Source organism: Rhipicephalus microplus, chromosome X, assembly GCF_043290135.1.
Source record: "Rhipicephalus microplus isolate Deutch F79 chromosome X, USDA_Rmic, whole genome shotgun sequence".
Lineage (NCBI taxonomy): Eukaryota > Metazoa > Arthropoda > Arachnida > Ixodida > Ixodidae > Rhipicephalus > Rhipicephalus microplus.
Genome location: NC_134710.1, coordinates 294,944,590 through 295,077,673, shown reverse-complemented (window position 1 = coordinate 295,077,673; position 133,084 = coordinate 294,944,590). Strand labels below are relative to the sequence as shown.

The 133,084-nt window shown below is 44.1% G+C and overlaps 1 protein-coding gene and 1 long non-coding RNA gene across 2 annotated transcripts; both read right to left on the bottom strand.

Annotated features, from left to right (window-relative positions):
• Positions 1 to 11,645: 11,645 nt before the first annotated feature.
• LOC142776179 (alanine aminotransferase 2-like) lies at positions 11,646 to 106,333 on the bottom strand. The gene is made up of 13 exons (XM_075879386.1): positions 106,196 to 106,333; positions 87,044 to 87,133; positions 65,000 to 65,108; positions 41,962 to 42,089; positions 40,411 to 40,524; positions 38,628 to 38,757; positions 37,322 to 37,401; positions 36,579 to 36,712; positions 21,959 to 22,064; positions 20,667 to 20,732; positions 18,840 to 18,995; positions 15,057 to 15,169; positions 11,646 to 11,813 (listed from the first exon to the last, which is right to left on the bottom strand). Exons 1-13 carry the CDS (start codon positions 106,316 to 106,318, stop codon positions 11,723 to 11,725), a joined length of 1,440 nt encoding a protein of 479 aa, XP_075735501.1. The 5' UTR covers positions 106,319 to 106,333; the 3' UTR covers positions 11,646 to 11,722.
• Positions 106,334 to 109,542: 3,209 nt separating this feature from the next.
• Positions 109,543 to 111,412, bottom strand: LOC142777187 (uncharacterized). Its single transcript, XR_012887967.1, has 2 exons — positions 111,255 to 111,412; positions 109,543 to 109,719 (listed from the first exon to the last, which is right to left on the bottom strand). It is a non-coding gene; the product is annotated as an uncharacterized LOC142777187 (long non-coding RNA).
• Positions 111,413 to 133,084: the final 21,672 nt, after the last annotated feature.

The following is a 133,084-nucleotide window of genomic DNA, read 5'->3' as shown; positions in this document are numbered from 1 at the left end:
TGTTAAAATCTTCAGTTCAAACTTATTTGCCCACTAGCACTACAGCAGCCTTTAAATTAGTGTCATAGTTAGGTATCAACCATGCAATATTTAATCAATTTGGAATGCTCAAGCACAAAGGAACTGCTGAATAATGCACTGCTAAGAAGTTAAACTGATGTTGCACAGAATGCTACTACGTATACAATTCAGACTGCTCCAGATATTACAATGTGCTCTTTCTGCTGTCATGAACTTTCAGCAGGAGAACACAGTCACTGGCAGTCCCTTTGTACTTGTTGGTCTTTTTTGCTCTCTTCGTGTGACACTGTACATGACCATGGAGCACCTGATCCCTTGTTACTTCTGGAACTAAACAAATACAGATAATCGTTACAACCATGCTACATGGAAAAGTGTACAGTTGTTAAATATGTGCTCATATTTACAGATGCCATATTTTCAGAAGCCGATCACAAATGTGCAGAAAAAATAAGAAGAAAGGAAGTCTCCACAAACACACAAACAGTGAAGACTGAAATATATATTTTATTATGATACAACAGCAAAACTACAATGTTATAGATGAAGGCAAGAAAATTTTTCAGGCATATTAAGCCAACAAAGTACCCTCTATTTTGGCTTTACACTAGGTGCGAGAAGGCGAGCACAAATAAGTTCGCTGGGGAACACAAGATAGACTGCATTACAAGACAACAGCCAACGTTCCTAACTTTAAAGCTATATAACTTAGCTCACCATACAGCATAGAGAGGCAAATGGGCAGTCTAGAAGACACAAAGCACTTGTGGATTATGAGTGTGCTTGTTGTAACATCTATTATTCCACACAAAGAAAACATTTCAAAAGTGCGCTTCATTGGGGGAAATAATCATACATAGACTGAAATGATCATACATACACTAATGATGCATACAATAATCATACATACTAATCATACATACATAACAAACACAAAGGGCTCCTACAGGTGCCACTAACACTCAGTACTGTTATTAATGTCAGGGTCTTGCCGGATGGATATGCTGTGTCCTGCACAGAACATCAAAGGAGCACTCCATGAGTTGGCTTGCATAAGTGCTGGCTGCGTCGCACTTCTGCTGAAGTAGGCTATCAGCAGACAGGGAGATGAAGAGCCAAGGCTTAGAGGCACAGCGAGCGTCGCCTTTAGAGATCAACAATGCATACTTAGGTCAGGTACAATTTGGAGAAAAATATATCCTTATGAAATCGTGATCAACACGTTCGGGTGAAACACAGCACTGAGAAAGAAAAAGCTACATCAAGTAAAAGATGGAGTTACCGCCCTATGTCGCCTGATGCTTGTTCAATAGGTCTCTCTTCTTGCAAGTTGTGAACAGCCCGGCGATTTTCACCCACTTGCTATTTCTTTCCAGAGCACTTGATTCACAGAGTGAGTCACACACTCGAGAGCTCAATAAGGAATCAAAGTATTTGTGCTCGTTCAAAAGCACAATTTTTTGAGCCTCAGATGATTGGAGTTTAACTCATAAGCTGCAGGTTTTCAACTTTCAACATTCTCAATTATCTCGCAATTTAGTTGTATAAATGTTCAATAAGCATTATATGCGAGAATAATACAGGCATCCACTGTAAGCAACCTTGCTTGGATTTTCAATATGTGCATAGTTAGTGGTGTTCACTTAATCGTATGTATTAAAGAAATACTAACCTTACAGCCAGCCTTTAGGCAGTTTTGTGCCCTCGAAGCTCCTAAGCAGATTGCAGTCCTTCCAGATGAGGCTTCCAGGCATGCTTACAGGCCATATACAGGTCCACTGAATGATAACAGTCCCAGCAGTGACATACACTTGCACACTTAGGGAGCACGTGGCCTTCCTATTTTTGTAGAGGTGCTCCAACTCATGAGGAGGCTTGATGTGCCAGGGCATGCAACCGATGCATCACAGGACCTTAACAAACTCTACGATCTGTGAAGGGCCAAAAATGATATATTTAAAACGAACCAATAAAAGCACTCATTTCTAATACCTATTTGACCAAGCTATCACTTCATCAAAGTGATCAAATCTGCTGTAATCACTTTGAAACAAATTCATCGAAGCTCCATGTAGGATTCACATACCGCAATATATATGTCATAGTGACGCATAGTGCTACCACAGCGGCAATTGTCTATAAACAATTTTTTCAATATAACATAAATTCCTCAAGTTCAACCTGGCTCCTGGAAAAAAATTCACATTAAAATTCGAACTATCAAACGTGGTAAATTGACAGGCCCACCCTAATAATAAAACAAGAGCTCACCTATATCAAATCACAAAAGACTTATTATGCATTTGCCCCCTCTCCGTAATATATGTCTGTATATAGCAGCAGTAGTCAATTTTTCATGCATGAACTTCACGTAGAGAAACATTACATCTACTGGGCTAAAAACCTGCACACGTTATAGTACTATGTGAATAGCAACAACTTTAGTTCCGCAAGGTCAACAAACAAAGAACATCTGCAGACTAGAAGCTGCCGATGAGTAGCAATGAAGATTGACCAGGTGTGCACGTTCATTGATAAAGTGTGGGATCTGGCCACGAGCCGCTGTTTCCAAGGCTCGAAAGCCGTTAAAAACGATGACCAGACGAACTTAAGAGCCTGTAGTTAGCCGGTACTGGCCTACAACTTTCTCTAATGCAGGGCACCGGTGAAATTTTTGCTCTCTCTGAGGGCCGGAGGGAAGCTTGACGTTCACGGGCTCTCGCTGGCGCATAGAACAGTCTAGGCTTGCTGCCAAAGCAACACAATGAACAACAAAATGAAGCATCTCACAGCTTCGGTTCGTCACGTCATGGCGCTCGAAATATGGTTAACACAACAAGGAGAAGTGACGAGTTAACAAACAAAAACGCCAATCCCCACCACCGCAACTTCGCCGGGCAAAACAGTTATCAACGCTGTTTTTTTTTTTAATTTTCGGTCACACGAGCACAGCCTCTTCACAAGTCTTGGAAACGTCAACACAGCACCAGTGTTCACAGCGAACATCGTTTCACTCCCGAACACTAGGCTGCTCACAGTAAAATAGAAGCGTACGGGCTAACCAGTGGCGAAGCAAGAACCGAACACAGCGGGCAGTTCATACGTTTCCGTACGTAGGTCCCTCAAGTATAACGTGCCAAAACGCTGTCGATCCGAAATGTCGCACAGCACCCAACTGAGAGACTTGAAAGTGAAGCGATTGAACTGTTACCAGCGCACAAACATACATTGCAGCCTTCTCGAGTGCTAGTTGTCATTGATGCACAGGCGTCGATCTCGCTTGATAAACACACCAAGGCACACGCTTCGCAACGCGTCACCGTACACCGGTACACTGCCGCCGGTTTTCACACCGCTTAATTAGCAATGTTCATAGACTGTCGCGCCGCCTAGCAGATTTCCAGAGCGTCCTCTCAAAGATGATCATTGGGCAGACGTTCCCTTGTTCGACGTTGCTAGCCTAAGTGTTAACGCGTTAGCAAGAAACGAACACAAGCCACTTTGTATATTGCGTGCACCAGTGAATATACCCGACTGTCCGTGACACGATAAATTTGATTCGTTCTTGCGATAGGCGAAGTTATCGTAAAAAACGTGGCAACTCGCGCTTTCGATTATAGCCCGCAGAGTACACATAACAGCTTCGCAAAATTTCCTGCAGACACGTCCAATAGTCAAATGTTATTGTATAACCTTTGCAATTGAAACTCGCCTTGTTTTACTTGCGTATAGCATTCGTGAGTGCTTTTGTAGTGCATCAAATTCATAACATTCATTGCAAAGACAAAGTAGCACCGGATAATTGATTGATATGTGGGGTTTAACGTCCCAAAACTACCATATTATTATGAGAGACGCCGTAGTGGAGGGCTCCGGAAATTTCGACCACCTGGAGTTCTTTAACGTGCACCCAAATCTGAGCACACGGGCCTACAATATTTCCGCCTCCATAGGAAATGCAGCCGCCACAGCCGGGATTCGAACTCGCGACCTTCGGGTCAGCAGCCGAGTACCTTAGCCACTAGACCACCGCGGCGGGGCAGCGCCGGCTAACGATTTGCGCTTTCAAACCTTGGCCTACGCTGCGCCGCTTGTTTTTTACGTTCGTTGATAAATGGCAGCACACTGCAAGCGATTTCTTTCTTGCCTTTTTCCGCCCCCCCTCCCCAGATACAGGTGGTGAATGCCGCCGTGCTGGGGTTGTGCAATGAAGCGCTGTTGGTGTTATCAAAGTCGTTCGGTGGAGAGAATTCCTCAGATTACTTTCAGCAGTAATGTTCAAAGAAACCGTCTCGCCGTCGATGATTTTTCACTGGACGCAGATGGTTGTCAACGCGCTGAGAGTGTCAGCGATGATGAATGATCAGCTGCTAGCTAACAAGCAGCGAGTTGCACTTACAGTCCCGTCATGCGTTATTGTTTTTTCACACTCGTAAGTCACGGTGATTGTTTTTATTATATCCTGCAGCAAGCTCAAAATAGAAGCATATTTTTTTCTTGTGCATTAAATGTATCCCACTTACAGTGGATATTACAAAGCGCCGCATGCCGCCAACAGGCTCGAGCTCTACCAGCGAAGTGAAATATTTAGAGCAATGGGATATGCAGTTAGGACTGCTGCCTACGCAAACTTCTCGTGTGCTTCACCAGTGCCGTCCGAACGACGTTGTTGTTCAACAAATTTTCGCAATTTTGGCGTTGCAAAAGCGTACGCGTGTCGATATCCTTGTTCCGATCACCCTGATGGAACCTGCAACATCCGAGTGCAGGGAATTGCGCACTGTTACTCTGATCATACCTGCAAAAAAAGCGCTACTTAATGAGAAGTTCAATGCCTGTGTTCCGTTGAAGATGCAGCTGCATGATGCTTACAGCGCAAGTAATGACGACGGCGTAATATGCTTGCAAACCATCGCTACGTTAAACATTCGGTCTTGTGCAGCCGTAACGGCGCGCTACTCGCTAGTGGCCTACTACTGCGGCAAATCCGCCAGAACTACTCGGCACTAATGATCTCGGAGTGCCGTTCAGTTCATACGTGAATTTAGTTCGTGCAGTTTTCTGAAGCACGCACAGGATTACGTAAAGCATCGTTGATACACGGTCGATCAGCTGGCACCAAATGAGGAGTGAACAGTGAACACTCAGTAGTTAATTCCTATCGATTGCGAAATACTTTGGTTTGATATACATTTATTTGACGATCAATAGCTCATCCGGTGAAAGCGGAACGGGGAGTAAGTCCATGCGTCCTATGTTTTCCTAAGCGAGTTCACGGGTTGATCATCCCTCCGAAGCCATCTTGGATTGCACGGGGCGCCAACCATAGGCCGTTGGCATTGCGTATAGCACCGAAAAAGCAGCGGTAATCCCAAACCATTCAGTCGAACTTCGATTGATTTGTGGGGTTTAACGTCCCAAAACCACTATTTGATTATGAGAGACGCCGTAGTGGAGGGCTCCGGAAATTTTGACCACCTGGGGTTCTTTAACGTGCACCCAAATATGAGCACACGGGCCTACAGCATTCCCGCCTCCATCGGAAATGCAGCCGCCACAGCCGGGATTTGATCCCGCGACCTGCGGGTCAGCAGCCGAGTACCTTAGCCACTAGACCACCGTGGCGGGGCATTCAGTCGAACGTTGAAGGAACTCAAGCGAGAGGCGTTTGTTAAAATTCGCACCGACCGATACGCTGTTTACGATGCCATGTTGTTTTCGACAACTGCGTAGCTCGTAAGAGAGCTCTGAAAAAGTACTTGCGCATTTTCACGGCGTTATAAAATTTGATCTTAGGTGCGAGGGGAATAATATGACGAACGTGACAGGCGGGCCAGATGAACGAAGTGTTTCGGCAACGTCACGAAGTGTGCTGATGTTGCGAGTATTGCTTAACAACCAATCACAAGCTGCACCTGTAGGCCAAGCCGTCGTCTGCTCGCGCTTGTCGTCTGTTTTGATCAGAGCATAAGACGGGGGTTTCGCCTTCGCAACGCAATTGTTCCAAAGTCAAGTGGTCACTTCATCGCACAAAATATGTCAGTGGCTCACACTACCTGTGAATGATGTTCGCGCGTCAAGTTACACGGCCGGTACTTGTCGAAGGACGAATTCAGCTAAGGTTTTCTCCAGAATCATGAGTGTTTGCATATTTCCTGTGTCATTTAAAATTACTAGGGTCATTTCATCACGACTGCTTGCGATATTATCACAGCCCATATCTGTTTCTGAACATTGAAGGCGGAAACGCTTGATTTGTTTGTAGTTCCTTGCGTAATCATGCACACCCCTAATACGCTTTGGTTTAAAAAGTAAGCGCGCCCGTTACAGAGTGTCCCAAAGTGTTTAGACAGATTTGTTTCAGATATCGTGCCCATTGGACAGTTAGAGACAATCAAAGTACACTGGAGCACAAGCACAGGATAGGCTTTAAAAAGCACTAACTGAAAAGTGCCGCTCACTTTCATTTCCAATAGTGCAAGGATAGTGCTCCTATTAACCTCTTTGGTGGTGATTTCCACCAATGAGCCAATGATCTCGAGTTGTACTTTCAATTGGGTGAGGTGGGGCGCAACACAACAACATAACAAATAAGGTTGATCATATGCCGTGCCGCGTTTGAATGCACCGACCATTCACATTGCACGTTCGTTTTCATCTAACCACAAATCTTTACATGCATAATTTTAGGCTATTGACGCCCAATAGGATTCTTCAGTAACTGTGATTCCTAACTTATTGGTCGACTGTGGTTGCCAACACATCCACTGCGTGCAAGGGAAACAACACATGACATTCAAAGCACCGAAATAAATAAATACGCACCAGCAGTCATAAGGCAGCCCTACGTGGGCGTGAAGTAACTTAAAACCAGCAAAGGCACCAAAGTATACCACTGCGGCGGCCGGTTCTCAGAAGCCACATTGTTCCTAAGAGTGGTCCGGACCACTCTTAGGATTTTCTTTTAGCCACACTGTTTTTACGCCAAACTTTGCTTCGTGAACCCACTTACGAGCCTGTTTTGGTGACGTAAGCAAAGATAGCAACTGCATCACCATCGCTGGCATGTTCCCGGGCAGTCGCAGCGCACTTTATTGCAGCGGCCGGCGTGACAACGATGGCCTCTTGCGATATTTTTTTTTTCGTTTTGTGAATCGACTTATGAAACAAAATTTCTCTTGTGCAATCTTTTTTCGCGAATGGGTTTTGTGAACATGACCCCTGATTACTAGTGACTCAAGTGACGTCTTCAGACATATCACCCACGCACGCACTGTCTCAACCGGCCGTCATGCATCTTAAACAAAACGTCCTTTAAAGGGGAGGAACGTGACACCTAAGACTCGGCCAAGCAACTTGATCACTAGAACTTAATCATTGTTTATTCTATACATCCTGATATTTCCCCTTAAATTCGCTCCAAAGATATTCACTCCACGCATTCCTGTATATTCTAGGTCACTGTGAAGTCGCCATGCAGGCAGGATCGCGTTCGCTGGCGTCTGGAATAAATCGGCTGGTGGTTTAATTAATTTCAGTGGCGCTTGGAAAAAAATTACTGACACTTGGGTTAATTCGAGTGGCGGCTGGATTAAATTGACTGGCGCCTAGATTATCTTGGCTGGCGCTTGGATAAAATTCAGCGGGAAAACCTGTAGTTTTGTCATATTGTCCTATGTCATTAACTAATTGTGACAACAAAATCTTGATGAAAGTACTAGAGTGGCGACTGCAGGGTGTCATCGAAAATTGTTTGGGCTTCACGAAACTTACGGCACAATAGGACGTTTCATTGTGACCAATATACAGAAACTGCGATGCATTCTCGTGTGTTGTGACGCCACTGAAAGTCGTATGACGATTCTGCAGCTCGATATAGAAAAAGCATTTCACTGTGTTTCTCACGTTCTGTTGCTTGCCGTACTATAGTTGTGAATGTTCGTTCGGTAATCAGAGATGGCGTGGCTTTGGCATATCGCAGTTGCATGACTTGTTTAGCAGTTAATAATTCATTAGGTACCTCGATTAACATTTGGTGTTCTGTCCGTCAAGGATACTCACTTATACTTCTTTTGTTCAGCATCTACATAAAAACGGTATGCTTAGCAATAAGTGAAAACATCAGCATTCACGGTTTTAAGTTACAAGCATCAGAAGTTATAATCTGGCGTATTCGGATGATGTCGCAGTTTTTTTGCACAGACAAAAAAAGTGTGACTGAGGTTATCACTGTAGTGAAAAGTTTCAGAAATGCCACTGGTAGTCGGGTGAACTGGGGAAAGTGCTTGGGCTTTTGGCACGGAGAGTGGTCATTCATACCGGAAATTTTTGCCAATAATAAGTGGGAGACGACGCATGCCAAATATCTAGGGGTATCACCAGAACAGTACAAAAGCAATGATAACTATTGACAGGAACAGGCAAGGAAAATTGAGTTGAAGGCAAGTAGGTCACAGGGTAGTCATCTATGTTCCTCATGGCTACGGTTTGCAATTTTTTTCGAAACTGTGGTACGTGATGCAGGTGTTACATTATTCACGGGCTTTCATCATGTCTGCGCAGTGTTCGTGTGGGCCTCAAGGTGAGAACAATGCAGTTAAACTAAGTTATTTAGGCGAATAAAGAAAGTTGATTTGGGACAACCACACCTATTCATAAGGCAAATCCCACACGAGTTACTTTTTCGTAACGTGAGTGATTCTTTCCTGCGTACGGTGTACCAACTGAGGCTGATGAGAGCTTTACCTGAATATGTAGTTGGTATAGACCACATGAATGGTGCTGTCTGTGATATCTAAGGGAGGTGTTCTTGATAAATCCATTTTTTGTCGGTCAGATTTTCTAATGAATACCTGTTTTCAGTGACACGTATAAAGCTGTACAGAGATGTATGCGACGCAAATCTACCTGTTACAATGTACAGGACTATACACAATGAAGGTCAAGAGCAGAACGTGCTAAAAAAAGAATGCAAATGACTCCTGCTCCAAATACCTTCTTTTTTTGGGCTTCAGACTGGCACTTTGCCCTTCAAGGTATTTCTGAAAGAGCGGGGTGTCTTCTACCTTGGGGATCAGATTACCTCATTCGTAATGAGCCAGAAATTATTTACTACGTTTTTTTGCTTCGCTGGGAGCGAGTGTAATTTTGAGATGTATTGGATAGAGGATAATGAAAAATGAATTCCAGCTAAACCCATATGGTATCATATTTTTCCCTATATATAAGCAGGATGATTTGCAATTTGACCCAATAATCTTAGCAGGCCTCTATTGTTTATGGCGTGCCCATCTGGCAGGATTTAATTGTGATTCAGATGCATGACCCCCCATATTTACTTCCGAGAGAGCATGTCAAAGTATGTGCAATTTCAATCTCAGAAAACACAGGAGTCTTTTGCTGAGTGGTTGTCGAGGGTGGAACCCTTAACAGCTCTCAAGGAACTTTACAATTGGTGTCTATTCAGTAGGACTGCCACAACTTTTTGACGTGATATTTACGTCATTGTTCATGTATATAGTGTCTTAGAACTGTCAATAAAGCAAAAAAGAGGTTTTCGGAAGGAGTGCATTGTGCACACAAAATAACTTTTGTGACAGTTGTTCGTTCGAGCTCGTACTGTGTATATTTTGGGGATTCATTTCGTGCGCAGTTCTTTGAGATTGAGCAGAGTGCCATAAGTGCTGAGCTGCGAGAGTCGTTAGTTCGCGTCCATCCTTTGTATGATCTCCATTCGTTTCCCCTGCACTTCGTGAACCGGTTCACGGAGGTGCTGCATTTCGGTATTCGTTTCACGAGTTCGACATGGCAGCAGCGGCACAACAGTATTTGTTTCGAAAAAATGCAGCTGTCATGCAAGGCTAGTTCACGAATTCCCTTCACCTGCTTGTGAGAAAATGGCTGAGGTCATGCAGTACAAGATGGCCACAGCAGCAGCAGCAGCAGACGACACAGCCGATGGCATTCGTGTCTGTTATAGCGGCGTGTAACAAGAACTACAGTGAAAATTTTCCGGTAGACACATGTCAAACATCGTAAGCGGCGCCATCTTTTATGAATCGCAGCCTCGGAGAACCTCGAGACAGCCGACGAGTAGGATAGGGCTTGCACGACGTCTGCACTCTCGTATTCGTTTCCGCGTCTCGTCGCTGCTGTACTTGCTGAAACGTCACCTGTATGAACACAACACCCATACGGCACCACCGTGAGCTGGTTCTGGAAGTGCAGGGTGTGTCGAATGAACCTATGGTATTTTCGGGTGCTTGAGAAGCGTGTTCCGATGTGAGTTGCGTGCCGTTCTTCACGTGACATTAGAATTTGTTGCAATAGCATTCATTCATTCACTGTTATAACTAAACAATGCACAATGAATGCTCAACTACCTTTTTGGAGACACGTTGCACTTTCGTGTTATACCTATTCCCATGACACAAGCATCAGCCTTGTTTTTTTAATGGTGCCATTATTTCAATTCCAAGGCGTTCATTTGTTTCACTATTCGCGTAGAAACGATCACTTTTACGTGGCCTCCCTACATTGCAAGACAATGGAAAATGACAATAAAATTAAATCTTAGACACAAATACCCCAACATTTAGAAGTGTGACTATTCAGTGGGAAGAAGCATAGGTCTCATGAGCATAGCCTTTATTTATTTCGTGTGCAGCCAATTTTTGTTGATGACGAGTGTAATCGTCTGTGGTCATTTCGTTAGAAAGTCTCATAGCGACAATACTTGTGAACGTTTGTGAAAGGGTTCAAAATGGGAAATATTACTGACTCTGTGCCTTTTATACTTACGCTAACAAGATTGAGTTAAAGCAACAAAGCTATGTGAAATGTCGATTTCTGATCATCATTATGCTAGGTTTCATTTGTTGAAGGCAAGTACAGGCTAGATGGTTGTTTTTTATCGATTGATAAAAATAGCCGTAAGGTTTGAAGCTAGTCTCGATGCAGTGATCCCATGTCAATAAATTATGTTCACTGTTGCATATCTGATGTCATTAATAAAAGGAGGCAGGTTGACGCAGAACAAACCCAGGCAATGCGAAATATGTTCTCATCTCCACATGTTAGATTACTAATACGACGAGGAGGTTCATAATAGCGGGGTCAGGCTATGAAAATGATTGAAGTTATATAAATGAAATTTTTAATGTATGTATTTTGATATATAGATCTAATACGCTGTGTATAGGCTGCACAAGTAATGTATAATTTATTACGGCAATACTTTTATCTGGAATTTGAGGTGCCGAAGCCACAATATGAGGCCTGAAGTAGATTTCGACAATTTCGACCACCTGGCGATTTTCAAACACGCACTGACACCACCGCGTAAAGACACCTCTGCTTTTTTTGCCACCTCCACGCCACCTCCGCGCCATTGATTGAACCGGAAACTTTAATGTGAGCAGCCGAGAACCGTAACAAATGAATACCCACTGCTGTTTTTTCTTCCCCTTACACTCAAGGACATAACCACACATTATAGAGAGCATGCTTTTGGGCTAGTTGGTATAGCACTGATTACACAGGGACCGCAGAAAGCGCCCGTGCCTGAACATTTTCTGTGGTCTCTGTCTTATCAGCACTTTTCCTTCATTGAATGAGCACACAAGTCACGGTGAAATTTAAAGCTTCTTTTGGTTTAATAAATATTGAATAAACTATTCAGTAAACAATACCTGACTACAGTCTATGCGTACTTGTCGAGAAAGTCTTCGTGAAACAGTTTCAGACGATGGAGGAGTTCCTCAAGCTTATCTCTTGGCTGCAGAATCGTGACCCTGTAGAAAAAAATCTTAAGTTTAAAATTTCAAAGTCCGGTAAAACACATAGGTATCCATACGAAGCTAATTATATGGGGAGGTCAATGTTGCCTAGCAAAGTACCGCGTGCGAAAGCATATATATTTCCTTCCGATGCGACCCCATTCAGTGACTATTTTTGTCCAGCACAATATTTACAAACTGTGGTGAAATGCAAAAATTCTAATTAGGTCAATACCTACTGCGGGGCGCTAACAGAGCAGTGTCATAATTACGAAGCCAATGTGCACGACGATTGCCGTGAAAAGAATGGCCACTCGAGTTATAGGCTCAAAGGTATGGCACATATTTCAATACAGTCGAGTTCATGGTGAAGTTTAGCAGAGGCTATAGCAATGCGCGTGTTGCCAGCTTGAGAGGAGACAGCAGATAGGATTTTACAAGGGAAGACAGCCATAGCTGAGTGTGGCACAAAATAAACTGAAGTGTTGGGGCCATTGCCTGGCTGCAAAAAAAAAAAAAGGCGGGGCCAAAAGTGGGCAAACCAGTCCATGAAAAAGTGGGGGCATTTCTTATTGAATTGCTGAAGGAACTCATATTAATGAAAACTGACAGACGATGATGTTACGGAAAGGGTCTGCAGCCGAGCATTTTAACAATTGTATCATCACGGCAACGATTTGCTTAGAATCCAGTTTGTCAGTAACATGTATAACAAGGAAAACAAGCCTTTTATTTAGCACTTCTTTTCTTCACTGAGGGAACGCATGTATTTCGTAGTGACCATGGTAGCAACATGACTCTTACGGGGAGTAGAGAGAAAGTAACGATGGCAGGTCAGTAGTGATTGATTGCACTCTTTATCACATTGACATAAACCATTTGTGAAAGGATCATTACGATAATTTATTATTCAAAGGAAATGTTGGTATTTTTTATCACGAGACGCTTCAAAACCACCCAACAAGTGTTCGAGACTACGTGTAAAAGAGACAAGTGTTTTGAATCAATCTTTCTCAGTTTACTCGAAAAACGGGCTGCCCTGCTCAAGTTTTCTGGCCACATTTTGCTTGTCACGGCTGTTTTTCAAAGGCTGGTCCCCTTTTGTAAAAAAAAACGTGTACAATTATGCAATAAGGAGGCCTTCCAATGCTGAGTAGTGATTATTAAGTCTAAATACTCTTAGCTGGAACACTGCGTATGCCTCACTGCATTCTCCTAACGGGGTCTTTCCGGTATTTTGAAGTAAAAAAATTACTACTTCTTATGGCTCGTGTTCATATAATTTCGAATGTAAACTTAGTCGAGTTTAGTTTTTCTGCACCTCCTCCTTACGGTAAACAACTTGGAGCATGATTCAATGATGCGATATGTTCCTTACTGGTGAAAGATTTGTCAAAGAAAGCTGGCGCAAATTTTTTTGTTGCTTATCAGGGCCGCAGCAACATCATGAAGAGCTCTGAATTATTGTCAGTGAAGTTTTTCAATGTCAATGACCATACGCAAATATATGGCGCGTGCACGCGTGTGAAATAATGAACCAGATGTGTTGTGATTCATGGCAGCCAGTAGCCCCTAACAAATTATAGCAGAAATTTTTTGCATGACAAGACAACACTGCCACAAAAGTGGCCTAAGGATTCTGTTGCGCGTAATTGGTGAAAGCCACAAAATGGGAGAACCATAAGAATTTCTTCTTTTCTTATTACAGTGTTGTTAGCGATGTTTCTAGGGGTGATTTGCCACTGTGCCGGCACAGTAGAGAGGATAGCTCAAAATTTGTGAGTGTAGCTTCCTTGCAAATAAGACTGCTAATCGGTGTGCGCGTGCATGCAAGCACTTGGGCTTTTTTGCCCGCGTGTAATTCGCGTAGCAGCGAGGGCAGCGCCTATTTGTACCGGCGTGGTAGCTTACGCTCGTGTGAACATAGTGGGGTGAAAATCGGTTCGCAACAACCACACTTCATTACATTCCAGACTAATAGACTTTGTCTGGGGCCGCATAAAAGTTCGTATCACCTTAAAACTCGTAAGAGCCGTGATCGTATCACCGAGGTTCCACTCTATTGTACCAGGGGAAACTTAATTCAACAACAACAAGAGCAACAGAATACCAATCAAGAAGGGTGTAAAGCAGGGGGACACAAACTCCCCAATGCTTTTTACCGCGTGCTTACAGGAGGTTTTCAGAAGCCTAGAATGGGAACAGTAAACGATAAGAGGTAATGAAGAGTACCTTAGTAACCTGCGCTTCACCGATGACATTGCATTGCTGAGTAACTCAGGGGATGAATTGCATTTCATGATTACGGAGTTAGAGAAGGAGAGCAGAAAGGTGGGTCTTAAAATTAATCTGCAGAAAACGAAAGTAATGTACAACAACCTCGGAAAAGAGCAGCACTTCGAGATAGGTAATAGTGCACTTCAAGTTGTAAAAGACTATGTATACTTAGGGCAGGTAATAACCGCGGAGCCAAACCACGAGATTGAAGTAACTAGAAGAATAAGAATCTGGTGGAGCACATTTGGCAAGCACTCTCAAATAATGACAGTTAGATTGCCACTATCCCTCAAGAGGATGGTATATAACAGCTGTATCTTGCCGGTACTTAGCTACGGAGCAGAAACCTGGAGACTTACAAAGAGGGTTCAGCTTAAATTGAGGACGACGCAGCAAGCAATGGAAAGAAAAATGGCAGGTGTAACCTTAAGAGACAAGAAGAGAGCACAGTGGATTAGGGAACAAACGGGGGTTGAGGATATCATAGCTGAAATCAAGAAGAAGAAATGGACATTGGCCGGGCATGTAGCGCGTAGACAGGATAACCGCTATTCATTAAGGGTAACTGTCTGGATTCCCAGAGAAGGCAAGTGGGTTAGGGGGAGACAGAAGGTTAGGTGGGAAGATGAGATTAAGAAGTTTGTGGGTATAAACTGGCAGCAGCAAGCAGAGGACCGGGTTAAGTGGCGGAACATGGGAGAGGCCTTTGTCCTGCAGTGGGCGTAGTCAGGCTGATGGTGATGATGACGACGATGATGTAAGCCAATGAGAAAACAGTGATACACGGTGTGCTGATGACAATCTTTAACAACGTGCAAATTGATTCTTTGCACATTATATCCGTAATGAGTTGCATAGTTAAAAAAAGCACCTACAAAAGCCTTGCTAGCGTTACTAATATTGTTAATCAGTTAGACTGTGAAGAACGCAACTATTGCCTTATGCAGTGTGAACAGGAATTGTTTCAAACTGAATGTTTACCTGAAATAAAATCTCCCTGGCAGCCTACCGAAAGCAGAACCAGGCGTGACACTGACTCCTTTGCTTTTGAGGAGCTCTTCCGCGTAGAAAACGTCAGGCTCCTTTCCTTGATTCTGCCGAACAAAACATAAAGTGGAAACAAAAATGCATGAAACCATGAAAAGTAGCATAAATCGGGCGCAAAAAGTGACCACATACCAAGTGATTAAAGCTAAGCAATGTTCAGCAAACGATTGCGAACATTTCGTTCACTACAATGTCAAAAGAGAACATTCAGCGTATTAGGCACATTCATGTAAAATGTAAGAACTCTTATCTTGGTGTACAGAAACGTGTTGGATTATTGCCAGTCTAATTAAAATATACTTGCTGCAAAGGTGCGTTCTAGTACCAGTCTAATGAAAATGTGAATGCTGAAAGGTGGCGCGGTCACGGCTCGTATGAAGTTTGGGATTATAAACATTTTCGATCCCGCCCAAGGCCTACTGGTACGCAGTGTTGTGAACTATGGTTATTGCGAACTGATCTGGTACGAGTGGAAGCCTATATACGCTCAGGTACGAACGGGTGCTGCTCACGCTGCGTCGGAACACGCGACAAGAACGTGTGGGCCGGTGCGCGGCGCCGCCATTTCTTACGAATCACGGTGTAAAAAAGTACTTTTCTTACACCGCGGTTAGAATGAAACTTCGTGGTAGCCTTCAAGATTGTGAGAGCAAACATCGGAGGTCCTGATGCGCCTCCAGAGAGCATTCACAGTCAGGTTACAAATGGCGTTGGCGACATGCCTTCTTTTTTACGCGTTAACAAGTCTTGCTTTCATGTTATAAACTACATTTGAATGTGCCTCACGTCGATGCAAACTGTGCTCGAGCACCAGACATCTGGTGAATAGTAGACAAGAACCGAAAGAGGAAGCAGACTACGTTGGCAAAGGCGCTATAGGCCTCACAACGTCATGCATGATTGTTTGAGGCACGTACACCTGCGAACTCTCCAGTTCTTCAGCTATGGCCGTAAATCTCGCTAAAAATGTAAGCAAGACCATCCCAATGAGACAACAGCAACAAAAAACAGAGGTTCTAAACTTTTCTTGCCTTCCTCTATCGCGTGCAAAGCGCTCTTTAGGCCACTTTTGCCGCATTAATTCATTGCCATGCGAAAAAGCGTACCACGATTAAGGAGAGGCTACTGGTTCTCGCAGGTCACAACACACCTGGTTCAGTAACTGAACGTTGCACAGGCCCTATACACACGTGTACAGGCCCTATACTGTGCACAGGCCCACGTGTGCACAGTATGCACAGGCCCTATACTTATTAGTGCTAGTATGATCGTTAACGTCTAAACGCATCACTGTTTGGGGCGTTGCGGTAGCCCTAACAAACAATAAGTAAAACGTACGCGTGCTATCTTTTCTCGCACGCTGATTTTTCGTATGTACAGGTGATAGAAGTTTAGGATGAGATGAGCATTTTTGATGACCCCGTAAGAGTGTCATCATCAAGGTCTAACTGCAGTGAAAAGCGTGCATGATATATATATATATATATATATATATATATATATATATATATATATATATATATATATATATATATATATATATATATATATATATATATATATATATATATATATATATATACAGCGTTGGCATTGCCGTGCCTTTCTTTATGCATTGCACTTCAAGAAATGTGTCCGAAAATTATCACAAGTAAGAAAAATGGAATATTTGCTCGCTGTCTTTATAATATCTCTCTCTGGTGGGAGACACCTCAAGATTACTATGGACAGGAATCATATATAACAGTAATTTAAAAATAATTTGCTATTTCTTCAATGAGCTGAGGCAAATGGTCGGGTCGAATAGAATAATGGCTGCCGTTCCTGTGAAAAAGCTGTTTGCACCCCGAAATTTAGAACATGGGCCTCCGGTAATCATTGTGGAGCGATGAAATTCAACGACGTTCCCCAGCAAAGCCAAAGCTCAAGTTGCGATGACATATCTAGATGACGACCAGCGCGACACCGCAGTTCATAATGGTGATTGCAGTGGTGTAAAATTCTGCATTGTTTTAGCTTGTGTGCATTATGCGTGCATTTTCTGATCACAAAAGAAACCCGCTGAACATCGACTCGTAGTCGATTGATTATTAGTACACCGACGCTCGCTTAATCTGGACGTCGCGAAGAGAACCGATGCCATGGTCTTTCTGGTTTCGGTTTCGGTTTCGCCGATGAAATCGCACAGTTTTCATTATTCGCTAATAAATGCAAGCGGCTGCGTTTGCGATGAGATGGCCCCAAAATGCGCATTTTGTTTGCCGCCGTTCATGGTCTTTCGCCGCCGTAGACATTCGGGCCTCCACCCTATACTTCATTCTAAAGGGAGTGTTCTCCCGTGGTCGCGCGATTACTCCTTGAGGAAGGAGGTTCGTGAAGAATCTTGTACTTTCCCAGCATAGTTTGCGTGGACACTACAGAACGCACTTGGGTCATCGTGCTCACTGTATCAGCTGTGTTTGCGAAAGAACTTAGCTGCTAGAAGATTCAAAGTACAAAAATGGGGGGGGGGGGGCATAGTTAGTTGTGTGTATAGTAGTTGACCCTTGCAGAACCCTGCTCAAATAAGAAGGTCGCATGGAAAGAACCCGCAGGCAGTGACAGGACGAGCGCAAACCAGCAACTACTGCAGTTTTCTAATTCGTGCTGGTACCATTAATACATGTGTATTCTTTTTTTGCGTCATTCTTTCTGTTTTAGTGGGGCGCTACAAATGTCGGGGTGCTATAGCCTACATGCGCATTACGTTCCGATTTCTCGCTGTTGCATTCACTTTTTCGCTGTTGCGGCAAAACTGGGACTATTTTTCACGTTGTGTACAAGTTAACACGTGTAAATCTGTTGGCTAGCACTATTTTTGTCACATTAAGCACCTATTAGCTGGTCACGTGACTCACTGACAAAATGAACGTGCACAACTTCTCACAATAAAAAAAAAGAACATTCTGATTTCGATTATGGCTAAAACAGTGCCTGCCTGCTGGCAAATGCTCAAGCAAGGTTGTCATAAGTCTTCGTAATGCGGCCACATTCCGTTGTGATTAAAGTAAAGAGACCAAATAGCACCAGCATAGCTACAGTTAAGCCATAAAACGAAATGAAAGCTTAAAAATCTTTAAAATAATGTTTACTCTAAAATATCTTTGACAGTCTGAACGCGTTCGCAATCTTTTAAATGTATCATTCAAGAATTAAGTGTTTCAGTGAAACTTTGTTCATGCTACGAGACGTTTTGCAAAGTAGTGGGAAATACTCGACACATGTGATTTTCTTCGTGGACGTCATAATGGCTGCAATAGGCGTAACTGCTGCGGCCCCTGAATCCGCTCGGAAGCACTTCTCCCGTACCCCGTACCAGTTTGAAATGAAACCTTGAATGTTGCAGTCCATGTTTTCATGGCTGTGTGTTTATTGTCATCAGTACAAAAAAAACACATGGCAGTTGATGCTGTGCGCTACTATTGCTGTAATCACTCACGTTATAGATCGAATAACTGGTTTAAGCTCGGTTGGGATTGCGCACAACTACCCAATCCGGCTACACTTATAATCGTCATTCGTCTATTCTTGCTTTCATTCGCTACGAATTCCTTTGTTTAAAAAAACATTTGCTTTGTCAACAGTAAATGTTAAAAAGATTGCTCGTAATGTAGTAAAAGCGTCTGGAAAAGCTAATGGCAATGCAAAGACGCGAAGTATGGGCCATGAAGCACTCACCTGAGCTTCCTCAATGGCTTTCTCAGGTATATGTACACGCGCATAAGCAGCCATAGATCCCTCGACAGGGCTGCAGTGGATTCCCTCAATAGCATTCAACTTCTCTACTGTCAGCTCGGCACGTTCAGCAAGAGACTTGAGGATAAAGGCCTTTTCCTGCAACAGTTTCACTTTCCTTTAGGTTGCTTTTACTTAGAATATATACCTGGCCACTTTTAATACACTTGGTTACAGAGATACTGAAAGAAAAGGAAAAAAAAGGGTCGGGGGGGGGGGGGGGGGGGGACCACATATTTTGATTCAACTTTATTTAGCCTCTGTCACTCGATTTTTTATTTCTTGTATGGGCTGTCTATGCACTATCCATCCATGAGTGAAGTATTATGCCCAATGAAGAGAGGCAAAAGAGCTGCCTGTCTGGCGCAATAGTTTTCCGATCCCAAGCTATGCAGTGCAGTCAGCCGATATTTAGTGCGTTTAAACAAGACATATCTTCCGCGTTAAAAAGAGTTGTTAGGAAATGATTTTGCGCAATCTCTGCTAAGTGCTACCATATAAAAGTTTACCTGTTTACTCAATTGGCCTATTTGGTGGAAAATAAAATGACCTCTAAGGAAAAGAGTTACCCCATTAGAAATTTCTTCAGAAAAAATTCAAATGTAGAGGGTACATTCATAAATACGCCATGCTTGTACTAAGTGGAGCCTATTGATGGAGAATGAGTGCGCATTTATGCAGCTCCCAGAAAATTACGCGGTGAAGATGACACACACAATTAATGCAAACAGAAAAATAAAACGGATGCTAAAGATGCACGATAATTGGTTACAAACGAAATTTATTTGAATGTTTATGAAATTATTCTTTGTCGCTTTTAATACAGCTTTACGCTCCTTAGTCTAAGCGCGATATGGTTATATTTTGTGAACCAAATATTTTTTGTACACACCATTGGTTGAGATACCAACTTCATTCTTAATTGTTTTTTCTCGTTTTCCGACTGCTAATTTTCGTTATTTTTATCTTGTACTGGTACTACCTATTCAGGTGCCTAATAGCTCGTGCTTATCTCGGTAAGCAGGTGCCACGTTACCAGTAAATACAAGGCAAATACCAGATTACGTTCCACATTATCAGACAACTCACAAGCAAAACAGCAATCCCGAGCACCCAGCCGACGTCAACCCAAACGTCTTCATAAGGACTAGTCTGTTTTCTAAGTAGCGGAACTTACTGCAAGCTTAATTGCCTAAAGGCATCTTCATTGCGTTTCCGATACCATAATTTTTTCTGCGATATATTTTCTCCTCATGTTTGTCTCCTTTTCTTTTATGCACCCTACTAGCCAAAAACTTTTGGATTTCATTTTGTTGCAGAAACGCGTTTGTGCCCATCACATTTTTTGTCTGCTGTTTATATAACCTTGTTCCCATTATGAGGGAATCCTAAGATTTTTTTAGTTTTCTTTCTTGTTTTTGAGCGGAACAGCGCATGCTGCTATTTGTAACAAAGCTGTACTTTCAGGCTTAAAGTATAACCTTTCGCAACAATAATCTGGCACGGTACTATAGTGCAACTGTGAAAAGTGTTTTTTTTAGAAATGGTATATTTAATTTACGCTGTATCTAGTACGCAACCACTGTTTGTAAAGCATTTGTTGCCTGCGTAACCTTTACTTCTATTTTCATGGTGAAACAGCCTATCACAGCAGGAAGGGTTTACGATTTAGTTATACAATAGAAGGCCACGTGCGGGTGTTCAAATTGCTTTCTCGCAGACAAGCTTCAAACAGATTTCATAGAAATAACTCTAGGGTAACACGCATACCTTGGCATACAATTCATACGATGGTTCACCTGGCCTGGGTGGCTTGACGAAGCAGTCCAAAGCCACCTGAGCGTTGTGTGAAAAAAAAGGTAGGCGAATATGAACAAGTATTGCACTCGTTTGAAGAAACAACTAACACAGAACAAAATAAATTAAATAATTTTATCAACATATCACCTCATTTTATCTGTGCTATTTTCCCGGCGCTATAAACCTGCTTGGAGAGGGGCTGGTGGCTTATATCGTATTGAATTTCCAAGATATATAGCTCTTTATTACAAATGTTTGAAAAGGCAATTCACCTTTTAATGACAGGTACAGCGCCCTTAGTGGCGAGAGCCAAAAGCAAATTTGGTGGCTTTCTTGAAAACGCAACATCATGAGAGCTTCTGCGTTTCTTTGCACTCATTGCCACCGAGATGGTGCACCGAAATGTTTCGGATTCCACGAGCCAGCAAAAATATTTCGGATTACTATGTTATGGCAGTGCCCGTTGAAGAACATCAGAAAGTGGAAATTTCCGGAGCCCTCCAATATGGCGTCTCTCATAATCACATCTTGGTTTGAGGATATAAAACCACAGATATTTTTAATGTCATTATATATATAACAAACGCTTATCGTATTAGTGTGTCTGTGATCATAGCCTGTTATCACATACTGATAGTGTGTTTGTCATCACAAATTTACACGTCACTCGCGAAGACAAGAACGAAGTTCAAAGCTTTCTTTAAAATTGATATCGCTTGCTCATTTTGCGCGATAAAGTACCCGTCTCCAATGAGTTCACAGCTTTGGCGGATGCATTCCTCGAAAAGGCCGCGCTAAGCTTTGCTGTACGAGATCCGGCCGTGCAAGCATTGCGTGTATAAAAAGGAGGTGTAAACAGTGTTCTGCCTATGCCACCTAAAAGTGTGCTTGTCTTTGGTATGTTGATGCTGCAAACTATAAATTATGTCAATTTCAGAGTTTGAACAAAGCTGCATATATATGGACGGGCCACATTCATGGTTTTTGAAACTGGTGACACAATGTAAAAACGAGAGCTGAAACATAGTCTCATTTAGGCTTCTTTAGAACACTTCTGGAGCGGAAGTGTTGTAGGCCCGTGGGCTCAGATTTGGGTGCACGTTAAAGAACCCCAGGTGGTCGAAATTTCCGGAGCCCTCCACTACGGCGTCTCTCATAATCTTATGGTGGTTTTGGGACGTTAAACCCCACATATCAATCAATCAAACACTTCTGGAGTAAGTTACGTATATCAGAAACACCCTGGTTTTATGCTACGGTACCTGTGACAGCATAGGTGGTAAGATTTCCTCCATAAGATGCTCCAAGTTGCCCCGATCAACCTGGTCGAGATTGACAGCCTCCATGTAGCCCGCTTGCAAGCCTCCCCTGTAACACGTAATGTACACCATATGATGCAATTCTGCCTATAGCTGCTATTTAGGACACACACACACACACACACACACACACACACACACACACACACACACACACACACACACACACACACACACACACACACACACACACACACACACACACACTAGAGCACCCTGTAGTATGGTCTAACAAGGGTGTGGGAAAAGAAAGGCGGCATGAGCTGGAAATAAAGAAGGTTGTGAAGAGTAAAATATTTATATACACAGAAATAGAGAGATCTAAAGACAGAGAATAAGACGAATGAAATTGTGATAGTAGCAATGATTGATTTGTGGGGTTTAACGTCCCAAAACCACCATATGATTATGAGAGACGCCGTAGTGGAGGGCTCCGGAAATTTCGACCACCTGGGGTTCATTAACGTGCACCCTGTGATAGTAGCACTGCTTACTTTCTAAATCAAGACAGTGCGAAGGGACAAAAAAGATGGGTAAGTGGCGAGGCAAAAGAAGACTCACGCGAAAAATTTCGGGGGGGGGAAGGGGAAGGGTGTGAACCCACAAAACTCCTGGCCCCGCCACTGCCTTTCGGCCATTTTGGGTGCACTTTTGCTATAACACCCCAAAAAAGTTTTCACACCCTTGGGCAAGAAAATTTGGAAATATGACCATGGCGTAGGTGTAGTCCTGAGTCCTGATTGTTTCGTTATAACCACTTTGTGGCGTGTTGGGATGCGAGTTATACACACACACACACACACATATATATAAATATATATATATATATATATATATATATATATATATATATATATATATATATATATATATATATATATATATATATATATATATATATATATATATATATATATATATATATATATATATATAACTCGCATTTCGTACAACCAGTGTACGTAACAGAAAGTGTACACAATGTGCTTCATTCGTCTCGGTCTCTGTGTACTAGTAGAGTGCTGACAGCCCTGTAGCAAAATGTGCGAACGATACTGCAAGCTGCTGTACGGCTTCCATACTTCGCAACGGGCATGCCAAACAAGCTCGCATCGTAAAGCGAACTGAATTCTCGTGGCCTTCACATTGAAGCAACAAGACTTTCGACCATTCATAAGCCACTTACATACATCTCACACCTTGTCGCTTCCTGTAATGAGTGTTAACCAAAAACGTGGCCACATGCTTTGCGGTGAAGTGGCAATGAAGGAACACAGGGAGCGTTCTGAAGACCAACTTCGAAAGTATTTTGTTTCTCAAAACAAAAAGTAAATTGATTAGACTTCTTAATTACTTAACCATTCAGTGGTCTATCAAAAGCAGGATCGCGAGATTTTTTTCTTGAACCGTATAAGTACAAAAAACACGGTCGAATATGGGACAAATCATATATATCTGCCACTTTTTGCCGGAAGTGTTCGTAGTCTCTTTCGCCTCTAAACATTTTTGTACAATAATAAGCTTTTTAGAACCACAGTATTATCAAGATTGCTTATAGATAGTGCTAGTTAACATAGGAAAAAATGGCAAACTTTGTAGATTTTAGGGTTTTTTTTGAAAGACCTAACTGCTAGGTAAATACAAAATTTTCCAAATGCTTTAACAGCACAGCTAAACGAACCATCTTTAGTAGCTCAAGCGCTGTTTTGAAGTTCCGCAAGCGAATATCGATTTTATAAACATTTTTATATTCTGTACGCTCAGGCAAAAGCAAGCGAATTTGAGGGTGCGCCACAGTCTTGAAAAAGTTTTTCGAGCAAACATATTTGGCTACAATACTCCATGAGGTATACGAAAAAGGTGTAAATTTTATCGGCAGAATCTGCGATGGTCGAGTGCCACGTCTGGGACACTTGGCATAGAACGACCCATATATATGTACATAGCTATGAAATTTGTTTTTCGGGCCATGTTTACATCAGTCTCTGTAGACGTCCCAGCAAGCACAGGTACATGGTAAGTTCTGAATGGCTTTTTCGCAGATGCATGATCCACAAAACTTGATATTGGTCATTCCAATTGTTCGTGAACACTGCTTCGAAGCATGAATGACGCGACAGCCTTGATTAGCAGCAGGAAAGGCTTCACGGCACAAGTATTTGTGTGACGAAAGGCCCTGCCAACACAGCTGCCATTTAAGCAGACTCGAGTAACTTAAGAAGAATTGGTTGCATTTCGCCCATAAGAATAATGAAAACATAAGTGTGTAGTAATGGCACTGCACAGATATAAAAAAAATGGCAGCATATCCACGGAGTGAAAGATGGAGAGTGGGGCGAAGAATTCGTCCGTTCATTCGTTCTTGCTTCCGTCCATCCATGCGTCCGTCAGTGTGACCGTCCATGCGTCCATCAGCCCGTTCGTGCGTGCAACTGTTCGTGCGTCCGTCCCTGCGTTCGTCCATGCAGCCGCCCCTGCGTCCGTTCATGCGTCCATTCATGCATCTGTCTATGTGTCCATTCGTCCATTTATTCAACACTCCAAGTACTACCATCTCGCATCTTTTCATCATATATTCCCCATATTGAAGCACCACCATCCAGCGGACATTCCAAGGACTAAACGAGAGGTGGCACACGCACACTTTCTTACGGCTTGCGCTTCGGGTCCACTTCCCACCTTTAACCACCTCGAGTTCATGGTATATAATAGTTCACTGTATTCATGGAACTGCAGCCCAACGCTTGCTAAACCATTCTAAAACCAAGGAGGTTACGCCCAGCGAGTATGATGTAGCAAACTTTTTCAGTCAGATAGTGCTCAATGTACATGCCAATGGCTGCTAATGGGAAATGAGAGGCGGAGAATTCAGCTTTTACTTTCTTACGGCTTGCACATCGTATCTACTTCCCATTTTTAACCACCTCGAGTTAATTCATGGTATATACAAGTTCATTGTATTCATGGCACTGCGGCTCAACGCTCGCTAAACCTTTCTAAAGCTAAGGAGGTTACACCCAGCGAGTATAACGTAGCAACCCTTTCTTGTCAGATAGTGCTCAATGTACATGCCAATGGCTGCTAATGGTGATTGGAGCCTGCGCGTTAACTAAAAGTCGAATGCTCCTGTCTCTCATTCTCCATTAGCAGCCATTGACATGTACATTGAGCACTATTTTTTATTGTTCAACAACGCACAGAAGAAGTCTCTCACCGGCAGCACCATGGAGGTCAAAATGTTATACTTGTTACATACTACGGGGGACGAATGGGTGCCGCTATAAGAAGCTTCGCCCCTAAAAAGAACTACCAACTTTTGTATCACGGTTTAAGCTTTGGGGCTGGGAGACTACAATATAAATTCAAGGTCCAAGACAATTTTCCCAGACAGAGGTTCATCCTATACCAAAGTCAAAGGTGTTGAAACAGAGCAATTTACATTTTCTTGCGCATAGTCGGCAAATGGTAAACTTGTGATTGATAATATTTAAAGGCGTTTCACCTAACACAACAGACATTCTGCACGGTTAATGCAGGCTGTATTAGCACCAACTGAAAATGATGGCTGTTGTCAAAACTTTTGTGATAACTTCATGATGGCCAGCGTTATTTAATGCTGTGAAGTTATTGACATATACCCATCCAGTATTCAGAAAAAGTATCGCGTATAACGCATGCATTTCATCAATTTTAAATGCCTAGAATTTTATTGAATAAAATGTAGGAATACAAGTAAGACGGGAAAGATGGGGAGTTACTCGGTTGATACCCTGAATTCTGGAACGTGAAGCGGGGAAAGTGGAAAATATAAGTGAACAACAAAAAAAAGCAACTACAGGGGAAAATTCAGATGGCTGAGAAACGCCTAGGGCTAGGCTCCGATACAACAACTCATCCATATAAAAGTCAGCATTGCTTAATCAGCTGTTGGCGTGTGTCAGTGGCGTAGCCAGTGAGTGGCACTGCAGGCCCGTCATCCCTCTCACCTGAACTTTTTTTTCACCATGGCATACGAGGCACCACACGACCTGACCACATCTACCTGCCGCTACCCCAACCAAAAAAAATTCGGCCTATGCCCCTGGCGTGACTATACTACTTAATACATTACTACAATTATTACAATTACTACTACTACTATTAATGCACACCCCAAAAAAGAGTTAGAACAGGGTTCTGACACGCTAATATTCTTCGGGTACTCACTTGAACACTTTTGAAATGTAGACGCCGAGAAAGGGAGTTGGCATTTACAAGGAGTCACAGAACTCTCGTGAGGCGCATTTTGATTGCTTTCTATATCGAAAGCGCTGCCGTATACGCCATTCATACCGCGCGTTTGCCTTTCGGCGCAGTCTTGGCGGGTCCACCGCTCACCCCGGCTAATGGTAACGGTAAAGGGGCGTTTACTCTAGAGCGACACCACACTGATATGACCCGGACGAAGAACCAAGGCACACGCAAACCATCGGCCGACGAGTTGCCCACCGACGAAGTCGCCAGCCCCCATGGTCACACTAAGCCGATGACAATAACGACGCCACTAATGACACCATTTCATCCTAGTGTAACATGATGACAGACCAAAAACACCAACAAAACGCATCCGCAGACCTGTCGTCAAATTTGCCCCATGTATATTCTTCAAATGACCACGAAGCCAGCAATCTTGGGGGAGTTAACATTGCACTTTCCAACGCTTCCGCGGCATCTGAATGGGCAGCTCGAGCACTCAACGGAAGTCTTTTCTTCGCTACTCTATTGTGTCTAACCACCCCCGTCCCTCGTCACCGTGGATTAGGGGGGGGGAGGGCTGCGCCGCATAGCCGGAGAGGGACAATGGCAGAGCAGGGAGCATGGCTGTAAATGAGGTGCAGGTGTGCAAGTTTAGTTGGTGTCGCCGCGTGTGCCTCCAAAGGGACTACAAAATTGGCCAACAAAAGACTGTGAGCACGACAAGGTGCGGGAGGATTCATCGAGAGATCACTGGTGGACTGTTCGTGTGCATAGGCCGATGGCAAGACAAAAGACACTCCCAAAGACAGCTCACAGACCAATGGTGTCGTGTCTCTCTGGTGTAAACGGGCCTTTACGGTAACGGCCGGGGTGTCGCGCGCTACATCCAGTGCGCCCACAGGTGCAGCGCCACCACCAGTGCCTCCCCATTCTCTCTCAGTCTCTTTCGTTTTTTTTAATACGTTGCGCTGGTTGCGCTAGTCACGGGTCTCGGAAGCTCTGAGTTCGAGGTAGTATACACATCCTCTTTGGTGGTCACGCATGGCTATGTGCTCCAAGTGACGCTTCGTTTGAGGGGTTTTTCTGGAGCTGCGGACAAGGGCAACGTGCGCCTGTTAACGGTGAGTGTACTGTTTTCGTTGGTAGTAATGGCACAGCGCTAGCTTGGCGTCTACAGCAGCTCTGCAGAAGTAGAGGTCAAGCCATTTCCAACAGTACAATGTGTTCACGGTTCAGTTGCAGATGCCCAAATAAAATTGTCACTTAGCAATTTAACACCACCAGGTGTGTTGTTTTGTAAGTGATTAGATCACTGATACAATGAGTGATGCGATCACTTATCAAGGCTGATTAGTTGCTGATCACACATTGCTCCTGTCCTGCTGAAAGTACTTGATACCGTTCTAAGATGCGCTTTAGGTTACGCCGCAATTATATTTCGCGCAATGCTCGAGTGTGAAGCTTGCATCTGCGTGTGGAAACGTTAGAAAAACAAAACCTATTTGTACAAAGACGCACTGTACAAAAGTGCTTTTTCTGGCTTAAAGACGGTATTTTGAGGTGCAGATATGTTGCGATGCTGCGAGCACGTACGCGGTAGTCTTTAAAAATATTTAGGACACACTTCGCTGATAACGAGAAAAGCTCTTGACTTTCGACGGTGGCCGTTGTTGCGGCCGCCGCTGTGCGCTGTTTTCCCTCGTTTTTGTTTGCTGTTTTCGTGCTTTGCTTCCATCGGCAATGACGTTAGGCATTATAACAGAATTGAGGGAGCATACGTGCATGTGGGACCTGTGTACGGTAGCTCTAGCATAAGCCATGCATGGCTGACGTCAACTTAGACGGCGCCCGCGCGCGTTGGTGTCGTTCGAGCGCTCGTACTCGCATGTGTTTACCCGAGTTTAAATAATCAGTTTAAATACAAGGATGGGTTACATTTATAAATCCTGCGGCAAATAATCTTTTACGGCATGCCCCTGACTGCCAGAGGATGAGCGCCTTATTGCAAAAACCAGCGCCACTGGGTACCAGCGTCCAGTGCCATGCCTGAATATGGGCCCAGTTTGACGCTTGTACCAGCGCCTCCCGGCGCAGGTACTGGGACGCTGGTGCGGCAGCATCCCAGTACTCTGCGCAAAACGGCTTCACGGGAATAAAACGGCGGTGTCCATTTGCCACAAATAAATATATATATAGGTAAAATAGCGCGCATTCACAATAAAAATTTAAAAATACTAATTGAAAAAAAAATTAAACAAACCTTGACGGTATTTGAACTCGCTACCTCCTGATCTAAAACCAAGTACGCTACCCATTACACTGCGCCAGAACGTGCATGCTTGGTTGTAAAACGACTATTCATCCAAATAACGCGCCGTTTAACTTCATGTTTACAAGTCGCACAGTTAAGACTGACACGTTATTCTTTCCAAATAACAATTGCGTCTTCATTCGACAGTGACGACCAGCTTCCGGGCACTGACTGACGTGCGGATATTAGCAAGAGCGCAAAGTTTTTTGAAGCATCTACATCTTAACTCTGAAAAATCTCCAACTGACTGGAGGAGCAGCCATAGATTGTCAGCTGTTGCTGCCGATAGTTTTTTTTTTCCTTTGATAGTCAGTTCTAGCACTTGCTACTGGTCAACAAGTACAGATGATTTACATCTCTTGGTTGGTAGATATCTACGCACACGAGTGAATATTGAGTATTTTTTTTTCGCGCAAGCGACGATGTCGCAGTAAACATGCGGCGTGCCAGATTACACATTTGCAGTTATATCGATACTTGCAACTAAGAAACCACCGAAGAAGCGGCGAATGCAATCCGCTGAGAAAGTATGCCAGTATGTTAGTTCACTAACGCGTACGAAATTACCAACTCGAAATTGCGTGTTCTTACATGCGAGTCAGAGAAGTACCGGCTCCTGCGCTCAAAAGGAAGCTTTCGGTGACAGCCTATACGTTGCTGAAAGCACGAAACATCAATCGTCGCCGCTCCTTGTGCGGGCACCGCACACGTGGATAAATGGTCGATTTAGGCTCAGGGATTTATAAACTGTACTTGACCGTGATTCTTACACTTTAGAATTGTGCCTACTTAAAGGAAAAAGCACCGGCAGCAGGTACACCGACGCGGACGGCACGATAGGCCTCGCTGGGACGGGGCACTGGGTACGGCTGCTTTTGAAGCAGCTGAGTTGCGATGCTTGAAGTTTCTGCATTTAAGCGTTGCAATATTTCTAACTGTTACCTAAACTGTACCTGAAGTAGTTTTAAGGTCAATCAATGCCGGAAATGCATTTACAGAGTGGCGATGGTGAGCGACAGCCGTTTTTCTGACCTCCGCTGGCACTACAACGGGCATGCCACTGTACAGATATATGCAGTTATATCAATACAACCAAATAAAGAAAACACCCATAGAAATACCAATGCAATCCACTGAAAACGTATGCCAGGGAGCCAGTTCACGAAGGCGTACCAAATCACCATCTGAAAATTGCGTGTTGTTACATATCAGTCGGAGAAGTACAGGCTAAGTGCGGCCGGCAGCTTTCGGTGACAGCCTGCGTAGCTGAAAGGGCGACGTTCGATCGTCAGCGCTCCTTGTGCGAACATCGACACACGACAAAATAGTTGATTTAGGTTCATGGATGTCTAAATTATACTTAACAGTTATTCTCACTCTTTAAAGTTGTGTGTACACGAAGCAAGAAGCGCCGGTAACATATATACCAACGCGGCTAACACGACATGTTTAATGCTCGCTGATGGGCCGGGCACTGGGTAAGACCGCTCTCGACGCATTGAGTTGGTATGGTTGAAGATTCTGCATTTGAGCTCCGGAAAATTTCTAAATCTTACTTGAAGTAAATAGAAGGATAAGCATGACCATACATACTTTATGTCGTGTGGCGGAATCTAAAGACAGCTTTTTTTCTCGCCTCCACTGGGAACTGTGCGAAGCGATCGAGAGAGATCATTTACGTTTCGTCAACTTTGCGGCAAAAACAATTTCCTGTTTCTGTGAGGAGTGGCATGCAGCTCCAGGCTTACAAACACTGCAACTTGGAATCGTTACAGCAATACACGGATGATGCGAATATGGCCGGTTGACGTGGGGGCATATGCGAAAAAGGTGCATTATAGTTGTTGCGATACGTACGTGCACAGCAAAAATTACGTATGCTCGGTATCTGTTAGGTTAGAATCTCTCCCTGCCGTCAAATTAAGCGTTTTATATTCAACTACATCGAAAGAAACCACAGCAAACGCTACGATAACATGCACGCTGCAGCTACACTGGTAGAAACAGTGCGTGCTCCAGTATCCACCAGCGCTTGCCACTGAAAATTCCAACGCTTCCAGCGCTTTGCAGTGTGCACCAGCATCACAGCGGTTTTTTGATTTTTGATTGAACGTTTATTATCATTTGTCACATGAAGTTTACAAACACTGATTGGACCCATAGCCTGAGGATAGTGTAGGGTCCAATGAGAAAAGTAATGGACAGAAGCGGGAAATATCAATTACACATAGTACATATGTAGCTATACAGACACTCTAAATATACACATATAAAGAGTAGAGAAGTCTTTCTCTTCTTAAACAATCTGGTCCCACCAAACAAAACTGCATGTGCGCATACAAAAAGTTATGACAGATAACTTCGTGGAGACACCCAAAAACATCAGTTAAAACACATAAAGAACATCAAACTATCACAAGTTTTAGTTAGAAGGAAAAAAATGCCAGGTTTACAAGATTCACCAGCGTATATTTATACAAATGTAAGTGCTTACCACCAAAGAGAAAAAGAAGCATTTACAGCTTGCTCAAGAATTGATTTTTTAGTTTTACCGCAGCATTGTGTGATGTCTTCAATTCAGTGGGCAAACTATTCCAGATTTTATCCCTGTGAATTGCATTAATATCTCACCATAAACGTTATTTCTTGGCGCCAAGTTAAAGTTACCGAACGTCAGGCTTCTAGTAGGGCGGGAAAAGGAATAAAATAACGAGACATCAAATGGGCTATTGTATTTTACGATACTGTTAACACAAACGGTCATCTTATAGTCACGCAAAAGATCGAAGGGTAGTATTTTTAGCGATCGGAATAACCGCCGGCTTGGCTCGTTGTACTTACTGTGAGTTATTATTCTTATGGCACGCTTTTGTAGCCTTCGAAGAGGATCCATATAAGAATCATAAGTCCAGGCCCACGATTCCATGCAGTACCGTGTGCTCAGATTTGGGCGCACGTTAAAGAACCCCAGGGGGTAAAAATTTCCGGAGCCCTCCACTACAGCGTCTCTCATAATCATATAGTGATTTTGGGACGTTAAACCCCACAAATCAATCAATCAACAATTCCATACAGTAGATTAAATGACTATTGATGAAAGCAAAGTAAAGCGCCCGCAAGATGCTTTTATCGAAGTATCCTCTAGCTTGTAAACTCGCGTGGCAGCCGGAAGCCAGCTTTACACCGACGGCATTTATTTGGCCTGCCCAGTGAAAGTGATTATCTAGTATAATCCCGAGGTATTTAAACGTGTCCGTACGTTCCAATATGCAGTTGTCAATTTTTATCTGAATATCTTCGTAACTAATTAATTTCCTGTGGGAATGAAATATAATGTACTTTGTTTTTTTAGCAATAAGCGTTAACCTGTTAGCAAAAAACCACTGGGAATTTTTTTTTCAATTCTGCGTTTACTTGTCTTTGAAATTCAAAAACATTGTCGGCCGTATATATTAGAGCTGTATCATCGGCATACATAATAATTTCGGAAGAGCTTAATACATGAGGCAAGTCGTTGATATAAAGGCAGAAGAACAGAGGCCCGAGAACCGATCCCTGTGGCACCCCTGTGTTCAGATATTGCAGTGTGGAAGTAATATCGGTCATCACGACAGCCTGCTGTCTGTTTTTGATGTAATTAGAAAATAACTCATAGGCTTCATTACGTATGCCGTAGTGCTTTAATTTATGCAAAAGAATTGAATGATCTACCGTATCCAATGCTTTTTGTAAGTCAAGAAAAACAACTCTCACTAGCTTGTTGTTGTTTAGGGCCGTGTTAATCGATTGTGCTAATGTCAACACTGCGGATGATGTAGAATAATTAGACCGGAATTCATGTTACTGAGGACAAAGAACCATCTATTTCTGTAAAAACTTATTTATGCGGTTTGATAGAATTTTTTCAAAAATGTTATTTACAACGCTAACAACCGATATCGATCTTTAGCTAGACGGATCGGAAATGTTACAGTTTTAGTAAACTGGAATTACTTTTGCAATTTTTAGTATGGATGGGTAAGTTTCGTTTTGTATAGAATGATTAAATAAATTGCATAGGATCGGGCTTAAAATATCCACGTTTTCTTTTAACAATCGCGCGGTAATTTGGTCTAGCCCAGCAGATTTGTTAGTTAAAAGATTTTTAATAATATGAAAAACTTCGAAAAGTTCAATATCATACATCACAAACGTATTGACAACTGGGTTTGACGCAATGCAACTGTCTGCAGAGTGGAGAATTTTGTCTGCCAGAGCTTTGCCTATACGAGAAAAGAAGGTGTTGAACGCTTCGACGGTGCTGTTGTCAACGCTGTCAGGAGTAACACGTTGTGATTGACGGCCCCCAGTAACCTCATTTATGATACCCCATATTTTGCGTGTATCGCCAGATGCCTCCTGGATGCAGCGTGAGTAGTATTGTTTTTTACGGGCCCTGATTATCATAACGCATTTGTTGCGCAGTAGCTTGTACTGACCTAAATAGTTACGGTTCGTCTTATGGCGTTTCCATTTATTGTACCAGAAATTCTTCGTTTTTAACACTTGCAAAATGTCATCATTCATCCAAGGACAAATTGGTAATTGATATGAACGTGCAGGGAGTACGCGACAGCAGTTATTAACTGCGTTTTTATGAATTCCTATCAGGTTCGAGAACTCAGTATTAACATCATTGTCGTATATATCATCAAAACTGATCTGCAAGAGGCTCTTTCTCAGCATTGGGTAGTCTGTCCTGATAATATGTCGTCGATGTTCCTTCTTATTTTGGATTACGTTATTAAGTACAACAAACATCGGAAGGTGATCCGCAATGGGTTCTTTGAAAACGCCAGCGTGAACGTCGGTATCTATATTTGTTAGAGCGTGATCTATAATTGATGAAGATACACTTGTAACACGCGTGGGGGTGGTTATAACATTTCTGAAGTTGAATGACTGCAGCAAGAATGAGTAGTCCTTATTAGCATCAAGGCTAGTATCAAGGTTAATGTCCCCAACTACCACAATGGGATCAGTGTACGTTGTTGATATTGTCATAAACATCATTTCCAGTTTAGCAAGAAGATCAGGTAGACTAGAATTGGGAGGCCGATAAATGACACCAACAATGAGAGGAAATTCTATCTTTACGAACAAGGCTTCCATGAAAGAACAACTGCACGAAATTGATGGCAAAGATATGAAAGAAAAACTTTTATGAATAAATAGGGCGACGCCGCCACCGCGATTTTGCGACTCTCTTGGCTGTGAGGTAAACCTGTAATCAGCGATTACAACCTCCTCGCCTATTTTCAGCCATGTTTCCGTGATTGCATTAAAATGAAACGGTTGCGCATGCTCAGACAACTGTGCTACAAGTAAATCTAAGTTCTTTCTTATACTTCGAACATTGCAGTGGAATATTGACGTGCTCGTTTCGCCAGCAAGTTGTTGAACCTGAACATTATTCATTGTAGAGGTACGCCTTGATACCTTACTAAACGATTAGGACATGGTGGGTGACTACATGACTTTGACGAGATCATCTTCGCAAGTTATGTGAAGAACCTTCGCTTTATCCGATTTCCTCATTAGGATCTTGCCCTCAGAAACCCAGGCGAACTTCCAGTTTCTCTCACGCTTTGCACTTAAGGCTTTGCCAAGCAAAACTTTGTTTTCAGGGCACAGATGCTCGTTGATGTGCACTGGTTCGTTCGTTGCAAATCCGAGCATCGCCGTGTTTAGTCTGTTCTTCTTGGCAGCCTGCAAGACACTATCTCGAGTCGACCTTGAGTTAAACTTAACAATAACGTCAGGAAGCCCTTTTGAAGCTACTCGATGCACTACATCAATATCCTGAGAAGGAACGTCAGCGACTAAACGGGTAGTGATTTGCTTCAGCGTTTCCTTTAAGTTCTCGTTTTCTGTAAACGGGACACCTTTCAGCTCAAGATTATTCTTTCTGCTGTACTGCTTCAGCTCCACAAGTTGGCTTCTGACGTCCTTCATTTCCTTGTTCAGCCTCTCATTTTCGCGCTGACACTCAAGGCTCCGATTCTGGACTTCAGTGATCTCCTCCCGGATAGACTTCACATCACCCTTGAATTCCTCGAAACAGTCATTCATGAATTTCATTGAAGTCGTGATGGAGGTAAGTTTCGTTATGATATCACTGGTTGAGGAAGCAAGAGCTGTTACCGTAACTGTCAACTTATTCATGGCCTCGATGAACTTAGACGTCACTTCTACCAGGACCTTCGCGATTTCTTTAATGCTAGTTGGTGCTTTATCACCGAGGCCCTTCGCGAACTCGGTCAAAGGGTCGGTTTCCTTGTTATCGTTTGCCATCCTAATGCGTCAAGTGTTTCTGGACAACACAGTTTCAACCAGCAAAAACACTCTGAGCAATCCAAGCAGCCGCAGTATATCAGCTTGTATCGTGCACATAAACGTATGCACAGTACCTGCAGTGATACAGAAAGCGGTTGAGCAACGCTGTCGTTCGGCTGCCCGGACCGCTCTGATGTGGCGTAGCTGTTGGCTGGGTATATATGGGCGACGGGGCGTCAGCAAGTCCTCTCCGCATGCGCAGAATCCGGGCCGACCTTGCGCAGAAGCCGTTGAAGCCACGTGCCTTTGCAGCGACCACAGCGGGCTGACGTGATGGCGTCCCTGGTTGCGGAAGGAGATGACACAGCCCCTACCAGTTCGACACAGCCCAGCGAAGTGCCAGTGATTACCAGCGTTTACCGGTGTCTCCAGCGTGTACCAGTGCCAAAAAAACATACTGGCATCACGCTGTTTTTGCAATAGGGCGTGGTTGTCAGAATATGCCGGGGGCTTATTCTGAAAGCAAGCTTTGAAGCAATTTATCAAAAAGAAGGGCTTTCATACGTGCTAGCCAGTGACTCTTGCTAGCCCGCAGCCAGGAGTTTTTTCAGTGGGGCGGAGGGAGACACCAGTTCAATGCCTTAGAAAACCCATTCTTTCTTTATTTGTTATTGGCAAAACACTGTGCTTTATTCGAATGTGCCAGTTTACCGTGCCTTGTTGAGAGAGTCCTTTATGTCGGAGTAAATCACGTATTGTGTAGGTTAGGAAAGCTCTTTACGATTCTGTTTCTCCTCTTGGCGTCATGTTATTCTTTTCAGGTTCCCATTTTTTTGGCTGCTTACCCTGAACAGAAGCTACAATACAGCAAGCCACAAGCTTGGTTCATTCAGCCATCACGACTTTTTGATTTATTCATAATTATAAGGAATCCCTATGGAAACTTAATGATGATATTTGCAGTTTGTTTTTGAGACTTCACACTATGTACAACACAAATATTTTGGTTGGCCACACTCATAGTAGCAAGTAAATCAGAATAACCTCATTGGAATTCACAGACCCTCTTATCGCGCTTTTTGTATTACTATGCTGGAAATTGTTTAGTCGAGTGTTATTAAAATAATGCTAAATACGAACTACAATTTTTGAAGTTGCTGGGCACAACAATCAGTTTTGTTGTAGTTAGTTGGAAAGAATACTTCACTATTTAAAGCAGTTGTCACGCTAAGTATAGCACAATCGGGTAGCATGAAATAGCCGCAGATTCGCTTGACCCGCATAGAAGCGTAACGGGCAAGAGTCCCCTGAATACCTAAAAAGTGGTAGCGTGATCCTTCTCAGACTACTCCATTCACTCTTCCCAATAGGATCAGGGAGCCCTCCTAGAGGTCGCGAACTCTGACCCACCAAAGGAGACACCCTGTTTCTCTAGTGAGATTCTTATACGTGGCAAGCCGGAACGATTCGAAATAAGTGAGGTGTACTTTTTTTTAGAGAGCTTAGGCCTACTTGTTTTTATGAGTTCACTAATATATTTCATTAAAGTCAATCAACGCAGAATAGTTGATTAGGAGCACAGACCGCCATGTTAATTGTGCACGCATTCACATATTGTGTGCGGCTAAGTTTCATTCTAACATCTCTGATATTTTAACTGCTCAAAGTTAAAAGCGTGTGAATTTGAGGTTTCCTACTTACTCTGCAGCAAATCCTTTTGATATGGAACTAAATGTCACCACAGGAACCCTGGTGAATGGACCACCCATGGCATGAATGGTTTTCCTCACGCTGTAGAACGGGCGTTTGTTGTTGTATACGTTATGTTCAAATATCTGTAAATCAGAAACCCCGAACAACATTTAGATAACCTTTGCCAACTCGAAACCATTTCCATTTATATTGGGACTTATTCAGAATATGTTGAAGCTTAATCTGGCCACAATACTTTCTTTCCTTTTTCTCAACAAAATCCCAGTAATGTCAAATTAACAACATTTGCACAAAGACATGTCATACTTCATTACATTAGTTCAGTCGCAAAGTGCAAAAGCACTGATTTTCTTTTTAGGGCGAAAGCCTAATATGTCTTATGAATCGGAAACCATTATATATATATATATATATATATATATATATATATATATATATATATATATATATATATATATATATATATTAAGTTTCCTCTCGCCCATAAAAACGTTCGTGCTACTCTCTGACCCATTCGCTACATGATAATACTACCAGGCTGCATGAGTGTCTAAAACAATACTTTCCTTCCTGTAACATATAGTTTCTTTGTTCTTCAGAAGTTCTTCAAATGCAAAGCCGACATGATATCAAGACTTAAAAAACACACGAAGAGATGGGTGTTATGCCCTACTTAAATGCACTTTCTGGTACTTGGCCTCAGAAATGACTTAGATGATTAGCAAACTTACCTCGTCTGCAAGTATAATCAATTCATTCTCGTATGCAAACAGGATTATCTCTTCGAGCTCTTTTGCAGACAGTACAGCACCTGGAAATTGCAATCGACAAGCTGCTGTTTAAGGTAAAATAAAATTGATCGCTCGGTGTTGGAAAGTTAGCAGCTCTAGATGGTCTTAGAGCTTCGAAAAAGGCAGGATCAAGTTTGTCAAATGAAACAAATATCTAATAAATTGAAAACGACCGCTGATTTTGCGTTGTGTGGCTTCATCTGCGGTATCCATCATTATGCAGAAAGAACAATATGGTTTAGTATTCCTCTCAATTATTTGTTGTTTTTTCAGCAGAGGCATAATCAGCTGGGTGCCCTTATCAAAACATGTTAGAAAAGACAAAAGCTTTTTATGGCCTCTAGAGCATCAAGATATATCAGCTTCGTTGTTTTAAAAGTGACTGTAGGAAATACAGTGCTTGTCTATGGTGCAAATATTCCAAATAAAAAAAAACTTAACATTGAAATATTTCAGAACGTAAAACTAAGGTACAATATATTAGTTTGGAACTATTTTTGTAAAGTTTGTCGAGTACACCAGTCATTTTGTTTGAATACTTTCGTAAACTCAATGTGAACGTTGTAATAGTATGAAAAGCTTTAACTTCATCCAAAGTTGAGCGCTTCAGCTGCAGCAGCATATGAAATTAACAGAAAGTTAGTTTTGATGCACATTTACATATTTATGAATTAATGTTTGTATATTTATTTGTAATGGCCCTGATCTTTCATTTTTTGCAAATGTTTTGAACGTCTCAAGCTATGACTAAAAATGTTGGGTGCAGTCGCGAGAATTCCAGTTTCTTTCTGAACTATTAAAAAATTTTGAACTTCATGCAGTGGCCCCGCCGCGGTGGTCTAGTGGCTAAGGTACTCGGCTGCTGAGCCGCTGATCGCGGGTTTGAATCCCAGCTGTGATGGCTGCATTTCCGATGGAGGCGGAAATATTGTAGGCCCATGTGCTCAGATTTGAATGCACGTTAAAGAACCCCAGGTGGTCGAAATTTCTGAAGCCCTCCAATACGGCGTCTCTCATAATCATATGGTGCATTTAGAACGTTAAAACCCACATATCAATCATCAATAAACTTCATGCAGTGAATATTTCATAAGTGCATTGGTGGTTTTGGCATGTAGATAACTTCATGTCAGGTCTGGCATCCAGCTAAACGTTTCTCCTATGATAGCTTTACAAGTGATGAATACAAATTTTATTTGTAGCGCGTTTTCATCTATTCAATTGACACTCGAAGAATGACCCTAACCTGGTGGGTTTGAAGGGTTCACCAACAGAAGCAGCCTTGGTGTGCAGTGCTTCTTCGATGAGTCGAGTGTTTCTTGCATCCAGCTAAGGTCATGGGCCCAGTTATGATCTTCATCCAGGTAATAGTATGCCTTAGTGTCAGTGCCAACAAAAACACACAAAAACACTTTGGGTCAAGTGCCATTTCGCTCAGAACGCTTAACTGAAATTGTGCGTCAAAATACGCAAACATTATGGTCTAAGTTCCAAAAATCCTATGTCAATAGGCTCCGGCACATACAAAGCTTTACTATGCCGCACAATCATATTTGAGCAAGCGAAATACTTGGAAGAAACTTCCAAGGTGGTCTTATCAGAATACAGGCTAAACTCGATTTTAAAAAATGATGGTGGTACTCCAATCGGTAATTTCGTAAAATTGCGAAAGATAACTTTCAGGTCCTTCGAAATTTGTACTTGTATCGTAGTGACACCCAAAAACAACCGCGGTGTTGTTGACAGGTGGCGTGGCCGAGAAATCCGCGAGGGTGGGCTGAAGGCAGTCCAGGCATATGGTATGTCATGTCAGGTCAAAGCAGGCCTCGTTGGTACACGCTGACGTGACCCTATGACACACGGACATGCGATCACACGCAGCAAGAATACAGTGACTGTGTGAACAGGTCAAGCAAAAAAGATGCGAGAAGCTTATCTGCTGTTATATCTGTCACATAAGCCTTGCATTACCCAAATCAACCACCGCCATCTGTAGCATCGTCCGGCGCGTAAGATCACCATCGACTGCCCAGTCAGTTGTTCAGCGCTTAGGCGCACCATGCAGTTTCGTCTAAATAAAGCTAGCACTTGGAAAAATAGGGTACCTACATGTTTTAAAGCGATAGTGCTAATACACCCCCTTAATAAAAGACCAGTATTGCTCAAAATTATAAAAAAATTGCCACCATCAACTGAGATATTTCAACAGCAACTTTAATAAATTAGGTCTGGTGGCTAAATCAGTTTGCTAATTGAGGTGGACCCTGTGTGTAGTTAACGTGAAATTTAAATTTCTTTGTAGGGTGAGAAAATTTGTAAAATAGAGTTTCATTAGATTAAACTTTACTGAAAAATATCTATAACGTTTTAACTAAGTGATTTAGCTATTGGAATAAAAAACTGTTAGGAAAGGCAAACAAAATTGTGGAAAGTTTCTGATAACCAACATCACAAAATATATTTCTTGTAATCAATCGTGTTTATTTCTTAAAAAAAGTGTTTCACAGAGAACTCCAATGCTACCTTATATTTCCAGTTAAAGAAAGAGTGGCTCATCTTGAGGGTGACAATATATAAAAAATAGATCTGGTTCCTCCTAGTATCAGCGTAAACTGAGAGCTATGTTTACTGCCTCCGGATGTTGCGAAGTATGCCAACTTCACAAAGAATGTCAGGTTTGGATAAAAAATGTTTTCCACCTGCGAAACGCGGTATTGCTTACTTCAAACTTATAAGAAAATGTGAGTGAATAGTAGGTTTACATTGTCTAGAAAAAACGGATGTCAGAAGGAATATGAATTGGTGTGCCAAGTTTGCCAATAAAAGAAATTAGCTGAGAAAAACTTTAACAATCTAGTTAGGATGCGTACTAGAAATACTCATTTTTTGCTGTACATTTGGTAACGAAAGACCTGCAGATTAGGCACTTGGTAAGAAAAGCGTCCCTTCAAGGGCTTTCTACGCAACGAAGGGAACCCATGTAAAAAGAGAGTGTTAACATTTGTGACCTTGCTGCTCGGGGATTGTACCTCGTAGTATCCTTTGTCACGTAGCATGTCAAAGTAGCTCATGTACTGTGGTACACAAGTCAGCACACCTGGTGGTTTCCCGTTGGTCCGCCTCCAGAGCACGTCAAGCATAATCTGTAATGCATTCAAAATGAGCTATGTCTCTTGAAAATTTAGGTATATTCTAGGCAGTATATTATTCCAACAGCTGAAGATTTTTTCCAGACGCGTGGGTATCACATTTCACTGAAATTCAACGATAAATAAAGCGTCGTTATAAAGTACTGGTCTGAAGGGTAATTGCATAAGCCTTCTTCTTTACAACCTAGCTCTAAGGTTTGATTCAACGCGTATGTTCCATAAAAACTTTGGTTATTAATTTTAAGGACGGAAAATAGCCGTTTCAATAACGACGAGAAACATAATGATCATAGATAGCCTTTGTTTTAAGAAATATACACTAACATTACACCAGACACGAAAGTTAATTCGATTTGATACATGCACAAAAGTTGTCATACCCTGAGACTAAAGTTCGACTTCCCGGGAGCTAACTGCGCTATTAAACAATTTGTTTACTCTGGAGTTTGATTATTTATATTTAACCGAAGAACTCAGGATTTTGGTTAGATACCCTTACTATACTGAAGCAGTAGCAGCTTGTACAGCTATTGATTTATTGGGTCTCTGTGCTACCTCTAGGTCGTTTCGGAGGTCAAACCTCACTAATCAAAACACATTCCTTGTGTTTTGCCTATAGATAGGCGAAAAATATGGAGCTCACTCACACACTAAATTTCGTACTTTTGACTGACTCTGACTGCGAGTCACAATAATTTTTCTTAGTCGAATTGACTGGAACTCACACTCACGAAGCTTTTCCTCCTGTAGACTCACGCGGACTCAAACTCACAAAAACACTACTCACCCGGACACACTCAGACTCAGACTCATGTCTCGAACTGAGTGAGCCCGAGTGAGTCGACTCATATGTCTATTTGCCTAGAATTAGCGTCTGCGGCCATATTGTAGGTCTCATTTAACACCAATATATCACGAATTCGGTGCTCTTCTTGGCACTGTTCGAAATTGTATCTTCAAAACAAGTTCTGGGTGCTGGCAAAGCAGTAAGGTAATTTTTCTTGGAAGAGATGACACCATAAAATTTTTTTATTAGGACCTTCACTGGAAAAGTTCGTGGGGGAGGTCAAACACCCCATTCGTAATTCATGCCTTGGATCAACAAATATAGAAATGGTGTATAAACGACGTGGCTTTGGTATACTGGTAGACATGGGTATAAACACGACTCAAGGTAAGGCTTATAGTGACACTGAAGATGACTAGATAGGACTCTTGGCTCGTTTTCGCTTGTGATAACCTATTTTCCTCCATGAAACGTCATTTCTTTTGAAACGTTAATTCCATTTCATGGATACAAAATATGCTAAAATTGTTACCCTTGCTTGTTCATAATTAGAACGAGATATCGTTCAGACTGTGGTTAAGACAGCACTATTAACTCTATCAGCTTACTCGAACCTCCTAAAGCACAAGCTTTTTTCTACTTACGGAAACTCCATGAAAGACGCCATTCGTAATCCAGATTTTGGCTGGATTAACGTCAATGCCATCCCTGCTGCTGATATAATCGGCAATGTGCTGTCGGACAATCGGGTGACCGTTGATTATAACAGAGCCTGAGAAGAAGGAAAAAATCATAACTAGATGCTACCAACGCACAAATGACAAAACAAAATTGTGGAAGGGTGCTCCAGTGCATCACCCCGTAACACTGGACCACACACTTAGCGAATGATCGCCCCGCCGTGGTGGTCTAGTTGTTAAGGTACTCGGCTGCTGACGCGCAGGTCGCGGGTTCAAATCCTGGCTGTTGCGGCTACATTTCCGATGGAGGCGGAAATGGTGTATGCCCGTAGGTTTGGGCGCACGTTAAAGAACCCCAAGTGGTCAAAATCTCCGTAGCCCTCTACTACGGCGTCTATCATATTCATATGGTGGTTTTGGGACGTTAAATTCCACGTATCATCATCATCATTATCATTAGTGAATGATCTAAACAAATGACGTTCAAATGCCACCATGATGAATGAACATCTTGGCATTTGTAAATTTAGAAAAAAATTATAACTACTTCAAACGTTTGTTTGCCTAATGAATTAGAGAAAATTACTGAGTAGGCGTTCGTGGCGCTATATGCATGCGAAATGATTATTGCCGACTTCGGAGCGCTTACCATTCGATCAGTTGTGTACACAAGTACAGCTTATTTTACATCGACAAGATGTCTGTATTTTTGGTTTTCTATCACTGGAGAATGCCAAATATTTCTAGTAATCTCGAAGTTGGAAAGTGATGTTTCTGAATATAGCACTAGGCATTGAGTGAATGTCTGCTAATGTGTATTGGGAGGAGGGGGGGGGGGGGGCACAGCAATATTCATTGTGCAGGTTACCATTGGAAATTCACTTGAATAACGTTAATTCCGGTAGTATATTACACGTCTGGAACAATTTCATTCGTCAAGTGAAAATCTCAAGGCTCTTCAGAGTGCCAATGCGGGCTTGTTGTTTGGGCATACTTTTCGGTGTTTAACACGAAAAAGGACAGTGGTGTTTATTCTCGTCGTTTTGCTCATGTCATTTATCGCGCTGAAGACCTAAAGTTAAAGCACTTTATACTGAGATGAACTGCTTTGAGATGTACGCATTGTATTACATGTTGCGGATTTCAGAAAGCTACAAAACATATTTTATTATCCTGGAAAGGATAGAGCCGATTAAGGAAGGAAAGAGGGGAAAACAACGAGAAGGCAGGGAGGTTAAGAAGACACATGCTTGGTTTCCTATCATGCGCTGAGGGAATAGGAAAACGGGCGTGAAATATGAAAAACAGAGGAAAGAGAAAAGAAACAGACCAAAATTTGTTAGTCAGTTGGTTGACGCGTACACAGCGGTGGCATTACAGAAAAGCTAGAGGAATTCACATAAACCCGTAGTCCTTCAAAAGTGCAAGCTGGCTTTGACTGCCTTTTTAGCCGATGAAAAACGAGGATGTGCTTCAGCAGCATGTGCACAGACAGTGGCTGGTCGACAAACTGTTAGAATACGTCAGAAAGTTTTTGTCTTTCAGAGGCAAATCAATGGCAATGGCATAGCAGATGGTCGATATCTTCTTTGCTGCCGCAGACTTCACATTCCATACTGTTGTCACTCTAACAAGTATCGTAGATGCTTTTTTGAGGGCAACCCTACACCAAAGCCGATAAATAAGCGAAACTTCACGTTGACGAAGTCTATGTGAAGGCCGAAGTTGTAGTTGAGGGTTTACTTGATGGAGTTTTGTATGTCTTATGCTAATCGTGTTCCATTCCAGCAGACACAGAATACGTTGCAGGTGACGAAGTTGCCTTGCAGCGTCTGTCCTTGATAGAGGAATCGAATAGGTGTGCTCTTGGTGGGATCTGCGAGTCGCCTCGCCTGCGGAATCATTTACATTGATGCCACAATGACCAAGTCACCTCTGAAATTGACCTAGTGGCCTGTTTCGTGACATGGTAAAGGAGCTTGACGACCTCCTGCACTCGTTCATTGTGGCTACCTTGTCGATAAACTGACTGCATGCTCGGTAAGGCTGGTTTAGAGTCAGAAAACACAGCCAATTTACTCTGTCTCTCCCAAGAACCTTTGACCATGGCTGGATGATACTAATTGCTCATTAATTGATATGCGTTAAGCGAACATTTGTTTTCTGGTGAACGCCACGACTGCACACTTTCCACTTGTGATCTCGAGCCCTTGTTTACGTAGATAGTGTGATGTCACTGACGCTGTCTTCTGAAGCCGAGTGCGAAGCTGAAGTCGAGTCACACCTGACGTCCACACACAGATGTCACCAGCATAAATAGAAAGTCGTATGCTGCTTGGCTGCTTGCCCACTAGTCCAATGGGCGTAGTGTTAGGTTGAACAACGTCAGGCTTAGCACACCGCTTTGCGGGACTACTCGGCTACCGGAATACTCGGGTGTCAGGCTATTTTCTGTCTGCACGTGCAATTATCTGTTCTGTAAGTAGCTGTTCACCCACATATAAATCTTTCCACCGAGTCCTACTTCTTTTATAGCGCTGAGGAGGGCTTCGTGATTGGCATTGTCGTAAGACCACATAACGTCAAACATAATGCAGCAGATAATTGTTTAGAGGCCTTCTGATGTTTTAATATGTCACCAAGTCAACTACTTCGCCGATTGATGAGCGGCCTCCTCTCAACCCGGACATGACATCTGAATATAATTCGTAGAACTCCAAGTGCCGTTCGAGACGCGTTCAAATCATTTTTCTATAACATTTTCCACACAGCTCGCGAGGCGATTAGGTGGTAGAACAAATATTTCAAAGGTGACCTGCCGGCTTTGAGAAGTGGAATCAAATGACTTGACTTTCATTCCTGTGAAACTATGTCAGTTTGCCAGGACTTGTTGTAAAACACCAACATTGCCTTCCGAGCTTGATCTCCTTGGTGTCAAAAAGCACGGTAGGTAATGCCGCCGGGCTCTGACGCTAAGAACGTCTACACAAAGCAAGCGCAGCGTTTAGTTCATTCATTGAAACTGACACTTGATTCAGGGATCACGTGAGTATAAAAAACAGTCACATGGGCGTCCTCGCTTCATTGACTTTCCACACAGGCAATCCTTCGTCAGGAATGCTCTGCGAAGTCAATCTCTTCTCAACGCATATCGAGTGCTAGAGACTTGAATGGGTAGCGCTGATTGATGTTTTTACGAACACCAGACAGTTCTCCAGATTAGCGACATACACAGACTTTAAAGATTCAAGGACTCGCAAAAAGATATCAATCGTCACTTATCCACCTTGTCCATGTGATGATGTATTTTCTTTTATGTGCGTCTGGCCAATCTCAAATCATCAAGGAACTTCGCACGTCTATAATATCGTTCTGCATGACGACGAGTAACTCAAACTTTCTTGAGTTCAATTTTCATATTGGGGCGTGATGAGTTCACCGAAAGCGAACGCGTGGTGGACTGTAAGGCACTCTTTATAACGTCCTCAAGCTTGAAAGGTGGGACTCCAACGCAATCTTTCAATATTACCTTTTATATTTGCCGATTGGTTCACCCGAAGACTTTGGAAGACTTGGTACTTGGAAAGCCGTCACTCTTCAGGTATGTTGGGATGTGATCATCACACCTTGTCTTCAATTACGAAAACCAGTGCACTCTTCTCACGAACGAGCACGACGTGAAAGTGAGGTCCAGGCGACTATTATACGTTGATCCACAGAAATAAGTAGTACTCTCATCATTCACGAAGCTTCATTCACATTTAGAAGCGAAACACATGACCTCTCTACCTCTAGTGTTTACGCTGGAGTTTTCCCACAAGCAGTGGTGCGCATTGAAGTCGCCAACTGTCCCCACGGCTGAAGAGTTGAATTCAATATTCCGCGCAAACGCTCGACGTCTAGGTGACTTGATGGAGATAAGTAGGCTATATTCACTGTGAACGTGATCTTGCTCTTTTTCCCTGTTTGGCAAACATACTGAGTTTTCTTCATCAGGTATTACAGGCTGATCAACACAAGTTTCGTAGCACCGCATGAACACAACAGCCTTGCTGCGCTATTTGCGGGTAGAGGACATACAGCACTCAAATCCAGACAGTCTGATGTGAGCTGACAGGTTGGGTTCACAAATCAAAATTCTGGAGAACCGGTTCATGAATACATATTGCCGGAAGCCAGACATGTCCGGCCTACGCCATTTGGCGGGCCACTGAAAGGCAGATGCGTTCTTGACCACCTCTCGGAACACAGCTGGTCATGGGCCATAAATTTACCCTAGAGCTGCAAGTGCCGGAGCATCCACAGCGCACTCTGCGCAGACGAGGTCTTTATGTTGCTTAGGAGCATGCGCATTGCACTCATAAGAGTCTGCAGCAGGTTGATTTGGCGACTCTTAGTTTTTGCATCAGCGGTTTGTGAGGGCAACGAGGTTGGCGGAATTCAATGCCCCTCTGAATCAGGCTGTGTTCGTGGATGTAAAGGCCACCCTTAACGATAAGCTAGTGTTGACCCTGCGTTTGCTTTCAATGTATACGTATTCAGAAAGGTTGATTATCGATAGTCAGTTGTTTTTCCGGAAAATGACGTGTCTCTATTGGCAGGTGCCACGATTCATGATGATCTTCTGTGATGATTCTTACGTCGTCTGACAGAAGGAGCAGCTTCTCTTTGCGTTGAATTGTTGCGCACCATACGTTTGAGCACCGCGCGCACGTTCTGCACTCGCCTTTAATTTTCAGACGTCGCTTTATGAGTGCCGTGAGAGTTAGAACACTTTAACACAGTTGCGTGACAGGTATGTTCTGAATGAGGTTCATCCCACCATGGGCACACAACATTGCTGTTACAGACACCTTTTACGTGTCCTATATTGAAACATTTGTAACATCGATGGGGCTTCGGTATGTATGGACGCACTTGGAGGTGAAACACTTTGACACGGGAAGGAACGCGGTCTCTTTCAGAAACGAGCTTCAAGCAACGTGAATGACTGAGCCTTGCGATGTGCTTGAGGATGGTGTCTTCTAGCTGTAGTTGGCTTTATCAAGACAAGTAAACCGACAGTGGGGATTAACTGGCGACATCATAAATAACGCCAACACTACCACCATTACAGCCTGTGGGGATCACTGTTTGTCGATTTCCATGATGTTATGTAGGCTTCGCAGCACGCTATGGTGCATAATTTTAACGGCGAGAACATTTTCTGTGAGTTGATCCTCACGTCTTTAATCTCATTTGGCGCGAGTCTTTCGAGATATCCAGAGAAGATTTGCCTGTTAAGCAGTCGTAAGTTGGTTGAAGGGTATGCGGCTATGACGAGTACAGTGTGCGGCCAAGGCTGCGGGGTAGTCTGCACGGTAGACATACTCGCCGTCGACGATATTCGTAGCAGTTTTTTCCACTGCGTCTCATGACAACTGTGTAGTCGTCGTCCAATGACTCGAAGCCATCCGACTAGTACTGCCTTGCTTAGCTGTCTGTGCCACTTAAGGTGTTCCCACGTTTTTTTTGCCGCTGCCGGATGCAGCGGTTGTCCACCCCGAAGGCCCTTTGTGGCTTCTTTATTCATAATCGCAAGGAGGGAGTGGTAGCTCCAGGAATTTGCGGGGAAAACAAATCGGCAATTTGATACACAGGCACAAGCGTTCAATGATGATGATGATGATGCCTCTATTATGGGTCTTACTCAATCAGGGCGATAGGACAAATGCTCTATGAAAAAAAAGGCAGATTCCACGTACACTGGGAATCGGTGATATGCGAAGCCCGAATGAGGAAGATTGATGTTAACTTTAAAATCAGCACAGAGTTACGAGGCGGACGTAAATCATGCCGTACATGACTTCTATGTCAGGATCATCATATTTAGGCGTGTCATTTACCTTCGTTGTCTATTTACCTTCGTTGTTGTCGTTCCGCTGCCCCCAAAGTTTCTCTTCCAGGAAACCTCTGTCGTTCCGCTGCCTCGAAGTATCTCTTCCAGGAAACCTCGCCGAAGTTTTTCTTCCAGGAACCCTCGCGTCTTCACTTGGCCTCCGACGTTTCTCTTCCAGGAAACCTCGCGTCTTCAATTGGCCCCTCTCCAAGCTTCAAACTTCTTCGCCGGAAACACGTCGGCTTCACACACGTAGCTGTTGCCACGCGTCTTCGCTCGATAGCGGTAAATACACACTCTTGCCTGTAGCTCGAGTCTTCACCCCTCAAGTGGAAATCGTCTTCTTCTCCTGCTTTGTCTCTACGGACAAAACCTTCGCCGACTACACGGCGGAATAACCTACGCGCTCTGGCGCTAACTTCCGTCTTCTCCTCATCTCTCACCTCGGCTGCTCCATTTAATACCTTCCGCGTGAGATTCCAGAAAGTTCTCGTCATTTCGTCGGCGCGATACGCAGCGAAGGCTGGGAAGAAGGCGAGACGGCTCGAAGGCCGTCCGCGACGGATGACTCAACCCGGCATCACCCCGCCCCTTTCCATCTAGAACATTCGATTGCTTGCTCGGCCGCCGTTGTGGGGTGAGGGGGTTCGTCGGCGAACCTACGCTTCCGAGAGGGGAGGGTCGCGCGCCCGGGGAGTCCTTGGATGCTTGTTTTCTCTTTTTTTCCCGTTGGCCTCGCGGCGTCTCTCCCGCGCGTTATCGCAAGAATTTGGTCGCGCGCCCCTCTTGAGCGCTCGTTTTGTGACACTGCCCCCCACTTTAAGAATATTATCCCATAATATTCAAAACCACACAAACGAGCGCGAACAGTCACCACACTCTCAAAGACTGTAACATAGTCCGTCGCTCATGACACGTCACATTCACAATGGATCACTCAATACAACTGTACATTGTAATTCAATCTCACAACACATGAAATATAACCACAGGTACGTGACTACAACACTTCATCACATATTCCAAACAATACAAATGTACAAAGTTCTGTCTTTACAACAATTATACAATACTATACATCACATCACCATAACAAACATTTTGACTCGCTCGACATACAGTTGTGACCCACGACAACAACTACATTAACTTAACATATAGCACTGTCAAACACATTCCGGTTCGACCTCAACACTTATCCCGTGTACTTCGAGCTGCGCTTGCGTCCTTTCTTGCGGTGCTCGCTCGATCTCTTCTTGTTTTTCCTCATTTTGTTCCGGCGAGCCCTTTGGTATCTGAAGCGGCGTCTCAGCCATCGTTGTCACTTTCGACACCGTTAACGGGTCATGACATTCAACCGATCCTGTCACGCGCTTGTTCATGTCACGACATTGGGCCTGGCTGGCCGACTCCGTCACTTTTACACTGTTGGTCGGTTGAGGTCGAGCTGACGTAAGTCCAGCTGCCCAGCGCGAAACTCGTTCAACACGATCATCTTCTCATTCACTGTCTCTTGCGCCCAGGCTTCACCTTGGGCTCGAGTGAAACCCTTCACGGGATTTTTCTCCGCTGTATCTCGCGGCCCTTGTGTCAGCGGGGGCTCCATCTTCGGGTCTTCCCCCAAACGTTCTGGTTCGTTCGGCCCTCGCTCCCCGTCGATGTTTCCGATGACGAGGTCGTACAGGGGGGTCGTCATGCATAAAGCAGTAACCTTCCCGCTGAAGTACGGGGTTTCAACCTCAATTTCTGCTTCGGGAAGCATCCGTACCGTACTGTCAATTAGGCATCCCGGTTCCGTTTTGCCTGTCAACTCACTTTCCCGTACCAAATATCTCCGCACGATAACAGTAGAGCTACCGGTATCCCTTAACAACGTAACCTTTTTGCCCGCAACTTTTCCAGGCAGCGTTGGCATTCCCTTCGTAACACCGGTCGGCTGTTTTGTCATTTCAGCACCCACAATAGGGATTTTCTCCCCATTTTTCAACTCTACAAATCCATCGGTGACGTCATTATCATCAGATTTCGGTGCTGCTAGCACACAGGATACCTGGTGAGTTTGACTCGCTCCGTTTTGACATGCGTCTGCTTTGTGCCCAGTCTTACCACACTTGAAACATTTTACGTCCGTGGGACTCGTAAAGTTAGTTCGACAGTTGCTAGCACAATGACCCACTCGGTTACACAGAAAACATCGCGGAACACCCTCCGGTGCACGCTTCTTTTGTTCGGGTGCCGATTTCTTCGAATCTTCAGGACATTCCTTCTTGACCTTGGCCAAATTAGTGCCACCTTGCACTTCCAAGAATTGATCAGCTAATTCAAGCATGTCTTCAAGTGACTTAGCTTTCCTCTCTTTCAAGTACAGCGAGACGCTTGGGTGGCAACTAGTAAGAAATTGTTTTCTAATTAGGAGCTCTCTAAGCTCATCGTACTCCTGCGCGGTCCCTGAAAGTTCAATCCATCTGTCGAAATAATGGCAAAATCGGGCGGCATACTGCGTAGCCGTCTCACCATCAGCTGGCTTTCCTGTTCGAAATCTGTCCCGGAATCCTTCCACAGTAAATCTAAATCGCTTCAGCAAAGCCGTTTTCACCTTTGCATAGTTGGCTGCATCGGTCGGCGTCAGCCTACCGTACACACTGAGCGCTTCACCACTCAAGCAAGTACTCAAAGTAGTTGCCCATTGATGTTCCGGCCAATTCTGGCTCCTCGCAATCGTCTCAAATCGGTGAAGGTACGCGTCAAGGTTGTCCTTCCTTTCATCAAACGGTACGAGCAGCTTGCTTGGGTTCAAGCGGAAGCCGTGATCTTCCCGTTCGCTGCTTTCAACTCTAGCTTGGACGGGAGTTTCGCTTCGCTGTTGCAAACGGAGCCGCTCGAGTTCCATCTCGTGCTGCCGCTGCCGTTCCCTTTCAGCCATCTCCGCTTCTCTTTCTTCTCTAGCCCTTTCGGATGCCAACTTTTCTCTCTCCAGCTCCAACTTTAATTGCTGCTCTCTTTCTTCTTTCGCTCTCTCAGCTACCAACCTCTCTCTCTCCCACTCAGCTTTTTTTCCGCTTTGGCTCTTTCGACCGCCAACATTTCTTTTTTCCAGCTCAGCTGCCTTTTCTTTTTTGGCCCTCTCTTTTTCTTCCTTTTCCTTCTGGGTGACCCACTTCCGTAGTTCGGCGCCAGAAAGACCCATCTTTTCACCAAGAGCGACTAACTTTTCGAGATCCATTGTGTCTCGCAAATAAAACCTTGCCGCGTGTAAAAAGCATCTGCCTAAATCAGTCTATCGGAACACTCTCCTGCATTCGTTAACGAGAACACTGAGCAACACACAAAATCGTTCCGATAGCACTATCCACAACTCGAGGCTCTTTCTCACTACTTTGGACACACTGTGCACCAAAAGGTCCTCGTCGCAGACGCCAGAATAATTGTCACGGGTCCCGTTAATTCGGGAGGTGATCGCCGGGCTAATTCGAAGGGCCGAAGTATCGGCCCCCCGAACCGCACCACGAATGCGGGGACAATTTGGAAGTGGTCCTTTTTGGCGCGCCAGCGGACGCCGGCTGTGGCCCAAAGAACAAGTCAGAGCCGAGAGTTGATAAACAAAACAAAATTATATTTTCAATAATGGCAGATCAAAACAATACACAAGTATGCACACTCCACAATAGTTGCATACAATATGTCACCAATCAAACAACGTACTACACAGTACAATCAGCCACACTCGAAACAACGGGCACAGACACAATACGCACTACAAAGCAGTCGCATGCATTGAACAACCAAGACACTTAAAGAATAAAGAGATAGAAAACCCATTCAGTCCAAAGTTCTTGGAACAAAAGTCTGGATGATACTCTTCCGAGAATCACTCACTCAAAGTCCAGCGTTGGTGTCGTTCTGCCTCCCCCGAAGTTTCTCTTCCAGGAAACCTCGCGTCTTCACTTGGCCCCCGAAGTTTCTCTTTCAGGAAACCTCGCGTCTTCAATTGGCCCCTCTTCAAGCTTCAAACTTCTTCGCCGGAAACACGTCGGCTTCACACATGCAGCTGTTGCCACGCGTCTTCGCTCGATAGCGGTAAACACACACTCTTGCCTTTAGCTCGAGTCGTCACCCCTCAGGTGGAAATCGTCTTCTTCTCCTGCTTTGTCTCTACGGACAAAACCTTCGCCGACTACACGGCGGAATTCCCTACGTGCTCTGGCGCTAACTTCCGTCTTCTCCTCATTTCTCACCTCGGCTGCTCCATTAAATACTTTCCGCGAGAGATTCCAGAAAGTTCTCGTCATTTCGTCGGCGCGATACGCAGCGAAGGCTGGGGAGAAGGCGAGACGGCTCGAAGGCCGTCCACGACGGATGACTCAACCCGGCTTCACCCCGCCCATTTCCATCTAGAACATTCGAGTGCTTGCTCGGCCGCCGTTGTGGGGTGAGGAGGTTCGTCGGCGAACCTACGCTTCCGAGAGGGGAGGGTCGCGCGCCCGGGGAGTCCTTGGATGCTTGTTTTCTCTTTTTTTCCCCGTTGACCTCGCGGTGTCTCTCCCGCGCGTTATCGCAAGAATTTGGCGGCGCACCCATTTTGAGCGCTCGTTTTGTGACAATATGCTTAAATTTTTTGTCCGGGCATATATATATAACGTTCTTGTCGGCAACCGCTTGACATGTAAACAAATTGTTTTAAAGATGTTCATAAAAGTTGAACCTATGCTGTAAGCACTCCCTCTAATTTAGCTGAGTGTGCTCCAAACTACCGTTATACGCGATACATGGTGACACAAGGCAATGTCGCTGTAGCATAAACTATTTACTACGCACGCTGAATGGCAGCAGCAAGACAGAGGCTGCGTTTTCTGAGGAGCGGTGCTCCTTAGGCCGCGTTGGGATCGTCGTTTGAGCCAAGCAGAGAAGCAGGGACGTTCGCGGTTCTGCGAAGAAGTTGCCGAATAGAAGTGGGCCTGATGACATACCTCCATACATGAGTAAAGTCATCCCGACCGGGGAGCGATGGGCATGCAGTTGCGACGTCACGCCGCAAGGTATACAACAAGGCGAGCGAAAGGGTTTCGGTCGAGGCAGCCTCATTGAAGAGATCGCTGCGACAGCCTGGATTACCTTCAGCTTCACAAATTGAGCGTGGCGAGCGGGGGTCCTTTGATGCTTCCGGTAGTGCGGTGGTAGCAAGAGCCTCAGATCAAGCACCCAGCTGAATTCTCACCCCAAGGAAGAAACAACTTGGCGCCGGAGAAAGAGTGTGGTAGCCGCGTTCCCGTCAAAAACGTTGACCATAGTGGTTGTGGGCGGTACAGTAAAAAGTGATGTGTGTGTGGTGCCTGGACAGAGGAAGTTTAAACCCATTCACCCCATCTAAGGGTAAAGAAAAAAAGGCTGTTGATAACCAGCCGCAGTGTGCTCCGAAGAGAGCCTTCGATGAGATCATCACGATGTAGGACGACATCTTTGTATAGATGTTCACCGTGTGGCGAGAAATGCTCGCTTGTAAATAACGTAGCATAAACCTCTGTACAGTTTTCCTCATCAGTCTCTTCATGGTCGGCGTCTTCCTCTCGAGTCCCCGGAGGCGGTAACGGCAAAATCACAACACCACAGCAACAGATAGCAGTGGGTGGGATCCTGGTAAACCCGCATTTCTAACAGCTGGTACTACGCCATCGCCGTCGCCACCTGGCGAAGCTGCCAGTGCCAAGCAAGCGCACCAAGCAAAATAGGTGCACGCTCCCGGCGAGCGCAGGCGTGGCGGCACTAATCATGTGCACTCCCTCGCTCAGTAATTCCCGCCACCGAGCTCAGCGGACTCTCTCCCCACCCGCTCCCCAATCTACCGCCGTCATAAAAAGCCAGCAGCGAAATCAGGCGTATAGTCGTTTGCGTCCCATTTCTGGGAGCTTCGCTAATGGGTTGTATTCGTTGTTATGCCTGCGAGTCCACAGCGAACGTCCGTGCCTCTGAAAAAGGCAATCTGTGTCAAGGTCAGCCAGCCTGACGCGAACAACTCAACGGCGTAAACACGCGCGGCGCCTTTCTGGCGCGCACGTGCTGTGAGTCAGCGCAGCCAGCGAGCCCGTAAACAACCGGCGTCTTCCTGGCTGGGGGGGGGGGGTGACGCAATGCGCGGCGACGTCACTCGTCCTTGGGTGCAGACACCTGCAGCGCAGCCTCTCCAGATTCGATGAGAAAGAAGGTTGGGCCCAGCGGCGACCCCATTGGAGGAGTCTGGCCTCACGACCAGCGGCGCTTCTGGTTGGACATTTGGGTTGGACCCGAGGCATATAAAAGAAGCCCCGCGGCGCGTCGAGAGAAACCCCTTGGACAGCAGGCCCATTCGAGAGTAGAGCTATGTGTTACGGAGAAGAGCTTGGCTCTTCGAGTCTCTGTCGGCCCCAGTGCCGAATTTGTAACGCCTCTGTATATATGCTGTACATAAATCTTGTTTAACTCACCGTCGTCTCGTCCGTTCGTCTATCAGCTCTGCGCAGAAGCAGTCGCGAGCTGAAAAACCTACGCTACCAAACGGCTGGTGACCTTTCCGGCGGATTTCGAAGCAGTGGCGCCTTCGGGACCGTGTTGGCGTCGCCGTCTTTCGAAACAGTGGTTGCAGCGGTGAGATTCGTAGCGCCCTTCGTAACGTCGTCGGAGGTGCGCGTCGCAACAGTGGTGGCAGCGGTGAGATTTCGGAGGCCGTGCTTCGCAACAGTGGTTGACAGCTGCGGGATCGGCCGGCGTCAGCGACATCGATGCGGTGTGTGCCTGATGTTTTCTCCTCAGTTCACCAGACTACTCTAGCTCAGGTTGTAGTAGTTTAGAGAAGGGCTGTGTGAAGCATTGAAGAGAGCTTTGATTGTTTCAAGCCAAGTCGAAGCGCTTTGAAACCAAAGTTAATGCGGAGGGTGTAAACACGGGAGTGTTAAAATTTGCTTGCGCGTCTTGCTGGTTGACTTATAGGGGGTACGGCAAGTAAATTGTTAACAGGGGCAAACAGCAAGAGGCTAGTGTGAACGATGGAGAACCTTAAAGTGAAGGAACTCATCGAAATTTGTGAGGAACTCGGCATTACTTTAGGCCGTGCGAAACGAAAGCAAGCCATCCTTGTGATCATGAAGGATGAGGGAGTGTCGGCTGAGGAAGTCGATGAGGCCTGGGCGGATATCAAAGCACGCCGCGAGGAGGCTGAAAGGCGAGAAGCTCGCGAACGTGAAGAAGCTGAAAGGCGAGAAGTTCGTGAAGAAGCTGAAAGGCGAGAAGTTTGTGAAGAAGCTGAAAGGCGAGAACGCTGCGAGGAAGCCGAGAGACAGGAGCGCCTCGAGTTGAAGCGAATAGAATTGGCAATCCTACAGTGTTCGCAGGCGCCTAGCGTAGCTTCTCCAACAGTTCAGGTCAGCGGTTATAGAATTCGGGACCAACTGCCTCCGTTCGTAGTAGGCGTGGACATGGCGAAGTATCTCGTCAAGTTTGAACACGTCTGTGAGCGAAATGCTTTAGAGCGGTCTCTTTGGGCGCAGAACCTGTTAGCTCTTCTTCCCAGCGAAGTGTCCGACGCGAGAACTTGCTTGTCGAGGGAAGCGTTTGAGAGCTATGACAAGGTTAAGGAAGTGCTCTTGAGACGTTATAAGTTGTCACCCGAGGCTTTCAGGCAAAGGTTCCGGTATGCTAAAAGGGGAATGAGTCACACGTTGACTTCGCGTTTCGTCTTAAAGCCGATTTAATTGAATGGCTCAAGGGCGAAGGTGTTTATGACGACCGCGATAAAGTGGTGGAATGCGTTGCATTGGAGCAATTCTACCACTGCATCGAGGAGGATGTCAAACTTTGGCTGCAGGACAGACTTGGTGAAGTACAGCTAAACAAGGCAGCAGAACTAGCTGAGGAGTAATATACTCGCCGAAAGTTGCATAGCAGGGCAGTGCGCGTTGAAAAGGATGAAAGGAAAGAGGGCTTTTCAAGGAAACCTCATCAACGGAAACCCGCTCCGCACCGTAATTTCAAGAAGGACCCGTCTCTTTCGAAGGACAGTGTAGGGGAAGGGCAAACAGAAGCGGAGTAATCGAGTGAGGTTCCTAAACAACGCACTGATACCACACGGGCGTTTGAATCACGGAAGCCACTAATCTGCTACAACTGCAAAAAGGAAGGGCACATCGCGATAAACTGTAAGCAAAAGTTTGCTTTTGCAACAATTTGAGAATCGGAAAAGAACAGGCGGTTGTTAGAGCCGTATCTCCAAGAAATTATGGTGAATGGGAAAACGTGTCGATCGCTTAGAGACTCCGCGGCAACCATGGACGTTGTCCATCCTTCATTGGTGTCTCCGGATGACTTTACAGGAGAATGCGCGTAGATTAGGCAAGTCGCCGAGGAGCAGAGTGCTTGCTTACCAATCGCTACGGTTGTCATTTAAGGCCCGTTCGGTAAGCTTCGCACCGAAGCGGCTGTGTCTGCCGCGCTTCCCGATAGTTTTCCTTATCTTTTCTCTAACAACTCGGAGCAGCTTCTCAAAGAGCAGGGTGAATCGTTCTTCTCCAACTTAGCGTACATGGCCCTCACGCGATCGCAAGCGCGGAAGCTTTCGCGGGAGCTTGATCTTATTCTGTGTGATAAAACAAGTTCAAAAGCAGCATATCTGTGTGATCTTAGTGGCGAGTCGACGGAACCTTAAACACGAAATTCTCCGTGTGCGTCGTTTGAGCAGTCACGCGAGCGGCCCGTCGCCGAAGCGACCGGCGCGGTTTCCGTAGCAAGGGGAGACGACATGGCGTCATTGAGTCAGAGCGAGAGGGTTGCAACGCTCTCGCCTATAGCGGAAAGTTGGAGCGAGCTGTCGAGGGTTGATCGAGAGACGCTCATTCAAGAGCAGCGTGAGGACCTCTCGATTAAAGCGCAAGTGGAAAGCCACATGAAAGCTTCAAAAGTGTTGTCGAAAGAGTACTACGACAAATCGGCGAAGAAGTGCGCTTTTGAAGTAGGAAGTCAGGTAGTGCTGCTGCAGCCGTCCAAAAGGAACAAGCTTGAGGTTCATTGGGAAGGGCCCGCCAAAGTAATATCGAAGCTTTCCGATACGAATTATGAAGTGAAATTAGGAAGGCGGCTGAACAAAATTTATCACAGTAACTTGCGGAAACTATACGTTCAAAGTCAAGCGGTCGTAAATTTACTTTTAAATGCTTCAGAGGAAGAGGACGCAGAAATTTTTAGTTCTTGTGAGGTAATCGAAAGGGAATCGGAGGTAATCTTGGAGCAGGTGATCCTAGAGCCTAGGTTAAGTGAAGTCCAAAAAGAGGACCCGAGAAAGATTGTTTCTGAGATTGGAGACATGTGTTCGGACCGTCCCGGAAACACGACGGTGATCGAACACGATGTCAAGCTAAGGAGCCAATCCCTAGCAAGCCGTATCGTTGTTCTCCTGTGGAACGTCGCAAGTATGAGCAGCTGTTGGTACCGCATAGGTATCGTCGTCTAAAAGTGGCCGGTTACTGAGATGGAGCATGATACTCCGACAGCGCAACTTTGACGTTCGCTAAAAAAAGGGAAAGCTCAACGCTAATGCAGGGGCATTGAGCAGTGCGTTCTAGCTAGTACCTTCTCAACCTTTCGGTTTCTCACTGGCGATTCGGGGCAAAATATTGACCTCATCACGACCTGAGCTGAGCGTTCTCGTCCAGAGTGAGCTCAAGGAGCCAACTTTATGTTCTATTCTAATTCGTTACGTTGTTGTACATGTAAAAAAAATTAAGCTCTCATTTTAAGAGTCTTGTGTCCCACATGTGTCTCTTGAAGTAGAGGGAATGAAATTCCGATAGACACGTAGCTAGGTTATGTTGTACTATACTTTGTCTTGTGTTCTGTCGGGTGACCGAGGGCGCTTGCTTGTGTCGTGTGTTGTCTGTTGTCGAACCGTTCTTGACAAGTTGCAGAACCATCGACAAGTGCTGAAACCAAAGATTGTCAGAAGAGACGAGCGAAGCTGGTCAACAAGTTGTGGCGACAAGCCAGTGCAGCTGGGATCCGTCCTCAAGAATGGGATGTGTTCCCGGAACGGAGTCTGGAGCTGCATTCTCCCCATGGCCCTGGAGGCGAACCTGGAGGGACCTGGCGAACGAGCGCGCCTGTCATCCAAGCCCCGTGGAAGCAGCTCATCTTTTCGGCGCATTGTCTGGCGGCGGGGGTGCTGTTATGCCTGCGAGTCCACAGCGAACGTCCGTGCCTCTGAAAAAGGCAATCTGTGTCAAGGCCAGCCCGCCTGACGCGAACAACTCAACGGCGTGAACACGCGCGGCGCCTTTCTGGCGCGCACGTGCTGTGAGTCAGCGCAGCCAGCGAGCCCGTAAACAACCGGCGTCTTCCTGTCGGGGGGGGGGGGGAGGTGACGCAATGCGCGGCGACGTCACTAGTCCTTGGGTGCAGCCACCTGCAGCGCAGCCTCTCCAGATTCGATGAGAAAGAAGGGCGCGGCCCAGCGGCGACCCCATTGGAGGAGTCTGGCCTCACGACCAGCGGCGCTTCTAGTTGGACATTTGGGTTGGACCCGGGGCATATAAAAGAAGCCCTGCGGCGCGTCCAGAGAGACCCCTTGGACAGCAGACCCATTTGAGAGTAGAGCTATGTGTTAGAGAGAAGAGCTCGGCTCTTCGAGTCTCTGTCGGCCCCAGTGCCGAATTTGTAACGCCTCTATATACCTGCTGTACATAAACCTTGTTTAACTCACCGTCGTCTCGTCCGCTCGTCTATCAGCTCTGCGCAGAAGCAGTCGCGAGCTGAAAAACCTACGCTACCAAACGGCTGGTGACCTTTCCGGCGGAGTTCGAAGCAGTGGCGCCTTCGGGACCGTGTTGGCGTCGCCGTCTTTCGAAACAGTGGTTGCAGCGGTGAGATTCGTAGCGCCCTTCGTAACGTCGTCGGAGGTGCGCGTTGCAACATTGTACATAAAACAACTGCTAGTTTTATTGTGATAGTTAACATAAGAACACTCTCGGCTGGATTTGGCCGCCGGCATCGGCTTCGCCGTCACTCACCGTCTATGTATACGTATTTACATAAGAATATGCAAGACAGAAAAAAAAGAGAAAAAAAGGCTCCGGCGCGTGAAATTGAACGTGGGTGCTCTGAACTGTGAGGGTGAGGCGTTATCCACCGAGCCAACATGAGCACGCTCTTCACAGGCCAAACGGCCAGCTATTGTATTCACCACTTAGCGATGATGACGGGTGTCTCGAAAGAAATTGTCGTGTTATCAGCATTACCAGCAAGATGGCGCAATGAGTGCGCGTCGCCACATCGCGGGGCAGTGCGCCTTCTAATCTCCCACGCGCACTTTGCCCCGCTTAGAGGAAGGGAGCGATCTCATTCGCACGGAAGAAGACGAAGTGATTCTCTTGTGGAACACATCTTGCGGTGTGTGCTGTATTTTCTGCGTTCCACAGCGCAATAGCGGGGTCTCCAGTCCCTTACATCGCGGTCATGGATGTACAATCCCCGGAGATCCCGCCCAGTACCAGTTCATCCACGGGCATTGCTTCAAGAAAGCGTGGTTTTCCATCTAGTGAGAGCAAGGACACCGAGCTGTACTCTGCATCAGACTACGAGTCCTCGGAAGACGGCTTCGAACCTGTGCTCTAACGCAAGGCCAAACGAAGAATCATGAACGCATCATCGGCATCAAGTACAGCCACTGTGAGGACAGCGCCTCAGCGATGGCCTCACTCCACTCTTTTTGTGCCGCAGACCACTACTGCCAATCTACGCTTCCTCAACAGGCAAGCACTGTCCTTGTACCTTGAAAACATTGTGCCTAACGAGATTAAGGACATCAGGATAAACACGAGGAAGAATATTTTGGCAATCGACGTGAGGAACCCGAGTGCACTGAACACGCTACAGCATGTGTCGGAGCTGGGAAACATCAAAGTCCAATCCATCATACCAGCGAATGGTGACACCGTAACAGGGGTTATCTATGACATAGACACTGAAATACTGATAAAACCTGTACTGATAAACCAGTGATAAACCTGTACTGATAAAAACAGTGAGTGAAAACAACGTCATTGTGCATGCTGGTCGCCTAGGCAACTCTCGTTGTGTGCGAATAACATTCAAGGGTGACTGTCTTCCCTCTTACGTGAAGGTTGGCCATTTCCGTCACCAGGTTCGCCCATTTATTCCGAAGCCTATGCAGTGTTTCAAGTGCCAGAAGATTGGCCACGTGAAGGGCGTTTGCAGAAATTCCGCAGTGTGCCCCCGATACGCTGAACACCACTCAGAAGACTACTGTAATGCAACTACGTTGAAATGCCCCAACTGCCAAGGAGCTCACAGTGCTTCCTCCAAGGACTGTCCTCAGATTAAGAAAGAGATTTATATTCTGAGGCAAATGGTGCGAGACGACTCGACTCACAGAGAAGCTGCGCAAAATGTAAGGTGAAGGCGCCGTTGTCGTCGATGGTCTTTACGAAAGACAGTGCAAAATCTGACGAGAAAGTCAGAAACTCAAGTGAAATCGACAGGCACGGCTCCTAGCACGGCAAACATCTGCGCTGAAAGAAAAGACGCTGGAAGATCTCTCTCTCCAAAGGAATGGCCACCCCTTCAGCCTAAACGATCTGTTGAGCCTCAACAGAAGCCGCCTACACGACCTGTTGAGCCTAAACAGAAGCCGCCTCAAGAACAAGCACAAAATGCTGCAACGGCCGGGAAGCCAGATCATCGCGTGATGGTGATGCTAAGATCATTAGTGGACACCATTCGCATGTTGTTAAGCGACATGAATACACCGTCAGCCAAAAGTGCCCTTCAAGTACTGGACGCGCTTAGTCCAGTGCTAGCAGCCCTAGAGTAGACCACGGCTAACCCACCACTGTCTTTCAGGGATGAGGTTCTAAAGCAGCAATACTGCAGTGGAATGCCAGGGGACTGAGATCGCGCATTGGTGACTTTCGTCGATTTGTGTACGCCAATATGTTTCCCGTAATCGTCATCTGTGAGCCGAACTTATCGAGTGCAATACGACTCTCGGGATACGAACCTTTTATGTCGTGTACTGTTACTCAAAGCAGCAAGGTTCTGGTGTACATTCGCCGAGACCTCACTTACATCCTTCAACCTGTAGCACCTCATGACGGAAACCAATACGTATGCTTAAGAGTGAAAAAGAGGAGGCTCAACATCACTGTGGTTGGCGCATACCTATCACCATCAAGCCGTTTCGATCAAAAAAGACTACGAGACATCATAGCGTTAACTCCTGACCCGTGTGTTATCATTGGGGATTTTCACGCTCATCATACATTATGGGGAAGTCAGAATACCAACATGACGGGAAGAAGTTTGGTGTCTTTTGCCTCCGAAAACCAACTTTAGTTACTGAACGATGGCAGTCCTAAAGTTTTGCGTGGCTCCACATACAGTAGCTGTCTCGACTTGGCTTTTGTTTCGCGAAGCCTAGTGAAACATACTGAATGGTTCACGGATATAGAAACGCACGGGAGTGATCACATTCCAACATACGTCAAGATCAGAGGATTGTCGCCTCCTAAAGTGCGCAACAAGGTTAAAAGAGTGGACAAAAAAAATTTCAGTCTCGTATGGAAGACCAATGCCAAGAACACATATCCGACTTACAAGAGGCCATCAAGAGCACTGTAAAACAGACTGTGTGTATGATCCCATGCCCTGTAAGATTCATGGACATCGACATAGAGCTGGAGCGGCTTCGAGCCTTGTGACGACGAGATGAAAGAAGGTACCTGCGCACGAAGGACATAGAAGATTTACGGACTGCTAGACGTATGCAGAAGAAGATCAAACGTCGGTTGGAGAAGCTAGAATTCCAACGCTGGATTACTTTCTGCGAGTCACTCGACCCTCGTAAGCCTCTATCGCAGATATGAAAAACTGTTAGAGGTTTGCGGTCATCGCCCATTTAAGAGTCACAATTCAAGGCCTTAGCCCTTCACCAAAATCGACCAGATGTGGACGTTGCTGAAGAGTTCTGTGCCGGATTATCAGGGCAAACTACAGCCATCAGCAGCTCACCATTTTCGAGCAGTTGTCCGCCACCACGTGATTCCTGTATGGACTTCCCGTTCACCCTTCAGGAGCTCAAAGCAGCACTCGCTTCATGCAAACGTACCTCCGCACCAGGACCTGACGGAATCTCGTACAGAGCCCTGTGTCATCTGGGTGAGCGCGCGAGAAGAGCTCTACTTCAGCTATATAATGATTGTTGGCTAGAGGGTACTGTCCCCTTAAGTTGGAAAACTAGTCGTCTAGTACCATTACTAAATCTGGCAAATCACCATTGGAAATCTCCTCGTATCGCCCGATCGCATTGGCTAGTTGCGTTGGTAAAGTGATGGAGAGAATGATTCTCGGCCGACTCGAGTGGTACTTGGAATATCATGAGATCTACCCAAATGTCATGGCTGGCGTTGGACGTCGTCGATCACCGATCGATAGCGTCATCGACCTAATCACGTACGTTCAACACGAGAAAGGCCATAAGCGTCTTTGCGCCTCTCTGTTCCTTGACGTCAAAGGAGCCTATGATAACGTTACACATGAAGCCGTCCTTACCGCACTAGAAGAGATTGGAGTGGGTGGTAGAATGTTTAAGTGGATACGAAGTTATCTCCAATTGCGATCTTATTTTGTGAGTACAGAGACCGGGAACACGCCTACACATTTCAGTTGTCGTGGCGTCCCTCAGTGTGGTGTACTGAGCCCCGTGCTATTCAGTATAACACTAATCGCTCTCCATACGCACCTACCAAACAATATTTATCTATCAACATACGCTGATGACATCTGCATCTGGAAATCCACGGTAACTCGCCTGCACCTACGAGCGAGAATACAGAGAGCGGCTACTGCAACTGCTTTGTATCTACGCAATCGAGGCCTGGAAATTTCCACCGGAAAGTGCACTCTTCTGGCATTTACGCGCAAACCCATGTCGAATTACAGAGTGTCAATTAACGGTCAAAATATACCATATCGTCGATCTCACAAATTTCTGGGTATCATAGTCGACAGAGACACATCATGGAGTCCTCATGTGTCGTATTTGAAAAAACGATTGACAGGCATATGCCATCTTTTCAAGTTTCTCACTGGAAAGACTTGGGGAATGCAGCCTAATGCTATGTTACGACTGTACAGGGTGCTTATCCTTGGCTTTTTACGATACAGTCTGCCTGCATTATCAAACGCCAGTAAAACAAGTCGACGCATGATACAAAGCGTTTAGGCACAGGCGCTTCGAAAATGTCTAGGTCTGCCTCAGGGTGCCTCAACAATGGCGACTATAGCTATAGCCAAAACCACCTCGTGCAGATTCATATTGAAATTGAAGCTTTGAGGACACACATAAGGCATGTGGGCCGGACTCCCCATCACCACCTAGCCTCTCTACCAGTGGATAGACCTCATACTTGCTTTTGTCGAACAATAACTACACATGGTGACTCCCTACAAACTGGTTTTACGCCCGCGGCGAGACCTTTAATTCCTCCATGGTGCCTCAAACAGCCAGTCATCAACCTGACAACACCAGGCATCCAGAAAAAACGAGATTTCTCAATACCAGCCCTCAAGCATCTCGCCTTACTTTTGCTGTACGAGAAGTACCAAGACTGCACCCACGTCTACACCGACGGCTCCGTCCTGCCAAACAGCTTACCTGCGGTGGTCGTTATTCTAACGCACGCCAGAACCATCAATTTCAGGACAGCTCATGCAACCACAACAACGGCAGCAGTGCTTGCAGCGCTCCGCGCTGCGCTGCGTTTCATTAACGACCAAAGCACGCAACGGTGGACAATTTTCTGCGACTGCAAGGCGGCACTGCAGTTCCTTCTGTGAAATCTACGCCGTGGTCCACACGAGCAGTTGGTATTTGAAACACCAGAAATGCAACACCATATAACAGAGAAAGGGCACCACGTTATATTTCAGTGGTTGCCAAGCCACTGTGGAATTATGGGTAACGAACGAGCTGATCAAGCTGCCCGTTCAGCCCATACAGAAGACAACGACCAGTCAATACCTCTCTCAAGGACGGACGCTGCTAGGAGGCTCCGCATGCTTGCTCGCCAACGCTCCATGGCTCTTTGGAATGAGCCTCTCTTTACGCATGCAAGATTACGATCCCTTGATCCAACGTTAAGCATGCAGCTTCCAACAAAAATTCGACCAGGCGACGCTACTGCTCTGTGTAGACTATGGTTGGGAGTCGCGTTTACCCGTGCGTACGCGTTCTGCATAGGTATGGCCGACACCGCCGACTGTGCACACTGCGGAGATGAAGAAACGATTCGACATATCCTGTGTGACGGTCCGAAATACAACCTGGAAAGACAACAACTTTCTAATAAACTAAACAGGTTAGATGACCAGCCGCTGTCAGAAGAAAGTACACTGCGCCATCGTCATGACTCATCGTCACAGAAGAAAGCCGTGCAAGCGCTACTGGGCTTCTTACGAACTACTGGCCTGTCGGAACGCCTCTGAGTGGACTGATTTTGTGTGTGCATGTGTGTCGGTGTTTTTCTGTTATTTATTTTTTAACTCTCCCTTTCTCTTTCAACCCCCTATTCCCCAACCCCAGTGTAGGGTAGCATACAAGATACTAGCATCTGGTTAACCTCCCTGCCTTCCTTTTTTCTCGTTTCTCTCTCTCTCTCTCTCCTTCACACGTCATTATCTCGCGGTGGAGAGGAGGGGAGTATCGTACGTATTCGCTGATCTCGGGCTTTAGCTGGAACAATTTTGTTGTAGTTATTGAGTGCACAAAGGTCACTGCAATCATTGCACTCTCCGTTTGCGAAAAGCACACGCTTTTCAGACATAGCGAAGCAACATCTGAGACGCTTATTCGATTGCATTTGTACATGTGAGTACGTTTCATGCATCATTTGTGCGTGAGAAACGCGGGGCACATTTCGATCTGCTTTCCATACTGCTTTTGACCTTTCAATTTATTGCTACCGCATTCATTGCTTCGCCTTTGTGGCAAATTTGTGACTTTTTTTCTTTCTTTTCTTTTTGCCAGGAAAAGAAGCATAGGTAGGGTTATCACTATAAGGACGCATGTAAGATGAAAGAGCAAAACCTCACCTACAGTATTTCCAGGGCAGTTGTCAAGAATTTCTTTCATCCTCAACTTCACATCGGTAGGAAGCGGTATGTGATAAACCATATCCGGGTAAGCGCATGCACTAACAACCTGTAAATAAATGGTTACAGCGTCTTAATAACAATAAAAGTGATAATTCTACTTGAGATGTTTTGTTCAAAAGCCGCAATATGAACATGAAGGACACCGTTGTGGAGGGCTCCAGATATTTGGACCGTCTCGTGCTCTTAAACGTGGATAGACATTGCGCAGTACACAGGCCTCTATGATTTTGCCTCTATCGAAAGTGCGACCACCTCGGCCGTATAGAAACTCGTGACCATCGGGACAGTAGCCGAGCACGATAACCGATATACCCCGAAAAAGCCGTGATGGGTTGATAGGGCCTCCATATAAGCGTGGTTGAACTCCCTGAAGAGTTCATGAATGCAGTTCTTTACTTTTTCTGCAGTAAAGTACTGTAAATAAATAGTGATGAAGGTGAAGGATGTTTCAATCCACAGTACCTAAACTAATTAGTCTTAAAGTTGTAGTTCACAATAAAAATTATTATTCGTCATAAACGTAAGCCGGACGCCACATCAAGCTCCCTCGAGCGTTAACGTCGGTTTGTTATCCTGTTCCTGTGTGTGCTTTGGCAACCCTAACTGTTCTAATACGAGTCATATGCATGCCAACATAAATGACAGGTTCATTTGAAGCGCACTCGGTGATAGAGAGCATTGGGACGGTACCACATACAACATAACTTATTACCAATATTGATCTAGAAAATTTCGTAATCAACTTTGCGGAATCATCTGAGAATATCCTCACGTCCTTATTTTATTCTATTTGAAGATTGTATCAAAAATTTTTATTGGTGTTTTCTAGAACGTAATTATTGAATTGTGTATACGAGTCATCTACTCCAGCTTTATTACAGAAATCCTTTTTTAAGATTACTGAAAAGCGCCTTGCCGACGCATAATGAAACTGATTTGCATTAAGTAGGTTCATCCGAGTTTTACCCAAAAATTTTCCCCCATAAAGCTTGACGCTTAAAAGTAATGTTTCGTTTTGAATGAATGGTCCATAATTATTATTGACGCAATGGTTTTCCTTAGTTTCGGTTGGAAACCGCTATAAATGAGTTGACGACGTTTATACGTACCCTTTATGAGCATAATTAAAAAAAGGAGCCCCTGACTCACAAAAGGGGCTATTTTATATGTGGTGATTTAGCAACTTTTGAGCCATTTCGCAGAGAAATGGGCATCTGGTGACTGTAAACAAGCCAGAATAATGTTGCTATTTTGTTTCTGTCTCACCAAGACGTGGACAGTCTGAATCTCCATCCGTCACCGGGATGACGAACTACGCCTGTTCACTAAATGCTTGGATGCGAAGGTTCTCAGGATGTTCCTTGAATAAGGCACGCTTCCACCGAGAGGCCCCTCAGCGTGCAAGCACGGAACACAGATAAGAAAAAAAATTCATTCATTAATTTCAATTCATTCATTTCTTTTTTCAATATAAAGCGCTGCCGGGTTCTTGGAAAAACTTAGCGCATTCACAACCTTTTCTACCCAGCTAATAGCCAAGCAGCTTTCTTGACTTTTACCTCACTTTTATGCTCGGAGGTTGGCGTTTGAATACTCATACCGATTGAAAAGATGCCGGCTATCATGCAATAGAGCGTCAATTCTCTTGTGCAGTCAATAGTAAACGTATCAGATCGAAAACCTTTTCATGCGAAGGTAGCCTGAACAGTTATGAGTTTCACATACTACATTTGTCTTGTTAAAATGAAGACGCCGTTGATGTTATTTGGCAGTGAATGTCAACTCAGTTAGAAATCCGCCCTATCTTGTTTCTATTGTGTCTTTCCCTGGGTCAAGTTTACGTTATCATACCACTTTAAACTTGAGGTTGGGCTCTGCAATAGGGCTCGTGACGTACATAAACATAGAGCTCTTGTTTTGTAGCTCTCCCCTCCGAAGCGGCTGCAGATGGATCTCCGGCACATCTACACGTTTACTTGCTAATGGTTTTCTGTTCTACACTATTACGCTTTGGTACAGTTTCCAGTCGGCGCCCATGTGTGCCTGATTTGTCGCTGTTTTTTCAACGCTATAGCGTTAAAGAGCTCGTTTTGCGAAAAATCCGGCACCTATACGGCGTCGTTGGTTGTTAGCAAAAAATAATGTCCTTTGCATGACCAAAAAAAGAGAAAATACAAAGGATATGAATAAGAAATTCTCAGTTTGAGTGGAGACCGAACCCGGGTAATTTGCGTGGCAAGCGGTGTCATACCACACAGCCAGGCCTATGATTGTTAATGCAGGTAAAATACCTTCCTCTTCTTGGAACTTCCGTGAAAGTATTTTTCAGTCTTTACAAACACGTGCGCCCTGTATACCTGTTTCGCAATACAAGAAATATTTCCGTAAATATGTGTGATACAGGCGTAATTTGCGATCAGGCGTCAGAAAATTCTATTACTGCAAGTTTAAAGCCAGTTACCCCGCCCCGCCGTGGTGGTCTAGTGGCTAAGGTACTCGGTGGCTGCCACGCAGGTCGCGGGGTCGAATGCCGGCTGCAGCGGCTGCATTTTCAATGAAGGCGAAAATGCTGGAGGCCCGTGTGCTCAGATTTGGTGCAGGTTAAAGAACCCCAGGTGGCTGAAATTTCGGAGCCGTCAGCTACGTCTCTTATATTAATATGGTGCTTTTGGGACGTTAAACCACACATATCATCAAAGCCAGTCCCCCAATACAAAAGGCACCCACATTACTTCACCCTTAAGGCCACATAGTTGGTGAATGGCAAATTAGATTTTATACGCTAAGTCTTTGAAGTACGCACAAGGAGCATGTTATCCCATTCAGCTTTTAAAGGCGAAGCTTCATAGTCCTCTAGTTTTTTTCGATCAGTATCATCCTGACGGTGAAGGAAACACTGAATAATCATGTTAACTACTCTGTTATTCCAAAAATGAGCAAGTATTTAAAAAAACGTTTATTCATTAACATACAGTTAGTATTTATGAATCGCTCCTGTACAATATTGTTTTCAATAACTTCGCCCTCTAAGTACTTATATTAAAAGAGACGTGAAAACTGTACTTTTTTTAAACAAGCGCATGGATCATCACGTAAGTAAACATCTCAAATTTAGTAGGCCAATTCTGTAGTCACATTGAAGGCACATATAGCAGCACCAAATAAACTTGCTCACCTGCACCTAGTTTTCAGCCATGCTCCCCGCTCTGCCATTGTTCCTCTCCGGCTAAGTGGCGCAGCCCTCGCCATAATCCATGGTAACGAGCGATGGCTTTCGTGATACACATTATGTAGCAAAGACTTCCCTTGGGTGCTCAAGCTGCCTATTCAGACGCCGCGGAAGCCTTGGAGAGGGAATTGTTAGCTCCCCCAAGACTGTCCGCTTCATGGTCGTTTGACGCAGACATGGGGTGAATTTTCGCTCAGCCGTCGATCTCCCGAAGACACACCAACGACAGGTCTGCGGATGCGTTTTGCTAGGTTTTTCGGTCTGTCATCATGTTACAATACGATAAAATTTGTCTTCTCAGGCGTCGTCGGCTTAGAGTGACCATGGCGTCTGGTGACTTCGTCGGCGGGGGACTCGTCAGCCGATGGTTTGCGCCTGCCTCGTGTTTTTGTCAGGGTCATGTCAGTGTCGTCTCACTCTAGACGTGCCTTGAGAGTAGGGTACTTCCGCCACATTTTAATAAGGCCAAGCTAATGAAGCGAGGTAAAGCTAGGACCTTGCTCCCTATTGCATGCTGATGAACGCACCAACCAAATCATGTTAATTACCACGAAGTCATTCATCAACCCACAAAGTAAAACTATAATTACATCTTACTAACTCATCAGACAGTCAAAAGGATCGCGCTAACTATAAATGTGTTGGTTAGCTCGATATTGAGACCTTGCCATTTGCACACGATGTAATTATTGCGATTGTCGTTGAAATCTTACCAATCAAGACAAAAGTGTTCAGTGTTATGGCAGGTAAACCCTATGTAATTGGTATATTCAAAGGTTACACCACGCTGATGTGGTCTTCACTTCGAAGAAGGCCGAGCAGTCTGAGTAAACGAGTGACTTAAAAAGCTGAAAAAAGCTAGGTGATCAGAAGTTCATCCATGGCTTCATATTTTTGCAGAAGTAGTTCAAACTGACCAAATCACTTTATATGCAAAAAAACTGCTGCTTAGCGTGCACTGCATGAAAAACTTGGCAGTCACCCCAGCTCAATGACAGCCACAAGTTGAGCTCGAGCTTTTTCAGAATCAGCGAGTTTGTATCCGAATTCGTGCATCAATCAGTTTACTTGACAGATGGTCGTGGTGAAGACGGGGTTGCCATACACGTCTGCTCTTGCCGAAGAGCAGTGATCACGTCGCATCGCCAGTGAGCGGACGATTGATCGATCAGCTTTATCGCGCAGGTTCTGCATGCACGCACAAAAAGGTTATTTGATCACGCGGTCATGTCTCGCATTCAATTTCACCGTGCTCACGACATATCCACTGCTGTCATGATGCCAGCCGTGTTGCCGTCATAATGTGAGCGCCGAATGTGACAACTTGTCCTAATAATTGTCTCCAATATTTTATAGGAGCAAAACGAGCTGCACGACAGTGGCGCGTATGACCTCTTTTTCTCTTCAAGAGTGGAAATTTTCATACTAGAGATGGAACGAAAGAACCTACCCGAAAGAATATAAACGCCTATTAGCATGCCTGTGGTAAGCACGATACTTAGTTGGCAAAAGTATAGAGTAATAATCACATGTTCCAAAAACTCAGCAATAGTTTTGGTTTCAATGAACGTGCGCGCTCGTAGTGGTTGCCGGGCATTTTGAACAAAGTGTGGTTGGTGTGAATGCTAGTATTTATTGACTTTCAGAAGTTTCTACAGATAAATAAAATCGACACCACTGTAAAAAACTTTTCTTTTGTTTATATATCTTTTATTATTCGTAAATTTGTGAATTTTAAATCAGGCGAAGTGCGTGAAGTAGTTGACTTGCGTGAAGTGAATGAGAGTGTAGGTGCTGCTGAGATCGGCCACAGTTATCGCCTTCGGTCCTCTATCTGCTGTATAATTTCTTTTTGCTGATTTTTCAGGAGCCATCAATCCCGGTATCTGGTCACGCCCAGGGCTTGCCCTGGTCAGCCAGTCGCCCTGCTGAATCGGTACCACTGGAGTGCTTCCTTAAGAACGGCGTAACCGGTTTGCCTGTTGTGCTTGTGCCCGCTGAAGGGGGAGCCATTCGATTGAGTGAAACGTAGGTGTTTTAAGAAGAGCTTTGCAACATAACCGGGCATTTTCTGGACATCTTGGAGGTGAGGCGCTTCGGCAAGACTGGTATACTACGCGGGTCTTCAAATATTCAATGCTTAATGAACTTACTGGCCTCCACGAGATTTGCGTTCATAACTGTTCGTGCTTTGATTTTCCCTCATCTTGCTTGCGTGAAGGCCATTGTTCGCGGTGTTCCCACTAAAATTAGCCCTGAAGTCTTCTTAACGATGGTCTCGCCGGCTGGTAAGGTATACGTCTACAGATGCACCAGACCTGTAGGTGATACGTGGGTTCCTACTGAAAGCGTCATCGTTACCTTTGCTGGTCTCACACGCCCCTCAGAGGTGAAGGCCTGGCCTTATCTATTCCGTGTAGAGGCATTGACACCTCGACCACTGCAGTGCCGTAACTGCTGGCAATTTGGACATAGCGCTTATGCTTGCAGGTCTTCATTGGGATGTCCGAAATGCGGTGCGTCACATGCCACATCAGAATGTCAGGTAGACAATTGCAGGTGTTGCCTATGTGATGGAGCACACACAGCCACGGGCATTGGCTGCCCTGCTAGGGAACATGAAACACAAATCCTAAATATTGTGGAGAAACGCCGTTGTTCTCGGTCTGCGGCGACATCCTTTATTAAAGAGTGCGAAATGGGGTACGACACTGCTACGTCATGCCAGTGTGGGTCCATCAAAGCGACGGTCGCTTCCGCAGTGTCAGCAGCGATAGATAAAGCTATGCCGATTATTATAGAACGTCTTTTCAACACCTTTGCAGAAGGTTTGACCGAGATGCTCACTGCCAGGTTAAACAGCCTTATTCCATCCTTCCCTGCACACACTGTGACGCTTCAGGGTGAAGCTGGGCACCTAGATAATGAACAAAACAATAGGTGTCAAGATGTTCCCACAGAAAAGCTCATCAGCTCTCAATCGCCGACCCTTCGGGGCACAGTGGGTCATTTGGTGACATGAGGCTTGGTAATATCATTCATAGGTGATGCAGCGCTCCATTGTCTCCAACCGATTTGCCAATGTACAAACCTAAAAAGTTACTACTAATGGCAACAACGAACAAGACATTTTGCGTTCTGCGGTTGAGTAGACTATATTAAGTCTGTCATAGCGGCTGTAAAAGTTCTCCATTAGAATTGCGTTCCGTATATTCCGCTTACACAGATCTTTTGATCTTTTTTTATCTCAAACAGCAAACAAACCCTAATATAATTTTACTTCAAGAGTCTTGGCATTCAGTAAACCAAAAATTTACTCTTAATATTTTCGAACTTATAGACTAGATCAGCCAGGTAGATGAGATGGATTATTGGCCCAAATCTCTTCAAAAATGAATCATCATGTTACTGTAACTTTTGAACATATTTGCCCGAATTGTGAACTGTTAGGAATAGATTGTTTGTTACCTGACTCCTACAGGATTACAGGGATCAATGCGTACTTTCCAAATAGAGTAAGAAGCGCAGATCATTAAGATTGTTTCTTCAAGAATTCTTCTTTAAACTCAAGTTTATTGCCAGGAGATTTTAACCCACATCGCACTTCTTGTGGGTTTAAAACAGATGACTGTGGCAAACGATTGTGGAATTGGTTGCAGAATATTAATTTTGTTGTCATAATTCTGGTCAAGTTACCTTTATAAGCTCGTCAACATTAGACCTGACTTTTTCGTGTGGCCAGTTTATTATTTCATCGTGAGAAGTGAGAAACGTTTTATAACGGGACGAGTAGTGATCATGTATCAGTTACCTATGAAATGATGTTACCACACCACACCTCTCGTTTCTGGCAACAACGGTTCATCAACTATAAAATCTATAAAACTGTTTCAAATTCCTCGCTTTCGTCATTTTGAGGACGTGCGGACAGCAAAGAGCTGCTTCAGTAGTAGCGTGTCTAATTGGCTCTGTTCAGCCGGCAGAGGTTTCTGTTAAGTGTGGCAGCACACCGTCAAGTTTGGCTTGAAGGAATGAATACTGTACGTTTGCGTACAGGCGCTGCAAAGCTCCTTAGAAACGTTTACGCCACAACCATACTCCGAAAAATTGGGTTGACTATAAATTCTACGCAGCACTATTTAAGCATACAGTAGCTATAGCTAAACATAAACAGAAATTTTACTTGCATTCGCGTTTATCAAAACCTGGTAAAAGATCTGCTCTGTACAAATTTTTACGGAACGAAAAATTGTCACAGGTACCAGCGTTTTCGCATTCAGTAGTGCTGTTTCCTAAAGGGGGCACCGCATAGAGCCTTTGTCAGAAGGCATCACGAAGTGACTTGAAGCGCGTTTTGCTTCGTCTAGCTTAAGACCTATGGCATTCAAAAGCTCAAGCTTGGACTTCCGGGATGTCAATATGGCGGAACTCACAGGTGTCTTTCTAACAGTAAATCAAGCGGCCCCAGTCTGGATAAGGTCAAAAACCTTATGAATAAATTGATGTTTAATTCCCATCTCGATGAGCTTTTCAGTATTGTTAACTGCTCCTTACAGCACACAAGAATTTCAAGCACATGAAAAATTGCTAAAGTTCTATTGCTGCGAGAAAGTCAAAGCCTCGGATATGCAAATTTCACTTACTTTAAACTTAGTTAAAATAATTGAAAAAACTTTTGATAGCAGGCTCAGTGTATTTATCGCTCGTCGGAATATTTTTTCGCCAAGGCAAGTAGGATTTATACAGGTGTGGTCTACATGGTCGGCTCTTGTTGATTTGCAAAACCGAATTCGCCTTGAAAAAATATCTGGTGAGCTTTCTGCTTTAGTCACATTAGATATTGCAAAAGCCTACGATAGTGTTCAACACAGTATATTGATTTTAGATGAGTGGACTTTGACGTGCCCAATTACATTATATAAGCTTCATATAAGCAAACAAGAGGTGTTCCGCAAGGATTAGTTCTGCCACTTGTTTTATTTATTATCTTATTATTGTCAATTCCAGTTTGTAAAAATGTTTTTCTTTACGTCTTCGCCAGTGATATTGCTTATTTCTCGTCATCCCGAGATATTGATACTTTGTATCAAATCTCACAGTTTTTCTTGAGCGAGCTTGAGGTAGGGCTTGGTGGACTGCCTTTTTCGTTTAATTTTAGCAAATGTTCTCAACTTGTATTTCCTCTATCTGTTCCCGTATCTCTTTTGCTGCATTATCGAAATTATCCAATTCCACGAGTAACGGCACGAAAATATCTGGGCATTCTTTACGCGGACAATTTAAATTGGCAGCAACAAATAGAATCAAACACCCGTGAAGCAGAAAGTGCCTTAGGGTTGTTACGCTGGTTTTTGCAACAGGAATTCGGGGATGTGCAGGGCTTGGTTACTTACGATATACAAACTTCTCGCATGCCCAATGCTGGAGTTTGGTAGCATTCTGTTTTCCGGAAGTGTTGAGTACAAATTAGAACCTTTAATTTTGCTAGAAAGGCAAGCTCTACGGCTGTGGCTAGGGCTACCTAGGTGTATTGCGAATAGCGTGCTTTATTCGGAAGCTCGAATCATTCCACTTGATGCAAGATTTCGACAGCTTACTATACAAACATTTTGAAAACTCTATGATGCGCATTCTCCCTTTCACGAACAGTTTTCATGAAATAATCAGATTTTTTCTTTAAGCGCCCATGGCGTCGTTATCAAAGACCCAAAGTCGTTTTCGTTGAGTCTCTGTTATCGAATCTTCATGTTTCCTTTCAAAATTTAACTCCCGAAACCCTATGCTCGATGCCAGTTCACTTATTTTTTGATGAAATTTTTTCAAAATTTGCTAAGTTGCTTCGAAAGAATGTTCTGAAAGGCTTTCTTAAAAACCATCTCAGTATTTTTCCTACATACGAGGTAATTTCGACGTATGCAACGCAAAATCTTCAGAAGGCTAGAGTAGGCATTTTTTCTCATCAGCTTAGTTCGTATTTTGCGCTCCGACTGCCTGACTTTATGCCAATTTATCTCGCAGAATTCCTGGCAATTACATTGGCTCTTCAAAAACTAAGTTCTCAGCAGTCAAAAGCTATTAAAGACGATAGTCTTTCTTGGGAACCTTCGACGAAAAAATTTTGGTCTGTCTGTTTATCTGTACACTTGTCTGTTTGTCCAACCTTAACGGTTTCGGGTGTTCTAAACAGCACCACCCAACGTTACTAGAACCAGGTCAGTTTCGCAGCTCCGCGCGCGCGCCGGCACAAGCGGCTGACGCGTGAACTAATGGCGCCGCTGTTCCGTTTTGCTTCACGCGCCGCGCCGCGCGCATAGCGACCATGTGTTGCCGCTCAGACATGACAACACATTTTCGGCACTCGCTTGCTTCTTCGCGCCATTGTTCAGTGATCTTTCATCTCTTACGAAAGAGTTTTAACATGTCACAAGTGACGCCAATGAACAATGCCTTCTTGTTTTGCGCCGGGCTGCAAAAGCGGCTACAGAAATGACAGCGATCACCATTTCTTTGAACCGCCCCGGGATCCCGATGAGTTTAAAAAGTGGGAACAGATGCTGCGCCGCAAGGATATGAGGCTCACTCACAAGTCAAAGGTATGTGAGCGACATTTTGAGGTTGACGATATTGTCAAATATTATAAGCACATTATAAATGGAAATGAGGTATTTCTACCTCGTGGAAAATGGCCGCTAGCGCCAGGAGCATTACCTCGCCTTTTTCCGGGTCTGCCAGAGCGAATCTCGAAGCCAAAAGTGACGAAAAGGACAAGGAGGTCACCAAAAAAACGGGCAGGGATGACATGCCTCATGCCAGAAGATGACAGAGGGCCGTCATCGAGTCAGTCGAGTGATTCTTGCGACGATGCATCTCCGAGTATCTCAGACGGCACGTCAGCTGCACCGTTCGCGCTCAATGAAGCGATGAACGTCTCATTGCCTTCCGCGCATTGGCGGCAAGAATTAATCAATGATGCCGTGTCAGGGATGACGTGCGGTGTTTTTTACTGCAGAAATATTGTGGCAGGAGTGCTGCTAGTACAAAAAACTGTTATTGTAGAACGAGATGGCAGCTGCACTATTAACGGCTTCAACAAAGTGCACAAGCAGCTGTTGCGAACTCTGACCACTGTCGCCCATTTGGAAAGTGTATTAAAGGAGATAGACAGCCTGAACATCTGTGGAGGCATAACACTAGCCGAGAATGTGCTGACAACCGTTACTGTTCATCACAAACACTGCACAGTGTTTACAAAGCGGCCCACTTGCTTTCGCCGCCTGTGCCTACGGAGACAATTGCGAGCTAGAAAGCCTGCAAAGGTGCTGAAAACCAGAACACAAAAGGTTCGCAACCTCTCAAAGAAGTTTTCCCGTGCGGCCGCCGCAAAAAGGAAGAAAAATGAGGAGATCCTGGCTCTTAAGCAAAAGCTTTCCACAGTTTCCAATGAGGGAATCGAAGATGCCCTTTCTGAAGTTCCTCCTTTGCAAAGGCTGTCATTCATGACATCGCTGAAGCAGCTGAAAGTGAAAGCCGCCTGTGGCATGCGCTATAAGGCCGACTGGATTCTTAATTGCCTAATGTTGCGAATTGCAAGCCCACGAGCATATAAACTGATAAGTGACATGAAGATGTTACCTCTTCCCTCGATGAGCCGCCTGACTCAAATGCTAAAAGGTATACCATGCAAATACGGCTTTAATACTATTTGTTTGGAGGCTATCGCCAAGCAGTTCGACAAGAAGACTGACAATCAGAGATTCGGCTCACTAATTCTCAATGAGATTAAGTTGTGACAGGCCTACGACTTCAATAAGTCAAGCTATAAAATTGATGGCTTTGTTGACTATGACGGGCTGTCAAACGAAGGGACAAATCAGCTTGCGGACCATGCCCTTGTCCTTATGTTTGTGCCAATGTTTGAGGGATGGGTTCAGCCAATTGCTACTTTTGCGACTAAAGGCGCTGCACCCGGCAAAATTTTGGCTCAACTTGTTTTGGAAGCAGTGATCCAACTTCACAAGCACGGCACGACAGTTATTGCTGTTGTAAGTGACGGAGCCGGGAATAACAGGTCAATGTGGCAGCAGCTCGGCGTCAGTGGAAGCATAGAATCACCTTGTCACAAGATCCCACACCCGTGTCTGGCTGAAGGGAACTTTCTGCATTTTCTATGTGATGTTCCACACGCCTTAAAATGTGTCCGAAACCATCTGCTCAAGCACAAGTATGGTCAGGTAAGAACCTGTCACCGTTTACCTCATAAAATGCCATAAAATATGGTTTTGTGACATTGATCTGCATTATATATTTATTTTCAGGCTGGAGATAACTGCATTAACTTCAAACATTACAAAATTCTTTATGAGACTGAAAAAAAGAACCACTTGAAGGTCGTTCCCAAGCTAACTGCAGCACACGTTGAGCCATCAAACCTGCTGAAGATGTCTGTTCGACTTGCAGCACAGGTGAGCTTCACTGTGCATGCCTAAATATTGTCACGTGGTCGCGATAGAAAAAAGACGGCAGTCGGGCTATTAAAAGCTCTTTATTGGGCGCAATGTGTTCGGGAACGGAAAGGCGAACGCCATCTTCTTTTTCTTCCTATTGAGAGTATTGATCCTCTCCCTGCCCATCTGAATGCTCTCTGCACCTAGCATGGTGTTTTCACGGCCCTCGAAATTGAAGCCATTGAAAACTTCCTGTACCTCTGCTGGTTTTGCATTGCCTCCGTGATCGGTCCACCCATCACGGAGGTAATGCAAAGTGACCATGGCATGTGATGAAATTATCATGTGACATCACGTTGCACGACGCGACGGTGATTTAATACTCACGTCACGATTACGTCACATCTGTGACGTGATGGTAACGTCTCATGGTGACGTCATCACGTGATTATAATTCTTTACATCACTCATGTTGAGGCCACCAATGTGGGACGCCGGTGCTGACTGTCAATTTTCGTGTTTTGTAAGGCATTTAAGGCTTTAGTTTTTAAAGTCAAAGTACAAGTTGTGCACTGATAGCGGCAACTACAGCCGTCTGCCGGCGGTAACATATAGTCAGTGGTAAGGCTGACTAGATTATCGCATTCATAAATGCGATGCCGCACTCACAGATGCGGCATAGAAAATTCTAACCTTATCATTGATGGCGGCGTTAGTTGCACAATGTGCTGTACTGTTCACGTAGCGCGTTCAAGCTTATCAAAAAAAAAAGTAAAATAATCCGGAATGTTCAAAATTCTTGGTCGGCGTTCGCGAGAGAGTGTTTACAGGAGTAACAGGTGCGATTACAAAAAATACAAAAAGAAACTAGCGTGGCAACATGTACAAATATTTATATTGTATTTTTTCAGCTGACTGCGCTGAGCGCTCTGACTTTACCTTCGCACTTATTTTTCAACGCAGCTCTTCAGCCGGAGTACTGAGATTGGCCTAAAGATGTACAGGGAAGAAGGAGTGGAAGGACTAGAAGACTCTGTGGGGACGGAGGCGTTCACAAGAATGTTTAATGACGTCTTTGATGCCCTCAACGCCAAGCATCCTGCTGAAGGCATACGTAAGGCGTCTCCGCAAATACAGGTGGGCTCTTGCCCCAACTTTTCAAATAAAATTAAGTGCCGTTATTTTTTTTTTACAGTAGTTCAGCTCTGCGATTTCAATTTTTTATGCAGATAATCCAAGGATTCCTGGAACTGCTGAACTTGACGGAGAAAAACCACCATGAACGAAACATGCTCCTCTTTGCATCCCGGCAAACTACTGAATCTCTCCGTGTTACGCTCATGTCGGTTCTCGATATTATCGATGGACTTCACAAAGCCGGCATTCCCTACATCTTGACGGCAAAGCTAAATCAGGATCCGCTTGAGGTATCGGGCATTGTTGTGATTATCTTCACATAAGTAACTAAGATATTGTGCATAAATATCAGCACGAATGCTTAATAATATAGTTACTATCCAACTGAACTGCTGCATAATTTTTATATAAACTTACCGCTTTTCTCGCTAATGTCTTGAATAAAATAGGTGTGTGCGCAAGTCCTGACTATGGACATATTTAGCAAGAATTATTTTTTGAAATGAATGTATGAAGAGCGAACTGATTTGAGCTTAATATTATAGGAATCGCAATAATATTTTGTTATAGCAATCACAATATTAACTATGGCGTACATAAGGGATCTAGGAGCTGCCGAAAACGCTAGGAGCTGCAGTAAAGAGCTACGTTACTAGAACCTGTTCTAGTAACGTTGGCGAAGAGGGTGCTTATAGCTGTTTTAATCTCCTGCCCCTTTTTTGTTTTTCAGAGATTCTTTGGTGTTGTTCGCTCGTTCCATCGTGATGATGATCATCCGACAATCGTTCAGTTCAGCCAGATTTACAGGCTTTTATCCCTGTTCACTCCCGTGAAGAATGCTGTCAAAGGAAACTGCTCCGGTCAAGCTGACACTGTGCTCGTATCTCTGCACGGAAGTCTTGGGGAAAAAGCAAAGGCAGCTGCCGAAATCAAACGTGCTGTTGAGGCAAAGCTCCACAAGAAGCTCTTTGGCATCACTGCTTCCGAGGGTAACAGTGATGAACTAGATGAGCATTACCGCAAGAAGCCAGGTACGCAAGAAATGGTTGTTTATTATCTTGCTGGATATACGCTCAAAAAGGTTACAACGACTGTAGCCTGCAGGCAATGTCTCGACATCCTCACGGCGGATGCTGAAGCACACGAAAAGAAGGGAACCGACTTCTCTCAAGCTTGCCTAACAGAGATGAGGGAATTCAAGTCAGGATGCCTTCATCAGCCATCGCTCCTGCTCTACACTTTCATAAAGAAAATTGAAAGCATCATTTGCCAAACACTTGACAGCCACCCTGTGTTTGGTGACTTGTTTTGGACAATATTGGAGCAATTAGAGGAAGCTTCTTTGCCTGTCGTCGGCTGCGCGGTTCACTTTCAGGAGGTCACAGCTGAAGTTATCAAGTTTTATGTTATCATGAGGCTGCATTTCTATTCAAGAAAGAAGAATAGTGAAATGCTCGTATCCGAACGAGTGCAGTCGGCAAGAAAGATGGCAAAACTCCTGTAAATCGTAAGCATTTCTTCGATAATCGTGCAATGCACAAAAAAGAATGTGAGCCAAGCAGGGCATGCTGTTCTTTCTCTCTTTAATCGTTTTTGTTTTTATTCCCAAACGTACTCGAAAAAAAACCATATGGGAGTAATACAGTTGCGCATCAATAATCGCCATCTGACTTGCTTGTTTTCTTTTCTTAAAAGCTTTGCGCTCTGTGCTAACCGCACGCCCTTCGTGACAAGGAAATAGCCAGGGAAGTAGCGAGTACGCGGCAATAACCAGCGAAGGTATGCGAGACAGATGGCTGATAACTGCACTCTCTAATTACTCTCACGATAGAACTCTATCGCGAGAAAGATGGCTAATAACTACGTATTCCAGGAAAATTGCGACTTAGAGAAAACAGGATTTTTGAACAGTGTTTCCATGATTGCCAAGTGGCCCTTTAGTTGGGCCATTTTACAGGCCGGTGAATACTGGAAATAACTTGAAATATTCCCAGCCGATTAGAAAAATAAACTGTGCTAAAGACGAGTCACCAGAATAGAAGTACTCCTGACGATTGCAGACTAACAACTCGTCCTGTGTACTTCTATTCTGGTGTCGAGTATTTAGCGCAGTTTATTTTTCTAATCATGCCTTACCAACTACCGTCCAACACACGCTTCTAAGGCCCAGCAGATTCCACCCGAAAACAGCGTTCCGGGGACGGCCGCTAAATAAATAAGTATATAAATAAACAAATAAAAATAAGTTCCCTGATTGGGAATTGCCCCTGAATTTTAGCGGTGATTATGGAGCAATTGTTTTACAAATTTTGCTTTTTGAAGCAGTTGAGATTACTGCGCAAGTGTGAATGGCGAATCTCACGACCTGTGAGAGCCGCGACGACAACGCAGATCATTCGCGCTGCAGCAGACGACGCGCGCGGCTTGAAGCGAAATTAGGGAGCCTACATGAATGGCCGTCTTTAGGGTGATGTCAGCCTTTGACCCACTACATGCCGCCGCCCGCCAAAACACAATGTTGCCATACAGCAACGCCGCGCTGTCGCCCCATCTTGGTGCCCGCACTGCGTCTACGCCCGGTTGCGTTTAGTTCTCAATAATACGGCGTCGAACGTTGCGGTAGCGTGTTAAACGCTGCCGGTGAAGCCTTAGAATGCCTGGATGCTGCGTACCGCTCTGCACTAACCACAACAGAAAGGGGGTGCGAATGTGACGCTTCCCAGCGAGCCCTGGCCGACGACAACTATGGCTGGCTCAAGTGAAGCGAGACGGCTGGGAGCCCACCAGTGCGTCTCGTATTTGCTCTGTGAGTATTGCGTATTTCGTTCACTGTTTTTTCCTGCGGCACACGTATATGTGTTTCGCGGTGTTCGCGAATGAGTAGATAACCGAAGTTGTCGTTGCTGCGTCCACGCATTGCGAGTAGGAAGCCCACAAACGGGACGCGTCCGCGCGTTCGTACGGAGACGCGCTCGCTAGTCTGAGCTGTTGCCACGCTTGCGTTCGTGTCAGCGTAACCTCAGTATTATGTCGCAAGTGTTTGTGTGTGGGCTGCGAATTTCTTCGTGCGCTCACTTTGAGAACTGGGTCGCTTACACGACCCTGAGAACCGCCGCTGCCAAAAGCCCAGGTGTTGTGTGTTGTTACAAGGGCGGCTGGCTCCAAAATGGCGGCGCACAGAAAACTATGCTGAATTTGGTGGAAGCTGGCAACAGCGTGCCCCGTTGCCCGCTGGTTTTGGCAGAGTTTCTTGAAGGCACTTATTAAGATGTCTCCACCCTAAAAACGGCCGTTCATGTAGGCTCCCTAAGCAAAATGGCAGAGCAGTGCCACTAGTTCTCGCGTCGGCCAGCGCGGCCACTTCGGAGAGCGCGCGCCTACGGGGAGCTGCGAAACTGACCTGGTTCTAGTAACGTTGGCACCACCCGATACTTCAAACTGCTGACCCCATCCGCAGCGCCCACCAATGTTGCTCAAGGTTCAGCGTTCCTACTTGTGCGATTTGTGAATTAAAAAGCAATTATTGCGCATACCTGAGGCACCATAACAACACGTATATTTTTCGTATGTGCGTCTGTTACTATAAAAGGCATACATAAGTAATTCTAAGGACCGTAGCGTTCATCACGCTGCGCTGACCGTGCAACACTTGCAAGAAAAGGGGAGTGTTTCCAACGCTTTGCGAAGACAGCACGGTGGTGGCACCTACCCGTCGTCTTGCGTTCTACACCTTACACCTCTCAAAGGGGCGCGCACGCCTGTCTCAGAGCCACGCACTTCGTTTTCCAAGACAGCTGCCAGATAGCGCTCATGTCTCACGTGTCACGTGACTTGATGCATTCGTTCGCCTCCGCTGCACACCCGTGTCACTCTAGCGCAGCGCCATCAGCTTACCATTCACCGATTTTCTTGCGCATAATAAATGTTTTGTTCACTCTCTCCACACGCAAGACTATCGTCTTTCGACGATATTTGCAGATTAACATGCAGATACGGACTAACTTTATTATTTAGGATTCCTTGTCTGTTTGTACGCATTTAATGTCCGAAATTCAGTCTCTTCTCAAAATATTTTGGTCTCTGGAACTTCGTAGACTATCAGAAGTTCGGTTTCTTTGGGTCCCCGGGCATGCTGAAATTCCATTAAATGAAACTTCTGAATCGCTCGCTTTGGCGCCTCCAAATTTCCCGGTGGTACTAGTAGCTCCACAGTTTGCTCCTATTACTGTCGAACGATTCGAACACCTGTTAGTCTTAAAAAAAACATCTCTCCTACAATCTGATTAATTTTGGCACCTGCATTTTAAGTGAAACACCGCTAAATGCCTTTCCCGTCAATAGTAGGTGACCCTCATAAGCTTTCGATGTAGAGTTCCTCGGTTAAACTATTATATCCACAAATCAGGATTTTCATTAACTAACCTATGTGCAGTTTTCAATAAAGCGGAAACAATAGATCACTTCCTTCTCACATGCCGCCGTTCCGCCTCACTTCGCCGAATAATTCTTGAGAGACAAATTGGTATGCTGGGATTGGCAGTTAATACATCCGCCCTTTTATCGTTTGGAGCCAGTCAGTTGTGTGCGAGCCGCAGTGCTATTCTGTCAGTGCTACATAAATTCATTCAGGCAACCGGAAGAATACGCTGCTAGTGGTACCGCCATATGATGATGAAGATGATGATGATCCTTATAATACTGGCGCACATCTACAAGGGGGGATCGGCCAAGAACCAGGCGGCAGGATCGACAGGAAGTTAAAGGCGTATGGTTTTAAAACTGCAAATAACTTTACACTGAATATATATATATATATATATATATATATATATATATATATATATATATATATATATATATATATATATATTTATATATATATATATATATATATATATATATAGAGAGAGAGAGAGAGAGAGAGAGAAAGCTCATAATTGAAAAAGGAGTGTATCTGAGCACGGACACAGGCAATGAGATGTGCTTTGACACCCTGGTAGTGACGGGTTCCAAACTAAAGATATAAACAAAAAAAATGTACACCAACATCGCAATCGCTTTCTTTCCATTATGTAGTCAAATACCACAGAGCAGACGTCCCTGTGGCTATAACCTAAATAATGCTGCCAAACAACAAAATTACTTCCACATTTAGGTCTAATTCTAATTTTTAAATGAAGCTACCAGGTATGTTTTCCGTTGATAAGAATATCTGCGGCAAAAAAAAAATAATTGATCTATTGTTTCCATTTCTTCACAAACCCGACTTAACGGTGACGCCTTTAGACCAGCTTTAGGTTAATAACAATTTAGTTGTGGAATTCCACAACGCAATCTGGTATAAGTAACTTCCGATTGCCGTATTTTGCACCACTACCTATTCCAGTAGCATCTTTGAAGTGCGAAATCTCAAACTTTATCCAATGAGAAGGAGTTGATTTTATTATGCAAACTAAGGATTTCTAAACTTTACTACTGTCGCGTAAGCCGTATTAGGTGAAATTGGGATAAGGCGACCGCGAAGAGATACCGTGGCTATTGCATCCGCCATCTCATTGAGATAATAACTGAAGTTTTTGCACGTTTGTCGGTATGAGTTGTCGAAACATATGCAGAAATAAAACGTTGGTTCCCGAAGACAGAGCAGCACATACTCAAAAAAGAATCTGTAATTACGAATGCTTTCAATTCACCAGAAGGAAAGTTTCGCAGTGACAGTACAACTGCAAATAATTCTGCTAAGAATGTTGTTGTGTAATCCGGAAGCCTAACCGAAAAGGACCAGTCAAGGGAACGCGAGATGATGCGTATACCCCAGCCTTTTCATTTGATACGGATGCATCAGTCGCAATTATGTTGTTTATGTTCACGTGTGACAAGCAATCCTGTAGCCAATCATTTAAATATTGGAATGGCATTTGCTTCGCGTTAGAGAGGTAAGTATTCTAGAATTTCATTTGAAGGTCTAAGTTAAAGTTACTTGTGGAGGAAGTATGTTTGATTCTGACGTCCAGTGGTTCCAACAGCGCATGAATGATTATGATCTGTAGACAGTGGAATCGCGACCACTGAGTTTCAAAAAATAAGCTTGGCTCCTTAATAAAGTTATAAAACAATTCTATGTATGGTTTTAGTGTAACGTTTTAAAAATGTTTGGACAGTAAGTATTTTGAATCTATTCAACAATGAAGGGAGACGCGCTTCCATGCACAGCACATTGTTAGCAACAAACTTGGTCAGTCTAAGGCACAATTGTCAAGCTTCTCTTTCTAACAGTATTAGCGGTTTCATTTTATAAGTCGCACTCCCAGAAAATAATGCACAGCCGAATTACATGATAGGACACATGCACATTTTATAGATCATTACCAATGTATTTCTTCGCAAGTCCGTTTTTCTATTGCTGGGCTTGCGTAACCTTCCCATGGCTTGTGTTGTCTTGGACTCAATTTGGTCGATGTGACTTTTCCCACTGATCGAGATGTTATATATGATGCCTAAGTATTTGAGTGAATCCACCTGGGGAATCAGCTCTGTGCCATACATCAGGGAGATGTTGACAGGATCCTTGAACAAGAACGCTGGAAGCGCGCTTTTGTTTACGTTTAAAGACATTTGAATTTTTTGAAGTCATTCCTCTATCATGTTTAGGTAATTTTGTAATGTTTTGATAAAGTAATTGCAGATCACTATTTGTCGCAAAGAATTCAATGTCATCTGCCCAGATATAAATTAATATTGTTGTGTGTTGAAATTGAGCTGAGAAAGATATTAAACAAGACCGGTGAGAGCACTGCCGCCTGTGGTACGCCACGGTATTGCTGATATCTGTTAGATAAACAACCCCGTTGAGAGCAATAAAACTCTCTCTTCCTTAAAAACTCTGCTACCCATGCTGTCATGTAGTTTGGTAAGAGATACAGTTCCATCTGCTGTATGAATGCCATATGAATTTATTCTTTGTCCCCCTTCTTCTTTGTTGCTAATCTTTTTTATATATTTTATTTTGTCGAAATATTTTGCCCTTTTCACCTTTTTTAAAGGAACAATATTGTTGTTCATATCTCAGTTCTCTCCCTTTCAGCAAGCTTTGTACAAAGAAATTTACATTATAAGGTACGGTGTGGCCGATCCCCCTTGTGGGTATGAGCCAAGATCTTCTAGGCGACAATACAATACTTGCCACCACTCCTTCTCGCCCTTCACTCAGCGATATTAGAAGTTGAATCACACTCAGTTATCTCGCTCGATTGGCGTGTCGACTAGGAAAAAGATAGACAGCAAGTTGTGGTGGACGTAGAATGGAAGCCGCAGTGGGCGACACCGAACAAGTTAACCCCGCATTTGTCGAAGATGGCTTAATAGGGGAACACATGTTTTGCGCGGCTCTGCTGTGTGGTAATTCGGGGACATCTAGTTACGTGAAGGTTATTCAGCGTTTCCTAAAAGCAACGGGTAAGCACAAGAGTTTCAAGCCATTATTGTAGCAGGTATTATTTTTGCATGAATACATATGATGCAACCCAGTTCTCTACAAGCCTGACTGGACTGACAAAGTGCAGTGTCAAATTACTAATTGGTGAAAACGGCAGCCAAGCTCCTGTCGGGAAAATGCGTATATTGGGATGCTTGAATTCGAGTTTGCTTAGCTACATAGTTTTAGTATCTTTTACTTTGGCATGTAATTCAATTGATGTCATTTAATTATTGGTTGCTTCGTGCTCATAAACTTCTAGCAGCGGTATGAAAATTTGTGAGTCTTTATTTCTAATAGTGCCACTCATGTACACGTGATTGACTAAATGCTTCTAAAAATTATTACAGAGAATGTCATGGAGCAAACGTTTTCACAAACGAGCGTTCTTTCGTCATGGCAACGCTGTTGTTTTGACGAAGACAAATAATCGAAACTCTTGTTTCTGGCAACGTTATTTCGCGAAAAAATTTTGATCGCTTCAAGCCTCTACGTGCCGCTGAACTTCAGTCTCGTTTGGTACTCAAGTTCTGTAAAAAAACTATGCCCATCGTCATAGCAAAAGTGATCGAGTCAAGTACGTGTTGTACTCGCGATTTCGGATAATATTTGCGTTCGGATATTCTGGGTTGAACGTTTACACATCATGTCCGTATGACATTTGGTAGTTAAAGCTGTTTTTATAGATTGAAACTTCCACAGTATACCTGTACGTCTGTTTTTAATACAAAACGTGAAAAGATCACTTTATTTGTGGGGATCAAGCTTCGTCTTACTGAGAGCTCAGTTAGCTCAACTTTCGCGTCTTTGGAAAACACGAACAAAATCTAAATAAAAAAAACGAAGCTTTTATAAATAGTCGCATCGCCCGAGCGGCTAGCGTACCTGAAAGGCACGAGCGTATTCCACTTGCATGCGAAGTGGAAAAGCAGGGCTTCCGTGGCAACCCACCTCCTCTCAATTCTTCATCATTTCCTTCCATTTTTGGAAGTCCCTAGTGACGTCATCATTGACATTTTCTGTTCTTTATTCATTTCTAGTACGACGCCTTTTAACCGTCAGTGATGAAATTGTTGCTGCCACTGCCGAGAGAGAATACATGGGAGATGTAGAGAGCTTCCACTTCTGACTAGCGATCACGCTGACGTCGCAGCCCTGTGGAAATGCATGTTGACTGAGTAGCTGCGTTGACATGTTCGCACGCGATGTTTCTTTTTTATAATCTCCCGCACACGCCCTACATGCGTCGTTTTTGACGCCTCACGTGTTCTTGTAGCCGTTTTGCAGCGAAAGCTGTTATGAGATGAAAGCTCGGGTCATGCACTGACGTTCTGGTCCGCCGCCGCCGCCGCCGATGTCCGTAACCAGAACGCACGAAATTAGAAAAAAAAACGCTAAGTACGAATGACACGAAAGGGCTCGACCCCGAGTTCGCTGGATGCCCGCCCAGTATTCTATCGCTGAGCTACGCTGGCGCTTAGGGTTTGTTGGCAAACTTGCGTTAGGAAGTCTTTATGTCGGGAAAGCAATCGCGTTAATGCGACCCATAAAGCGTTTTAAAACAGCGAAAGAACAACCAGTCATCACACGATGCGAATAGCGTAACGAGGGGTCGTCTATTCCCCCAACCCATTACAAAAGCTTCTCCTTGTTCCCCTATTAACTGTGGCGCATACCCACTTCAGGCATAGTTTTACCTGCCGAGGAAATGTGAGGGGTTTTTGACCAAATGCTTGAGCGTCACTAATGTCTCCTCTGATGAGTTCAGGAACGCCGAGTGTTTTCCCCTGCATTATGAAAATTGAAAGAAAAAGTATTTTAGAATACAAAAAAAACTAAAATGAACGAGGCTGTGAAGACAAATATTTCAAAGCTAAAGTTTGGCTTTCTGGTGTGCCCTAATGATCGACACAATTATTTCGTCCAAGCTATTAGTGCACCCAGATAGCAGCATTTTAGGAGCATATTTGCATTGTACCTACGTGGCGGCCCCTTCGGCTGTCGAACTCGTGACCTGGCGCTCAGCAGTACCACGCCACAAAGGCTGAGTGCGCCAGGGTGCATGTTAACAACAGTTTCGGAGTTGCATCAGGACAGAGCCTTGCGGCAAAATTAGGACACTTTGCTGATAATTCAGTAACCTCTTATTTATAATATAATATACTTCCTTCATCTTTTATTCCCTTAACCATATTTGTGTGCCGATCTGTTGAGGTGTCATCCCAAGTATAGACAGTTACGGGTGGTATTTTCTTTTTTCCTTTTATAACTACTTAGAGTGTGGTTTTCTGCCAGTAATTCTCCACAATAACTCTGTTTCAGAAGAGAAAAGCGCGACTGCTTGCTGAAGTAAAGAATGCTGTTCATGTAAAAAAAAAGACGATTCAGCAACAGAAGCTTTGCACTGGTTCTGCCATTGCAGGTGAGTCTGTAATAGTGTAGTGCGTATTTAAAACGCATAATTATGTTATAAAGAAGCTTCTTTATGCTTTCCTTCGATTCAAGATATGTTGGTTCACTGATTATGCAGTTAACTAAATGAACTTTTTGTTCCATTTGTTTTGGTGTTTAAATAATGGCCACCGTAATAAGAATGAAATGATAAAACAAAAGAAACTTGTTTGCTTCATTTACAGAAAAAAAACTGGCACTGTAACAAATGTTCTGGATGCAACGCTTTCGCTAAAAAACAAACAACTAAATCTTCGGTAATCACGCGCAAGTAATAGGAATTGCTGAAGCATTACGTGCCAAAACTACGATATGTTAATGAGGCGTGCGCAGAAGTGGACTGGACTGGAAAAAGTATGCCCTACAGGCTACAGCTCCAGCTTAACGCGTTGAAGGCGTCTCCCATTTTCTGTTGCCAGGAGAAGGGTGTAGAGGAAGGTGCCTGAAATTTCAGTCATCTGGGGTTATTTTGCGTGAATTTACACCTACGTACATGGTAAACGCATATAAATCCAAGTACTCAGCTAGGGTTCATTACAGTGTAAAAGTAGCCCAAAAAAGACACGGACAAGAAAGTGTACGCTCCAAACGCTTACTCACAACTGAGAGCTGTAATGCTTGAACCAAAAGTATACCAGTAACACTTATTATACTTGGTACTCGACTGAATCCCACGCATGCGCTTTGTGGGCGAAACAAGTGGTGATAAATCAAACCAAGGACACACCTTCTTCACCCCCTCCCGACCGGTCAACCCCCTTTTCATAATAGTGCGACTTCCGACTTCCTTGTCCGACAAAGTACAGACGGATTGCTAACGCATATAGAAGCCCTCGCGTTAATATGGTAAGCCTCGGCAAGTTCTCGTGTCGTGTGATTGTGTGGTCTAAACAACATCTCTGTGGCGGACAACTACGCTTCACACTGGCAGGTGCGTTAGGGGTCTCCCTGCCAGGAAGACTGAAAACGTATGTTTTCATACGTAGACACGACCCACGTAGACATGACCACACGACGGAGGGATGTAATAGACGACATTAGCCCTACACGACACAAATCTAACCTTGTGTTTAATTGAGCAACTGCGTGTTCCGACATTATCAAGCTTGTAGCCCACCATTGAATACAGTCTGCCTAGCTTGTTGTTATCAGAAAAAACGACCCTCGGGCCAAACCGCTGAGCCATTTTCTTAAGCCGATGTGAGAGCGCGAGCACGTAGGGTGTAGCAGCTATTTTATTTTTATGTACCGTTGGCTGCGTGCATTGATGCCTTTTATCTGTTTTACAAGGCGCTGGCAGGTGGTACGTATTACCGATACAGGGAAGGCTACGTTTTTTAGACGATCCACCTGCTCTTGAAAGCTGCGCAGAGCGAAATGCGTGCAAGACCTCTTGACAGCGCGCTTAAGACACGACAACGCAATGCCGTTCTTTACCAACTTAGAGCGTAAGGAAAGGCAGCTCAAGAACGGTTTAGTCGACCGAGGTGCGTACATCAAGCAGACGCGCTGTGACGAAAAATGCGGGGATAAATCCAGACAGTGTAACGTGTTGCCAACTGGCACTTCACAGGTGAAGTTCAGACCACGACCTCGGTAAATAAAAGCTTGTAATACCTCATCCACAAATGACTCAATTTCTGCACTTCTTGTCAAAACAAAAAAAAATCGTCGATATGCCAAAATACTCTAATGATTATGTCCTGCAAATGTACCTCGAAGTCCCTGTCAACCTCGCTCAAAAATATGCTACTAAACACGGGGGAAACCCGCGACTCTATGCATATCCCCGACTTTTGCACAAAAACCTTATTCTTAAAGCCCAAAGTCGTGTTACATAAATAGAAGCTTAACAATCCAAAAAAGGCCTCCACCATGGTACCACAGGCATTTCTGAATTGCATGCGCGAGATTCAGTGGCGCACCAAGTGTAAGTGTTATATATATTTTCGGTTCAAGGAAAAAAGCATTCAGTTCTGAGTCAGCGCTTGTGGTTTTTAACCCGCGCCGTGCCGCATTGACCACGCGCGAGCTACCAGCTTGGTCACTCAACCAACTCGACCATAACGCCAGCCAGGTATGCGGCGTTAAGATTGGTGTAATCAAGATAATATGGTCCAAGACGCCAGTCGAATACGTAGCTGTGTTGTAGAAAACTGCATTTTGTAACGTATCTTTTAGCACGCAGAAACATGATTGTGAACTCAAATGAAAGCTTAGTCTTTGTACTTACTATTCAGATCTCCGAGAAGTTTGCAGGTGTTTGTCTAGGTTTTTTTTTCTGAGGGCCTTTTCTTGTACCGAAAAACAAGGTGTGATTTCGGTATCTTTTATAGGGTCTCCTTGCGTAAACTTTATTCGTCGTGGGTACAAAATCGGAAGCACCAACGTTAACGATGCTCCAGTGGTGACGTGCAGTCTAGCTCCTAGAACGTGTCCCTTTAGGAAGTTTTGGAACTTTCACCTCGACATTACTCGTCGAAAAATGACCTTATCTCATTAAAAACATGAGAGCTTCAAGCCGTGGCCGCTAGGAGCACTGATCAGTCATTGTCCCTGAAAGCTGGATATGGTAGGGGTTAAGCACCCTGCCCTAGAGCAGTTATTATACATCTCTTAATGTCTTACCCACCACACATACGAGGAACGTACCTAGTTTCTAACAGAACCAGAAACGCAAAAAACACGGTACCACACGTACAACGACGTGAATATAGCAACGGTGGTCGTCTTCTAACTTTCCAGAGAGTAATGAGCAAGTTCACCAACTTGGCGCTTCTATCGGCACGCAATAGATGAATAGCCAGAGAGCCGCAAAATTCTCATTCAGCAGGTGGGTGTCCCAACTGTGACCAATTGTTTACGTTGTTTACTCTATTCGTGACGCGGGCGCCTGCCTGAAAACAGACAGCGTACAAAGGGTCATAGGGTTTGCATAGGCACGAGTGGGGTCGAATGGGTTAATGATTCATTGAAGCCGTCATATTTCGTACTAAGGTTATCTTTTTCAAGCTCTCCATGTGTACAGTGCCTTGGTTTGTCTCCCTGAGTGAATGGTCTATGGCAATCTGTAGAGAGCATGAGGTCGCAGGCTCGCGAGTAACTCGGATGTCTCCTTTCCTGTACGGGCAACGCTTTTGCTCACGCCTCAGACATATATATGAGTGAGTGGTATTTCTGTTGTGAAGTTGATTCCCACGCCGGACGCTGACTTTCTCGGCGAGCGTTGGTGTGCTTTCAGAATAGAGGTTCTTCGGTACCTCTTCTTGGTCAGTTCCTTGAATATTGGTTGCTTTTCATTTGTTTGAATGCCACGCCACTACTTGTGCTTGTGTCTCGATACTGTGGCGTTATTTGCAGACTGCACAAATTTCGGAAGGTGGGCAAGAAGCTTGCCCACGGGCCTGAAGTTTACAGTCCTCTAACTAACGACTCTGCTTGCTTTGTTTCTTTGAATTCAAGCCTTTCTCCTCTCCCAGAGCTTTTGCCTGCTCTTTTGTTTTGTCAGGTGGTGTGCAATATCGGGAAACTTAAATTATGCGGCAGTTTTGGAAGCATTTATGTCTAGATATTGGACGTACACTCTTTGGAAATGCCTACAATCAGTGCGCTTTTCACTGCTCTCACAAATGGTGCATTGCAGAAAGAGTACCAGCTCTGTCTAATCATCTGAACAACAAAAAAGGGGCAGTGAAGCGACGCATCAATCAATGACCCCCAAATGAAATTATTATGCATGAAAATTTATCAGAAACCACTACTCAGAGTAAAAAAAACAAGACATCTGATCGCAATTGTTCCGTAAACAATCCCTTGGTCCAGAAGCTATACAAAAATGAACAAAGACTGGTATGTTGAAACAAAGGAGAAAAAGAAGAAAGGGTCAGAAAAGAAATAACACTAGAACACATCTCATGGTTTGAAACAAAGAGTTCATGCAACTCTAGCATAACGTCTGAAAAGAATTCCAGTATAGCCTTGTGAGCCTTATAGTGATAGTTCATGCAAGAGTGTCTGGACAAGAGAAATACGGAGGGCTCTTCAGGTATTAATTATTAAGCTGTGGGAATATGCTTTGCGGAACATAGCGACCACTGTAGGTTGGGCATTCTAAATGATCAAGCCGTTTCCTTTATAGTGCAGCACACCGTCCAGTCACAAATGACATGGTTACACATGCCCGTATAGGTGAATGCAATGTGACACACACACACACTCCCACCCACCCACCCACACACCCACACACACACACACACACACACACACACACACACACACACACACACACACACACACACACACACACACACACAGACACGTGCGCCCGCTTTCGAGGGTGCCCTCCAACACTATTGGAGCACCTGTTTTTTATTTGTGGTTTGCGTATACTGATAGCTGGATGTAATTTTAGCATAGATCCAAGCGCGGATATCAGAAGATTCAGTACTTTCATCACACAATAAATTCATTACATCACTGCCGACCACATCACCACGTAGAGGCGTGTGTCCGAACTTTGCAGGCGAAAATCACACCGGAAAGTTGCCGCTGTGTAATTGGAAAAATGTAACGTTAAAAGCTATCGTGGTGTAGGATCAAAACTGAGGCTACAAACCTGTTTCATTTTTTGTCCCTGTGCTTTATCTTCAAACCCTCAACATATGCGGCCACCACAAAACAGATAACTGCGACTACAAAGCACGACAAAGACTCTGGCTGCCATTTCACCACTGGATTTTCGCTTTCCCGGGTCGTATGTCCATACGAACGACCCCTCTTTCTTTCTTCCCTCTTCTTGCTTTTGGTAGTTGATTGATATGTGGGGTTTAACGTCCCAAAACCACCATTTGATTATGAGAGACGCCGTAGTGGAGGGCTCCGGAAATTTCGACCACCTGGGGTTCTTTAACGTGCGCCCAAATCTGAGCATTGCTTTTGGTAATTTGCGAGCTGTCTCTTTCCGCACGTGCGCTGTTGAAGGGTGTTCGTCGGGTGGCTCACCGAACAACGCGTGAAGGGTCAACAGTACTTCGCTGTCCTGGTCGTTGCCCGAGTTTCTTTCTCAGAATAACCGGAGGGAGAGACTCAAAATGTAGAAAAAGAACAGCAGAAAGTTTTTTTATGATTCTTGAAGAGAAAAAAAAAGAAAAGTGAGCCCCGTAACTGTCTGCATCAGAGTGCGACACCCCAACAGTAGCTCACTATAGGGATCGGAATATGGAGGAATTAAAAGGATAAGATTAAAGGTATCGAGTTAGAGAGAGGGAAGCAGAGAGCGTGGCGCAGAGACAGCGACACCCAGAAGCAAGGAGAAGATAAGAAAGATGGACACGGTCGCAGGAGTCTGAGTACGGGACCTTCGCTTCGACACAGTAGCTCCCGCTCACGTTCTGGCAAGCCAGGCGGCAGACACAAGGTCAAAATTATTTTGAACAACAAAAAAGAAAGCAAGTATAAAGTGCGAGCTTCCCCTACGTAGGTGCTTCCATCTTACTTCATTGGGGCACCCTTACAACGTCATGGGCGAGTTGATTGTGGTCATGTGACCCCACATGACCACATGTCAACTTTTACAAAAAGGGTGCATTATTAAAAAGACGATGGAATCACTAATACCGCTTAGTCCGGTTGCAGGAAGGTTTTATTCATTACCGAAGGTGCAAAAACTAAATAACCCCGGTCGTCCAATAGTTTCGGCTATTGGTACGGTTACTGAACCTCTTTCCGGCTACATTGACGCTCTTACCAGAGAAATTCTCGCCTCCTTTCCCTCGTATCTTCGACACATTAACCATTTCAGAAGAGAAAAACGAGTCGCTAAAGTCCACTGTGAACAATGATATAATAAAGGGCATTCTTGAGCTAGATCCGGTGACTATTGAACGTATCCATAGACTGGGGCGGCCATCACCCGGCAAGGTCAGGCCCGTGATTCTCAAACTACTAGACTCAAGAGACAAGACAAAAATTTTGAAACAGTGTTTCAAAATAAAAGACACAGATTTTTCTATTGGGGAGGATTTCTCTGTAAGAGTACGGGAAATCAGAAGAAAATTATGGCGGAGCTGTAAAACGACTCGAGATAATGGCGATAAAGCCTCGCTAGTGTACAACAAGCTATATATCAACAAAAAGGAATACGTCTGGGACGAAGACAAAAATGATATAGTGCCCGTTCAAAAAACCGATGCCAGAAATACCATAGAAACCGAAATCCGTCGGCCAAATACGCGAAGCCACAAGCCGCGACAATCATAACTGAGGAATGTAATACAGACCAAATGCCTTCTGTCACCCCTCCCTCTAAAAACAAAGCTAGGTTGTGTAAAAATAGCGGGAACACAAACAAACGAAAAGAACTTAGACTAGTTAACATAAACTTGCGCAGTGTCACTAATAAAATAGATTCCTTGGAAAGCATGCTCATGCAGTATGATCCCCATATTGCGGTGATAACAGAGACGTGGTTGCGAGAGGAGATTAGTGATGACGAGGTATTTCCCCCCTGTTACAACGTGTATCTAAGAGACCGATCTGCCAGAGGAGGGGGAGTAGCCAACCTTGTCAAACCAGATATCGAAGCAACGATTGCTGCTGATGTTGGCATTCTTGAATGCTTGTGCGTACAATTGTCCTGCTGGGGACATAGCTTTATTTTGTACGCATGTTACAGGCCTACAGATGCGATCCCGGAGTACCTAACTTTTCTGAAAGAACATATGTCAAGGTTTTTTAATAAGCAAATCTTTTTGGTAGGAGACCTAAATTTGCCAAGTGTAGACTGGGAGGGGCTGACCTGTTCCCAGTTCAGTAAAAATGCTAACACTTTTTTTGATATTATGCTCGCTTACGATCTAACTCAAATAGTCAGGCAACCAACACGCGTGCAAGGACATGCAAGCTCTATCCTAGATTTGGTATTCGTAAAACGTGCTTTTTCAGGATATACTGTAGTCGTGGAACAGGGGCTTTCAGATCATGAACTTGTAATCGTGACAATTCCTCTGTTTCAATGCAGTAGCCACCAAAAATCACCCATGCAGTATTATAAGGATTATTCGAGAGCTGATGATGACCGTGTAATAGAATACATGGAAGCTGTACTTGCAGAATTTAACGATGACGCTTTAGGCACATGCGCTCTTTGGGAAAAATTTGTTGAGACGTGCCAATACTGTATTAACAACTTTATCCCTAGCAAACACAAACGAACGCATAAACGTACGCAATGGATGACGCATGAAATTGTTAAACTAAAAAGAAAAGTTAAACGGCTAAGGAAGCAGCATGTGCCGCGCGCAGTTATCAAGGAGCACGAAAGAATCCTTGCTGAAAAAATGCATCGCTCAAAAGAATACTACTTTAAAACCTTAACGCCCGACTTTATAAAGAATGATCCTTCCAAGTTCTGGAATTATCTTAAAAATAGGAAGAAACCCATTTCAAAGATTGTACTTGACAGCCGCATAGTTACAAATCCTGGCGACATTGCAAATCATTTCAACACATACTTTCATAGCGTGTTTAATGTTTCCGGAGCATCTACGTTTTCTGTAGCGTCATCTCAACCATTCGAGGTCAATTTCATTTCATATGCTGGTTTGGTTTTCATGCTTGTAAACCTAAATACGAAAAAGAGTTGCGGTCCTGACAAACTGCCCAATGTCTTTCTCCGACGTTATGCCGTATGCGTTGGCAAATTTCTCTTTATAATCTTCCATGCTTCCCTGTCAACAGCAACTTTGCCGCGTGACTGGAAGATGGCCCGAGTGGCGCCTATCTTCAAAAAAGGCGACAGGTTATCAGTACCTAATTACAGGCCAATATCGCTAACTTCCTCAGGCTGTAAACTGATAGAACACATTATAGCGAACCAGATTACAGAATTTCTTGAAACACACTCTATACTAACACATTTCCAGCACGGGTTTAGAAAAAAGTATTCGACCGTGACGCAGCTTGTTACCATTACGCATGAATTTGCCAGCGCCCTCGATGACAACATTCAGATAGACACAATTTTCCTAGACTTTTGTAAGGCCTTCGATAAAGTTCCTCATGAGAAATTAATCTACAAATTAAATAAAATAGGTCTTCCGAAGGTATTGGTCGCATGGGTAGCTGAATACCTGAATAATCGGGTGCAGTACGTCGCCATCGAGGGTCAAAATTCGAGTCTTTTGCCAGTCACGTCGGGTGTGCCCCAAGGCAGTGTATTGGGGCCCTTGCTATTCTTGTGTTACATAAATGATATTGTAGATGTAATTGTGCCAACCGTCCAGATTCGTTTGTTCGCAGACGACTGCGTTTTATTTCGTGAAATTCATAACAAACATGATCAAATAGAGCTACACAAAAATCTAGACTACATATACAAATGGTGCAACAAATGGGGTATGATTGTCAATACAGAAAAAACAGTTTCCGTGTGTATAACTCGAAAAAAATATCCCCTTCACTATGCTTACTCCCTTGGTTCATCTACACTTAAACAGGTCAATAACTACAAATATCTAGGTATTACGTTCACTACTAACCTGTCTTGGAATTCACACATTGAAAACATTTGTGCATCTGCTTTCAGAAAATTATGCTTCCTGAGACCCAAGCTTCGCAATTCACCACCAAGTGTAAAACTTCTGTGTTATCAATCCTACATTCGACCAAAATTGGAGTACGCATGCGTAGTGTGGGATTCCTACACCAAATGTAACATAGACAAATTGGAAAGAATTCAGAGAAAAGCAGTTCGCTTTATATATTCTAAATTTCGTCACACGGATTCTCCATCTGAACTAATGTCAGCTAACAACATTCCACTACTTCAGTCTAGAAGAAGGCAACTGCGCTTAGACTTCCTGAGTTTCTTGCTTAACCATAGAGTTGCGATTGTTCCTTCATTGTATTTAACCCCTTTGTCAACCAGACACACACGACATCACCAACCAAACTCTTTTACACCATATTTTGCTAGAACAGATACATATAAGTTTTCCTTTTTTCCGCGAACAGTGTCTGAGTGGAACACCTTGTCTGAGTGTGACCGCCTTGCATAGTATGTATGTTTGTCTCATAGTGTATATTTGTTGATGTAGCACTGTATATTTATTACGTTCATGATCAATCTTAGTCCTCTGTTTTTGTGATTCCTGATTGCCCGTCCTGCTTGGACCACGTTTTGTAGTCTGCAGTATGAATAAATAAATAAATAAATTTCTTGAGTGGCATTGCTGACCTTGACGTCCCCGACAAAGCGCTACTAGTCACTCTACACGTAGCTTCTCTATACACGAATATCCCGCATGACGACGGCATTCAGTCCGTAATACGTGCATATGACGAATCTTCACTAGACAAAACTAATGACAGCTCAACTCTAGCCTCCCTTTTAAATATAATTCTGCAACTAAATAACTTCAAATGTAATCAAACCTACTATGTACAGACGAGTGGCATCTAGATGGGCACGAAGATAGGACCGAATTACGCCAATATATTCAAGGGCACATTGCAGGACAAATTTTTTGCCACGTGCGCCCTAAAATTGTTTTACTATAAGCGCTTTATTGACGATATATTTTTGATATGGCATCACGGGGAAACTGAACTTTTGTCATTTGAGGCAAGCTTTAACCATTTTCATCCATCAATCTCCTTCTCGCTCGTTTACTCAGCATCAAACATAAACTTTCTGGATGTCACGGTATGCATATCAGGTGATAAACTAACGACAAAGCTTTACAGAAAGTTGACTGATAGACACCGCTACCTTCATTTTGAAAGTAGCCACGTAAGACACAACAAGACAAGCATACCGTACAGCCAGGCACTCCGTTTTAAAAGGTTGTGCTCCGCACAATCTGACTTCAGGGATAATTGTGACAAGCTCAGTGATGTGCTAAGAAGACAAAAGTACCCGCCTCAGATAATTGACGATGCCATTAAACGTGCTAATCAAATGGACAAGAGCGTGCTCCTCTACTCCAACAAGCCTGCTCAACAGCGACCATCTACAAACCTCATATAAACACATTCCGCATCAGCACCAAACGTTAACCACATCCTGCACCACAACATTCTTATGCAGAGCGACCGTCTCAAAAAAATCTTTTCGTAATCGCCACGTGTAGTCTATCGCTGGTCGAGAAACTTGCACAATATGCTGACTTCATCTATACTAACTCATCCTGCCTATTCAGGCTGCCACCCTTGTGGCAAACCACGTTGCAAGGTTTGCGTACACATGACCACCTCTATTTCAGCCCACAGTTCGGCGTCAAATTTCACAATGAAAATTAAAGGTGATTACGATTGCGATACGAGTAACTGTGTGCACCTACTTGAGTGCTCAGTCTGTAACATTCAGTACTTAGGCCAGACAGCGACACCATTCAGACTGTGGTTTAATAACCACAAGGCGCAAGTCACAACTTTTCCTAACCTACCCCTATCTAAGCACCTGAATGCGACAGGACATTCACTCGATAACCTAACAGCAACCATATTAGAATCTGGTTTTAAATCTCACCACGAACGGGAAGCACGCGAATCATTTCTCATCTACAAATTTTAAGCACTTTCATTCGGCATTAACGAAAGCGCAGGAAAGCTCACGTTCCTGGGCGCACGTTCAGCAACGGGATCACTATGTCACGGACAAGGCTAAATTCCTTATCACATGTCTGCCGCTTTCATCAGTTTTCAGCCTGTTACCTACAATTCTGTTATATTTCATTCTCATGAATTCCATGTATCTCACTTTTACCTAAGGTTTTTTTGTCATATCACCATTGCCACATAATTCACCTATGTTTTCTTTATATAGCTGTCCTCGTTGCTTTACACCTGTTTTTTGATAGTTTTTTGTTAGTTCTTTTAGCGCACTGTTGCTTGTTGTTTACCTATGTTTCTTGTTAGTTCATCGAGTTGTTTTAACGCAATGTTGTTGAAAGCATTCGCAGTACATAATCACCCATGTTATCATGTTGATCCTTTCCGTGACTGTGAAAAACGCCCTTTTTTGGTGAGCAGACTTCACCGTATATTATCATTTCGTGATATAGTCCTGTCATAATCACATCGTGCAGTTTCGCATGTTGATTTGTGTGCCAATGTCATATATGTGACATTAGATATTAAATAGACACGTGTTGGGGGCCCCCAATGTATATAAGGAGCACGTTGACGTTTGCAATGTATTCCCTGACGAAGGCCGGACCCCGGCCGAAACGTAGAAGTAATAAAAGTTTTCGTATACGTTTGTCCGCTCAAGCCAATTTCTATTTATCACTGGATTCACAGAAGACACTCGCTTGAGATATATATATATATATATATATATATATATATATATATATATATATATATGTGACGCTATGATGAATGGTTGACGTGGCCTGGCTCATACACCATGTTCATTCTATACTGTATCTTCTTCCTTCTCTGCTTCTACCAACCATCACTTCATACGTCACACGATTCCCCCTCCCCCCGAAAGAAGACATGGATTACGAACGAACAAGAAAAAGCAAACAAGGAGATGTTAAAAAGTCACAAACGTCGAAATTCACAATTGGTTCTATGCTCCAGGGTAGTTCCGTAAACTTTCAAAGACTTCAGGGGAGAGTGCAGCAGTCCGGTTAACGCAGGAGTTCTGGTGGGCGAGGCTGGTGGTTGCGTCCTGGATAACACAAAAATGCTTTGGACGTGGAGATAGGGGTAACCACAGCTGGTATTCTTGTGAAGAACGAACGAGGCTTAAACATTTTGCAGAATCGACAGTTCCGATATTGTACGCATCGAATTCCTCGTCGTGGGTGATACAAAGGCCGTGCAGGCAGCTTGCGTGCGCGTTGATCGAGGTTGATTGGGCGCTGCCTGTGTAACTGCCAAGTTGAAGGGGTGCTTTTGTGGCCTTTGGAAAATTTTTCATAGCGATGTCGCAGATGTTTTGATCGAAGGCCCATTTTTGATCCCTGGTGGAGAATGTATCCACGACGATGGGCCTTTTCGCTATGTTCTTTGAGCCTTAAGAGTGGTTTCGATGAAGTTTTCTTTCGTCGTTGACAATGTTGAAGCGTACGTTGACGTTGTAGTTTCTTGGTTTCGTCGACTCGCTTGGGGTGTAACATTGATCGTGGTGTGCCAGGATTCTTAGCAATTCCTCCGCAGGCTTCTACGACGCCAACCAATGCAGCTGTTTTTGGCACAAGACAATGTGGGGGGTTTCGCGCACTTGAATCTTCTGTATTCATAAACCGCTCATTGTTTGTGGTTGCCTGAAGAGTACTTGTGTCATCCGAAGTAGCACCTGGGCTTTTGTTTTCATCGTTGGCTGTGAGGTTGTATACTAGATTCACGTCGCTTTGATCTTTTGGTTGATGAATACCAGTCGTTTCTGCAGAAGACTTTTCTTCACATGATGCTGATTGTGAATGCTTCTGTCTTTGTTGAGCTGCTGAGCTGAATACTTTGACCGAATAAGATTTCTGTGAACATTCATTGTCTGCTTTGGTTTCACGCGGATTTACTAACTCATCATGCGTAAATGCGAGGGTCTTATGAGGTGCTTCCTCAGGTTTATCAGTAATGTTGATGACAGGTGATACCAAGTTAGTCTGCAAGGTACGCATGCCGCACGATGTATTAAATGCATCTGGGTCATAAATAGTGGATTCAAATCTTTTATGCAGCGAAGAGTTAAGCATTGGCGATATTTGCGCTGATGAGGAACTAAGTGGAAGGTTGTGAAAACGATCGCGTGGTCTTTCCGTTAGCACGTGGCTAGCTTCACCTGACGGAAATTGTAAATCCTTGCTCCGTGGTCGAATGCGTGAGGGCTGCTTATGACTGCGATGACGGAGTTCGAATGCATTGAGAGTGCGTGTTCTAATCGAATCTTCATTACACTCTTGAAACCAGATGCTCATTTCTTCTTTTATCTTTTGCCAAGACTCGTCGTTGTCGAATATGTGGGTGAGGTGAAATTTAAATGCCTCACCGGTGACGTAGTCACTGAAGTTCGTAACCATCTCCCGTTCCGACCAAGATGCAGCGGTTGCGCGGAGTTCGAACAGGTTGAACCAGTCCTGCACGGGTCCGTCGTCCGCTGATCCGGTGTACTTGGGGATGTCGAGGTCAGCCGATGGTTCTGTCATTGTGCTGGTCGTTGTCCTCCTAGGCGATGATTCGGTAGTCCATGTACGGTCAGGGCGTCTTCTGGGGAACTGCGTCGATGATGAGTGACTGATGAAGGGACAGGCAGGTCTCCATCCTGTCGACTTGTGTGACGCTACGATGAATGGTTGACGTGGCCTGGCTCATACACCATGTTCATTCTATACTGTATCTTCTTCCTTCTCTGCTTCTACCAACCATCACTTCATACGTCATATATATATATATATATATATATATATATATATATATATATATATATATATATATATATATATATATATATATATATATATATATATATATACACATATATATATATATAAGTAAGGCGTACACACTCGGAAAGGTTGACTGATGATTTCAGTTGAAATAGCGGAAAGGAGCAGACGTGTTCTGTTCCTTTTCCTTGCTCTGTCCATGCACCCGAATCTTAGCACACGAGCCTAAAACATTTCCGCCTCCATCTGAAATGCAGCCGCCGCAATCGGAATTCGATCCCGTGACCTGCGGGTCAACAGCCAAGTACCTTAGCCACTAGACCATCACGGTGGGGCGATCTAAGCGCCGGAAAGTGAAGAGGTAATAGGAAGGGATGGGGTAATCGACTGAGAATGTAAACGTAATTTAATGAGCGTGCCACAAGAGCATGGGATTCCATCTGTGTGGTGGTTGGTGTCATTTAATAAGACTGCTCTTTTTTGTCAGATTCAGCATGAATGAGTACAAACAAAGGGCGTAGGGAGAAATTTTATTATAACGCGAAAACGTTTAAGAGCTAGTTTTGATGAAATTCCGGTGTCGGCTTCGGTGTAGTGGGTTGGGAGCGAAAATTACTCATCTTGTCCATGAGCAAAAAAAAAATATGCCAATAAAATAATAATTTCCGGGTTCGGGTGAGGACAGACTGAAGGTCATTTTCAGGACAAGCAGGTGTAAAGATGCAAAATTTCTGAAATTTGGAGCACTCAAAGAAAAGCTCAAAACCTATTCTTTCTTTTCAAATTTTCTTTCATAATTTTCGGGAAAAAGTATAAAAGAAAACATTTTCTTTAGCATATGACAATAGTTTATTGCCAAGTGTCAAAAACAACAACTTTCATTATATAAATAACATAAATAAATGTTTTCTCTGTTTTCACAAACTAATACCGCATTTAACATATCGAAGGCTGGCCAGAAGTATCACCGCGAACTGATTTAGCTCTCTGGGAAGGGGTTGCAGCTTCCTAGAATTGTTAGGAGAGTTAGAACAAAGGACTCAAAAATGTCCATTTTCCCGTGGCTTCGACTATGAAAAGACTGATCAACACAATAAAAGATCAAGTTCAAACTCTTATTCAGAGTCAGTATCAAAGTCTTCATCTGCAGCTTTCTTCATCATGTAAATATGTCGCATTGGGAAAAGCGTAGCTGCTGTTGCAGTGCTTACAGCGGGTCAACGTTTCACGCCAACGGTCTCCCCGACTGTGAAGTGCATCCGCACGTCAGAAATCGACCCAACTAGTGCTGAAGCTGCCTGCACGGGGTTTTATATGCGGACTTCAGCTCCGGGTCACAGAAGTATTCGAGGGAAGGTCAAAAATGAACATGAACGGGTACCAAAACTTTAGAAACCACCGCCAAAATCACCACACCCGAACGACGAAGCTACGCTATAATTACTTTGATGGAGAGCGGGAGATGTTTGTGTGGCTTTTCACCTGACATGCTACTCCAGGTACCGGGCTGATGCCGGAGCTGACTTTGTGTGAGGTCAATAGGAAGTGGTAAGCCGTCGTTTGGTGTTTTGGTATCACATGTGACGTCTTGGTTTCAGGATCAACGCTGGGTGTTACCTACGCTTTGTTTCTGTACATTTTACCCACGAATATTTTGGCAAATTTTTTAACTGCGCTGAAAAAACAAAAAGAACAGTTTCTTACGAATTTTTCCTGCGTTTTTTTTTGCCATTCGTCTTTTTAAGCAGATGTTCTGCTTCACAATTTCCGTCTGCTTAGAAACGCAGTGAAATTGAATTGCTCAGTTTGGAAATGTACTAGCTTTCATGCTTAACAAACAAACGCTCCCTACATGTGTACAAGTTTCCCAATACAACATCTAATTTCACATAAATATTGCGTAGTACAAGCGTACAGTGCCGTCGGGCGTGAGAACATGTGGTTATCATAATAAATTCGTGGATTAAAGCCCGCTACTTACTACAAAAAGGCCGACACGTTAGTGCGCACATTCCATTAAGACCAAGTTGCGGGTGCATAGTGTTCGAAAACATTTAAAGCGCATAATTCCTCTTGGTTTCAAACATGCCGACCAGTACACATAAAACAGCCCCATGTTAAAGTTTTAGTGACGCAAACTACTTGACAGTTGATTAATTGCATTTAGTAAACGACAATTTGAACGGCTCGAGTTGCATCATACATTAAAAATATGCACTCAGTGGTGGAAGTACGCACTCATTCTAAACAAGATTATCTGTATTGTATTATTTGTGTGCGAGTAACTTATGAAAAAAGGTACAAGGGGGGCTTCTTTTTATATAACTGTTACTTAGTTGTGCCCTAATGATACAATACCCACAATGTGAGCATTCCATAGGTGACCAGCGCCAATATGCAGCGTAACGTGGCGGTATTAATCGATGAACAACGCATAAACTTTTGTATACTCAGCCTCACCGGCCCCGCCGCGCCGTGGTGGTCTAATGGCTAAGGTACTCAGCTGCTGACCCGCAGGTCGCTGGATCAAATCCCGGCTGCGGCGGCTGTATTTCCGATGCAGGCGGAAATGTTGTAGGCCCCTGTGCTCAGATTTGGGCGCACGTTAAAGAACCCCAGGTGGTCCGAAGCCCTCCACTACAGCGTCTCTTATAATCATATGGTGGTTTTGGGACGTTAAACCCCACATATATATCATTCAACCTCACCGCTTCTCACTCCTAAAAAAAGAAAGGGCAGAAACATTGGTGCAATGCCATCTTCGGCTGGTCGTTTCGCTCTCTTGAGAGAGAGAGAGAGAGAGAGAGAGAGAGAGAGAGGTTGCATTCTTTTGTTTTGTCAGCGCCTCTGACTCTCTCTCTCTCTCTTTCTCAAGACAGCGCACAAGAGCTCTCCGAAACGACCAGTCAGAGATGGCAAAAGTATATCGCGGCTGCGAGCGCGGTTTCTAAATGCAAAGCATTTCTTAGCGAAATTCGGTGACGTTGAGCGCATCTATCTATCTATCTATCTATCTATCTATCTATCTATCTATCTATCTATCTATCTATCTATCTATCTATCTATCTATCTATCTATCTATCTATCTATCTATCTATCTATCTATCTATCTATCTATCTATCTATCTATCTATCTATCTATCTATCTATCTATCTATCTATCTATCTATCTATCTATCTATCTATCTATCTATCTATCTATCTATCTATCTATCTATCTATCTATCTATCTATTACTTTTAGCTCTCCTGGTCGTTTCGATAATAGTATTCATACCAAAATCGGTATGGCACAACGCGACTGTACGGCGAGCGTAGTCATAACATAAAAATAATGTCATGTATGTCATGACTTTCATAATTTACAATTCATTGTCTTACTGCTCTTGTGGTGGTTTCGTTCACATGACATATTGCAAAACAAGTATTTTATAACATGACTGCATGGCAGTTGTAAATGACATACGCTATGAGAAAATCATGTCGTACACGTCATGTATGATTATCCGCCACGCTCACGGTGCACTCGCGACCGTTTCGCTAACTTCACGTATACCAAATTTGTTATTAGGTGACGTGAATGGACGAAGAAGGTAAACAACATGTCCAAACATAATAATCAATACATGCGTCTAATGTAAAACCTGAATACATGCGACGGTAATAGCGCTTTCGCAGCAGTTTTGCTATCTCCACATATACCTAATTTGGTATCACGGGACGTGAATGGGCGACGAAGGTAAATTACACGTTCGAACATGACAGTCATGACACAGAAGTCATGTACGGCAAAATTTACGTTCGCTTCGTGACGTTGTTCCGATTTCAAGGTGACATAACTACCTTCATCATTAGCGCTTCGTATATCAACAATTCCCACTGTACGTGAGATCTGCCAATTTTTCCTGATCGCTTATTGCGATCAGGAGACTTCACTGCGCCTTAGGCGCAGTGAAGTCTCGACGGCGGGATGGAACCACCGCTGGCACAGCGCATGAGCAACGCTTGCGGAGCGGTGCATATCGCCGAATCGCCCGAGCAGTACCAGGCATGTCGTTTTCTCGCAGCGGTTGCCAAGTTAAGACCCAACCGCATGCACTCGATTTTCCAGCGATAGCGACGAGCAGCAGCGACAAGCTTGCTTTGTCACGCTGTCGCATCACGACGGCTGCAACCTTATATGTCGGTGACAAAGTGTCATTGTGGGTACAGTAGGAACTATCACGTGTGTACTCATACATTTCAATTAGAAGTTTAAAAGTTAGCTGATGACAACATGCCAAATTTATTATTGTCTCGCGTGACATAAGGAAGCCACAAAAGCATGTCGAGACCTTATTTTTTCGCAATATTTGGTTTAACCGTGACAGGGTGCACCCAGAAGCGTACTCAACTACGGCTACGACGCACTTGATATGAAGACTTCATATTCCAGCAAGCGACAATAATTTTTACTAGCTACCATTGAACTCATAAAAAAACCTTTGATAACGAGCTTTAAGACAAAATACTGTCGCTCTCTCACTCTCCTCGTGAGATGCGAATGCAAAAAAGGTGGTCGATAACTTTCGTTCCTTAAAGTGTACGCGCGGGTAACGATCATCGAGAGAAAATTGCAGTCGAGGCGAGGACCAGAGGTGCCGCCATGTTGCCGGAAATTTGCACGCTGGCTTCCGGGCTACAAATGATATTTTCTTGTTTTCCACAAACGCGCGACGCCACAAGTGGTGGTGATGGATGGGCCTCCACTGCAGCAAACCCTCTCGCTTGTCACAGCCGTTTGTCGTGTGCATGCGGTTGGGCGTTAACCAACAATAGCATCATTATAATATGAGTTGTGCAGCACGGTGATCAGAAACATCTGACGGGAGTGTCTATAGCATTTTTATCGGCATGATAAGAAGATTTGATAAATTTCTTCTACGGTATGACAATCGACCACCAAGTATGCGCCAATAAAAAATGAAAAGGCCAAACACCCGCCATATAGTAAGAGTGTCACCTTCTTGGACTGCTTTTCTGTCCAGCGTATCAGGTCCAAGACTCCCTTGAGTGCTTTAGGGCCGGTTACTCGCTGCCTGATCTCAGCGCCATCGACGCTTTCGAATGCATTATGCCGTGGCATAATGAAATGGTTACACCACAGTTGTACTATGCACGACGCCTTTATCGAGCCCTCTCTATTTAAATGAACAGCTTTTGACATCAGGTGGCAGCTATTTCTTTAGTTTGTGAAACCACACTCATCTGTATTTGTAGTGGAGAAGGTAGCACAGTGGTGCTACGAGTCTGGATCACCGGATATGTTCTTAGCAAACCGGGGCCCTGCGCAGCCACTGCAGACGTGATGTATAGTTTTAGGAAGCGAGTTACGTTTATACTACTGTCACAATCTATTTCCCTTTTTGAGTACTTTCCGCGGGCAACACGCATGTACTCAGCGTCAATAGTGCCTGTTCACAAGCGGTATTAACCCCACCGTGGTGGTCTAATTGCTAAGATACTTGGCTGCTGACCCGCAGGTCGTGGGATGGAATCCCGCCTGCGGTGGCTACATTTCAGATAGAGCCAAGAAGCCGTAGGCATGAGTGCCCAGATTTGGATGCACATTAAAGAACACCAGGGGGTCAAAATTTCCGGAGTCCTCCACTGTGGCGTCTCTCATAATCATATGGTGGTTTTGGGATGTTAAACTCCACACAACAATCAATTAAGCAACAACAAGTGCTCTTAAGCAACTAAAAATGAATGGCTAGCGAGAATCTGATCTGAATCCAGGGGTGGGAGTGCTTAGGTGATACGTGCTTACAATTTTAGCATGAATTTACGACAAGCTGCGTGCAATGAATATTATTAAATGCCGTAAACGTCATTGGGGCTAGCCGGCTGGCTCATCTATCGTAGGTGGCTTTTAGTTTAAAGTGTAACAGAATAAAGCGAGTGGATGGTATACAAGTAACAGGTATGAAAATGGGTACAATTAGGTGCTACTATCAGCCCAATATAGTGAAATATAACGACAAAGTTTACGTATGGTCTTAGACTTAGCATTTTATAGCATTTAAATTGTTGTAACATGCATGGAAAGGATTTCGAAAAAGTTCAAATTGTATTTCACTATGGCGGTGACGCTACTAATTATGTCTCTTGTAATGATGATTTTGAGTTTAGTTATTCTTTTTTTCTACCACACTCTGTGCCGTTCTTCAACATTGAGATTCACTCGAAATAAGTGTCTTACTTATGTTGGTTCGGGGCAGTTTGCCAACACTCCGCTCGCGGAAAACAATCTAACTCCACGGAAAGCCGCCTCTTCTCACAGCAGGAGTTTCAATGAATAGATGGACGTGGAGAAGAAAAAGGCAAACCGTGAATAAATATAGGTTATATATGAGCGTGTATGGGCCGGGCATGTAGCGCGTAGACAGGATAACCACTGGTCGTTAAGGGTAACTAACTGGATTCCCAGAGAAGGCAAGCGGGTAAGGGGGAGACAGAAGGTTAGGTGCACGGGCAGATGAGATTAAGAAGTTTGCGGGTATAAATTGGCAGCAGCAAGCACAGGACCGGGTTAACTGGCGAAACATGGGAGAGGCTTTTGTCCTGCAGTGGACGTAGTCAGGCTGATGATGATGATGATAACGAGCGTACACACATATACCTGTGGTATCATGCTCATAAAGTTTCGAACCAAATACGGCGTTATGCGAGTGGCTCCTTCCCATTCTATTCCGTTTCTTTGTTCCGTATTGAATTGTTTTTTACAAACATATTTTAAATTTTGAACAGTGAACTAAAAAACGAAGAACAAGAAAGATGAATGACCACCCGCTACAGAGATATGTAAAACAAGAAAGCGAAATGTGTCATCAAAGAGGTATCTTATTGTTCATGGGGCATTGATATGAAGGTTGTCTATTGTTGTTTAGAATATATATCGCCAGTTGATGTGGGTGTGTTGCTTATGCAGTGGTACATCTCTATTCGGACGACTAACGTCCATGATAGTGGTTTAACCGTTGCGATAGCTTTCGTAACCTTATGTCCTGACATGGCGTATGGTGAATGCCGCCAAAAGATGGCATCAAGAAACACACAATAAACATTGCTACTGGATATCTACTTTTTCAAAGCGTCGTGAAAGGCAACGAGAAACGTGACGCGCATCTTGTCTTTCCTCTGGCCTGGCCATTAATTCTCACAGTGCGAACGGGGCATGCTTTGTGACAGCCACCAGGCGAGGGCCTAAAGTCACCACATCACGGTGTGTTAAAGCTTGGGCGAAATTACTTCTATGGAAAACGCGCCGAATGAGATGGTTGAAACACGGGGCGTTACCGGAGCTAATCACGCAGATCACACACCACTTCACCCTACAGAATTGAGATGGCGATGCCAACCAGCGAACCAAGAGCAGTGTGAGATGAAAGTGCGAGCATAAAAGGCGCGTTCATGTGGCTTTTGTTAAGTGTTATGTGGTAGCACCGCGGTCTAAGTTCCCATCAGCAATAGTGGATTGAGAAATAGTGGGTTCCACACCTCTGATCAATCTTTTTCTCTTTTCTCTTGCTACCTAAGAACGTTAATTTTGTTGACGTATTCTCGTGACAAAAATGAGACGTGACAGTGACAGTACACTAGCACTGTTACGTCGCATTCTCGCGTAAATGCTTCTATTCCGACGTGTATAAACGTCGGCATAAAGGAAGCGAATTTCGCGCTAAAAAAAGTGACCACCAGGCAAAGTTTATACACACTTTAGCATACAAACTAGCGTGAAGTGCAAATGCAACAACATGCAACTCATTGTGCAACTGCAATAATAATTTGAAGTGTTAGTTGGGACCATGTGTCTATAAAAATGGCTGTAAAAGTCTTAGTGGAGTGCAGATCTGAGTGCAGACAGTGCCGCCACCAATAATGCGACGCATTTCAAGTCGTACGCCATTCGGCATTTTTCAAAATTTCGCAGTGACTTACGCTTGAGGCTCTAAAATGTTGTAAAATGGCCATAAAGACAGAATAATTGAGCTAATCCTTCACTATTATAGCAATACAACTTCACACAGAAACGTGAGCCTTTTTACGTAGTTTCCCAGGGTAACTGACGTCCGAGTGACTGTAGTGAAGGTACATTCGGCCAAGTTTGATCGAGAACTCCCAACGATCCTTTTTGGCGTAGAACACGAAGTTTGTGTAGTTAAAGTCGAAATTATTGTAAATTCTTAGACCAAGCTCTGCGTTAAAAAAGCAAAAAAAAAACGACGCCATCCGTGTTATCAAGGCAGTATTTAGACGCAGGCCCGACAGTGTTGAGCACAAGGTTTATAGAGACAGAGGACACAAAAGTATGCACAAAAAATCTTAGTTCTTAATGCGTGGCTTGTTCAAAAAGAAACAGATAGCAGTGCCTTGTAACGCAACAGCGTCAAACAGCTCGATTCTCAGAAATTCAGGCATAGGTGTTGATGTTGCTGTCGGCGTAGGCTTCGCTGGTTGTGAGAAAAAAATCCTCATCTTGTTTGACTGAAAAATCGAGAAAAAAGAACAAAAAAGCATATATACCAAATAATAAAAATTTCCGCGTCCGAGTGAAGATCAAACGTAAGGCGCTTGCGTGGGGTTAAGACCGGCGTTAGACAGCATTTCACCACTGCCGCAATTTTTGGGGAGGGGGAGGGGGGTCCAGCGGGTCTCGTCGTGGTAGCTGGCCCTCGCAACAGGACCCGTTAGCTCATCTAGCAGGGAAAAAGGCGCATTCTTAGAGAGAGAAATTAGAGATGCTTATTTGAATACAGAAGTAAAAAGAAAACAGCTATGTCTTGACATTATGGAGTCGAGAAGATTTTGAAGTAGCCCGTGAAAGGTGTTTTCAAAGTTTTGTTTCCCCAGATTTGTGGATGAGTAAAAGGGCTCGAAGTCACGCTGTATGTTAACAGGACACACTTCACTTCCAATGGAGCCACCCACACGCGCCCAGGTCAGCCTTGTGGCACCATGGTGTCTCTTCGCTGACGTGAGAAGGCCGCTTGGGTGAATTGCCCCACACTCGTACCAACGCATCAAGAGGACCGCTGATTACCACGCTCAGTTAGTGTACAGGTTCTCATCTACAACGACGCCACTGCCCCTTCAAAGAGGGTGTCGCGACCAAAGCCTGTTGTGGTCGTCTGGTTGACACCTTGCGATGCCGGGCTAAACAACCATGACCACTCGAAGGGGAAGATCAAGCGGCTGTGGCATAACGCTTCGCAGCTCGGAATGACAATACAGGGGCTGCAACAGTTTTCAGAAAGCTAGCAGTCCCTCGGCGACTCTTTCTAAGAACAGGGAACGCCACTCCCTTGTCGGCCAAAGCACCCATCGTAACAGTGGCAAGCAGGTTGTTTATACTACAGCGACGTTCTGTTTAAAAATACTGTGGAAATATCTTTCATGTCTTACACACACACGCGGCCTCTATACTAGCTTCAAGATACATGTAGAAGCACAGTAACTTTACGACGTACAAGCTTAGATTACCATCGGGCATCGGAACATGGGATTATCATAACGAAAATGTGTTTGTTTTCTGGCCACTCATCACAAAATGCACAAACCTTACTGCGCGTATTCTGTTAAGACCACGTAGGGGGTGAGTAGCAAGTTCAAAAACATTTCATATGCATAAATTGCTCGCGGTTTAAAACTTGTTATCGATTATACAGAATACAACCATATGTCAAAGTTTCCCTAGCACAAGTCACTCTCAATTCTATCGATTGCAGTGTGGTAATCCGCCTTTTAAACTTCTCTAGTAACATCGTCCAATAAAAAGTATACACTAAGTGGTTGAAGTACGCACTTGGAACAGGATATAGCTATCACAGCTTGATCTTACCGGAAAGAGTTAAGGGCCCCCAATTTTTCGTTTTTATATTTGCAAGCGTGATACTGATGCATTCTAATAAAATTTTAAAGACAAATTTCTCATGCATTCAAACATGATGTTCGAATGCACGAGAGACTGCATTGTGACGTAAAGTAAGATTCAGAAGCATAAAATAAAAGAAAATATAGACCATTTCTTCGAAGGGAACCATCATGCGATGCGAGGCAGCAGCGGTCCGCACGCCGTTGACCCGGCCAAAATGGGCGTCGAGGTGGGTGCTGGAAAAATAGTTTGAAGTGAGACTCGGTGTAGCCGATAGTATGCTCGAGTAAATATTTCTTTGAAATGAAAAAACATTGGAAGAGTGTTGGGTTTCTTGTAAGTTTCATCGCATATCAACGAGCCGAAAGAGTGTTTCCACTCGACGTGTGGTCGAGCGTTGCGGGTGGTGGAGAGGGCGAAGCTTGAGAGAAGTGCTTCGCAGCGAGCGGACGGAGGAGCAACACCACCTAAGTGTGTGGGGGGGGGGGGGCTGCCAGCCGCTGTTGCGGGTGAGGGAGAGAGTGACGTCAATGCGCAGCTGTGACTTGACCTACTTGGTACTGTTCCAACAACTGCGGGGGCGGTGCGGTGTGTTGGCAAGGAAACACGAATGGACAGCTTTGCAGCTAGAAGCTAGTAAAATAGCTGCTTCACAACAAAAAATTGCGAGAGTTCATTTTTAAGTTAAACATATATCTTTCCTATCATTGTCTATATCAAACCTGAGGCGCAGAAAAGTAAATAAATATTGTTCCGCTACGCAAAACGAAACAAATATGGCGCGAAACATGCTCGACAGCACCCTTCGCTGCAAAACAACATGCATATGTCCAAACATGCATGTCGCTTGAATAAAAAAAATTACCGTCCGCACCATTATAGTTATCTCGTAGTGAGTGTGTTTGTGAATCAACTAAACTGGGCGCAAAGGTGACTTCGACTACTATAGATGGAGCACACAGAAAGTGACGGCACTGGCAAGAATGCCTCTATATGGCGGCATGGCATCTCAAACCACAAGGTGATTCACACGGGCACAGTAGCCTATTCTTCACCTATTCTTCCTAACGACTTCGATTTAGATGATAGACAAATGCTTGTGTTGTGGTTAATTAGTGGCGATTTTCCGGCGCATGGGAAAAAGAGAAGAGCAAAGAAAATAAAATGAAAATGGGACGCTACAAAAACAGGAAAATAAAGCAAATAAAAAGAAATGTTGATTCATGAAAGCATTTCCAAGCGAAACATTTCTCCAACTTGTAATGTGTTGCTAGCTTCAAAATGTTCGCTATGTGACCAACCTTTATGAATAATGTTAATAAAATTTATTCGTGTGAATACTCTTCCGCAGCGGGGGCATGATCCACAAGTGGTTCTTGCAATTCGTTTTCGTTGTTGCGCGTTAAGTATTCTGTGCAGAAGTAATGGAAAAAATTCGAAATTCAACCTCTCGAGAGCAAGACAGTACAACAGACCTGAGCATACCAAATAAAAGTTATGGGCATAATTTTCTTATTTCTTTCGTCCCACTTCTGTGTACATGCTGTTGCAGCTAGGAGATGTATATAGGTCAGCAAAGCGTACATAGCCTTAACGTAGGCCTTACATACCTTAAGGCTACGTATGCCTTCGTATTTACATATTTCTACTTGTCTTTTTTTTTGCGCTACACACGTGTGGAAGACGGAGTAGCGGGAAGTTGCTGCAATTCCGACCCTCCGAATAATTTCCCAACGATCACCTCACCTTTTTAGCTGCTACGCTGCCGCGCCAGTTTAACAAATTCAAAACTGAACTACGTGGATTCCACTTGTGCCGACGGTGACGTTAGCGCGTCTGTTCGTAAATTATTGATGAGCTTTCCGTTCCTATATGACTACACATGCATACGACTACACAACGAGCTGCTTGCGAAAACATGTGAAAGAGCGACTTCCGCATCTCTTGTCTCAACGCGTGCGGATCTGACAGCATGACAAAGTGAGCAGCATAGCGAAGCATGACTCAGTGAATTTCCCGGCAGCAATTGAGCGAATGGCATTGACAGTAGAATATAAAATCATGTTGAAATTGTGCAGAAATCAGGCTCCGTGGTTGTGTCATGAAAAAAAGTGATGTTTGAATTCGTGGTGTATTCTGTGCCTTGAAAATTTTACCCACAGCAGCATTTACGTAAAAATCTTATTATCGTCATTGCACTAGAATAAAAAGGCTGGGAACCTAGAAAGCATGGCAATATAGCGAGCAGTCGTAATGTTGACAAAGTACCCGTACTGTACAAAAAAGCACGTAAAATATATTGGACGTAACCAAAAATAGGAGAGTAAAAATACTGTGGAAGTTAGCACGCTGTAAAACGTTTTCCGTCGCTTTTACTGTATTTTTTTCTCAACAGCGTCGGTGCCCAGCCATTTTAAAATATAGCCTCAGTCATTTGTTCTCGCATTGTCGTCATACAATTCTGCTAAATTACGACCACTTTCTGTAAAAAGCCTACAGCTATAGAAGTTGGGGCAGACTGATGTATTTGACGCAGCAGGCTGCTGTAGTTGATGTCATAGCACAAAAAAAATTAAAACCAATACTCAAAAAGATACAACCCTTTGAGTTTACAATTGTAGTTTCTTTTCCCTAGAGGATACTTTTCGCAAAAACAGCATCATTAAGTTTGTTTTGCATCGACTATTGGGGCATACTGCTTATTCGAGAGTGGCGCCACATCATTTTTTCTGAAAATACACAGTTCAATGTATATGACCTCTTCATGTTTTAACAAATAGAAGAGACAATCTAGTGAAGATGTGTTTGAGCTTATGGGCAACAAAGCCTAAATGTCGCATCATGGCCAGAAATGGGTAGATATTGTTCTCCCCTTGCCGTGCCAAGAAAAGAAGATGGTGAGAGTACTGTGACCGAATCGAACACACTGAAAACAGCTTGTGGTCACGTCAGCTAGCTAGCCTTCGTGCGCAGTGCCCAACCAAGTCCCGGCAATCGGGTGTGGTCCACTCTTGCAGTGATGTAGTTCTTCTAAACTACGTTCACAACACCCTCTTCTTAGGTCAGAAGTTCGCTGTCGACCGAGAGGGGACTGCACTCGAGCTTATTTCAATGGTGCGCTCTGTTGCTGGCCGTGCCTCACCAGGGAATAGGTGACCGGTAAAATGGGCAATCACAGGGAACTGTGGGATACGATGACTTCCGGTTTGACGCACCACACGGGTCAGCCGCGGCACGCACGCATTTTTGTACTGCTCTGTTGAAAAAAGCACCTCGCCGGGCAATCTCAGTGCTTTAAAAGTTGTTTTTTTTTTGCCAACCGTGACTGTGACGATGACGAGCTACGAAAGCCATGAACGGTCAGGAAACATTTTATAGCACTAAAATGATCTGCAATGCTTTTAGGCTATCGGGGGTACTGTCAGTTTGGCTAGCATATCAGTCGATACACAAAACAGTTTTTATTGTATGATACCTTACTGCAGATAAAAAGTTACCATTTTGAAGATTTCAGGGGATGGGGATGGCTGTAGCAGTGTGCTAAGAGTTCATTTCGGGATTGCTGCTTCGGCTGACATCGTCAGTCGAACGCACGAAGCGCCGCACTTATTGAGTGCGTTGAGATGTTTTTTTTTCTAGCTTTCAGTGCGCTATAAGATGCATTTCTTAGTCGATTTGATTTGATTTGTGGAGTTTAACGTCCCAAAACCACTATTTGATTATGAGAGACGCCGTAGTGGAGGGCTCCGGAAATTTTGACCACCTGGGGTTCTTTAACGTGCACCCAAATCTGAGTACACGGGCCTACAACATTTCCGCCTCCATCGGAAATGCAGCCGCCACAGCCGGGATTTGATCCCGCGACCTGCGGGTCAGCAGCCGAGTACCTTAGCCACTAGACCACCATGGCGGGGCCATTTCTTAGTCGAAGCCAGATGCTTATTTTAACAGTGATCTTGGTCAAGCCGCACGGCACGGCGGCACATAAACAATACAGTCAGACATAGACGGCGCGAAATAATCAAAACCCTGCGCTTGTTTAACGCACTTCTTCCTTTGATTGCCGTTCTGGCGCACAGTTTGACCAAGATAAACTCAAATGAACTCGTCCAGCGCTACGTGTAAACTTACTCTTGAGTGAAGCGTTCGCGTTTTTTTTTTTTTGCCGTATATATGGGTGCAATGGCTGGCGCTAATCTCGCATGGCAGGTAGATTTCACCCGCTCGTTCTCATAATATATTTGCTAGGCACTCCAGCGTGACAATTTATTTCTCAATATTATGTTTGCAGCAAATTCATGCGTAAGCTTTTTTTTATAGTGGAATACGCACGTACAAGTGATAAAATGGTTTTCGCACACTCTGGCTTCAAAGTTCCCTACCTGTCGCTGCCTGTCGCTGTGGCTCTCTTCACAGTCGCAGCCCATCTCGTTTTTCTGTCTTCATTACATGGGAATTGATACCTGGGTTTGCCTTGCACGCTCAAGTTCGAGCAGCCAATGGCTGAAGAACCGACCATGGCTTATCAGGACGGAGATAAACGGGCGACCACGCACGCGAATCCCGAACAATCTGAGGCTTGCGGTGAAGCGGTTTGCCGTCGTTTACTCTTTTCGAACCAGAAGGCGGTAGCAGAGGGTGCATCCCACAATCCCTCGCTTTTTTCCTGGTCACCTATTGGGACAGATGCATCTCAGAAGACGTTGACGTGCTCCTGCAGGGTAAGCCTCCCCGCACCAGTCTTCCGTTGCGGAAAACAGCCAGTTTTCTGAGAGGCACTGAACTTTGTGTCGTGCCGTCAGATAAGCAGGGTGGTTTCGCTGTTCTTCTTAAATGCTTGTGCCTAGAAAAGGTGGTCACAGCTACTTGCTCTATTTTCAAAGGATGTACTGACATTCGTCTAGATAGAGTAAAAACGCAAACCAATGAAATGTGTCGTACACTTGAGTATCAACAGTTAGCATAGCATAATAATGAAAGCGCCAGAAATATTCTCAGCATGTTTTTTTTTTCTGCCAAAACACATAAAGTCAACCTTCCCTTCGAAGTTATTGTGACAGAAAGTGAAACGTGGCAAAAGCAACGCGGCTTGTTTATTCAGACCCATCTAAATGTCTAACGATTGATGACCCACTTCTGATAAAAAACTCGTAGGCACTGATAGAACCTTTCAAACACACTAGTCAAACTAATGTGTTCGGTTTTTCAATTGTCATGAAGACCTATACTACTCACTGCCTCACGATAAGGTATTAGAATATATAAGGGATAACATCGATGCCTTCGGAGAATCAAACTTTCATTTAAAAACTGGCAGCAGTGCACAAGCTTTCCTTGACCTTGTTTTGCTGTATTTTACCTCTACGTTCATTCAATAGCATGATTGCATTTATCTGCAGAAAAAAAGTGTTTCAGGTGGCTCATGCATATCAACTCTTCTCAGTGATCTACTATTGGCAAAAGGGGCAATAAACTGCAGAAAAAGGTAGAGGAGATGCATGCCGTCAAAGTATTCAGATACGCAGATGATTTCTTGGTTCTTCTAAATTGTAACCCGTCTAAGTTCCACTCAATTGCAGCTCAAAGGATAGGCGTGTTTAAAGATTGTTTAAAGCCTCTTGTGTTGACCCATGAAATGTCCGAGAATGACAAGTTACGCTTTTTAATTTAAGACTGTTTTTTAGCACACAGCATATTTGTAGGTGTTATGACCCACGTGTGCAGAAACCTTTACTTCCTTTTTCTTCCGCTCACAGCAAGTTAGGGAAGCGAGGCATAGCACGGACCTGCCTTGAGAATACCTTGAACAGGTCGTGCTTTCATAACATCTCTGCGAGCTTCAAAGCTCAAGTGTCACGGCTTATGGCTTCGGGTTTTTCTGAGGCTTTAATCGCATATGTCGCTGAGACTATCCTGCGGACCGCTAGGGCAGAGCAGCGGCAAGAACAGGATCCGGGCAACCCGAATAGAGAGCGTGAAAGGATAGCCGTTGTTCTGTACAAACACCTCATATCACACAGGCTCAAGAAAATCTGAAAACGTGTGGGAGTTCATGTGCTGTTCTATGCACCGTTCAAAGAATCGGTCTCGCCAAATATACAAACCCCCTGAAAAAGCAGTCATAACTGTATGTAGAGTTAAGCATAGAAACAGGTATGAGGCATATTCCCAGGAAGTTCTCTATAGGACCCGCCTTTTCTGTGGTGCCTGCCATGTCAGAACGACCGGAAGGTTTCTGAACGATCGACTGAGAGAACACCCTAACAATGTTAGAAACGGGAAAAATGATTTGCTTGCTCAGCACTGCACTAAGTGCAGCTGTGTGTCCCTTTTCAAGGACACAATGACGCTGTATAAGCACAGGGATGAGCACACCCGAGTTATTGTCGAGGCCACGCAGATGGCACACGAACAGGTGCCTTGTATTAGCAAGCCCTCTGTGTGTCTGTCCGAACTAAGGTTCTTCGAAGGTTTCGGTGCGCAAGTAGCTATAGTAATTTTACTTTTAATTTTCTGTTACACTTCTCTATAGATTTTTCTTTGCTTTTTTGCTTTTGTTTTTCTCCCTCACTCACGCATTGCTCCTTCTGTCACATGATTTTTATCAGATAGTTTACTGCCTCCTCCATATGTTTTCGCACTCTGCGCAATAAACTCAGTTCAAAGTTAGCACATGTCTACTTCTTGTCTCTTTGTCGTTCTGTTCTCGCGCTATAACTATCGTCATGAGCATATGGTGTTGGTACAAGAAAAGACAAAAAGAATCAGAAAAAAAGAAGAAAAATAGAAAAAAGAAAAAAGAAGGTGAGAGAATGACTACAGAGAGAAACAGAGAGAACAAAATATGTTTAAAAATGGAACCAGAATGACAGAGAAAATAAAGAGAAGAGAGCTAAATGTAGGCAAACAAAGAGAGAAATATTGGGAATTATGATAACCGACTGCGAACAGGACACTTCTGTAAGCTGTAAATGTGTATACAAGACATTATATTCTACTCTCACTGAAATAATAAAATAGCACTCATTACAAGCTTAAACATTTACTCTTTCGATGCGGTTTCCTCAGGGAAAGCTTTAATTATATTAGTACATAGATGGAGAATTCTATTTGACTGTCTGACGTGCAGTATCTTGACTGCACCTTTGAAAACAGACTTTGAAACTGCTAGATACCTGTCCGCCTTCAAGTTGACGAGCTCGCAAGCTTAAGCTAGACATGCTTTTAGTATTAGTGGTGGTTTTAAAAAATTAACTCAGAGCACTTATTTAGATTCCTTTTAGCAATGTATCACCTGCTGTCGGCGATGTCAAATTGGTATAATATAATTTGCTAGATCTGAGAGTAACTTGCTTACTTTATTTTGGTTCAGCGTTATCAGACCCTATAAGTTTATAATAAAAGTCAAATGTAACGTTAATATAAACACACGTTCCAATTTTTGAAATGTAACTGTGACGCTTTCCTTTCGGATTAGAAGAACTTGTAACAGGGACTCGTTCAATACTGGAAAGAAACAAAAAACGAACTTTCGTTCCTGTTGGTAGAGCACTACATGGGCACGGGCGAGCCCGAACAAGGGACGGGCCGGATATAACATTGTTGGATTTGGCTCGAGCTGGGCTCGGGCCCATGAGGATTGGGCTAGGGTCAACCATGGGCATATGTCAGGCACGTATTCAGCCCGGGTATCATATAAAAGGTATTTCGAGAAAAATTGGCCATTCCCCCGTACAGTGAGAAACGATTATATGCGAAACATGAATGAGTAAGGTTGATATGTCAACTGAAACTTAGCACAATATTACGATGCGGACAGACGTAGTACACAGAAAACACAAGTAGAAATATTGTGCGCACTCGCGTATCTAGATAACATGTAAGTATGTTGCTTATGTTTGCGTAACGATGCAACCTCTAAAGTTTGCAAAAACAGCACCAGCAGTGGTAGGGATGTAAACTAGGCTATGCATTACTTCCACGTCATGATTATCATGTTTGCGTCTGGCATTTCTGGCATTTATGTTCCTCGTCCACTCACGTCACGCAATAGCAAATTTGGTATATATGTTAAGCTAGCGGAGCGGCCACGAGTGCAACATGAGTGTGGCATGTAAACATGTTCTCACATGACACATTGTAATGATTGTCATATTTGCACCAGTCTTATACCTTCGTCATCCGCTCACGTCTCGTAATACAAAATTGGGTATATGTGAGGCTAGCGAAACGGCCGTGAGCGTATGAGCATGACTTGTTGTCATGTTTTTACACGAAATGCATGTCCCGATGTCCCAGTTTGTGCCTGTCACTTATGTACGCCATGCAGTAATGTCCTACCATATCAGTTTTGCAATATGTCATGTGAACGAAACCACCTCAAGAGCAGCAAGACCATGACATGTAATTCATGACATACATTTCATGATTATCATGGCATGACTAGTAACTCATGCTTGTCATACAGTCATGTTATGTCGTATCAATTTTGGTACAGATACCATTATCAAGACGGCTAGGAGTGCTAAAAGTCGTAGGCGGCTAAATAATAGATAGATAGATAGATAGATAGATAGATAGATAGATAGATAGATAGATAGATAGATAGATAGATAGATAGATAGATAGATAGATAGATAGATAGATAGATAGATAGATAGATAGATAGATAGATAGATACGGTCAAAAGCTTCGAACTTTGCTAAAAAATTCTGCGCATCTGAAATGTGTCCAATGTTATATAAAAATTAAAGAAAGATGCATCTACGTGCCTCCTGCGGCGTTCACTTGACTTTGGCAAAAGGAATGTTCAGATGTGTATGAATATTAATTACGGCAGAAACAAAGAAATTAATATTTTAGACAGTTTAAAATGAAATAGTTTTTTTGCTCATGGTGTCACTTTATCATTTTCCTTGTTTTCACTCACTGTTTTCCTGTATCAGTCGCTCGTGACTTCTTTTAGGTAAAACTCGCTCATTCTGCCGAAATGGGCTTAAAGTGTTACATTGATTTTTGTTTTCAATGCTTCTGAGTTAGAACTCTTTTAGATTTTTTTCGCTCGACGCATTGTTTTTGGTATAAGTCATTCCTGTTGTTTTCTTGCATTGCAAAGTGTAATATCAAATGTATAAATATATACCCACTCCTGCCTACGACTTCGCATGGAAGTCGGCAGTATTGACAAAATAAATAAAAAAACTTTTCATTGAGGGCGTTTTTAAAGTGACTGGTAGATGCACTGTTGGGTGTGTCGGTTTCGCCTTGACATGCTAAATTCAGATTTTATCGCTCCCGAGTGCATGGTTAGCAGTGGCCACTTTTCCAAAAATTTTGAGTGGCTTCAGACCATTCGTGATAATAAATATAATTCAATCATTCGTCTGCACCGCCTATATTCACTGGCTATAAGATTAATTGTTTGAAGTTCTATATTTACTGTCATATTTACGTTTCTACATATCTGATGACGCCTTCTGCTAAACTAAAGACAACACCACACGTAGGACGCAGACATCTTCTTTCTGTATTTTTTTATATTATTGGATAAAGTACGTGAAACACGCTGTGTTTCAAATAATGATGTGTCTACGCTGTTTGGTTTTGCTGTTCTGTGGGGTTTAACATTCCGAAGCTGCCCGGGCTACGTAAGATATTGTAGTTGATGTCTACGGCTAATTTAGACCACCTGGAGTGCGTCAGCATACACTGAAAACGGAAAGTACAAGACGTCGAGCATTTTTCTCTATCGATAAGCTATATATACACGTATTTCCAGAAACTCGTAATATATTTCCACCACCATATTGAGTGAAAGATTCTCTTGGATACCGTAGGGAAAGGTTTGCCAGATGGTACTGCTGCGACAGCAACGGTACACTGCTAATGTTATACAGTGTATATAAGATGTGCGCGCTTATATGTAGAGGAAAACTTCAAGTAAGCAGATACGCTCGCATGCTGACCAAGCCCTTTTCTGCCTGCATGCTCCGTTGACTCATTAACGTGACTCATGAATCGTAAATATAACTGGAGCTGTTGCTGGTGCGTTTGAAGTGCGAGATACGAAGTGATTTTTATCACAGGCATGCCAGTCGATGGAAACGTTGTAAATTTTTGTGCTATCAAGGTAGTTGCAAATGTTTAGCACTTGGAAATCGGCCAGAAATGTTTAACATTTAACTTGAATGCCCATCGTGTAGAACAATATTTTATTCTTTTTGTGGCCACCTTCAAGTTTTTCGTTTCGACAGCAATTCATAAGCGTTCTCATTTGTCGAAACACAATTGTTCTCATGGCACGCAAAGATGTGGAAGTAAAAGCTCTACAGAAGGAAGGTTATGAATATGATGTTTATTTGCGTTGGTACCGTATGAAAGAGGAAGGGGGTGTATAGGATTGGATGTATGGGCACTTTTTACCACATAAATGTTTGACGGCTCCTGTGGCACCCTGAGTTCAGGAATTGTTCAACCCTTCTGACTTCTTCCCTCAATTTCTTTCAACGTTTAAAAACTCAACACGTGAGTGCCTACTCTTGTAAAAAACATAACTTATGCATGCACAGAGGATCAATCTGCTTGCGTCGAATATATAGTTTCGCAAGTTGCATAGTGGCTTCATTGGGGACGTGAGGGGGCCACATGCACTGCCCACTACATGTTTGTTAAAATTCCAAGAATGCCTTCCGCTTGGCTCGTTGAAGCATCTCACGCAGAGGCAACTGCCTCACCCTCACCTTCACTGGGACTACCATCCCGCCGGATATACTGCTTTACAAGCAAAGGTGCCCTGTTCGACCCCGTCAGCCCCGGCCCCTGCAGTGCTCCCGTTGCGGCCGCTTCGGGCACGCAACCGCCACCTGCTCTCAAGACGAACGGTGCCTGCACTGAAGCATCAAGCACGCCCCAGAATCGTGTGCAGCACACCCTCGCTGCATAAACTGTCACGGGAAACATCCTGCAACTGAGCCGCGCTGTCCAGCCTGGCAGCTCCATCGCAGGGCCGCGGTCATCATGGCCTCAACCGACGGCACCATGACTCACTGCCAAGCCCTGCAGCACGCTAGGACCCCTGGCAGCAACGCCTCCTTCATCAAGGGACGCTCCTTCAAGTTGCGCTCACCGGTACCGGCAACACGATGTCGGAGGCCGCCCCTCGTCCTTCAACGAGTGCGCCCGTCGTCGCCACTACAACGACGATGGCCCCGCCCTCATGCACCACTCAGCCGGCCCTATCGTGGTCCAAAATCGCTCTACTGCGACGCAGACACCGCGCGCTCTTTCACAACCGCCTGTTCCTGTCACCGTCAGAAGAAGCACGACGACTGAGCCCGCTACCTCGACCTCGCCGCAACCTGACATCAAAACCAAGAATGACATCCTCACTGGGCTTGCTTCGGGACTTCACATGGCGCTCAGGGCCCTCCCAGATGGCTCCCACGAGCGCAATCTCTGTGTGGTGTCCCTGCTCGTTTTCGAGTCCAAGGCTGAACGGTTTGGCATCTCCCTGGATGAACCGACTGCATTTCGTGAGCTCTTCTCTTGCCCATGTTAAGTGCACATCACTGTACACCCGGCCTTCTTGGTGGTAATCTCAATCGACTGTGTGTGGCATGTGGGCCTTCATTTTGCGCGCGCGTGACTCGCAGTTTGAATGCGCTTTTTTCCTCTACCTTTTTCTTGCCTCTTTTCTCCTCTCCCTTTTATTCCAATTACCCCATCCCCGGCGCAGAACTAAGTAGGTGTCCTCGTTTAAGAGAGGCAGTAATAGAACTGCACTTATTTCTTCCTTTTTTCCTTTTCAAAGTCACTTTATTTATTTATTTATTTTATTTTCCTCAAGGGTCCCTAACAGAAGGGACATTACATGAGGGGTGGGCATACAAGAAGAGGGGGGGGGGCGGTAACAGGTACATTTGTTTGAGGACTCTGGATGAAAACATTTTTCAGTGACAAAAGGTACCACTTAAAAGGTTTCAAAACATTGCCAAGTACACAAAATATACATACATGCCATACTAGGGAGATGACACTAGAAACCATTATACAAGAAATAGCATGGCAGGTCACAGTTCAGTTAGCTATTACAGTTCAGTGATGGTTGTCAGGGAGTTTTTAAAGGCTTCTGCATCCTGAATGCTAACAATGGTTTCCGGTAGGGCGTTCCATTCCTTAGCTGTCCGAATGAAGAAAGATTCTGCAAATGTGGTAGTTTTGGGACGAGGGTAATGTACTTGCATAGTGTTGCAACAACGATCAGAGAAATGGGGGCGTTGGGTGATGTAAATGCTGGATGGGGATGCGTGATAGAATTTGTGGAATAATGCGAGCCGCGCAGTTTTTCGGCGTTGACTAAGGGGAATGAATGCGGCACGTTTCTTTAAGTCTGTTACACTGGTGAACGATGAGTAATCGGAAAAGGCGAATCTGGCAGCGCGGTTTTGGATGGCTTCTAGGTTTTGGACGAGATAATGCTGATGTGGGTCCCAAATTGCTGCGGCGTATTCCAGTTTGGGGCGTATTATTGTGGTGAAAGCTAATTTTTTTAAGCGGCTGGGAGCAAACTTCAGGGTTCTTTGGATATAACCTAAAGATCTACGAGCTGTTGAAATGACGTGATTGATGTGGAGGGTCCATGATAGATCACTTGAGATATGTATTCCAAGGTATTTATACGAGCTAGTCAGTTGTAGAAAACTGTTATGTAGGGTGTAGTTGTACACTAACGGATTAGTACGTCTGTGAAAAGACACTGATATACATTTGGAAATGTTTAAACTCATCTGCCACTTGTGGCACCAATTTTGAACGGCTGTTAAGTCTGTTTGTAAAGCTATTTGGTGTTCATGACTAGAGATTGTTGCGTAAATAACGCAATCGTCGGCGAATAATCTTATATTGTTAGTAATACAGTGTGGAAGGTCGTTGATGTAAATCAGGAAAAGCAGGGGGCCAAGTACTGTTCCCTGGGGAACACCGGAGAGGACGGGAGAGATTTGAGACCTGGCTGTATTTATGACGACGAACTGTTTTCTGTCAGTGAGAAAGTTATTAATCCAGGACAAGACGAATGGGTCGAGGTTAAGCAAAGAAAGTTTGGTCATAAGGCGGTGGTGAGGAACTTTATCGAAAGCCTTTTCAAAGTCAAGAAATATGGCGTCAGTTTGGATGTTCCGGTCAAGATTTGTGTGCAAGTCATGGATGAAGGCAGCAAGTTGTGTTTCGCACGACAGGCCTTTACGAAAACCATGTTGGGAAGGGTGAATGAAGTTGTGCTGTTCGAGGTGATTAATGATGTTGGTAAATAAAATGTGCTCCATAATTTTGGATGGGACACTTGTAAGCGATATGGGCCGGTAGTTATATGGGGATGCTTTGTTGCCATTTTTGAACAATGGAGTGATTTTACCGAGTTTCCAATCACTCGGTACCTGTCCCTGTGAAAGTGATTGAGAGAAGAGCAGCTGAAATGCTGCGCTAATTATCAATTGTGTATTCTTTAATATTTTGCTGTTGATGTTATCAGTTCCACTTGCAGATGAGAGTTTCATTTTTCTAATTACGTTACTTATTCCATTTGGGGATATTTCAATAGGTGACATTGGCTCGCTTATAATAGACTCAAGGGTCTCTCCGCAGTTCGTAAAAAAGCTATGTTCACGAGTGAAAACAGAACAAAAGGCATGGTTTAGGGCATTCGCCGAATCTACGTCACTGAGCGGTTTGTAATTTGTACCGGATAAGGTTATCGGCAAGATGTTTCTTGGGTTTATTGTTTGCCAGAATTTTTTAGGGTTATTTTTGAGCATGTCTGGTAGTGTTGTTCGAAAAAAATCGCGTTTTGCGTTTTGAATGTTAATCGAGAGGCATCGTAGGAGTCGGAATATTCTTTCCATAGGGACGGTTGGTTCTGTTTTTTGGCACGTCTGAACAGACGTTTTTTCCGGTTTATCAGTTTTTTAATCGCGTTGTTAAACCAAGGGGTGGATGTTTTGTTTTTAATTTTTATTCTTGGAATATATGCATCAGTTAGTTGGTTGAGTTTTTCGACTAGCAACTTCCAATTATTTTCTATGGTGCGCTTGTTGAATCCCTGCTCGTACGAAATGTAAAATTGTTCAAGTTCGCTGTTAATCTTTTCATAATTGCCACGACCGTAGAGTTTTATCTGCTTTGCTGTAGGCTTATTTTCTGGAAAAGTAAAACTGAAAGAGGCAAGAATAATTTTGTGATCACTTATTTCTTTAAGGTAATGGAGAGAATGCAGGCTACTTGGATCCGACATCAGAATAAGGTCTAATATATTAGAGCTGTGTAATGTTTCTCTGGTGGCATGAGTTATTACTTGTGTTAGTTGGTAGTTATCTAAACAGGCTAGGAATTCGCCGCATTCACCGCTGCGAAGGGAAACGTTGTTTGACCACTTTATGGACGGATAATTGAAGTCCCCGCAAATTATGAACTTTGCACGGGGATACAGTTTGTGTAGCTTGTCGAAGGTGTCGTTAAAGTTGATGTTAAAGTTGGGCTCTGATTTGGGGGGGCGGTAACAGACACCTAGTATGATCAGCCCATGGGAACTTTCGCAAGCTACCCAAAGGGCTTCCAGTGGACTGGTAATGCTGATAACGAAGTGACGGATTGTATGTTTAACAGCGATAAGCACGCCACCACCTCGACCGGAAAAACGGTCCTGGCGATGCAATACGAAATTGGTTAGATATGAAAGAACTTCAGAATCTTTGATGGAAGGTGAAAGCCATACTTTGAAGATACTTTGAAGTATCTCTGGCGTAAATGCCGCTTCTTGTTTATCGTGCATCTTTGCTTCCCCACCATTGTCGCCGCTTTTTTCTTTGTGCCATACCTCTGCTTCCCTTCACGGCCACTACAGCAAGCTGTACACAAGCTGTTCACGGCCACTACAGCAAGGCGAAAATGCTGTAGGCCCGTGTGCTCAGATTGGGGCGCATGCTAAAGAACGCCAGGTGGTCTAAATTTCTGCAGTCCTCAACTACGGCATCTTTCATATTCAGATGGTGGTTTTGGGACGTTAAAACTCACATATCTATGCTGTGGGCGGCACTTAGGTGAGCGCCAGTAGAGACTACAGAGATATTTTCCTTCATTGTTTTTGGTGCCGAAGACTCGGGAAGCCGGTGCTCATCCCCACGGGCTGTTGCTTCCAATCTGCGGACGTATTTCTGCTGCCAGACCGTCATGAAGCCCGCCAAGAACAAGCGGACGCCTCGTCGAGCCCAGAGTACGAGAATTGCCAATGAGGTGAACCAGCTAATCCAGTCTATACAGTTTGACCTCTCGACGCTTCCCATCCTCAACGGCTTGATAAAGGTGGTCCAGGCAGAGGTATCCCCGCTGAACCTCTAGCTGTAAACCTTTCTGACAGACGAGCAAGTGGCAGAAAACTAGGATTACGTCATGTAGTATTAAGACGCTGCTACCAGCACTTTGGCCCTGCTCGGGCATCACGTGGACATGCTCAAGGTTTCCGCAATCACTTCAATGGCGTATTCACCTACATCCGCTGACGGGGACACGCCAACAACCTCGGCAGGGACACGCCACGACCTCAAAGTGAGTTTGCAGCACGGTGGCCATAACTTGAACATTTGCGCTTAGACAGCAGTTTAATTTGGTGGCAGCCGTTTTGGGACGTGTTCCACTACTTCGTTCACAATAGCCCAAGCTTGTCTAACGTGAATCAGTTGACTATTTGGTCTCGCTACTTGATGGAGCCACCGCTCCTGCCATTGGCGGCATACAATCTGCGGATTTATTGTGCTGCGATGCAATGGACATAGTGAACCAGCGGTTTGAAAATGCGAATTGAATTCAGCAGAAACATAATTAACGGCTCCGCACCCTGAAACCTGTTCGAGCATTTATCGACGTGGTTGCCTTACGGAAGTTGTACGACGAGGTTCACGCCAATCAGAGGGGACTCGCGAGCTTTGGAGTGAGCGCTACGTCATGCGGTACCATGCTGAACGAGGTACTGCTGAAAGGCATTCCCGCAGACATCGCAGTTGAATACTACAAACGGAAGGGCATGGGGACAGGTTCAGTCTAATCAGTCTTCGCAAGAGGAGATCAGGGGCCGGATTCACAAAACTCACTTACGAAAACATTTTTGCGCAAGAGAAAATTTGTTACGTAAGTCGATTCACGAAACGAAAAAAACGTCGTAAGAGGCCGTCGTTGTCAGATCGGCCGCTGCAAGAAAGCGTGCTGTGACAGCCCGGGAACATGTCAGCGATGGTGATGCAGTTGCTATATTTGCTTACGTCACCGAAAAGTGCTCGTAAGTGGATTCACGAAGCGAATTTTTGTGTAAAAGCAGCGTGGCTAAGAAAAAATCCTAAGAGTGGTCCGGACCACTCTTAGGAACAATGTAGCTACTTAGAACCTGCCGCCGCGGTGGTATACTTTGGTGCCTTGGCTGGTTTTGAGTTAATTCACGCCCATGTAAGGCTGCCTTATGACTGCTGGTGCGTTTTTATTTCTTTCGGCGCTTTGAGTTTTGTGTGTTGTTTCCCTTGTACGCAGTGGATAGTATTGACAACCACCGTCGTCCAATAACTTCGAAGTCGCAGTAATTGAAGAACCCTATTAGGCGTCAATGGCATAAAATTATGCACATAAAGATTTGTGGTAGGATGAAAACCAATGTGAGTGGTCAGTGCATTCGAACGCGGCACGGCCTATGATCAACCTTATTTGTTATGTTGTTGTTTTGCGCCCCATCTCATCCAATTAAAAGTACGACTCGAGATCCTTGCCTCATTGGGGGAAATTACACCCAAAGAGGTTAATGGAAGCACATTCCTTGCACGCTATTGGGAATAAAAATGAGATGAACTCTTTAGTGAGTGGTTCATAAAGCTTGCGCTCTAGTGTACTTCGATTGGCTCTAACTGTCCAATGGGTGCGATCTCTGAAATACAGCTGTCGATACACTTTGGGAGAATCTGGAACGGCGCGTACTTTGTAAACCAAAGCGTGTTATGGGGTGTGCGTGATTACGCATGAAACTACAAACAAATCAAGCATTTCCACCTTCACTGTTCAGAAACCGACATAAACCGTCATAATACGGCAAGCAGTCGGGATAAAATGATCCTAGTAACTTTAAATGACACCGAAAATATGCAAACCCTCGCGATTCTGGAGCAAACCTTGGCTAAATTCGTCCCTGCGACAATTACCAGCCGTTTAACTTGGTGCACGAACATGGTTCAAAGGTAGAGCGAGCCACTGGCATGCATTTTGTGCGACGCAGCGACCACTTGACCTGGTAATAATTATGTTGTGAAGGCGAATCCTCAGTCGCATGCTCTGATCGAAGCAGACGACAAACGCGAGCAGACGACGGCTTGGCCGACAGGCATAGCTTGTGATTGGTTGTGAAGCAATACCCTTAGCATCAGCTCACTCCGTGACGTTGCCAAAACACTTCTTTCTGGCACACCTGTCGTGTTCGTCATATCACCCCCCTGGCACATAAGAGCAAATTTTGTCACGCCATGAAAAATGCGCAAGTACTTTCTAAGAGCTCTCTTACGTGCTGCGCAGTTGTCGAAAACAACATGGCGTCATAAGCAGCATATCAGTCGGTGTGAATTTAACAAACGCTCCTCGCATGACTTACTTCAGCATTCGACCGGATGCGTTGTGAGTACGGCAGCTCTTTCGGTGCGTGTAAGCAGTGTGGAAAGCTGCGGCAGTGCAATGTTGTACGGCGAAGCGCAGCGAAGCTTGTGCGTTGGTGTGTTTATTAGGCGGGGATCGGCGCCAGTGTATCGACGGCAACTAGCACTCGAGAAGCCTGCAATGTGTGTTTGTGTGCCGGTAACAGTTCGTTCGCTTGACTTTCCAGTCTCTCAGTTGGGTGCAGTACGACATTTAGGATTGACAGCGTTTTGGCACGTTACTAGAGTGACCCCAAGTACGTACGGGAACATATGAACTACGCGCTGTGTTCGGTTCTTGCTTCGTCACTGGTTAGCCAGTACGCATCTATTTTCTTGTGAGCAATCTAGTGTTCGGGAGTGAAACGATGTTCGTTGTAAACAGTGGTGAAGCGTTGATGTTCCAAGACTTGTCAGAAAGCTGTGGTCGTGTGACCGAAAATTGAAAGACAGCGTTGATAACTGTTTTGCCTTGCGAAGTAGCGTTGGTGGAGCTTGGCGCTTTTGTTTGTTAACTCGTCACTTCTCCTTTTTGTGATAACCATAGTCCTAGCGCTGTGTGATGAACCGAAGCTGCGAGATGCTACATTCTGTTGTGGATCGTGTTAGTTTGGCAGTGCGCCTAGACTGTTCTTCGGTAAGAACTCGATAGTTCTATGTGGCAGCGAGAGCCCGTGAACGTCAAGCTCCCCTCCGGCCCCCAGAAAGAGAAAAGATTTCACCGGTACCTTGCTTTGAATGAAGTTGTAGGCGAGTACCGGCCAACTACAGGTTTCCGAGTTCGTTTGGCCATCGTTTTGCATGGCACTAGAGCCTTGCCAACAGCCGGTCATCCTCACTTCTTACACTATATCAATGTACGTGCACGCCCGGCTAGCCCTTCATTGCTGTCATCGGCAGCTTCCAGTCTGGAGATGTCCTTTGACTGTTGGCCCTGGAGCACACTTGGTTGCTCATGACACTGATGGCTACTAAATGCTGCCACTGGTGAGTTGACCTTGCAGAACTAAATTTGTTGCTATTCACCCAGTACTATACCACGTGCAAGTTTTTAAGTCCATTAGATGTAATGTTTTCCTATGTTAAGTTCAAGCATGAAAAATTTAGTACTACTGTATTATACACACACACACACACACACACACACATATATATATATATATATATATATATATATATATATATATATATATATATATATATATATATATATATATATATATATATATATATATATATATATATATATATATATATATATATATATATTATGGAGAGGCGGGCAAATACATCAGCAGTTTTTTGTGATTTGATATAAGTGAGCTCTTGTTTGATTATTAGGATGGGCCTGTCAATTTACCACGTTTGATAGCTGGAAAGTTAATGTGAATTTATTTTTCAGGAGCCAGGTCGCACTTCAGGAATTTATGTTATTTTAAAAATTTGTTCTATAGGCGATTACCGCTGTGGTAGCACTATACTTCACAAGGACATGTATATTGTGGTACGTAAATTTTACATGAGGCTTCAGCTTGTTTCAAAGTGAATATAGCAGAATTGGTCACTTTGACAAAGTGATAGCTTCATCAAATAAGTATTAAAATGATTGATTTTAATTATTGGATTTAAATATCTTGCTTTTGGCTCTTCACAGATCGCAGAGATTAGTTTGTTAAGGTCCTGTGATGCATTGGTTGCACACACTGGCACATGAAGCCTTATCATGGCTTGGAGCACCTGTACAAAAATAGGAAGGACACGTGCTTCCTAACTGTGCAAGTCTATGTCACTTATGGGACTGCTACCATTCAGCGAACCTCGATGTGGCTTGGAAACATGCATGGCAGCCTCATCTGGAAGGACTGCAATCTGCTTGGTAGCTTTGAGGGCACAAAATTGCCTTATGGCTGGCTGCAAGGTTAGTGTTTTCTTTAATACATACGATTAAGTGAACACCACTTACTGTGCACAAATTGAAAACCCAAGTATGGTTGCTTGCAGTGGATACCTGTATTATTCTCACACGTAATGCTTATTGAGCGTTTATAGAACTAAATTGCAAGATAATTGAGAATGTTGAAAGTTGAAAGCCTGCAGCTTATGAATGAAACTCCAATGATCTGAGGCTCAAAAGCTTGTGCTTTTGAACGAGCACAAATACTTTGATTCGTTATTGAGCTCTCGAGCTTGTGACGCACTCTGTAGAACAAGTGCTCTGGAAGGAAATAGCAAGTGGGTGAAAATCGCCTGGCTCTTCATAACTTGCAAGGAGAAAGGCCTATCAAACAATCCTCAGATGACATAGGGCCAGTAACTGCATCTTTTACTTGTTGTAGCTTTTTCTCTCTCAGTGCTGTGGAATGTTGTGTTTCAGCCGAATGTGTTCACCACGATTGCGTAGTGATATATTTCTTTCTACTAATTGTACCTTACCTAAGTATGCATTGTTGATCTCTAAAGGTGACGTTCCGTGTGTTTCAAAGCCATAGCTCCTCATCTCTCTGTCTGTGGCTAGTCTACATCAGCAGTAGTGCGATGCAGCCAGCACACATGCAAGCCAAGTCATGGAGCGCTCCTTTGGTGTTCTGTGCAGGACAATGCATATCCATCCGGCAAGATACTGATATCAACAATAATGGTGAGTGTTGGTGGCACCTGTAAGAGCCCATTATGTTTGTTGCGTATGATTATTTCCCCTGATGAAGTGCATTTTTGAAAGGTTTCCTTCATTTAGAATATTAGATGTCAGCAACAAGTACACTCATAATCCACAAGTGATTTGCGTCTTCTAGACTGCCCATTTGCTCCTATACGCGGTATAATGAGCTGGCTATGTTAGACAGCCTTTAAGGTATGAACACTAGCTGTTGTGTTGTAATGCAGTCTGACTTGTGTTTTTTAGTGAAACACAAGTCAGACTGTTCTGATTCTCGCACATAGTGTAAAATCGAATAGAAGAAACTTTATTGGCTTATTATGCCTGGCAGAAGTTTCATGCCTTTATCTATAAAATCGTAGTTTTGCTCTTGTATCGCAATAAAATATATTTTCAGTCTTCACTGTTTGTGGGTTTGTTGAGGCTTGTCATCTGCTTCTGAAAATACGACATCTGTAAGTATGAGCACATATTTACCAACTGTACATTTTTGCATGTATCATGGTTGTAACAATGATCTGTATGTTTCTACGTTGGAGCCGTTACAAGGAATTCGGTGTTCCACGGTCATGTACAGTGTATCAAGAACAGAGCACAGAAGACCAACAAGTAGAAAGGTACTGCCAGTGACTGTTCTCCTGCTCAAAGTTTACGACAGCAGTAAGAGAACAATTGTGATGTCAGAAGCAGGTTGAATTGTATACGTAGCAACTTTCTGTGCAGCTGCAGTTTAACTTCTTAGCAGTGCATTATTCAGCAGTTCCTTTGCTTGCATTCCAAATTATTTAAATTTTGCATGGAAGATACTAAACTATGACACTAATTTAAAGGCTGCAGTGGTGTTAGTGGGCAAATAATTTTGAGCTGAAGTTTTTAACATGCATGTTAATCAAAGTGCATGCGTGTCCCTGCATTTAACTGTCATAAATCAGAGCATTCATGGTCGGCAATTGTAACTGTGTTTGCATTCTTTGTAGTACAAGAAGTAAAGTCATGGATGCGGTAATCTTGTACTTAGTCGATATAATCCTTCAGTACACACTCATTTGTAAAGCACCAATGATGCCATATGCGTATAACCTCTGGGAAGTGAATCCATGTGAATTATTTTATTTGGAAGGAAGAGGATCATCACTACTACTATATATAACAGTATATTTTAGTGCTTGTGTATTGTTATCCGACTGCTTCTTCATCCTTTAACAGTCTACTTCTCTGTTTCTACTGTGTAAGTGTAACTTCTTGAATGTATAGTGTGCTCGGATAGGATTGTTCATATTGTAATTGTGTACAATGTTAATGACTTATCATCTATGCAGCTTTATTCAGACTACAAATAAAAGTATTTGTTTTATTGATATGTAGGTATAGCATGCATTTACTTATCTTTTTCTAGGTGCCTGTACAATTGTTTAGCCCTACAAAAGTACTGGTATACTCTACTATTGAAGCTGGCATCTTAAAATTGTTTGTTAGTGGAATTAATAATGTGTTTATAACCATTATTACTATTCTCAGTTGACCTGTGAAAACTTCATGGAAACGTATTTACACTTTTGGAACTGTGTGAAGATAAGTGTTCTTATGTTCTTTTATTGTGGTCCCTGTTTC

Excerpts from the sequence above, each read along its gene's own strand:
- LOC142776179 (XM_075879386.1), bottom strand. The coding sequence starts at position 106,318 with ATGCCACGGCATAATGCATTCGAAAGCGTCGATGGCGCTGAGATCAGG. Across the intron at positions 37,402-38,627 it reads GAACCCTTCAAACCCACCAG|GTGCTGTACTGTCTGCAAAA; the intron begins GTTAGGGTCATT and ends TGCAATTTCCAG. Across the intron at positions 15,170-18,839 it reads AAGCCATTGAGGAAGCTCAG|AATCAAGGAAAGGAGCCTGA; the intron begins GTGAGTGCTTCA and ends TTTGTTCGGCAG.